Source organism: Procambarus clarkii, chromosome 9, assembly GCF_040958095.1.
Source record: "Procambarus clarkii isolate CNS0578487 chromosome 9, FALCON_Pclarkii_2.0, whole genome shotgun sequence".
In the NCBI taxonomy this organism is placed as follows: domain Eukaryota; kingdom Metazoa; phylum Arthropoda; class Malacostraca; order Decapoda; family Cambaridae; genus Procambarus; species Procambarus clarkii.
This window is the reverse complement of record NC_091158.1, coordinates 16189952-16293466: the sequence shown is the minus strand read 5'-3', so window position 1 is coordinate 16293466 and position 103515 is coordinate 16189952. Positions and strand designations below refer to the sequence as shown.

The 103515-nt window shown below is 40.4% G+C and overlaps 2 protein-coding genes across 2 annotated transcripts; one reads left to right on the top strand and one right to left on the bottom strand.

Annotated features, from left to right (window-relative positions):
* Positions 1-12238: 12238 nt before the first annotated feature.
* Positions 12239-28522, bottom strand: LOC123766188 (ubiquitin-conjugating enzyme E2 G1). Its single transcript, XM_069321175.1, has 6 exons — positions 28365-28522; positions 24868-24988; positions 23834-23931; positions 18596-18774; positions 14368-14469; positions 12239-12944 (listed from the first exon to the last, which is right to left on the bottom strand). The coding sequence occupies exons 1-5, from the start codon at positions 28408-28410 to the stop codon at positions 14395-14397; spliced, it is 519 nt and encodes a 172-aa protein (XP_069177276.1). The 5' UTR covers positions 28411-28522; the 3' UTR covers positions 12239-12944; positions 14368-14394.
* A 517-nt stretch (positions 28523-29039) lies between these two features.
* On the top strand, positions 29040-63121 carry Jasper (JIL-1 anchoring and stabilizing protein). The gene is given in 16 exon segments (XM_045755127.2): positions 29040-29377; positions 32378-32454; positions 36112-36244; positions 36974-37009; positions 37011-37152; positions 38388-38425; positions 38427-38549; positions 39376-39559; positions 40346-40491; positions 43035-43200; positions 43544-43599; positions 45773-45939; positions 50233-50407; positions 52337-52402; positions 59105-59243; positions 60402-63121. Coding segments are annotated over 16 exon segments (1794 nt in total). The 5' UTR covers positions 29040-29299; the 3' UTR covers positions 60470-63121.
* The last annotated feature ends 40394 nt before the right edge of the window (positions 63122-103515 follow it).

Here is a 103515-nt window from a genome sequence, read left to right as displayed (position 1 = left end):
AACAGTACGGTGCGTATAGGTAAATAACCACATATAACGTGTACACAGAGCCCAGTAGGCTCAGGAAGCTGTACACCAGTTGATTGATAGTTAAGAGTTAAGTTAAGTTGATTGATAGTTAAGATAGTTCTCATCTACATTAATGACCTTCCAAATGCCTCCCAACACCTCAAACCAATTCTATTTGCTGACGACACAACCTTCATTTACTCCAGTCCTGATCCCCTTGCTCTAAATGCCACAGTAAATACTGAGCTAAATAAAGTCCATCTGTGGCTAACTGCCAACAAACTCACCCTTAACATTGACAAAACCTTTTATATTCTGTTTGGCAATAAATCCTCTAATCAAATAAATCTCAAAATAAACAATACCCAAATTTGTAACAAATTAGATGGCAAATTCCTTGGCATTCTCATTGACCACAAGCTTAATTTCCAGGGACACATTCTAAACATATCAAAAAAAGTTTCAAAAACTGTGGGCATTCTTTCTAAGATCAGATATTATGTACCACTCCCTGCCCTGGTGACTCTCTATTACTCCCTTATCTATCCATATCTCAACTATGGTATTTGTGCTTGGGGCTCTACTACCCAAAATCACTTACGTCCTCTAATTACTCAACACAAAGCTGCTATTAGGACAATATCCAATTCTGGCCCCAGACATCACTCGGTACCCCTACTTAAATCTCTGAATATGTTAGACATTAAGTCACTGCACATTCTCTCATGTGTATTATACATATATAAAACGCTAAACTATAATGCCAATCCTGATCTCAAAAGCTTCATAGAAGGTTGTATCAGAACCCATGAGCATCACACCAGAAATAAATACAGTTTTGATATTCCTAGAGTACGACTTAATCAAACTAGAAATGCTCTACAAATCAAGGGGCCCAGAATGTGGAATGACCTTCCCAACCATGTTAAAGACTGTACCTCTCTCAACCAGTTTAAGTTAAAAGCGAAGCTATACCTAATAAATTCCCTGTAACCTACCTTACCCTTCTATTGTCAACCAATGTCTGTTTTTTTCTTTAAAGAGCGCTGTTTGTCGACATAATTGTATTTGTGCTGCTTTTTCATCTATGTTTTCATTTCTTGTTTTCATTCTACTCATTATGCTCAATTAGTATTAAGCTTGTCATTTAAGTTTATCATGCCCGAAACGCTTTGCGTAATAGTGGCTTTAGGCATTGTATGTACTAGCTATACCTATAAGTTAAACAATCCTTGTAAATATTTATTGTATGTATGTACCTTACCTAAATAAAATTGTATTGTATTATTGTATTGTATAAGAGGCGAGACCAAAGAGCCAGAGCTCAACCCCGCGCAAGCACAACTAGACGAGCACATAGTTTAGTTTCTGTCTGTTACTTGTCATATAGCCAATCCATTAGCTCCTTCCATCTTCACGTCGTTCTTTATCGGAACACCTTCCAGTATATACAGTAGATTGAATTGCGTAAAAATTCCTGACGGCTCAGGGTTTCCTGTGAAGCCCTCTTTTGGCTAAAAGATCTTCTAGGAATAAGCCTTGTAGTTCTGTTGGGCCACAGAGCCCTATCCTCTCTGGCTTGACTTCTACTGTTGGAAAGTCGAAGCGAAATTTAAACCTAAGCTAAAAGGAAGTTAAATATTATAATTTAAAGATGCCAATCACGACGATCGTTACTATGTCCTCAAATTGCTTCTACTAGTCCCAGAACTAAGAGGCATGAGTTACGAGAAAAGGCTGCGTGAAATGTACCTTACGTCGCTGGAAGACAGGAGAGCTTGGAGAGACATGATCACTACCTACAAGATTCTGAGAGGAATCGACAGGGGAGATGAAGATAAATTGTTTAACACGGGTGGTACGCGAACAAGGGGACACAGGTGGAAATGAGTACCTAAATGAGCTACAGGGACGCTAGAAAGAACATTTTCTGTGCCATAGTAGTTAACAGGTGGAATGAATTAGGCAGTGATGTGGTGGAGGCAGACTCCATACAGTTTCAAATGTAGATATGACAGAGCCCGGTAAGTTCAGGAATCTGTACACCAGTTGACCGACAGTTGAGAGGCAGGACCAAAGACCCAGAGCTCAACCCCCGTATGCACAACTAGGTGGGTACATAAATGCCAGAAACCTGGTGAATAAATCTGATGCACTGTGTGCATACGCTGAGACCAAGAATTCCATCATTGGCATCAGAAGGCATATTGAAGGGAATTTCAACCTCCCAGGGTATCATTCACCAATCAGAAAGGACAGTTCAAGAGCAGGTGGCTTTATGTGAAAGAGGACCTGAGTGCAACCACCAATGACGAATTGAACACCATGGGTTCGTCAGTCTGTATAGTACAATATATTAGCTAAAGATGGTAACAAATTGACAGTGGGACCTAGTATGATACAGGGAAGACACAGCAACAGCAGAGAAAGTTACTGATCTGCATCATGTGATCAATGCTACATCACAAACCCAAACTTTTATAATGGGGAACTACAACCACGAGACAATCGATTGGGTAATTCTAACATCACAATCTGAACAATTTCTTGACCTGGTGCAGAACTCCTTTCTCATACAACATATGACAGAGTCCACTCGAGGTAACAGCATTCTAGATCTTGTGCAACATCAGAAGAGGGCATGATCGATCAAATTCAGATAGGGGAAAAAGCTCACCCCCGTCGTGAAATCACAATATTCTAAGATGGATTACAATTACAGAAACACACTTAAAGGTCCAGGATGATGTCTTTTTTTAGATTACCATTGAGAAGACTGTCAAGGAATGAGAGTGGAATTGAAACACCCCTCCTGGAGGGAGCTGATAGGTGAACATGACATGGAAGTATCACTAGCAAACCTCAAAAAAGGTCATTGCTAAACTCCTTCAAAAATGGGCTTCCTGTCCTCATCGAGGCCACTAGTGTTAGTGGCCCTCAGGTAAATTCAGATTAATTGTTAATTTATCATACAGCCAATCCTAGCAACAGTACTTGAATTTACCTGAGTGCCACTAACACACTAGTGGCCTCGAGGAGGACAGGAAGCCGGTGACTTGTCAAAGGTTCCTCCATTTGCCCTCATGATGCTATCAAGCTGGATTTTATAAGTGCTGCAGTTTTGGCATTTATGGCTTCGGCAGGTAAGCAGTTCCATGGGTTTATAACGCTACTGCCAAAGAAAGCATTCTGGTCAAAGCAGAGGGCCAATATCAGAAAATGCCACATATCCAATGAAGTCACAGGAGCTCCCAAGCCAAGTCACCCTTTTCGAAATCAGGTGCGACACATAGGATGGCATCTGCTGTTAGCTGAGTAGGCACAAGTTGTTCAGTATGCGCACTGCAGCTACAATCGTTGCCTCATTACCCTTGGGAACCCACTTTTCATTTGCATAGCTGCTTGTTTTGCAATAGGGTTTCTGGAGTATTTTCTTCTGTCGAGATATTGTACTGTAGGTTTCTGATCCCCAGCTCTCTTCTTTCGTTGAGGGAACCAGATTCTGGTCCTGGCCCCCAGTAGGCAAGAGTCTCTCTCAGAGACTATGGTCTAGCATTCATCAAGCATCTATGAGTCTACTTACAATATCTGTACATCTTCCTCAATCATGGTGGTATAGTTTACATTGATTAAAGTTTACAAGCCTTGTAGCACCACTCACAATCTATTTAATAAACATAAACTAAGCTGCCATAATTGAAGATGTACAGGTTTTGTAAATCAACATTTTAGTAATTGATGAGTCCTAGACCTGGTACATATCTCTAAGACATTGCTTGACCAGTGCTTAGCTTTAGGAAGCTACTGAGGGCACCCCTCCCTGAAATAATAATAGGTTTCTACTAATAATATTGATAACTTTCATTGTTTTACAAGTGACAGATTTAGGGACAAAATTCTGGAGGTAAAGTGCTGGTATGTTTTGTTAAACTGGAAAATTAGGTGTTACAAGTAAACCTCCTTGAATTGTGTCATAGTATCAGTAAATTTCTTGGTTTGAGAATTTTAGTAAACCTTAAAAGAACTTAATTAATATGTAAGTCAGGATGTGAAATTTGTTAGTGATGCAGCTTTCTGACTCCTAGATACATATTTGTTGCTAGATGAACAGAGGTATCAGATATAAGGGAATGTGCTCAAGTTTATCCTGCGAGGGACTGAACCCAGAATTATTGAGTTGTGAGCAAACAACTGATCAATGTGCTATAGGATGTCCCAGAGATATGCAATTTCTGTGGTCTACTGTATACGGTGAAACTAACGAATGTTAACTTGTGGATTCAGTTACTGCCTGATAGTGAAGCAGTCTAATGAAGTAATTTTCAGTATAATGACATTAAAATTTGTTTATTCAGCAATTGTAACAATGAACCAAAGATAACTGAATCGACCTTTTAATAAATGTACGACCATACTGTAATTTTGAACATTCATAAGGCTCTCTTGAGATGATTTTGGGGCTTTAGCGTCCCCACAGACCCTCAACCAGACCTCCATTTTGTTACACACCCCCAGGGAAGCAGCCGTCTAACTCCCAGGTATCTGCTAGGTAACAGGGGCATCAGGGTGAAAGAAATATTTTGCCCATTTGTCTTTGCCTCCACCGGGGATCGAACCCGGAACCTCAGGACTACAAATCCGAAGCCCTGTCCACCCAGCTGTCAGGCTGTCATAACCAATTTCATAGATTGTCAGTAATCATCACAGTGCAAGATGTGAAGATTGCTGAAAAATACACAATACTGTACTGCATTGTTTGCCATGGGTAGTGAATTTTACACAAAGTCTTATCAAGTTGAATAGCTTTCTACACTTCTGGTGAGGAGCAAAATCACTTTCCTTTTCTGCTGGGTAACAAAGATATTCACACGATTGTATGTGCAACACGCTTAGCAACTTTTACTACTGAAAAAATCTCATAACCATAGTTATCTGTATTCTTTTGACAGTATAATTATTAAGACAATAGATCAGTTGCAGAATGCTGACCATGGCTGCTCTACAGAGTAGTATATCAGATTACATTTGCAATTAGAACCTCATTTAGGTCTCTTTTGTACAAGATGGGAAATAACAAAATTCTTGCAACAGCAATTGGCACCTGCTCATGAATATAACAAAAACAGTAGTTCAGTAACTGCTCTCTAGTATTTTAAGGGCTTCTTCAGATCTAACCAATAAAGTACAGCATAGCATTAACTTTGCCTATAAAAAAAATAATGATAATTGTTAAAAATTTTATGGACAAATTTACCATTTATTTGGGTGACAATACCTTAATATAAGCATTTAAGCCATGGGTAGCTCTATACATAACTTTACATTATTGTCCAATGAAGTATGCCAACTTAACACAGGCAAGTAACAACAGAAAAAAAAAGGAAATATACAGTACTGCAATAATCTCTTGTATACCCACCAAATTCAAAGTAAACAATAGTACTATTTATTAAAGAAAACCCCGTGAATAGTTATTTAGCAAATGTTTTAAAGTGTTCCATCAGTAGCCTTTAACAACTGAATGTATAATTGTTGTAACGTCAAGAAAATACTGTGCACGAAAAACTTCATAAGACTAAAGACATCAAATATATAAACAAAATTATGCTCTGTAAGCTTTTATTGAGTTTAGCTGACCCCTGCATGGTCTTTGTCCCCTAAAATTAACATTTTTCTTCAAGATGCTGATGAAAGCATTTCAGGCACAGGAACATAGATGGGCACATTATAGCAATGGTAAAGCTGCCGAAAAAGATTAACATGTCGGTGAAATTCTTGGTGCAGTAATCATGGGCACATAAGTCATTTTCCTACTATACTAGCCAAGAAAATGGTTCACAATTCTTAACAGATCATGTTATATTATTAATTTAAAAATAAAATTGTGCATTTTACAAAGATAAACTTTTGGAAAACCTTATTAAATTTTATACAAATTTAAAATGTTAATTATAGCACATGTCATTGGTTGCAAATAATTTTTGTGACTTCTATTGTACAATTTCTTAATCTAACAAGCAAGCAGTCCCCACATCTTTCAAAATCAATGAGCCAATTTTCTTAGTAACTCCATACTATAAAGCCATTGATATTTGTGATGCTTCATGCAAGTAAAGTAGTATTAAATAAATAAGAATTAAGGGGTCACTATTAATGTTTAATTTTGAACACCCGTTAAATGAATTAAATATGATTACCGAGTATCCATAACTTGTGTATAATCTTTTCACAAATCGAGCAGAATCTTATAAATTATACCAACTTGCATTTCAAGTACAGGACTGTATTTCCTTCAAGAAGCTCTTCTGAACATATTACTTTGCTACAGTTTATCAAGTTAATTTTCTCAAGTGGCGAGGTATATTGTCTTTTCTGACTTTTCTGGATGGGGTGGGTAGGAGGCTGAGCAAGAGGTTCCTTCCAAGCATCAAGGAACAAACACCATCATAATACTGTATAAAGGAAAATACTGTACTTCCTGGGAACTTTCAGTAGTATGATATTCAAACCCAGTCAAGTCAAATTAAAAAAAATAAAAAATAAAAATTCAACTGGACAGCCTTCATTAAGTGAAGCTCATTAGGGTTGAAATGCATTAATGGAAAATATCTTGTTAGCACAACAAAATGCGTGTTCATAAAAAAAACAACTAAAACATAACAGAAAAGACTGGCTGTCACAAAGGATAACAGGATTGGACAACAACACAGGAAAAAGTGAAATGGCAATATAATATAAAAACAGGTAAATGATGCAAAAAGTACTGTACTACAAATAAACAAGATAAAATAATGAGAAAACAGAGACAGAAAATTGTGCTCAAATTAAATGGATAAAAGAAGACAGGAGTTAAGGAAGGTGTCAAGGGTAAAAACAACAAAAAATAATATATACTGTATAATATATATATATATATATATATATATATATATATATATATATATATATATACATATACAGTATATACATACATACACATACACACAGTACATATAGTTGCACTAAAGAAAAGTTATTAGATTACACTAAGTCTCCAGGTACCATATTATTATACTCTTAACCCCTTTTGTTTTCATTAAAATGTTTTACTGTTATTTAGTACTATACTGTATTAGTCATGCCCCAACAGTAATAAGTTTTGTTAGCTAAGTTAAAGAAAATAATTGTTTACGCTATCTGCCAACACTACTAGTATAGGACAATGTGTATGTGTATGTATATGTATATGTTGTACCTAATAGCCAGTGTTGCCTAACAAGCCAAATTTTGTGAAATATTTAAATTTTCAAACTAATTTTCTTATGAAATGCTAAAGTTTTCATTGTATTATATATGAATGTAAGTTTAGGTTCAGTCAAAATAGAAATTTGATCAAACTTAACCTAACCTATCCTAACACAAGCTAATATTACTAAGTCAGTAATTCATGTTCCTAATAGATATTCTTTTAATTTTATTTATATATACAAGAGTTCTTACATTCTTGAAAGTCACTAGCACACATAGCATTTTGGGCAAGTACTTAATCCTAATTTCCCCCAGAATACGATCCCCCAATTCATTTAACAACCAGGTACCCATTCACTGCTGGGTTACCAGAGGCTACAGTTTAGGATCGGCAACCAGCGACCCTCCCAGGCCAGGATTTGAACCCAGGCCAAAGAGCTTGCAAAACACCGGGCTAGTGCTTTATCACTGTGCCACGGAGAATACAAAATTGTTTATCTATTGGGACACTGGGACTGGGACTGTTTCTATTGTTAGAAAAGAACCAATCTGGAAAGAAATATTTTAAAATAATGAAAATCATTCTGCCTGTTAGGCACATTGGACCTTGCATATTAAGCAAACAAGTGTAGTTCTGACAATTAGGCACAACATACATACATATTATATATGTATGTATGTATACACTATATATATGTTTATGTATATGTACACTATATATATATATATATATATATATATATATATATATATATATATATATTTATATTTATTACACACACACAGTGGTATCTCAGTTTTCAAATTTAATCCTTCCCAGAGACAATTAAAAAATCGAAATGAATTTTCCCATAAGAAATAAAGTAAATTGAATTAATCCGTTCCACACCCCAAAAATATTAACTAAAAAATACATTTTATACAGACTAATACTCATAGGTACCTTACCTTTAATGATGACTCTTGGGGTATGGAAGACAGTGAGGAAGGGGTAGGAGGAAAGATGCTAGTGTTTGGAAGGGGGCGTCCCCCTTCCCTTATAACAGCAGTGATGACATTTCTGGGGGTACTCTCTTACATTTTGCAGGCATACCACTAGGACCTAGTTCTGGCTCACTGCTTGCTTGTCTTACTAAGACTCGGTTTATAGACACTTGTCTGCAGGAAGACATCACATTCTCACTATGAATGATCTCTTGTTTTTCCTCTATCATCATCCTCAACTATTTTCTTAGGTTGAACTTTAGCACTGACTTTCTTGGAACCCATGGTTTGATAAATAATTAAACTTTTATATTCAGAAACCAAAAAAGGCCAAAAACAATGAAATTCTTCACAAAAAATACAAGCGCAGTTGTCACTAGGTATGAAACACTAGTAAATTGAAGTGCGCCATGTGCTCGGTCAGCCCATATGTGTATCAATAAACTCGAACACCAAGACAAACTTTAAGTACCATGTCAAAATTTTTGAAGAAATTGAGCTCGAGAACTGAAAAATACGGAAACTGGCATTCGAAAACCGAGGTGCCACTGTATGTTTGTGTAATAAATATATGTATGTATATGTGTGTGTGTGTGAGGGGGGAGGGAGAAAGGGGTGAGAGGTGAGGTGTGTGGAAAGGGGAGGAGAGAGAGGAGGAGGAGGAAGAAAGAGAAAAAAGAGGGGAGGGAGGGAAAGTGGGAGAGAGGGGTTAAAGAGGAAAAAAAATTCTATCCCTGAGAGTTCACCAGAAACTCAAATGCTTGTCTTAATACACATTTGCACTTAAATCATAAATACATTATGTTAACAGCAAATGGGCATAAAGGCAATAAGTAACATGTGTTTCATAATGTCATAATTGATTTTTACTTAACTATATTTCATGTATGATAATGCACATAAAAACAGGTTCCCTTTCTGGTAACAAAATTCTCATTAAGCTTGATGTTTATTGAATATAAGGACAGCTACAAACTGTTACTTAAAACATATTGCAGGAATATGGAAAAAAGTATAAAACGAATGTTCACAGTAGCAGTTCATAATGTCCAGTATCATATCACACTTTTCATACTTGGGCTTCCACTTATTTGTCGAGACAGGGCCATGACAGTGCTCCACCCACACTCACTTCAGGCTTAATTGACATTCTTATCTAACTCCTCAGATGATTGGGTAGGTGCCACTGTCGTCCCCCAAGCCCAAGTCCTGCACAATGCGAGAACTCAACACTGAGGTATTCAATCTTTCACGGGGGTTCTACAGAAAACATATAGTCAATTAACATGGCAGAGTCAAGCTAGGTAGGATGAGCTGTACTGAAAAAATGTTGATTTACTGACCTGAAAATACACAACAGGATGACACCCTTTAAACAGTTTACTAATGCACATACTGTATTACTTCAACTGCATTGTCACCTAAAACGTTTTGTTGTCCCAAAAATTCATGCAAGCCTAACAAACACCTGACTGTGCATCTGAGAATAGTAATGAACAAATACTATAAGAGCAATTTTTGGCACAAAACAAACACTGGAAATAATGTTAAGAGTGAAGGGTGTACCACCTGGAGGTTAGTCTAACGAGCTGGATAATCTCGTCTGGTTTAAACATGTCGAAACAGAATGAGAGTTCCTTAATAAGCAGCTCAGCTCTGTGCTTTGCTCGAGATATCATATATTGCCTAAACTTAAACATGGCTGGTAACAATTAGAGGTACCTTGAGCAGGCTCTGTCCATGAAGTGAAGAGCCCAGTACTACACTTTCACTGGATAACCGACAGTTCCGGCAACTTCATCTCCCCCCCCCCCTTCCATGATCAGTGAGCAAAAAGTTTACATAACTCTCAACAATTTATTAATAAAGAAAGAAAGAAAGAAAGAAAGAAAAAAAAGAAAACTCAGTTGCATTCCCATTTTGTGCTGCTGCACATTCCACCAAGTGTTTTAAGGTTCAATACAGTAATCACATGCCTAATTCTAATTTCAGTATCTAAAAAATATGACCTATCTAATATGCTTGATTTTGATAATTCTATGATGAGATCCACCTTCTCTTCCTCTTAAAAGTAGAACCCAAATTCGTCGTCATAGTGTTTGCTTCAGATGGAGCGTATCGCAATTCTGGGCAACACCAACAACCACAATTAATTAAGCAGGTGACCATCAAATTTGGATAGGGGCAAGGTCCTACCCCAAATGTATTCAACATAAAATAATACATTTTATTCATTATAAAATAATATATTAAAAAAAGTCTTGAGGTGAAATTTGGAGGGTTTCCTCTGTTAAAGAACTACCATCATAGTCTTGCTCAGGACCAACTTAAAGAAGCCAACTTTGATGAGACGATGCCGTCGGATGATAGCCAGAAAGCTGCAATTGAAGCTGAATTCAGGGTGCGAAACAAAATCCAAACTTTCTAAAAGTAGGGTTTGACTGAGTAGTTTAATATCTATAAGAGCACTGTGGATTCGAGTAAGGAAAGGCAATCTCTCCTTCCTGTCTTAACCTCCACAAATTGTCATATTCCAGACAACTCACCGAAGTCCACCCCGAGCAAGGTGACAAACTACCTCTGTACTAATGCTCTTTCAAAGGTATAAAATACCTGTTAACAATTGGGGAAACATTACACTTAAACCATTTTATAAGATACTAACTGCAAAGTGAAGATATGCGAGTTTGAAACCTTGCTTTGACATACATTGGTGAAATCAATGTCTACGATATGCCTATGAGCTTTTTCACGATTACTCTTTCCCTGGGGCAAGTTTAAGAGGTTTCACCGATTATTCACACTGTGACCCTGATCAGATATAATGCCACGTGGATGCCAAACATTTAACCGTCTAGCATCTGGTCCCAGTTTCTTACACTACCAAAACACTTAATTGCACACATCTTTGCAAGTTTATTATTTTGAATGTATATGTATATGTGTATATATATATACATACATACAGTATATTATATATTATATATATATATATTATATATATATATATATATATATGCATATATGACACTTTTTGATTAATGTATTCACATTTGAAAACCAATTTTCACTCTCTTTAATACAATGGTCACATTGGAGACCACTGTCACTTTTAACTTGTTTGCCAACAATTGTAAGATATTTCGATATCAGTTCCTTACAGGCTGGCAGTTGTTGCTGTCCACACTTAAGACCTTTTGTGATATCTTGGGAATCACCGCCACACCACTATTTCCTCCTTAAAACCTGAAGGGGAAAAAAGGTTTTAAAATTAATATTCAATTTTAATTGAACATTGTAAAAAGGGACACACATTTTAATATCTTTAAAGATGCAGGGTATGAATTTCATTAAAAATTTTTTTTTTACTAGATTAAAACATGTTCTGGAGTCTGCTTATGTGCTATCCCCTGCCTTAGGTGAATCAGGCACAAGTTGATAAGGGTTCAGAATGGATCAAAATGTGATCGCTTTCATTTCATGTGTGGATTGGGTTGTCTCAAAACTAGGACATTCTCTGGCATGCATCACCTTCTCCAAAGCCCATAAATGCTTTTAATCTTCCAATTTGCAATACAGTACTGTTTATTGTACATTTTTTTAACATACAAATATTTGCAAATTATCACCTTTTATAACCTCAAATTTCAGCAGCAAGAGGATATTTATGCATCAAGCATAAAGCCTCTGGTAAAGATGTAAAGTTTGTAAGGCTGTTTATTTTCAATCGGTACAATTTTGTTACCTGCACATATCCGTTAATGATTGTTCAAGTTGCATGGCAAAAAAGAATCAATTAGTTTGATAGTTGTTCAGGTGTGTGCCTGTACCCATACCAGTTTAGTTTAAATTGGCCTAAGAAAGCAGTCGTGAATAATCACAGTAATTATATTTGCATAGTAGTTCAGTGCCTTGATACTTTGTCATTTAAATACAGTACTAGTACAGTATTTGCAAATTATTATTAGAAAAATGCAAAATTTGTTACTACAATAATGGTTATGAAATAGAATTTTCCTTACTGAGCTGTTTATTTAAATTTTTTAAAATACAGTAAATGTTTGCAAGTGATTGCACTATTACATGGTAAAAAGAAAATTTCATCATAATGGATAAATTTCCAATGAACTTGCAAAGCTGATGCCACACTATGAAAATTTGATACCTATGAATGCGGCTCATGACCTCTGCCTATCGAGGAATCTGGACCTCCCCCACAGAAAAAGACAGATGTAATTTGTCCACAAGTGGACGAATGTGAACAACCACATTCAGTAGTCGGCAACTATAGATCAGTGTCCCTTTCATTTATTGGTTATATCTCAAGATAATCTTGACGAATTGTATTTTTTTTTACATGCATTTGTTATTATGGTTGCCAATATGGTTTTAGGAAAGTTCTGCTGCTCAAGCTAAACCCCTTCCACTAAGTGGCACTGGACACTTGGGCGTTGTTACCGGACACCACCACCAAGATCAGCCGTGTTGTTGCGTTGGATATTGCAGGCAGTCTTTGATCGGGTATGGCACCTTTGTCTGCTTGCAAAGCTTCAAGCACTGGATCCATATCAGACTCCATCTTCAAGTATGAGCTCATAGTGAAAGCCACTTAATTGGTTCCAGTGTACCATAGATCAGCATACTTCCGTTGATGTAATTACTCTACAACAAATCTTTTCTCATTCCTTTCTAGCCTATGCGGATAAATGCACTTGAACTTTTACCTATAGAGTAAAAAGAGAGGAATTTTTTTATTGCTACAAGGTATAATAAATCACAAACTTGCATAAATTTCTTCCTGGGGAAAGGCCATGGTAGGTTACACTTCTAAGAGAAAATACAGGCAATTATCATAACTAAAATGCAAGACGTTGAAACGGGGGAAAAATATAGGGTGCTTACGACGAAGCCAACATCTTGGGGACTAAGTTTGATTCGTTAATAATCATGAGGAGCCAAGCAAGCAAGGCAACCAAGAAACTTTCAGCCCCAGGTGCATTTCATATATTCAACAGCATGGGTTGTGATTCATGCAAGATTGCTTGCATCTACAATATGGACCCCAGTCTTGGATGACCTGCCCCCAGCATTCATACAGGAAGACTTCTCTAGTCTTGATTTGTCAGTACAACTGAGCCTTTGACACCAGATGCTGTATATATGGGTGGCCTTAACATTACATACAAGGCCTATATTCTCAAGACTCTCCACCCGGCCCAACTTTGCAGACAACCACATCATAAGGTTCTCAAACCACAAACAGCCTCATGCCGGCTGTACCATTTTCGAAATCACTTGCTCATTTGCCGATGGAGTGATGTTCACTCCCTTCATCCCTAGACTGACTCATTTTAAACATCTTTGATAACAGTTATGCATGAAATTAAATCAAAACTGAATATATAGAGACTCGGCACATAGTTGGTTCCAACTTCATCCTGTTAACATGATTGCAACTTGGCACTAAAAAACTGTTTAATCCAAATGAAAATAATTAGTTCATCAAAAAGAGTAACTAGGGGTCAAGCTTCAAATGAACTGGATAATAGCTCTTAGCTTGCCATTTCATTAAGAAAAGCAATGACATTCCTAATGAACCTTATTAACTTAATATGTTATGTAAATAAAAGGGGGTAAAATGTAGGGCTTTGCCACTCCAGTGGTGAGCATTATAATGACAATTATAGCACATGGATGAGACAAGCACACGGTGTGCTGAAAACCATGCACAACAGACAATAGTTATCTCTGAAAGCTTATTTTAGGTGTCATTAAGGCCATAGTGAGAAAATTAGTTACCAGCATTTTGTAAACTCAAGTCAATTATTATACAGTAAATACAGCCAAACAATTGCCACCAGATATCATCTGAAGGAAACCATTACTGCACATATAACATGGTAATTTAAATATTCGTCTACTATTATTTCTCCTATGTTTGACATGCATAGCAGGTTGATTTCAAATAGGTGATATTTTCCTTCCTTTGAAGGAGACATGCAAATAAGACACCAACTGCAAAGCTTAATTTTATTGCTAAAGACATATAGATCGCCCTGAAAATTTAGAAGATTCCCAAAGTAAACATTTAGCTGGTTGGGAGTATTTCCTAAAAAAATAATAATAATGCTGGAACCCAATACACACCAGGAATATGCTAATAGTCTAGAGTTCCTATTCCTCTTGACTTCTCCGAACACAACGAGCTACTTTCTTCTTAAAGATATTGTAATCTTCACGCCAGTCTTTCTGTAATTTGGAAAATATAGGCAATCAAAATTTTGATATTTATTATGGGGTAACATTAATATGATACCTCAATTACATAGCACAGTACAAAATTGTCATATTTGAATGGTTTGGAGAATGAAGTCACATGGCCAGGAAAAACGGTACAGCAAAAGTTACCTCAATTCCCTTTAACCCCTGCACTGCGCATCTGTTTTTGGAAAAAACTTCCTTGTGCAATTGTTAAGCACATTTTTGTTGTTTTTATAAGTGGTCAGGAAAAGTTAATGTCAAAATGTTTCCAAACTCAACTATTTTCATTTCAAAACACAAAGTGATGAAAACATTAAAAAACATTAAAATATAGCTTAAGTAAAAATAAACTCAACTCTCAAAACAACATTTGTTGTTTGGCGCAGTGCAGTGGTTAAAAAAAAAAGCTAGTGTAGAAATGTGAATTACCTTAAAACACAGCACAGTCCATCAAAGACTGTGATACTTTACATTATGAAGAACAAAGTAGGTAACCTTACAACAAATGTAAGGTTATAAATTTCTTATAAAATTTAATTTTTATTGTACTATTAATCTTTCCATTGCAAGAGTCGTACAAAGACAGCCTCGGCATATGTGACCAACCTGTACCAGTCACCTAGGGATGATTGAAGATGCCATGCAAGATTTAAAACACCTACAAGTACACTGGGCTCATCAGTATCTCAGGCCTCCAATAAACAGATGCCTTTTTTTTTTAAACTGTAAACACTGTTCTTGAATGTGAAGGCCTTGATACCAAGTAGGTAACCAAGGGTAGTGAATGCAGCATGAGCTAACAGCAGTTGTTCAGTTTGTGTTCACAGCATAAAAAAAAAAAAAAAATTATTATTATTTTGCAATGACTGAATCATAGACGATCTTGAATGTGATAAAGACTGTACAATGTTCAAATATCGTTGAACACAATGATTATGATGCTCACAGCACAATGCAGACAGCCACTGTTTGGTGCATCTAAGTATCTATAAACGACAGCTCATTTTCCTTTAAAAAACAAACTTGTGGAAAATTATTAATTTTCAGCATTTAGTGACCAGGATTCTGATCGTAGCAACATTGTCCTATTTTTCTCATCTTATCCTATTTCACTAGTTATTGCCTCATCTCTCTGTTCCCTTTATATAATTTCCTACACATAATTTCTCAGCTCCACTGACTTTCACTTCCTATCTCCCATATCTAATCTAGACGTGTGTATCCTCTTCCTGTTCTTATACAATTGTTTCCCCATCAAGTTCTAAGGTCTTGTCTTCCATGCATACTAGCCTAACCACTCAGATTTCTTTACCCTTCTATGATATTCAGAAGTGTTCTTACTTTCTCTAGTGATCTAACACTAGTTTCCATCTGTTCCTCCACATTTCTTTTTCTGCTCCTTCTCAAACTTCATTTTGTTGTTTACATACTTCCATACTAGCCTCCCCATCCATATTTTCTGTCAAGGCCCATCTGGTATGTCTCCCTCCTTCCTACTAATAATCTCCTTGGAATCTGGATGAGTAGTTAGTTCTCACCTTTTCTCCTCTTACCTTAACATTGATATCTCCAGTCTGCTATATCCTAAGTCTGTGCATCAATAATTTCAAGGCTCTACCAAGTACAACCTCTTACCTCACACGACAACTAGGAAAGTGGCAAGATTACTTGTGCATATTTTCTATTTGTATTGCAGGAAGAGATTCAATCTCAATGTCACCCTTGCAAGTTTTTTTTTTGTTAAGTTTAAAACTTCCAGTAGTGTTAGCATGCAATCTTGACAAATTTATTACAACTACAGTATATTAATTGTCAAATTGTGTTATTCTTTATAACCATTTGTTTGTTAGATTGAAACTATGATCACAAGAATGCTTATTTCTAGTTTAAAAAATGATTCTCGAATGTTTTTTTTTTTTTGCATTTTATCACCTCTTAAAATTTTGATTTGTCTCGAGGCTTTTAATCTTTCTTAACCGTTCATATTTCTTAATACTGAATATGGATTATTGGTATGGATTTTTGAAGAATCCATTTTTATGCATGCGCTTGGCACTATACCATGGCTGCATACTCCAAAACCTCAAATAATGAAGGTCTGAAAAAGGAGGGGAAAAAAATGTGAACATCACTCCAGATAAAGAAAGCAGCAGAATTAGGGGATCAAGCAAAAGCTGGTGGCAGATAAAGGAATAAATGCAAAAGTATTGCATGCAGGATGAGTGCCTTGCTCATCCTATAAATGTTAAAATTTATAGTCAAAAAGTTTTTTGTCAAAACATCAAAATGTTTGGCTACATAGCAGGGCCAAACTGATCATAATACATAGCAATGGCCAAGGAAAACACATGTTTGAGTGTTATGGTGCCATGTTTACCCATTGAGGAGGAGGGTAAAAGGTGCAGTTGTAACAACTAAAGATGGAGTCACTACAATCACCAGTGGGGGCCTGAAGTTTAACCTTGTCAAGAAAGTGGGATGAGAAAGGAGAGAAGTGTTTGGGATAGCCAAAGATGAAGCCTGGTCTGGGCCCAACATAGCTGGAGCTATGGAGCCTGAAATTATGCCACTGTCCGACTAGTTCTAGAGGTGAACTACCACATCCTGGTAGTTCACCTCATGAGCTTCCATTAGAGAAGTTGTTTTAGTTAGTATATATAATATTTTCAAAAGTTTGGACTCCAGAGCAGAGGACTACCACCTACCTTGGCAGCAAGGAAAGCCTAACACTAGCTGGTGCAGAAAAAGGCGCATTATCCCAAGCAGTGCTCCCCTTTTTTAACAGTGTAGTCCAACTGCACTGAACATTCTCCAACACCAGTGCAGAGACATCTTTCTCCTCCTTACCCCAGCCCAGACAACCAACCTCCAAGAGTAGGTTTCCACCCCCCCTTCCTAACTGGCGACCCATCCAGCGGATGGTCAGATACTGGAATGGGTACTCTACACTGATCTCATTCGCATGCTCAATGTCTGGAGAGGAAGTCAAGGCAACCCCTACTAGCCCCAGGAAGTTGTACATTAGCCCCCCCCCCCTTCACTAAAAAGGGAGACATTTGAGGGGAGAGGATAGTTTTGCATTAATGATATTAAGACATTTTTAACATGTCAAATTCTGGAAACTTTCAAGCTAACTCTTATCACAAAACTTCCTGGTCCAGTCATTGAAATCTTGCATACTGTTAATGTTTCTGAACATAGGCATCATTAAATACATAGTGATGCACATGAAATGGTGCACATTTTCTTAATAATGCCTAGAAGATGGCTAAGGCTGTCAGGATTTTTTCCCAATATGGCAAACATTTGCCAGGGGTCTAATATCAAATGACAACCACAGAATATTTAGAAACTTTGATCAAGAAGCACATTAAATAATTTACAAACAGGAGCAGCTTAAGTGGTTAAGACACAGAATGAGACGGTTTAATCCTGTCATGCATCTTACAGACGAAATCATACAATTTTGTTTACACTACTCTAATCTAAATGGCAAATCAATATTTAAAAAAAATAAAATTATTGACTCTTTCTGTTAAGTCCAATTAATTGTGTAATCTTTCCACTTTCTGCATCAATTTACAAGGTAAACTCTTCCTAATAACACAGGGTCACTATTACCAATTGAAGTACTATACAGGGATCCTAAATTCTAGATTTCTTCCAATGTCCTACTAAATACCATGTGTAAAATTCCTAGTGTAATCACATGCATGCAAGAGTGAGAGCGAGCGCGAGTGTGAGAGAGTGAGCGAGTGAGCAGATAAATAACAGTGTGACCAATAAACAGAAGCGTACATACAAATGTGCCATGGTAATAGCAAAGAAATGAGGAAGCATTTCTGGCTTATTAAGTCTTATGTTTCAAGACTTGCAGAGGCACAATTTTTTTAAGTAAAAAGGCACAAGGCATATAGACAAGGGAAAACTTTAATTAGTTTAAATTTGAATTGTCTTACTTTAAGTAGCTGCTAGTAAATAATTTAACTATAACATTTCCCCTGAAAGCACCTGTCAAATATACAGAATATAAAAAGGGGCACCATATGAATAGAAAAGGAGAATCAGATAGTGTAAGAAGAAAATCACTTTAAACATGAACAGCAATTCATACCGCTGCATCGACATTTGCTGGACTTTCATCATTAGGGTCTGCTAGCATACTGATGACTGAGATAAGGATGGTCTCGACTGTATGCACGGGAAGCCAGCGTTCTGAGGCCTTTTCATAACCCCATTTGTCATCCCCTGGTTCGTGGAGGATTGAGATACACACATCTCCATTCTTCTCAACTGTAATTTGGGGAATGAATTAAGTTTCTGGTAACACTAGAGCAGACAATAGTATAAAGTGCAGATGGTATGAAGTAGGCATACTACATGCATATACCTTTTGACCATATTGTCAAAAGATTAGCAGATGCAGTTTAATACTGACAAATGTAAGGTTTTGAGGCTAGGTGATAATGATAGTTACTAGATACGAGCTAGATGGTGTTGAATGCGCAAAGTCGGATTGCAAAAGGGATCCGAGAGTTATGATTAGAGAGAATTTAAAACCAAAAAAATAAATGCATAAATGTTCGTAATAAGGCAACTAGGACACTGGGATTTATTTCTCAAAGCGTTAGTAATAAAACACCTGGTGTTATTCTTCAGCTTTATCTTGCTCTTATTAGGCCCCATTTAGATTATGCAGTTCAGTTTTGGTCGCCGTACTATAGAATGGATATAAATTCACTAGAATGTGTCCAGTGTAGGATGACAGTTAATCCCGCAAATTAGAAACCTGTCACATGAAGAAATAATGACAAAGCTTAATTTACATTCGCTAGAAAGGCAAAGAATTAAGGAGTGACATAAGATGTGTACAAGTGAATAAATGGGCATAACAAAGGGAGATATTAATAAGGTAATAAAAGCATCAACACAAAATAGAACATGAAACAATGGGTATAAACTGGATAAGTTTAGATTTAGGAAAGACCTGGGTAAATACTTGTTCGGTAACAGGGTTGTTGATTTGTGGAACCAATTACCGAGTAGCACAATAGACGTAAGATCCCTTGATTGTTTCAGGTGTAGGTTAGACATGTATATTAATGAGACTTGAGTGGATATAAATAGGAGCTGCCTTGTATGGGCCAATAGGCCTTTTGCATTTACCTTCATTCTAATGTTCTTAAGGTAAAGTCTAGTGGAGACTTTCCTACTGAAATTGAAAAGGTAATTGCAATATGCAATTTTGTAGAATTTTATTGCAAGCAGATTACAGTATATGGTTCTAGCCATGACATGTGAATAAGCAACATTTTCTTCGTGTGGTAAGACTTGACTCAACTAAGCTATTATTCTCATACATAGATCCCTAAGCTAATGTAGTTTCTGCAAGAAGGTTGGTAATCCAAATTCAGTAATTTCAAAGTTCTTGTACTTTTTAACTAAAAATTTGGGTTAAAAGTTTATTTTCACTTTTTTTTTTTTGGATGTGCACATGGAAAATATGAATTACACAGGTTGTAATACAAAATGTTTTGAACTAGTTCATTCTGAACATTCCTGACAAGAAATTTGGCTAATATGAATGGAAGGGGGGGTATTACTAAACATGATTCAGATTACTGAATGTAGATACAGGTAGTATGTCTATTTCAGTTATTACCAATGATGTAAATATGAATATAATACACACATATGGATGTTTTGGAGTTAACCAAGAGCCATGACAAAAATGTTGCAATTGTTTTTAATAATTACTTACTATGCAATGAAATTAGTATGTACCAGTGGGCTATAATTCTCGAATCAGAATTTGAGCTTTCTCACCAATGTTTTAATTTCTAGATGACATTCCCGACCATAACAGCAGCAAAGAAGTGGGTTAGGTTATCTTGAGATGATTTCGGGGCTTTAGTGTTCCCGCGGCCCGGTCCTCGACCAGGCCTCCACCCCCAGGAAGCAGCCCGTGACAGCTGACTAACTCCCAGGTACCTATTTACTGCTAGGTAACAGGGGCATTCAGGGTGAAAGAAACTTTGCCCATTTGTTTCTGCCTCGTGCGGGAATCGAACCCGCGCCACAGAATTACGAGTCCTGCGCGCTATCCACCAGGCTACGAGGGTTGCTACGAGGGTTGCAACAAGGGTTGGTATAAAACTTGGGATTTTTTTTAAATCCAACCTGGGTGGGTTGAAATTTTATCTATTGAATTAATAGATAAAAAAGTTTTATAAATATCTCCCAGGGGGTTTAAATTAAAAATCCTGACCAGGGTGGGCAAGTAGGTAGTTACCACACCAACCCCAAGGCCTGGTCGAGAATTGGGCCTCGGGGACATTGAGCCTCGAAATCATCGCAAGGTAAGGAACCATGGTTGCAGCACTTTCTTTGAGCTATGCCACTAGCAGATTAACATGCAATATAGGTGCAGGCATTACAGTGTAAGCCTATATGTAGCACTCTTAATCACTGTCAGCTATGTGAAAAAGTGAACATATGAACTGTATAACAATAATACTCCTACACGATGAGTCTGAAAACTATGCCAATTGGTCTATGGACCCAATGACTTGCCAGAAAAGAGATTTTCTTTCTATCGACTTGAAGAATGGTCCAGGATGGACCGAAATGTCGTCGTCCCTTCACCTTTCTAGTGTGTGGTCTGGTCAACATACATTTAGCCACGTTATTGTGACTCATCGTCTGCACAAGCACCATTCATGATAGATGCATGTTATGGTTAAAAGCAAGGTTGGCATAGTAGCTATCCACTTGGACCTAACATTGAACGTGGACAGAAGTCAACATATATTGGTAGAGAGATTAAAATTATGGACTGAATTTAATATTAACAGAACTACTAGAAGCTGAGCATAGACCAAGCCAGTAAAGAAAAGCAAGCCACACATTGAAAGCCCTGATTAGTAAAAGCATCACACTGTACAAGCAGAGATGCTATAAAGCACCTCCACTTGTACAGTTACTTCGATGCACACCTCAGTTGCTTTTATAACTTTTTAGCCTTCCCTTCTACTGCCTATAGCCTGTCGTGTAACTTAAACATTCTCTTCCCTACAGCAGTTACTTAAATGCCCACTACTTATTAATGGTTTATATATGATTGTTTTCACACGTTTCAGATCCCTTTTTAGGCCCTACAGAGCCTCCATTATCTTTTCCTAGACATCTTTAACCAATAACTAAACCCCTTTCTCTAGCCCATGTATCTCCATTTTGCATCATTTTCCCTTCACTTCCACATCTTCATATAATGCTGAATGGCCCATTCTCAATTTCAAAATTTCTCTGAGCTTGGCTATGTTGCTGTAATTTTTCTGGGCTTTCTTTTTCTCTTTCAAGTGTCTCCCAAGAGACACTTTTGAGACTGTTTAACCATGATTCTTCCAAGTACTGTACACAATTTCTTTATTTTACATTTCGTCACCACTATCTTTCACATCTCTTTCCTTACCCTACTTTATCTGACTCTAGTTTACTCCTTATATTCTCTGACCAATAGCTGGCACTTAGCTCCTTTTTTGTTGCTCAGCTATCTTTTGTCCTTCCAAGTAATTTGTTGAACTCTGGATGTACTAGTCTTGTTTTCCTTCTTTTTCAGTGCAATTTGTATTATTTTATTAAAAATTATCAAAATCCTGTGCTGTTTATTTTTGCTTTTCTAAATATAATATTTTTGTGTATCACTGCAAGGAAGTGTTGGAGGTGGTGCAGATAGAGGGAGGTTAGTGGGCAATGTATATAGAAGGTTGAAAGTAAATAGGAATAATAATATTTGTTTTGAATGTAGATGACATTCCTAGTGTGACGTCTCTATGTACAACATGGTAAAGATTAATGATCACAGATTAGTGTCTTTTTGTGCTCGTGTATGTGATATTATGTAGTATAAATGACAGGCAGGCAAGGACAGAGGTAGAGGCAAGGACAGAGGTAGAGGCAGGGACAGGCAGGCATAGACAGGATAAAGCATTCACCTTCCCCTGCCAACATGTCAGATGGATGAAATGTTATTTACACACTGCTTTGGTGAGCAATTTGTGTAGCGAGGCCAGAACATTACTGACCACTTATAATTCCCTGGGCTGTCTAAAAGGAGATAAGAGTATCTGAAGTGGGTTTTGGGAGTGGTAGTTCTTTCTCCACAAAGTCAGTGTGGAGCTAGTTTCAATCAGGGCTTTCAGTAGATACAGTGTGGTATTGTAGTCAAGAGTTTGCCTGCCACAATATGGGATGGACATTTGGCCCCCCCCAATGGCGCATAAAAATATACAACATTTATGAATGTACGAGTAAATTTTAAATTGTAAGAGAAAGGTCTATACTGTCAGTCTGCCTAAAGTTGGAGGCTAGATGCCTGGGGTTAGCCTCACTCAACTTCGCAGGGGAAATGGTCTGGAGTACAGGACAAACAGGCTGGTTGGAGTTGGTGTAAGGTAAGTGCTTTAAAAAATATTAATAATTATTGAGATCTCCATGCAGTTTTCATGGAGTAGAAGTGTGAAATATTTGTTGTGATCATCTCCCCCCCCAGTCCCCCAAGATTTGGGGGACTGGGGGGGGGGGAAATGCCTGTCAGTTTGAGGTTGGAAAGGTGAGGGGAGGGGAAGGGAGAGACAATATTCAGATGAGAGGGATGATGGGGGATATAGGGAGAGGATATTAGATAGTGTCGAGATAGTGTACACACACATCTATCTATAGTTTAATTCACCTTAGGCTCTAGGAGCCTCCAAACACCTGACCTCCATCCCCATAGCAAGTCTATCTATATTATGTTAGGGTATAGTACAGTATAATATAGCAAGATGCTTGCTCTTAATTTCTCTACATCATGCACCTTGAAATTTTTTGTCAACATATGAAAGTATTTGTTTCATTTTTTGTGGATACTGAAGCATAACATGATATAAATAAATAACTTGTTTTACACCTCCCCCCCTAAATTTCTATCGATCAAGGAATTAGTTAAAAAATAAAAATTAACTTAATTTCTGAATTGTTCAACCCAGAGGTCTGCTTACCCTCCTGGGAAATGATGCCTTAATAACATGAGAATATAGCCTCCCACCTTTGTAAGCTGCTAGAATACTCTCATGATGCCACGTTGAATACCAAATTTAATGATCCTTGCATACTCCTAATGAGAATTTATCATAACGTCAAATCATAACAAATGCTCCAAGTAGTCTCACATACTGAAGTATGACAAATTTTGTAGTATAAAATCAGCTTTCAAAATGAAAATTAAGACTAGAAAAAAAAAAAAAAAGGGATAGAGTACTAGCATAAAACACTTCAACACTCACAGCTGCAAGTTACAAAATTAACTTACTGTTTGGATGCCAAATATCTGTAATGAACTTCATTTTGGGTGGCCGAAGAGGATATTCTCGTGGAAATATTAGATGCGCCTTAAAAAAACCTCCTTCACTGCAAGAAGAAAAAAATAATAAAATAAATAAAAACAATCACTGCTCAGTAAAGGTAATTTTTCCATATAAATCCTTTGCTTTCTCTATGAATAACCATCCTGCCATATATTTATTTTGCATCATATTGCCTGCATATATATAATCAACACTGCAATATTCCTTTATTTCAGTCCAACTTGCAAGTGTATGATACAGTTCCATAATGCATTGCTTTGTACAGAGCATAGGGAGCATATCTCAGATTTGGTTGTGAAAGATTTGTCTTCCCTAACATTATATTCAGAACACAAGACTCCCTGACACACCATCTCCATTTTCTGGTAAACTCATTACAAAATCTTGCTTATTGGCTGGCTGATAGAATCCTACACAGCAATTTCTTGTATTTTGAACTGTTATGGCAGCAGGATATTAAGCATTTTTAACCCAAAATTTGGAAATGAGGAAACAACCTTTAATGTTTACACCCGCTACAAAACCAGAGTGCCATGTGCTGTCTCTCGAACAACTGGCTGTTAAGATGTGTCTCTTGCCATGGTGAATAGGCCTAAGTTGAATTGTAGGATTGGTGTCTATACTATATATACTGAACAACCAAGATGACATCATACAACTATGTACATATAGTACAGTACATCATTACTGTACCCCACCCCTCCATTTCCCATTTCCATGGGGTTGGGGTGCATGACCTAAGGAAAAAGTGCAAGCAGTAACATAGTAAAAGGTAATACAATTTGTAATATAACTCATCCATTATACTATTCATAATGTATACCATACAGAAAACTGAACACCAATTCATTCAAGCAGTCATTCGCAAACAGCACCCCACTGCGTTATGTTCTTTTAACAAAACTGACACTTGCAGGAACTCTCATTTATAAAACTAACTAGAAGTACAAGAAGCAGAAACAGAACACTAATATAGTACAATGAAAAATTCCTTACTAAAGCTGTGTCAGGTGGGCCAATAATAAGAACTTCCCATTTGAAGATGTCGTTGTCATCAATTAGTCCTGCAGAGAAGCCCTCCACTGGATTCTTATTTAACTCTGGGGAAAAAGAAAATAAACATTTATGGAGCACTGACCAAGATAAATGATAATTCTAAAAGAGAGAAAAAAACTAAATTACCAGAAAATGTTATCAATTATAACTACCGTATCATTAATGACCAGATTTACTTCAGTATCGAAAGTCTTACAACAGAATGGGCAAATAAGTTAAATTCTCAACTTTTTTCAGGGTAAAAGGGCAAGAAATGCAGGGGGAAAGGACAAGATGAGAGGATGACAAATGTAGGGGGGGGGGGGAAGAAAATGAAGAGTGAGGGGAATGGCAGAAAAGGTGGGTAAAAAATGCAAGCTGGGGAAGAGGGGTATAGAGAAAAAAATAAGGGAGGGGGGCCAGAAAGATGGTCAAAAAATGCAGGGGGGGGGGGGCAGAAAGGTAGTCAAAAATGCAGGGTGGGGAGGGGGGGAAGAGGGGGCAAAAGGCAGAGTGAAAGACATTAATTTCTATCTTATAAAATGTTAAGAATGGGGAACAACTGGTTCACAGTCAATGATGTGCTCAAAGCAGAATTGTAGTTTATTTACCATTACTGTGAACTGCGATACCAATTCTATAGTACAGTACTGTAATTTATGAAATGTAGTTTCTAAATCAACAATTGTCTATATTTAAATTTTTTCCTGCTCCGTAATTCTGTAGCTCCATTTAAATAATTTGTTTCCACAAACCTGGAGATTTTACTTACCATTATCTCAAAAACTCCATTGTTAATGCAACTGTTCTAGACCTATTTTTTTGTTGCCATACCCTTTCCTATCTTCCTTTTGGTGTGGGGCCATTTGCCACCATTATCTTACCAGTAAGCTTTTTCTACACATTAGAGCACATTGTTGGCAATACCAGTACTGTACATGGTATTTCTTTATCAAATATGGATAACCTGAAATTAAGCCTACAAAAGTAGAGCATGGGCTTATGAATTTGTATCGCAAAATCTGTAAAGTTTGAGTTAATATTTGATACTGGGTAGCTAAACCCAAGATTAAATACAATTCTTTTAAGATTTCACTTATTTTTATCATCTTCTGCAACTGACGACAGTATTGGTTCCAAGCCACAGCACCGTACCGACTGCACAGAAGGTCCAGCAGTACTAGTATTAAAAAGTACTGACAAACCAATATGCTCGCAAATATCTCAGTCAAATATTGCAGTAACTCATATTGCATGTGATTATCATGGTAATGTACAGAAACATTGGCTAGTCATGGCAGTAACTCACACTGCATGTGATTATCATGGTAATATACAGAAACATTGGCTAGTCATTGCAGTAACTCATACTGCATGTGATCATCATGGTAATGTACAGAAACATTAGGTAGTCATTGCAGTAACTCATACTGCATGCGATTATCATGGTAATGTACAGAAACATTGGCTAGTCATTGCAGTAACTCACACCGCATGTGATTATCATGGTAATGTACAAAAACATTGGCTAGTCATTGCAGTAACTCATACTGCATGTGATCATCATGGTAATGTGCAGAAACATTGGCTAGTCATTGCAGTAACTCATACTGCATGCGATTATCATGGTAATGTACCAACACCTAGATAATTTTTTAATCTTAACTATATAAGACAGTAGTGTTCTATAAATTACATAACACGCCTGGGTATTTGTCTTGTCACTTATTAAGAGGCACCAGATACACAGCCAAGTACCAGGGTGGTTGATGGGGGAGTTACCGACTTACACACCCTGGGTGGCATTTTTAGTTTATTAAACCAAGGTGGGTCTATATAAAAAAAGTAAAAAATCCTGAATATACAGCAACTTAGTTATTTGTATTTAAACTTAAACTTGCATTTAGTAATCAATTGATTAAATGGATAAAAGTCTAGCTCAGGTGGGATTGGATTTAAAGAGAAAACCTGGGTTATTTACCAACCTTCTATCAGCTGCATAAAGTTCTGACAAAAGTTAACAATTACTGTATGTAAACTTGCTAATCAACCCTGAACCAGGTATTGTACCCTCAATATTTGGGTCATCAATTCTTTGCAAGATCAATGTAAATATTTTATTTGAAAATAAAAGCAAAACCAAAATTAGACTCCTCCATTTACACCTATAAATTATATTTCTGTGTACATATGCACACTTCAGAGGAATGTGTGATTGGTTCACACAATATATTATCAAGCAAAACTACATATGGAATATTGCATATTCAAGATGGCCACCTCCTAAGGCACTTATAAAGATAACACAGTATTCACGTGAAGCCAAATATAGGAACATACAGCTTATGATATATTAAAGGTGCAAATTTCTTTTCTGTATGGTTTCAAAAATATATTGTCAATTTTAAAAAAGGTGAAAATGTCATTAATTGTTAACTGCAAATGCAAATTAACTGATAAATCCTGAAAACTAGGCATTTTATATACATGTTATCTTAGCAGTTGGATGGGTCTCAATATTAAAGAAAAATCTATTCAATAATTGATTTTTGTTTACAGTAGCAGAGATATTACACAAAAATAAGAAATCAATGTCTGCTCAAACCTCACCCAGTTTGGATAAAAATATTTTTTGCATTTCTAGCTTTAAATCTAGAAAGAGCCTATGCAAGTACAAATGGCCAAGCCAGTATTTTTTTTAATACAGTACTTTTGATTTGGATTTAGTATTGATTGGATTTTTTTAAGTTTTCAGCCAGAAATGTGAAAAAAATAAAATGCAGGAAAAACTTTCGTCACAAATTAATGACAATTTCACCAATGGGCTTTTGTACAAAATGGGAGCAATGTTTGGTGCCTACAGAGCAAGAGAATACAGGTTAAAATAAATCCACACAGTCTAGTAGATCCAATGTGCTGGAAATTAATAATAATAAAAAAAAATCATAAATAAAAGATGCAGTCTCTCACTGATGACCCATGTAATTAATCATGATGCAGCCAGGGCAGCTTTAAGAAATGCACCTTCATTTCTTCCAAACCCAGAAATATAACAAAATCTGACGGTAAATAATAGATCACATCAATCGGTAGACCACACATGACCCTGAGAAGCTCTGGTCATGTTTTCTGAGAAAAAGACACGGATCACATTTACCTCTGAAAGGAAATTAACATGGCGATTTTCTCACCTAGCTTTCCCTACCCGGTCACTACTCCTGCCATCAAATGGGCCCAAAGGTGATATAGACCGGTCATGAATATTACAGGAGGTACAACCATGCTTTGTCCCCCCCCCCCTCTCTCTCTCTCTCCCCTGTACCCAGCACACGCAAACCATCGTCTGCGTGAAGGACATTTCCCAATTATAAACCCCTCAAAACTACACTCTCTCCGAGGGCAAGCTTGCAGAACACCCGGCCAGACACCTGCGACCTTTACCTGCCAGCTGTTTCCGAAGTAGCAAGGCGCTCTGTGGTTCCCCCATTGTCGGCAATTTAGGCTAAAAGAGTAGAGCCAGTGTGGGTGGTGTGTGTGTATTATCACTGAGGCTGGCAGCACACCCGCGCATGCGCAGGTAACCCGCAGTCACGCCGCACTCACTCATACATACACACACACACATGAATTTCAAAATAATTATATCTCTCTAATATATATACACATATATATATGTATATAAGTCGTCGTTGGTATACACCAAAGAAGTTAGATTTGGGAAATTTGCGGCATGGGAAGGATATTTTCTAGGTGTTCTCAGGGCTCGATTATAATATTTAGCTTGGTGGGTTCAGATATACTTGTGGATTATTAAAGCTAATTATTATTGCATAATAGGTGACATAAAGGCTTGATTTTCATTTATAACATCGTGTTTGGCGAACAACTTAAAGATAATAAGTTTTATAACATGTGAGAGACGCACAAATTCGCAAGGTAATCATGCCCTGGGCTCGTCCGGTTAAACTCCATTAGAAGGAAATTATCGAAGAAAACTATTATACTAAATATAAATATGAAATTACAGTGCATTAAACACCCTGAAAATAGCGTGAATTTATGTGTATATAATATTTAGGGCGTGAGTGAGGGTGCGCAAAGTGAGCGTCACTTGGCAGACGTTGTTTACGATTATGGCGGCGAGTCCCCGCCAAGTGTGTTCTCATTAGTTAATCACATTACTCACTTGTTTACCAAGAGATTAAACCCGCCATAAACCCTGGAATTTACTAAGTGGCGCACCCTTTGGCACCTGAGCGTCAGCAGCGATACATAACAAGAGATTAAGGGAGGATTCGCGACAGCAACTTGTTTGGCGCCACTCGCGCTGCCCGCGGGACGTGTGACATCCTCCTCGGTCTGGGAAACCGTTCAAAATGCCCAAGAACGACGTATTCAAACCCGGGGATGCCGTGTTCGCCAAGGTCAAAGGTTACCCGCACTGGCCGGCCAGGGTGAGTGAGGCGCGGGCGGTGTGGGCGTACGGGTAGTTTAGAGGTGGTGTAAATGTAGGCGGTGTAGCCAGGCCTCCCGGCCTAGACTCGCCCTCCTGTCGTGTGCGTGCACAGCCTGTCTGTAGGTGTCTGTCGGGGCGCGCACACACACAAACACTCCTAACTTTTCCTTATTCATTCTCATTTGAATATTTTGGAGCAAATTTGATAGGCAAGTCCTGATAAAGGAAAACAAAGAGGGAAATTCAGGCCATAGTAACTTCCTAAGGAACCTCAGTGTCTGCTAGAGATGCTGTAATTCACTATTGTCTCAAACTGCAGCATTTCTGATTTTAAATTATATACTAAAAGTATTGAAGTGCAGCTTCTATCAAATTTTATGTGAGGTCTTGGAAACATCTTATTTGAGTAAAGTCTATGGTATCTGGCCTCCTAAGTTGTTTGATTTCAGATTTGATTTAAAATCATAAATACCTCTACAGAAACACTTATATCAAGGAGAAATGTTTATAAAATGACACTGTAGTTTTCTTCTTATAGCCAAAATATGTAGGTGGCTGGATATATAACACTGCAAATTGTCTGGTTATCTGGTGTGGGTATCTGTATGCCAAGCCATACAAACATTTATTAGAAAATTCTGCAAGTATTATGTGTATATTATGGTCTGTACTGTATTTGGGTTAAGTTCCCTATATAATTCAGTTGCCTGTATGATATAGTTGCCTACATATCTCTGGCCTCTTAAAAAATGATTGATGTTCACAGTTGACTAAAAATGGTTCTGTTAGATTCAGTGCAATACTTATGACTCAAAAGTGTCAAGATTATTATATAAAATGACATTTGAAAGGGCACTACAGGTATTAACTCTTTTTAAAAGTGCAGCTACCATACAAAATTGTCACCCTGCCTACGGGTAAAAATAAGGCCAATTGTTTTATTTGTTTTTCTTTGTGTAATGATAGATTTGGATTAAAAAATATACAAAAATATACTCAAAAAGTCCTGTAACTAAAGTATTTATTTTGGCCTAGTCAGTGGTCAACATTCCTTTTGACTTTAGTCAGTGTTATGGTGAGAGGCGCCAAGGACAAACTTTGTTTTCTTAACTCATTTGAAATAAATTAAAAAGTAAGGGTCTGTATGCTAAAGTTAAAACAAAATACCAAAATATATACTGTTAAGATCTCTGTTGGTCTAGGTAAGTGCTACACTCATATTCTGGGAAACCAGGACTAGGGGGGCACTATGAGGAGAAAGTGCCAAGCCATTACGACTATAGCACTGGGAAGGGGTCAGGATAAGGATTTGGGATGGGACAGGGGGTGGGGGGAGGAGAAATGGTTGGGAAACCAGGAGCTGAAGTCCATTTCATTCCATAGTATTTGTGGCCTCTGATATCTACTGGGAGACTCCACTGACCTATTGGAACCATATGGGCAATATTGGTATTCTAACAGTGACACAAGACATAAGTCATGATAAAAGTATTACATAGGCAATCAACATGATGATAGTATTTTAACCCCTGCACTGCACACCTGATTTTGGCAAGAACTTCTTGGGGCAATTTTCAAGGACATATTCTTGTTGTTTTTATAAATATTCAGGTAAATTTAATGTCAAAATGTTTCCAAACTCAACTATTTACATTTATAAACACAAAGTGTAATGAAAACATTAAAATATAGCCTAATTAAAAAAAAATAGCACAACTCTCCGCCTAAAGGCGCTCTGCGCAGTGCAAGGGTTAAGGGTTTACCAGAAATGTGTTTCATTGCAAACCCCAGTCCAGACACCCTGTTGACAGTCTCCAAATGGCAAGATGTATTATCTATTTGTTCAGAAATTCCATCAGTTCAGCATAAGCATGTATATAATGATCCATATTATTCGTCCCTTCATTTTCTTACTAGGGTATTGGGTAACATTCTTAAAATAACAAATATGATTCTCGGATGTTTGGTAACTAGCATTCAAGGGTATAGGTGACAGGGGTTCAGATATTCATTGTTCTGCCAGTTCATGTTTTGGGATCCAAGATCTGATAATATGATAGCAGAATGAGTCGGTACTCTTAAGTGGCATTATAGCCTATTCTAAGGCATGACATACAATTAGTGAAATGACAATTTTGTCTAATGCTTGCAGAGATTGAGCCTCAGCTATTCTCTCTCACCTCAATGTTCAGTCAACTCTTGTATGAATTCCTGCCTTTGGAGCTGTCACATCTACATTTAAATGTATAAAATGCTTCCACCACTTAGGTGATGTAATTATCTGGACTATTAACACTTGGAAGGGATATGAGGATAGAGATTTTGGATAAGAACACAATACTGTAGTTGGCTACATGGGTGCCAATGAAAAAGGTTGCACATTCTTAAAGTATGCCAAGTATTATCTAAGACAAGAATACATAATACAATATTAATACCTTGTAATACAATATTGGTTTACCAGTTGGTAAACTTTACATAAGTAAATTGATAAATCAATACATTAATGTATAATTAGGAATATCTTGGCTAAACAATGTTGGTATAGTATAACAAGACAAAGTGATGGTAGTGTTTGTAAGATGCTATATATAAATGGGGGTGAAGTTCATTTTGACTGTCTGGCAAAGTGGGTATGGGGACATGCGTGATCTATTGGGGAGTCTGTATTCATAAAAAGGTTTAAAATCCCTGGACATACAATATTTACCAAGCTTTTATTTGAAGGATTATATTCTTAATACAGTATTATATATGTATATTTCTAAAGTAGGGTGCCTTATGTTATAATATTGATACTTCTCTTCATACAAAAAAAACACAGATGAAGGCTGGAAAATTACAGTTCTGTATTTAGTTTCCATTCTCTCCTCAATGTCCTTTTGCAGTCTTGGCTGTAACAGGATATATCTTTTTTTTTACTTTTATGTGAAGCTGCACTTAGTATAACAGACATAATTTTTGGTGGAGTGGCTCTTGATGGCTTTTCGTCTTTTAGGTTGAGCAGTTTGAACCTGATCCAGCAGGAAAGCCTCTCAAAAAATATCCAGTGTTGTTTTATGGGACATATGAAACGTAAGTACAAGATCTCTGTAGTACATTTCTGATTATTGTATAATTGATGTTCACAGGTTTATTGAAAATTTTTACTTGCCTGACCTAATGTGTTGTATCTACAGCCTAATGTGAAAATTTATAATTGAATTTTAAAGTGATGTATCATATCACACAGCATGCTGAAGTTGGCTATTTGTCTATTTATCTTTAGATTTCCTCTGAGTAACATTTTTTTATTTATTGCAATGACTTTTTCTGTATTTTGTGTTAATATATATGTACAGTATTTCTTTTACATCTTGCTATATATAGAATCATATACGGTATTTGTATTTCAACTCAAGTTAGGATTGGTGCCACTTGCTTGTGCATGAGTGTAGTAGGTGCCACTTGCCTGCGCTCGAATGTAGTAGGTGCCACTTGCTTGCGCTTACGTATAGTAGGTGCCACTTGCTTGCGCTTGAGTGTAGTAGGTGCCACTTGCTTGAGTGTAGTAGGTGCCACTTGCTTGAGTGTAGTAGGTGCCACTTGCTTGAGTGTAGTAGGTGCCACTTGCTTGAGTGTAGTAGGTGCCACTTGCGCTTGAGTGTAGTAGGTGCCACTTGCTTGCGCTTGAGTATAGTAGGTGCCACTTGCTTGCGCTTGAGTGTAGTAGGTGCCACTTGCTTGCGCTTGAGTGTAGTAGGTGCCACTTGCTTGCGCTTGAGTGTAGTAGGTGCCACTTGCTTGCGCTTGAGTGTAGTAGGTGCCACTTGCTTGCGCTCGAGTGTAGTAGGTGCCACTTGCTTGCGCTCGAGTGGAGTAGGTGCCACTTGCTTGCGCTCGAGTGGAGTAGGTGCCACTTGCTTGCGCTCGAGTGTAGTAGGTGCCACTTGCTTGCGCTCGAGTGTAGTAGGTGCCACTTGCTTGCGCTCGAGTGCAGTAGGTGCCACTTGCCTGCGGTCTGAGTGCAGTAGGTGCCACTTGCCTTGCGCTCGAGTGTAGTAGGTGCCACTTGCCTGCGCTCGAGTGCAGTAGGTGCCACTTGCCTTGCGCTCGAGTGCAGTAGGTGCCACTTGCCTTGCGCTCGAGTGCAGTAGGTGCCACTTGCCTTGCGCTCGAGTGTAGTAGGTGCCACTTGCCTGCGCTCGAGTGCAGTAGGTGCCACTTGCCTGCGCTCGAGTGCAGTAGGTGCCACTTGCCTGCGCTCGAGTGCAGTAGGTGCCACTTGCCTGCGCTCGAGTGCAGTAGGTGCCACTTGCCTGCGCTCGAGTGCAGTAGGTGCCACTTGCCTGCGCTCGAGTGCAGTAGGTGCCACTTGCCTGCGCTCGAGTGCAGTAGGTGCCACTTGCCTGCGCTCGAGTGCAGTAGGTGCCACTTGCCTGCGCTCGAGTGCAGTAGGTGCCACTTGCCTGCGCTCGAGTGCAGTAGGTGCCACTTGCCTGCGCTCGAGTGCAGTAGGTGCCACTTGCCTGCGCTCGAGTGCAGTAGGTGCCACTTGCCTGCGCTCGAGTGCAGTAGGTGCCACTTGCCTGCGCTCGAGTGCAGTAGGTGCCACTTGCCTGCGCTCGAGTGCAGTAGGTGCCACTTGCCTGCGCTCGAGTGCAGTAGGTGCCACTTGCCTGCGCTCGAGTGCAGTAGGTGCCACTTGCCTTGCGCTCGAGTGCAGTAGGTGCCACTTGCCTTGCGCTCGAGTGCAGTAGGTGCCACTTGCCTGCGCTCGAGTGCAGTAGGTGCCACTTGCCTGCGCTCGAGTGCAGTAGGTGCCACTTGCCTGCGCTCGAGTGCAGTAGGTGCCACTTGCCTGCGCTCGAGTGCAGTAATTGCCACTTGCCTGCGCTCGAGTGCAGTAGGTGCCACTTGCCTGCGCTCGAGTGTAGCAGATGCCATTTGTCTACGCTCGAGTGTAGTAGGTGCCACATGCTTGTGCTCAAATGTAGTAGGTGCCACTTGCTCATACTTGAGTGAAGTAAGTGCTAATCAAAATACAGTAGTGGTTTTAAAGTTTAATGGACAATAGATGTGGAATTAAATACATTTATTGGAAGAAATTCCGTAGTTCACATCTTGGAAGGATTTGGAGACAGACAAAGGATTTTTATAAAGTGAGGAAATAGCAAGACTTAACTTGTATATCAGATATTCATGATAAAGTTGACTCTTTGTAAAGTAATGCAGAATTAGAGCTAATGTGCCCCTTAAATATTATTCTGGTAAGGAATGGAGAGGTTGATCTGCATAAATTTGGAAAAACAACAATTTCACCAAAATATACTGTAATATTTATTCTCTAGTTGAAAGTGTTTTGAAGTAATCTCAAAGATTACTTTGGACAGTTGTGTACAGAATCATGTGTGTCGGAATTTGAATACGATTTTTGCATACTGTATTTGACTTGCAGAAAACACCTTTTAATTTAATGTTATGTTCCCAAATGTATCTGAACATTTGTATAGTACTTGCATTAAACAATTGAAATATTCCTGATAATTGTGTTGATATCATCTCATACACGTTTCGCGCATGCATGTGGTAGTCCGACAAATAGCATATAGACAATAGAGCTGCGTTATTTTCGTGATGGTATTGGGGTGTTTTGGACAAGCTGCCAGAATTTGTGAAGAAAATTACACATAATTCACTTTTAAAACTGCCCTTGAATCATGCAGGGAGTTATGTTCCTATACAAAAAACATGTGAATTATATCTACAAGGGAAATAGGGATATATATACCAGTATTCCAGAAGCCTTTTAGTTTGCTGTTCCCATTTTTTAACACTAATAAAGTACTTATTTGAACATTAATGTTTATTGCTCCCTCCACTTTCCAGCCACAGTGCAGCACATAATGAAGTCCAGAATAGTTTGAACGTGCAATTATGCAAGAATATAATCCAAAAACTTTGTAAAACAATAATTTGGTGAGAAGTCCTTATGCCATTGGATAAAAAAATATTATCCATATTAGTTTTTTAATCTTAAGCAAATCTTGTGTTCCTTTCAAATTCACACATGTATTTCAAAACTTTGTACAGAAGTACTTGCCTATGTATCATCAAAGATTTTATTTTCCAAAACTATTCAAATTGAGGGTCATCTGTAATCAAAAGATGGAGCAATAAGTTGACTGTTTACCCTTGCCAACATATCAGAGGCGAACACATGAAGAGTGGTGACATAGCTACTAAAAACATTTATTGCACAATATTGGTATTATTGAAAATATTTAATAAACTACTGTTCTATAATTTCAGCTCAATAATTTTGGATATGAGTTTTTGTCATATGTTGAATTGATTTGTTTGATGTTCATACTTAATTTTAAGAAATTATGTTTATGACATTGTCAGGCAATGACTGACATGAGTGGTTATTATCTCTATTTCCATTGTTTGGTTAGTTAATTTCTTTTAGTTGCGCTCAAGTGCAAAAGGCTTCAAGCAGACTTTGATGCTATTACCATGAGAGCGTATATTAATTTGTGACTTGCCGACAGGCTTTCCATTAGACCAGATGGTGTGTGCGATTGTCACATACAGCAGTTATACTGTAGTTGCAATGAAGCAGAATAGCCATTGGTGATTTTGCATTGTCATATTTGATGCTTCTTAGTCAGTATCAGATAATAGGGAATTTGGATGTGTATTTTGTAGTACTAATGTCTGCCTTTTATCAATCCTTGCACTTTATTTCAGGGCATCTCTGAAACCAGATGACATCTTTCCATACAAGGATAATCTTGAAAGATTTGGCAAACCCCAGAAGAGGAAAGGCTTTAATGAGGGACTCTGGCAGATCATTCATAATCCAAATTTTGATTCTAGCATTGTGAGTATAATCTCCTAATAATTATGTATCATGTGATTTCTTTTGATAGAGCAGGTTACAGCAAATTGATGCTCAAATTACTGGATGAGCATGGTGACTCCAGTGATAATTAGGTATATCTTGATTATCTGAAGAATGCCTTTGTGCATTGGCTTGAAAATTTCAAGACTTATCAAAAGGAAGATATTTGTTATTGGGCCATTTATCTCTCTTTGTTGGTAGATATCAAAAGTTTTTAAAAATCATTGAGATGGAAAGAGTAGTTCATGTGTGATGCCTTGAAAATAAATCAGTATAGCTGCTCTAAAAAAATGAGCAGCCACATGCCCTCCTGGAAGGAGGGCATGTGGAAAATTTTTATTGTGGGGTATAATCCTAGTAGGCTTCTGCAAAAAAAAAAAAAATATATGTTAAGCCATTTATAAAGAATTCTGAAATGACTAGAGAGGCAAATCACAAACTGTCACGGCACTTGACGATGAATTTGCAATGATAAAACACTTGGGATTATGATAGCATTTATGTTTTAAAGACATGCTTTGTATATTTGACTATAATTTCTCTAAACTGACTGCAGGTAGATACAAAGACTGATTATACACTTCAATATTTTTGGGTAAAACTAATTCGGTTCTACTGTTCAAAGGATATTAATAAGTCTGTAGCCTACTGATTTTTTGCTTTTTATATATTAATTTGACTTTCCTTTGATTGCTTTATTTTCTGCAGCCCATTCCACCTGAGGTTGGGGCAACTACCAACTCTGCTCCCAACTACTCCCAAAAATACTGTTGCTAAGCCATTAAAAAAGCTTCAGAACAGCACTCCTGCCGACGTAACAGACCTGAAATCTGACGAGTCTGATGAAGATCCTGGAGATTTGATCATTGATGAGTCAGCTGGAAAGGGTAGATACAACTGTTTTATCTTTTTGTACAGGTTGAATTTTGCTTGTTTGATGAGTTTCCCCTTTAAATGCAAGAGGGGTATTGTGCAATCAAAGCCGAGTGTTGAGTCGGCCAGGAAAGGAAAGTGGCTTATGAAATGAAAGGAAAAAACAGGATAAGAAAAAATACCTGATCTTATTAAGCCGTGAGTTGTTGCTGTGGTTAACTACTGGAGTCTATTATCTTCTATACCCTTCTGTGTAAAAAGAAGAAAACAAAAAGTACCGTATGTTTACGTGAAAGTGATGAACCCAAAACTGTACAGCCATTTGGCTAGAGTATAACTTTTCAGCTTCCAACAATATTACATTCTTGAGTTCATTATGTTATTAATTAATGAACCCAAGATAAATAACATAAAAATTGTTATTTATGATTCTCGTGTTAATAGGCATACGGTATTAGCAAAAAATGGAAGTAAACATTTTCTTTTCTACCGTATTAGCAACACTTATCATTGCCAGAGTTGTTAGCCACTGTCACCAATGCTTGTTATATAATGCATATATACTATTATCTATAGTAACATCATTAAAATATAATGTTTAGTACTGTATTTATGATTTTTTACTTGTAGAGGATAGAAAAGTGTGGAAGCATTATTTATGTGAATAACAGGTGGAAAGAGAATGAATAGGCAGGTTCAATGTGCGTCATGCAATATCCAATTCAGAAGTTTCCTGTCATTTATGGATGCTCATATTAATAAACAAATGATTTCTTCCAACTTCCACTGTATTTATAGTGAGGTAGCTTGGATAGGATTGTTGACCAAACCACACACTAGAAAGTGAAGGGACGATGACAATTCGGTCCGTCCTTGACCATTCTAAGAAAAAATTGATTTGAGAATGGTCTAGGACAGACCGAAAAGTCGTCGTCCCTTCACGTTCTAGTGTGTGGTTTGGTGAACATATATCAGCCACGTTATTGCGACTCCTTGACTCAAACAAGTGCTGGCTGCCATTGAGATGTTTTGGTTAATTGGGAAGTGATGAATGAGCAATTCAGGTGACTACCTGCTGATAGATGGGTAATTGATTTGAAAAGTGGGATTTGTTCTTTGTGAACCTGAAAACTAGTACTGTAAATTGAAGTTACACTAATTATACTTTGTAAAATTATGCTTCCTTCATGCTTAAATGGAAGTATATTGGATGAGCTAATTCATATACAATTAGTTTTATATATTGTAGGGAAGAAACCTGGCAGAAAAAGGAAGAGGCAAGACTCAGGACGGCACCACAGAAACACCAGCGAAGAAAGCTGCTTCGGCAGATTTAAAGAAAACTCCCAAAGATACACCCAAGCAGGTTCGCATACCACTCAAAGAGACACCTAAGGATACTCCAAAACAGGTAGGTTTATTGGGTAGTGAAGGTCTAAAGTGTACTCCACAGCAAGGTGATCTAAAAATAATCCTTGGCATTTGACTATTGTGATAGTACGTACTGACTTTGTTTATGGTACATGATGACCTCATTGATAATAAGCAATTAAAAGTGATAGCAGAACTATTTGCATTGGTCTATTTTAACCAGTAGACCAATATTGTATATTAGTCTATACAGTAACACTCTTACTGTACATCTGTATAGAAGTATTATTCCCATATTTACATAATTTGCATAAAAAGTGATAACTTAAATCAGCTTACAAAGATAACCACATTACTCTTGTGATCAACATACAATGATAACAACCCTTTTAAATGTTAACAAAGTAAACCTAAGATTGTCTTTGCAAGCATGTGAGGGTGAGAAAGGGTAGAAAAGAAACTGCAAAAAGATAAATGCACAAGTATTGAGGAAAAGCTAAGAATGAGAAAATATTAAGTGACATTGCAAAGGTTTAGGAAATGCAGACAAGTAACCAAGGTTACTTATAGTTATACTATATATGAAGAAATATTGACAAGAGTTGTTTTTGTTGACAAAAATGTTGTATTTTGTATCATTTTGCATGTAACTTTGAAGACTTGGTAAATACTTTTGGTTTTGTTAAAATGTATAAATTCACAATTTGCAAAATACTCTATAAATACCTTACTAGCTGTTAAGGCTTTATAATGGGCAAAAAGTCTTCCTTAAGAGTGGTCTATTGACAAATATATTTTAACTATAGATTAAAGCTTTTGTAATGTTTTCCATTTATTAATTTGTATTTGTGTTCTATTCCCTGCAGTCAGCAGATACAACCGAGGTACAAGTTAGTCGAAGTGGCAGATTGATAAAACCTAAAAAATTCCTAGATGAAGGGGAAGATGCTTCTCGTCCACCGTCTGCTGCTGCAGGAACACCTGTTACAGGCACAGATGGATCCACTGATACACCTGCGGCTACAGATGCACTGGCAACATCCATATCAGGTTAGTTGAGAGGTGTCATGCCTAAAGTTGAAACCTGTCATTCTTCTGGTGTGTCCAGTAGCTTCAAGTATATGAAGAAGCACTAGATCTAAGAATATGAATACTATTTTCTCCTTACATTTGCATAGTTTCCACATATACTAACCTTAACCATATCAGTGGGTTGTTGACAAGCCCTTAGCCACCGCACTGCGCACCTGGTTTCGGCAAAAACCTCATAGTGCAATTGTCAAAGACATATTTTTGTTGTCTTTATAAATGTTCAAGGTAAAGTTAATGTCTAATGTTTCCAAACTCAACCATTTTCATTTCAAAACACAAAGGGTGATGAAAACATTAAAATATAGCCTAATTAAAAAATAGCACGAAAACCCTGTGGTCTTATTCCCTTCATTAACCGAATTATTAAGGACCTGCACCTTTATGGATACATTAATTACACTTTTCCTTTTATCTTTTTTTATTTAACTTGATAAACTGGGGAATAACTGATGGATAAACATGGTAAGGTATCCAAGCTCATAAACAAATTTCAATGATTTATTGATCTGCTAAATGTTTTTTCACCCCATCCAGTAATATTTCACACACTTCATTTATGTACTAGGAGAAAATCTTTGATTTGCTGTTCAATAGGTTTATAGAAAAAAAAATTTAATTGTTAATTTTTATTTAACAGCTTGGCATGGACATCATTACGTTCTCGGTGTAGCTACTCTATGAAATAGTTATGCAAAGAAGATTCTGAGCTAATTTAATTGGTATTTGTATATGTTTCTTTTTCAGAAGTAACAACCACCACCACAACAGCAGGAGATATAACTGGTACAAAAAGTCCACCCTATTCTCCACCTATTATCACTCCCAAAAAAAGACTTTCACTTTCTGAAGAAGCAGCTCCATCGCCACATGAAGTAGTGCTTACTCCGTCGGTAAGTATTAAATATCCAAGCTGTGTAGCTATTTTAATGTTAATGGAGAGTTGTGCTAGCAGCAAGAGCTCTGGTTAGGAAGGACAATATAGGAGGTGGATGCATATTGAAGGAATTGTTCCTAATCTGATATATGAACTTAAAATTAAAATACTGGGTTAATGTGAAGAATCAAAATCAAAATATAAAGCAGTTCAGGTTTTCTGATGATGATGTTAAGTGTTAGGAAAATGAATAAGTTAATGAATGTTAGTTGGATGGGGAATGGGAATATTCTCTGATCTAAGATTGAAGAGAATACACGGAAAAATCACATTAATGTGATATATCAAAGAAAAATTCACAGGAGCCTTTGATGAGGGTTTGAACCCATGCACTGAGTACATCTGGGTGTTCGACTACAGTGCATCCGGGAACACTCGGTGCATAGGTTTGAACCCTAATCAGAGCTCCTGTGGATCTGTTCGTTGGAGAGAATGTTCCATGAAGATATAGTCATGTTGAACAAATGAATGATTATAAAGTAGTGAAGGAAATATAATTGGGTTCAAGTTGATAAGAAAAATATTTTGAACTGAGCATACATAGAGAGAATGTGATATGAATGGGAATATTGAATAGCAAGTGGAAAGAAGTAATTTGATGTGCTGTCTGCAGTTACCATTTATAATGTCCACTTTAATATGCTTAATATTCTTTGGAACAAATGTTCTAACATTTGTTATACACTCTTTGTATCCATAATATTTTTTTTGTTTTATTCCTTGTTTGCTTTGGAAACTTCTTGAATGGGTTTGTTTGCCTAAAATATTTCTTAGATATTTAAGACGCTTATCCCAAAATTTCGTATAGCATTTTCAAACAATTCAGAAGACATTATCGACAGGCGAATGAAAGTGTAATTGAAACGTTTGAGAAGTGCTTGCCAATAATTTGGCAGTTTCTCAAGGAAGAATTTTCCACTAGATTGGTAGTCGCCCAAGAAGTTACCGTAGTTTGTAGTCCTTAGAAGCTGCCACTAGTTTGGCAGTCCATTTAGAAGTGGCACTAGTTTGGCACACACTTTGTGTGTTTTGACTAGTTTGGCAGTCCCTTTAGGACCTGCCACTAGTTTGGCTGTCCCTTTAGGACCTGCCACTAGTTTGGCAGTCCCTTTAGGACCTGCCACTAGTTTGGCAGTCCCTTTAGGACCTGCCACTAGTTTGGCAGTCCCTTTAGGACCTGCCACTAGTTTGGCAGTCCCTTTAGGACCTGCCACTAGTTTGGCAGTCATCCGAGAAGTTTCCACAAGTTTGGCAGTCATCCAAGAAGTTGCCACTAGTTTGACAGTCATCCAAAAAGTTGCCACTAGTTTGACAGTCATCCGAGAAGTTGCCACTAGTTTGGCAGTCATCCGAGAAGTTGCCACTAGTTTGGCAGTCATCCAAGAAGTTGCCACTAGTTTGGCAGTCATCCGAAAAGTTGCCACTAGTCTGGAAGTCACCCGAGAAGTTGCCACTAGTTTGACAGTCATCCGAGAAGTTGCCACTAGTTTGACAGCCATCCAAGAAGTTGCCACTAGTTTTGGTAGTCACTTCATGTTCACAACAATGTCTTTTAAGTGTCATTTAATCTACCCTGCCACACCTACTATCGTCCCTTGCCACACCAGTGTGGCATGCTGTGCCCTTTCAACCCCAGCACTTGGTAGTCACTAGCTGAGGGCCACCCAACTTGGTGAAGCAAAGTCATCACAGGGGCCCCGTGTGGCAGAGAATGAATGGACTGCAGAGGCCCAGAGGAAACGTGTGGCGCGCAAAGCTAGTGCAACTTCCGCCACTACTCCAGCACCCACTCTCATATGACTTACATGTGGGTGAGCCTTTTGGACCCAGATTGGTCTCATCAGCCCTCTTCTGACACACAGCCACTGATCTTTGACCTGATATTGAAGTTATGTATATCTTCAACTCCGAAGGACAAACATAATCATCGCCACCCTTTGGGAACCACTGTCGTGGAGGATTATTAGCCTTAAGACATAGAGAGTTGCACTTTGGCATTATTGATACACAAGCCATATGCATTAGGATTTTTTCATGGTTTAGATTAGAGATCAAATACTTCTAAGAGGTAAAGTTGTTAAGGCAGACTGTACACATTTTAAAATATAAATACGACAGAACCCAATTAGCTCAGGAATCTGTACATCAGTTGGTACTAGTCTCCAGACATCTTTTATTATTCATAATGCACTTTTCTTGGTGTCTGCCTTTGTCATCTACATTTTAAGGATTGATCATATATTCATCCTAACTTGCTTCGTGTGCTTTCGTGTGCAAAACTTTTACTTCAGATTATTCGGTAAGGTGATAGTCTCACTTCGTGCAGGTTGGCGTTCTATCCCAGATTTTCCATATCGTTGGACAGCATTCCTTCCCTCTGACCTACCCCAGATCCTTGTCCTCATATCTCTTCCAAGTGCTATATACTCATACTGGCTTAGCACTTTCTCCTCATAATTACCTTACTTTTCCTTGCTTGACTTGTGCATTTTTTTCAAGGGTCCCCCACCAAAGAAGAGAGGCCGTCCTCCAAAGAACAGAGATGTAGATGCTTCACCAAAGGTTACCCTGAATGCCACCCCGCAGTCCAAAACCTCGACACCAGTTGCTACCTCAAAATCATCATCTAACAAGGCTCTTGGGGATAATTTAAAGCAATCACCTGGTTAGTGCCTTACAAATTTTGGTTTAAAAATATAACTCGTTCAAGTAGATTTACCCAAGATACCACTTCATATAAAATTGACGTCAGGTTACATCATTAGTGACAAGACAAAAATATTTTCTACTCTTTCCAATTGTTCTTTGTGCCAGGAAAGGAAATAATGAGCATATTAGGAAATGAGTAAAGGGTATTCATATTATTGCCAATGTTATCTATAAGTGACTTTGCTGGAAATTTGTATCACTTCACTAGCTAAACTAAATATGGCTCAATTAAAAGTAGAACTGGTGGATGGTAATATCAATTACAAATGGATTTGTAATGTTTTTGTTGTTTTTTGCAGCCAAAGAAAAAGCAAAAAATCAAGTGAAGCAGAATGAGATCGAACTTCCTAAAGAGGTTAGTGATGTATTAAATTTGTATTGTGCCAAACTTTGATGTGTACATTATACTGGTTATTTTTTTTGTTTCTCTATATAGTCAGATGTAAGTAGTTTGCCTTCTCACTTACTGTTTTGTTGGTACTTTAACTGTTGTTTGGGTACCTCAGAGTACTTACAGTGAAAAGCCTTTTATACAGTTAAGATATGATGAATCATTATTATACTAGCATACTAGAATAAAACATTCTTTCCTGGTCATTTGGAAAATTACAGGTTTTACTATAAGAGATGACAATAAATTTGAACAAGTGACTGGTGTCTTGGTCAAGGTTTTTTTTATTTTTATGTAGCTGAGTAATAGAATTACATCACTTTGTTTGGAATAGTAGTGAAGCCTTTTCAAGTTTTTGTTTTGGAATATATAAAGTTAATCCATGTCTCAATATCATTATTTAGTTTTGCAGTTTAATGGTGTGTGGAGGCATCTCAATTTCTACTGCTGCTACTGTGCAAATTCCTCTTGTCAATCAGTATGCCCAGGACTTACTTATTTTCCCTCACTTCACATAACATGTTTCCTACTTGCACTTTTTAAGTAGGAAACCTACTTGAAAACAGTACTTTTCATTTGTCCATCTTCATTTTAAGCAGTCTTCTGTCACCATGTCTGGTCAGAGACTGGGCCGCAGGGAACATTGATCCTCTAAGCCATCTTAAGGTATACGTCAACAAAACTTTCAACTTATCTACATCTAATATATTTTCTGCTAGAACTGCACTGTTTACTTCTATGGGTTTTTAACAAAATACCTGTACATATATTCATATACTGTTCACTAATTTCACATGTTTTTCTCATATTCTTACCTTGATCTTCACTCTCAAGAACCCACATCGATACAGAGTACATTATTGTGTACATGTAGCCACTATGGGAACATTATGCAACCCTGGAGTACTCCTATATGAATGTTACTCATTACATTATTCATTCTTACAAATGGTCTATTTCTTGCTTAAAAAAAGCTTTCAAAATTGTCAAAACCATTTCACCGATTTTGTACATTTTCATTAGGTTCAGGTCAGACCTGCAACTTTAGCAAGAATTTTTTTAAAATGTCTCAACTATAACCAAAATTAAGAAATACAATGTAACCAAAATTAAGAAATACAATGTGACCTTGCTTGAGTGAACTTTTTTTTTTTGTCAGAGGTGACCCCATGCCTGGAGTATTTCCTTCGATACACGAGGCACCTGTAATGCATGTACATTTTGGCCTTACAGTAAACGAATCTGAATTTAAACCACATTTTTAATATCATATGGTACAGTAATATGCTTTAAAAAAATACAAATTGAATAGTTCAGGAACATAGCTTGAGAAAGGTTTCTCTCTCACTCTCTTCCCTCTTCCTTTCGATAGGTAAGCTAAGGTTTCTTATCGTACCTTCTTAGGAGAGTAGTGTAGCAAAATAAATTTCTTAATGTCCCTCAAGCACAAGTAGGTAAATAAAAACTCCACCCTGGCCGACCATAGTTTACCACACATTCGTTTATACCACTTAGACTGCAAAAATTTATAAAAATTACCATTTGGTTAAATGGGTATCCAGACACTTGGCATGTGACAAATTACCAGACACTGCCAATATCATTTTATTGATTCATGTATCATATTTTGATTCATAACAATAATGTACATGGATTGTACCGGTATGAGGGTCTGAGGGTTCTTCTACTTCCCCAAGCCCAGCCCGGGTCCAGGCTTGACTAGTAAGAGCTTGGTCCAACAGGCTGTTGCTTGGAGCAGCCTGCAGGCCCACATATCCACTGCAACCCAGTTAATCTGGTACTTTTTGCAGAAAACTGTCCAGTTTTTTCTTAAAGATTTCCAGTTTTGTTTTGACAATATTTTATTAAACTAGATATCATTTTTTAGCCCATCATTGATCATAAATACTTCGTGTCTAGAAACAGGCACTTTTATCCTATACTGTACATACATAAAAAAATGTAATAGAAAGTACATTATTGTAAATTTTGTCCTAAATATTCTTGCTTGCTATTAGGTCTTGAACATTAAAACCTGGCCTAAGAAAATACTGTATGTACAGTACCATACCTATTTTTTGCGGTTATTAAACTGTTTGCAAAATATGATTTATATATCGTAATATTTTCTTTCCAGAGCGATTTAGCCAGCAAACAGACATTCTTGAAATTAAAAACAGACATGGAGTCTGGCACTCTAAATGCTGAAGAGCTTAAGGAACTTACTAAAGCAAACGAAAAGGAAGAAACTCACACAGCCATCATAGAAGAAAATAAAAAGTACACTGAAACATGCAAGGCCAAGTAAGTTTTGAAGTTGTTGTTCACTCGTATTATTAGTGAAACTTTATTTTATCTAATGCAAGCTAGGAAAAGCTTTGGTTTGGGTGTTAATAACTGCTGAATGTAGTTTTGAGTATGCCAGTGCCTATGTAAGGGTTGGTAAAAAAAAAAAATCCTGGGATTTTTCTTATACCCGAACCCGCCCGAGTTGGGTTTTTATCTATTAACCATTTGGAGACACTTGTGGTTACAGCCTGCAGCACTGCTAGGTGCAAGAAAGAAAATAATTTTTTTTCTTCTAAGATTGTTAAAATGCATTCCCCTGATCACGGGAAAAATAATACAAAAATCGTTGGTGACGTATTTTGGCTGCAATATGGTGAGAAAGTCTGGCAAAATTGAGGCATTGACAAGAGTACGCGTCCCATGGCTGTCTGCTCCAGCAACGCTGTCAGGCGGGAGCTGCCTCAAAGATGATATTACCTAATTATTTCGATGTCTCCTATTTATTTATATTTTTTCAGTAGTAATATTCAATAGTGTGGGTGTGATATATTTATATAATAAAATGTGTGAACCGTCGCTATACTCAAAAGTATAAACAGCATAGTGGCCACCCTACACAGCATTACAAGTCACACACCAGATGCCTCCCTCACCAAAATGGCTCCTCCCACACAGAATACTCCTTTTGCTGTTATTACACTCTATACACATGTTATATATAAGTATCTACATTTGTGTTCACCATAGCGAACCACTAAGCTAGTATGGTGAGTCCAGACAATAACAAGTTGCCACACAGTCAGCAGATGATGCTACCTCCCTTCCTCCCTCACCAAGATTACTCCTCCCACCATACTACGCACATCGCTAATTATAACCACAATCCTGCTATTATCAGAATCCTGGTCATTTTTATCAGTCAGGGGTCTTCTGTAATACTATCATCACTAACTAATAGCAGTTACATATATATTTTGACATTTTTAAGCAATGCTGTGGTCACAAGCTGAACAGCAATGCTGTTAGCTCATGCTGCATGTGCCAGCCTTGGTTGCTCACTCGGTACTGAGGCTCTCGCACCTGGGAATGTTACCCACGATTTAAAAAAAAAATGGCATCTGTTTACTAGAGTCCTGAGGAAGCTGACGTGAACCCCGTGTAGCCGTGGGACTTAAATCCTGTGCAGTAATCTCAATCATATATATATAAGATGTGCGCCATTCAGCCACATTTACTCAAATCATATATACATGTATTGTGCCTTTTAAGGGTTAATAGATAAAAAGTTACAACTTTAATATTTAATAAAAATAACTAATATGATTTTTTTTTAACACAAACCCATCCCAAGTGGGTAATTACCATGCCAACCCTGACTTGTAGGCAAGGTTTGTCATCCAGAGGACAGTGCTCTAGTGGTAAACCTAGGCTTGCTAGAATAGTCCTTTGAAACCTCACTTACATTACAGTATTTTAATACAAGTATGTAAATTTTGTAATTGCAGTATATTTATTTTGTTGTTGCAGTATTTTATTACATTTCACGTGGTATTTAGAATCATGAGGGGGGGGGGTTACTTTAAGTCACCAGCAGTTGACTAGTGTTTGCCTGCTGTTTGCATGTTACAGAGTATTTAGAGAGGCATACAAAAATTAGGTTTAATTGGTAAATAATAATGTATGTGGTAATTGTATTTTAAAGAAATTGTGTTTTAGCAAGTAATTGTTGTAAAATTATATTTATATTAAAAGTAAAGTATAAGAACTTGTTAAGGTGTTTGTCTAATTTTCCCATTATAATCATTGAGAAGTTCTTTGCAGTGTTTTCCAAAAATATTTACGTTAATGTTCTATTATGATAGTAAAGAACAATGCAACACTTAAACATGTTCATATATTTATTTTATCTTAAAAGTATTTTATATACCATAAATTGGTGGTTATAGTTATATCCATTATTAATTTTTTCACTTCTGATATCGATTGCTCGTGATGAACCTAAAATGTGTCTAAGATGCAATAACCAATTCCTATGTGCCTTGGAAAACTTTTCCAAATCTTGTAATGTTCTTACAGGTCGTCAACATTGAAAATTAGTGCCTGGACCTGGTAAATACTTTAATCTGTTGGCAAAAATCAAATGTCATCCCTAGCAGTTTTGCTTAAAAACATAATTAAGGCAGCCTCCTGCAAGCCCTCGCGCACGCGCGCGCACACAAATTCAACACATTCAAAGGTTTGCCACCAGACTAGTACCCGAGCTGAGAGGTATGAGCTACGAGGAGAGACTACGGGAATTGAACCTCACTTCGTTGGAAGACAGAAGAGTTAGGGGGAAAATGATCACCACATTCAAGATTCTCAAGGGAATCGACAGGGTTGGTAAAGACAGGCTATTTAACACAAGGGGCACACGCACTAGGGGACACAGGTGGAAACTGAGTGCCCAAATGAGCCACAGAGATATTAGAAAGAACTTTTTTAGTGTCAGAGTGGTTGACAAATGGAATGCATTAGGAAGCAATGTGGTGGAGGCTGACTCCATACACAGTTTCAAGTGTAGATATGATAGAGCCCAATAGGCTCAGGAACCTGTACACCTGTTGATTGACGGTTGAGAGGCGGGACCAAAGAGCCAGAGCTCATCCCCCGCAAGCACAACTAGGTGAGTACATAAAAATATAATATCGACAAAAACAAGCACATGCACTGTTTACAATAAAACAAAACTTAATTAGAAAAATAGAAATAGGTGAAGTGTTAAAGCTTAGAGGAGGTATTCTTACCATTTTTTGGCTAAATAGCTACTAGTGACTTTTGATTGTTGCCTACAGATTAAAGTATTTGCCAGATTCAGGCACTTGTTTTGAATGTCAAAAACTCGATAGAACATTACAAGATTTGAAAAAGTTTTTCAGAGCACATGGAACAGATACTTTTTGCGTCATAGCTGTGTGTTTGGTTCGTCAACCACAATCAACAATAGCAGCAAGAGTATTAATTGTATTACTGTATTTTGTGTAGGAAAATGTCTTTACCTTCCTTCCTTCCTCCACTACTCTGGATGTCACATAAATAATTACATTTTTCCTTATGAAAAAGATATCTTTTTCTCATAATTTTAATAGCGTTCATATTACTGTACTATAATGCAAACATTCTGTTAGCCTAGTCTGGCAACATTTCTAGCTGTTACCCACTAAGCGTTTTATAATAGAGCATTTTGTTTTTGTATTTATGATGCATTAATATATTTCATTCCTAGATACAAATAAATTCTTACTATTAATAATAATTATCAAAGTATAAATAATATATGGTTATTTATATAATAAATTATAGCTGTTACCCACTAAGCGTTTTGTAATAGAGTATTTTCTGTTTTTGTATTTGTATTAATATATTTTGTTCCTAGATACAGATAAATTCTTACTATTAATAATAATTATCAAAGTATAAATAATATATGGTAGTGTTAACAGAGCATTAGACACTAAATTATGACAAATAGGTCAGAATGCAAACTAGTAAGCTAACACAATTCACCCCATGAAGTGTGAAAATATCGGTACCTAAGCTGTCCTTACACTACTACACATCTCATCTTCATTATAGACTTTTCAGCCTTTGCAAATGATGGGAAAATAAGCATGAAAGTTGCTCACTATAAAAATAGTCTTCCAGTTGGCAATGTAAAACATGTTCCACAGTAGCAAAGTCTAGCTACTCAGGTGTGGAAAACACTATGAAACCAATTGAATACAGGGTATAAGATGACCTAAGGTTTAGTGAACATAAACAAACTTGGCATTGACCATGAAAATAATAGCATTAATTATGAAAACCAGGAAGAGGAATGAATCTCTTGTGATCCTGCTTTCCAATTAATTGCACTATATCCCTTCAACTACTGCACTGTATGTGCCTTAATCTTTAAAGGCAGATGAGACATCCAAAATGGAAGGCATTCACTGATTCTATACAAAGCCTTTCTGATTCAAGTAATGACAAGAAAAGCCTAGCCGCAGTCTGGGCTGTGGGAGTAGAACTCTTGAAATTGGAGAAATGTAAAAAAGTATGTGACCAAAATTAAACATTTAATATTTGTTTACATTTGAACTGAAATTTAATATTACGTTTACATTTGAACTGAAACCCTTCTCCAGGTATGCTTCAGGATGAGGGTTAGTGCATCAGTAGTGGAAGTATAGATAATATATATGAATGGAGGAAGTATTTATTCCTTAAGGTAAGTTAATGATTTACATGATAATGTTTCATGTAACAATATTATATTTGGTTTACCAGGACTCTAGACATGGAAGCTCAGCTACTGGACTTGGATCAGAAGATACGCGAGGCCCTGTCTGTCACTAATCCACGTAAAGATGATGCCAAAGCTTATCTAGAGAAAATGTCCAAGTTAGTCATCTCTGGTTTAATGCTGAAAAAGAATCCTCATGTTGTTGATGCCATAAGAAAAGTAAGTTTATCTTTATGTAAAGAGAGTACTGTTCATTATCATCTTTGTAATTTCCCTTGGTTAATTTTTTCCTAAAAGAGGCTTAGACGTGGAGTATTTTGGAAAAGTTACACTAGACAATTATATCAACGTGATTTTCATTCTTAAAAATGCTGATAATAAGTTCTGGCTGTAAAACATTCTGAGCATTGTCATTAAATTGTGTTTTTGAAAGATCAAAGATCAGTAATAGTTTGGATTAAATCTTCAATTCAAAGTTTATATTATGTTCATTTCTTAGTCCTTAAAAGGAGCAAGCATCATTGTAAATTAATCTTAATAATATACAGGGCTTTTAGACTATTGTATACTTCGTAACTAATAAAATAGGCCATAAGAAAACCTCAAAATATAGTTTGGAGGTACAGTTGAGCGAGTTGGTGAATGTGGTCACGTTAATTAGCGGTCTCTAATTCTAAATTGCAGTAAGAGTTCTGGATGTACTTTACAGAAAGAAGCTTGGACCTTGATACTAAACCAATACCTAAAAACCACACATCAACATATACTGTATTCTCATTTAAAATTACTCTCGATCCACACAAGATATGCATAGTCAGCACAAGTCCCATTAAAATTACTATCTTCGACTTATCCAATACTGAATTGGGTACATATTCTCTTTAAAGGTGTGATAAGGGGCAATGTTTTTATTTAATATTTGCATCCAAATCTTGCCTGGGAAAGTTTGAATGACGGGACATAAACTACGAGTATTATCTACATAGTCATTTTTAGGCCTTGTCTTTCATTGTCTTGTGACTGGTGCACATGCTCTCCAATATTGCCAAACAATGGGATTATCATTTGTAATATACTGTACTTAGTTAAAAATTATTTGTTTTATTTTATGAATTTCATATGCTTTTAGAGTGGCTTTATAATTTAAAAGTTCTGTATCTGAACAATTAACAAGCCTTATTTATATATTTGTTATATCTGATTCAGAGTCCATAAAATTTTATATTATTAGAATGATGGTAACTGCCTATAACAACTTCTTTCCTCTTGATTAATATATACCTCTAATATATAATACAAGTTGTCATTAAATACTGCACAATCATTTATTCGCTTGCCCCCCCTAAGTCTTCTGTGCATATAAAATTATCTTTTACCCTCCTTATTTATGCCTTCTGTTTGAAATGTGCGCACACTCAGTTTTGCATCCATTTCTTCCAAATTTCACCTACCTTGGTGTTTGTCTAGTTTACCTTTAACTGCCACCTCCCCCTATCCATCAAATGGGTCCTGGCTGATTGCAACCATAGAATCTAGTTTTCAGTACACGCCAAAATGAGAAGCTTTGTTCAAATTTAAATGAATACAAATTAATACAGTACATTTACAGGAAAATAAAAACAAAATTAGACAAAAACTAAAATCCATGAAAAATATACCTTGAAATATCAGAGTATTGCTTCCATCTCCAGTTACACTGTCATTAGATCTGGAAAAATCTAATGACAGGAAAAAATCCTCCAATACATGGATTTGCTTTGCCATAGTAACCTAGTAAGCTTTATTGATTGGCTACTGCCAGTATGCAAATGTTTTTTGTTGTTAAAACTTTAAACTCTTAGTCTGGCACACTTAAAAAGTATCTAACTTGCTTGGAGAAGCTTCTCCCTGCCCTCAACACATAGTATAGGACACCAAAGACGTGAAGGATAAATACGGAATTAAGGCAAAAGTAAAACAAATGACAGTCCTTGTGAATTTGTAAATATGTAGTTGTTCATTGAAGGAAGTATAGACTTTCAAGCTTGTTTAATTTATTGGTGTGTATTTTATTGAAACATTTATTGGATATGCATTAAATTGTATAAATGAGTTTTGCTGATCTTTTAATGCAACAAAGATTGATGCTAAAATATATTTTCTTTATAGTGTCGTAGATACAAGTACGATGACGAGGTACGGCTGAAAGCAGATATGGTGTACAACAGGTTTAAGGTTTGTAATAAATAATGAGTGAGCATACCTATGTCATTGTTTGAGTTCATTTGAATGGTGTGAATTTATTGTATTTAAATATTATCCTGTTAATTTACACTTGCAAGAACTCCACTATATAAGTACTGTACAGTGAACTTCCACTATTGTGAATTAATTTGGACTTGACCTCTTCTGTTGCATCATGCTTCTAAATTTAACTTTTATTTGCTGTTATTAATACAAATTATAGAGGGTTGGTTTGCATAGATTTTCTATACAAAACCTTATTGAAAAAGTGCATTTTGAATAAAAAAAATAATGCTTGATGATTTTGTTTTCTTCAGTGAAAATTTCATAGTAGAAAAAAAGGTTTGATGCTACTGTGCCTAATCTCTAATTGCAAGTGATTTTAACCAAATCATCCCTCGCATCTTGAGATCAAATACACTGAGAGTTGGATTAGTGGGAATCCCAGCCTGTCCTAATTTGGCACTCATGTTTTGCCTAACCAAAAATGTCCAAGCCCATGCAACCTACCTAACCTATCAAGGCTGATGCATAGAAAATGTCAATATTACGGCGCTTTAATTTTTACTAATACTGTGTGTGTCACAGTTTTAGTGGATTGATCGATTTTCTAAAAGATGTGATAAAAGGTGAGAGGACGGGTTGGGGCATTCATCATATAGTGTAGACATTTAAGCATGTATATAATTGCAAGAACTTTTACTATAGTACTTACAAATCCATCCTCCTGACATGATAGTATTCATAGTAACCCTTTGGTCGAAAGTATCGATATGTAGTGATGGACCCCAAAAGTTATCTTTTTGTATTTTTAATTTTGTCTGAAAAATAATGAAGCCAAATTCCAATCATTAACATTTCTAGGCCTACCTTAGTGCATATATGTACTATATTAGGCTTAGGGTAGCTAGAAGAGGTTAGGTTAAGTTCAATTTTTATGTTACGGCTAAAAAAGTTGACTCATTTGGTCAAATTCAGTAATACAAAACTTCTACTTTTTGGTTGTTTATCACTACCTATTGATACTTTTGACAGAATACTTCAAGTGCTATCAATTTAGGAGGGTGGGCTGTACTGGACTAGTAAACAAGGTTTGTTTTGCCTAACAACCAGAGCAGTTGGTCTGCTCTGAATAACATCATCATTATCTTTGTTATAATAATTACTAATTTAATTAGTTCTACCTATGTTAGGCATAGTTAACCCTTGGGCTGCCCCTGTTTATATGAGACAAAACCCTGGTATGTGGGGGAAAATTTCCCAAAATCCTTTTTTTCTTCACGAAAAAGTAAAAAAAAAAAAATACGACTTTGGCCATGGTTGTGCAAGGAAATCTCATGATGATGTCACGATTCATTAGCTTTCATGGAGCAATCTGCCTGTGGAGAGTCACCCTGGGTCTGGTGTGATACCACCCTATCCTGTCATTTACCTCAAGCTCTTGCTTTGCCTTGCTGCCATATACAGTAAATCTGTAGAGTCTCTTTGTTACCTTCATCCTATCTTTTCTTTTCTTGTTCTCACTGGCTCCATAATTCAGTTATGCCTCTCCATCTCCATTGGAGTACACTGCACGGCCTGCATAGTCTTCAGTCTCTAACATAACCAATCTGCTTGCTCTCTCAACCTCTGTTCCTCTAATTACTGCTGCAGATGTTTTGCTTGTCTCATTCTTCATTTGGCTTATCTCTCTTATTTACCTCACTGCCACTATTTCTTGTTCCTTTGCTTTAAATACATGTGCAGTATGGTATGGCCTTTCTCAATTCTAATTTTCACTATCCTTTCCCCCCCTGCCCCTCTACTATCCCTCTCCATTGTCTACCACTTTCCTCACTTCATCCACTTCTAGAATCAACCTTCTTGGCTACTCGATCTCTCCTTCTGATACTCTTAAATGCATCTTTTAAATTCGGTCACCTTGTGTCGATACCTTTTAATCTTTTCCGTGTATTTGTTTTTTATCCTGCTCAACTCTCTTGGGCTTTTGCCTTTGTAGCGGTGATCTTCCTGCTGTATACGTCCAAGCACTTGGGCTGGATGGTAGAGTGACGGTCTCGCTTCGTGTAGGTTGGCATTCAATCCTTGACCGTCCAAGTGATTGCACACCATTCCTTCCTCCTGTCCCATTCCAAGTGCTATATAATTGTAATGCCTTGGCACTTTTTCCCTGATAATTCCATTCCTTGCAATGTACAAGACTGCTTCTTCACTATAGTTTCTGATTCTGTATTTGTTCTTCTCTTTGCATCTCTTGTGTTTTCCTTCATATTTTTATTTTGTTGCTTGCACACACTTGCTGTCCTGGTCATCTTTGTTTTATCACTGCTTTCAACTACAGTATAAAGAATGTGGTGTCTGATCGTTAATATATTGTTGTATTTTACTGTCTTTAGTCTTTGCACCCGATGTGTTTGAAGGATGAGAATTGTTAAAATTACAATGAGTCTACTGATGAGGAGACTAGGATGATAATGGGTTTCATATTAAAAGTTCTTTTGTAGAGTTAAACAGCAGACAAAGTTATTGGATTTTTGGCCTAGAAAGGTATAGAAACCATCAATTAAATTCATTCCAATTTTGAAATGAGAAAATCAGGATTGATCCATGGTTCAACTGACTGTGCAGAGGCAAGGGATAGGAACAAAAAGATATGAAAAACATAGAGCGCAGTGTGTTTTTCCAATTCCACAGGCAGTTTAAATACAATTTAGAAGAGCAACCTTATTAATTGTTGTAGTCACATACTGAGGAAAATCATTTAATTAAGCCAAATATAGATGAGACTGTCCTTATGGAAATTTTAAAGGTGGTTTGAGGAACTCAAAAAGACATTCCAGACTGTTAATAAAATGCCCAAGAGTGGACAAGAATAGCAAGTATGTAGTTTTTTTTTTTTTTTTTGTTTTTTTGTATGTAGGTGTTCGTCAGATATTAATATGACTTTAAAAGAGGCAGCAGGGGCACTTTGAATTTGTTGACTGTATGGTCTTAACATTAGAAATTGGGCAACCTGAATATCTTCAAAATGGTAAATGTCATGTGTGTTATCAATAAACAGGACAGATAAGCAGCCCTAAACAACAGATCAGTTTTCCTAGCATGCATTTCCTGTAAAGTACAGTACTGAAGAAAATAGTCAGTAAAGGAATAGTGGACCATCTCGAGAGAACTACCTACCTTATGGTGGCTCTGGGAATCAATGTCCTTGGTTGGCGGTCTGATTAACCAGGTTTTATTTATATATATATAAATATATATATATTATATTATATTATATATATAGTAAATAAAAAGTTAAACATTGGTTACATGCAGGGAACAAGGCTACTTGTGACAAGTTGTATAGCTCTTCAGATGGCGGGCATGAACCATGGATGCAGTGAGCATTTCCTCTCTGGATCGCCACACTGTTGTGGCGATGGCTATGGGTCCCTACAGTTGCACCAGAGGTGGTACCCCTTCTATATAAATAAATAAATAAGAACCTAAAGGGGGTACCACCTCTTGTGCAATTGTAGGGACCCATAGCTTCAGAGAAGACACAAAAAAGAAGATTAAGAAAATCCATTAGTTTGTACCAAGACTGGTGACTGGGAAAGGGAACTAAGCTATGAAGGCAGGTTAAGGATGCATAACCTAAAAATTTTAGAAGCTTGTGAAAATTTGTTTCAGGAAATTATAAACAATTCTGATAATTCAAGGCATAAAATATTTAATTTTCAAATGATTATTAACGATCAAGACACTGAAAGAGTTTTTGAAACACATCCCTACTGTACTAGGCTGGGTACATTATTTGATGTATTTGTGATATTGACAAGGTTAGATTTACATAATGCATATTTTTAGGTGATATTTATATTCATGCAGAGGCAAATTTTATGTATTGTACTGTACTTTAAAAATAACCAGCTTAAAATGAGAACTATCAGTACTGTCATGTGGGTGATGTCACAGTTTGTTAATGTATTGCGTTCACCTGGTTAACTTCATTGTACATATCTGTAAGTATTCATAATTTTTTTTATTATTTTATATGTAATTCATTATTTTAGTGTCATCATTGAGATATGATTGAAATGTCTCGGAAGCAATACCTTTGGTGACCAATTCATGTAGTGTGTGTAATGCTGATGCAATGTTCACTAGCCGCTTGAGTTATTATCCATTATCCCCTGCCTGTGCTTCTTTGGCTGATACCCAATAAAGTGATAAACTAAATGACCAGTGACATTTATTGTGATATTCTATAGCACACAAATGATCAATCATTGTTGCTTCTTATTTTTCAGGGCGTACTTTTGAGAAGAATTCGATGTTCACCTGCACAGATCAATTCCAATGTTAATTGAGCTAGTGTCCAAAAATGTTAAAATATGATGAAGTGTCATGTCTACTGTAGTGTCTTAAAACATAAGCAAAAAATATTGTGTTATAGGGAATGCTAAGGAGAAAAACTGTCATGTAATGCAGGGTGGCTTGCAGTGATTGGTACTATGGTGATGTTAGTAAAGCGTGCGATGCTGTGCACATGTAATGCAGGGTAGCTTGCAGTGATTGGTACTATGGTGATGTTAGTAAAGCGTGCGATGCTGTGCACACGTTATACACGCCGCCTTGTACCTATATTACACGTTCATTTTGAGAACATTGCTCTTGGATGTCTTTTCCATTTCCTGCTTCAGTGATAATAGTAATCTTTTAATAATGGGCATGCTTTCTTGATTTAAGTTTTCTTCATTAATGCCATGTAACTATATGGGTGATTTTGATTGCCCAAATGTGTGTTTGTAGTTTAGCAAATGTAGTTGCATATGCCCATATAACAGCATTTGTTAGTCGGCCAGTCACTATGGTGCGCCCGGTTGTAAGGCACAAGTGTGCATCTGTTTAAGAATGACTTTGTCTCATTTGTCAGTTTTGCAAAATTTGTTTGTTAAACAAGTTTGTAAGCATGTGCATGTGTGTGTGTGAATTTGTAATTGCATTGTGAATCAGGATCTTGGGAAAGTTTAAAACGTACCTTACTGCTAGGATCTTTCAGAGACTCTAGGTTACCCCTGCCTTTTGATCTTTGAGAAACCCCAACGTACCCCTGCCTTTTGATCTTTGACAAACCCCAACGTACCCCTGCCTTTTGATCTTTGACAAAACCCAACTTACCCCTGCCTCTAGTTATAGTGCTGCCGAACAAAACCATTTTAAATGCAAAGTAACATTGTATACCTGTTTAAGTATTTGTATCGGTTCCAATTTAATTTTGATATACAGTAGATTGTCCATTCAGATTCTTTGAAATATAGATGTTTTATTATTCACCCACGATTAAACAAATTTCTAAGCAAATAATGTTTTGTGCTCTTGTTAATTGTGTGGGGATCAACTGATTATATTTTATTATGGGCTGTAAATCCAGAATATATATATATATATATATATATATATATATATATATATATATATATATATATATATATATATATATATATATATATATATATATATATATATATATATATATATATATGAATATATATATATATATAATAAAGCAAAACTAAACACAACAGGAAGGGGGTGGTAGGATAAAAAAAACATAGATACAGTATTAGAGGGGAGCTAAATATCTCCTCTAATGCATTGTGTGGGCTTTTCTCTGAGGCTAAGGGTCCCCTTCTTCCAGCCAGAGGTGGTACTCCCTTCCTAATTGTAGTGTGTATTACTGTCTACAGGGGTTTGTGAAATAATATATATGGTAAAGAGAGATGCTTGCAGAAGATAAATGTATACTGTATTTACAACATATCCGGGTCAGGCTAAATTTTGAGGATCATATATTATTGAAGGTTTTACAAATCTATTAGTAGTTTCTATAGAAGGCAATTAAAATTCTGCATGTGTGCTGTCTAGAAATAAGACAAATGTATCTGGGGTTTGACCTGTTCTTCAGGGCCACATCTGCAACTGAGATTTTTCTGTTGGTTTTTTACCCAGACTTGTGTCCTTGGAGTTTAAATTAGTTCTTCCATTGAACTGTTGAAGACTGGCATGATAGTCTTTTATGTTCCATGGAGACCAAGTTTGCAACATTGTAGTGTAGGTATAAATAGATATTGAAGGGGCATGGTTGTAGGTAATGTGCAGCCTAGTTTGACTGTTGCACTTCATGTTTAGGCTCTGTTTGAAGCACAAATACAATGGACCAGTCCCTCTCTTAATACAAGTGTTGCGTATTGTAAGGACACTGCGACACTGCTTTAATCTGCAGAAGGATTGAATGCACGTTAATATAGCTTTTGGCTTAGATTCAGGATGCTGGTAGCTTTGTGTTGTGCATATAGAAATCTCAAAGTTTATTAATTAGTGAGGCTTCTATTGCAATTCTTTTTAGCCTTTCATATTTATTTCTTCATTTGCATTTCTTTCCCCAGACATGTGCCATTGATATATCATTATACTCTATAATCTAAAATTACTGACTTAACAGGTTTATACAAATTATACTTTCATGTCTGTTTTTTCCATATTACTTTTTGTCACGGTAGATCTTACTAAGTCTGTTTTTTAAGTTAAAATTAGGTAATGTAATGCATATTTGAAAGTTGTAAGCTGAGGCAGTAAAGTTTCTTGTACTTCATCCCAAAACGTGCTATCTGACAAGTATAAAATTAACATTAATATCATTGACAGTTGCTGTTTGTGGTTCCTGAAAGTCAAGAATGGGACACAATGTTTGCTGAGAAAGTGGCCGAATTTGATGAAGCTTGTCATAAGTCTGGCATCACAGAGGAGAGTAAGATCTCATTGGTTCGTGACCCAACCCATCATAGTAAGTAGGCTTAAATAATGGGGGAAACGTCATGGTACGTCTGTGACATCACTTCAGGTTTTTTACGGCATATAGTCAGTCCATTGTAATCCATCTTCCAGTCATTTTTAAGAAGCATTTTACATTTGGCTGCTTCACATTGTAGTGTAAATACTTGTTCCTTACCGTTAAGAATGGACTGTTCAAATGTTGGGAAAAAAAGTTCCATGACATTCTCCTGTAAGGCTCCTAATGGAATACATCACATGTGAAGAGATTTTAAGGCCCCTGTACCATTAAATTTAAAGCAGTGTATATTTGAGCACAACTAAATATTTTGCAATGGATCTGAATCTAAATGGGGTAAAAATGTAGATAGTCATAGAAGTCTTTATATGATCCAAGTACAAAACACATTGATATCTTTGTATTTGTTATGTGGCACCTAAATTATTTTTTGTGGAGAAGGCTTAACAAATCTCATGTGAATATATTGAGATTTTACCTTAATCATCTAAGCCATTAACTAGTTTACTGGATATGTAATGAATCTATATGTAATTAGGATTGTACATAGCTTGCCATAAAGAATTGTATTAATGGTGGACAAAATAGCTTTTTTTTATTTAAGATTTGGCCAGAGTAGAGTTAGAGGCTGAAATATAGGAGCACGACTCTTCACACTTCCCATATGAAATATGATTTGGTCCCAATCTGTGAGGCTTCATACCAGCATTAATACATTGCATGTGTTCTAGTGGTTCTTCATTGCATGTAGATGGCAGCAAGGGTGAACATTATTTTTATCGGTTTAATTCAGCCAGGCACTGCTGCTGTTAGTTGAGGTTCACTGTACCTTATGCAACGAACAATGGGCTCCTGTACCCTCTAAAAGAAAGCCTTATTAGGACATATGTCAAATATTCTGTCTTTTCTGCAACTTGCACACACAACTGCCCTTTATGTAAATTTTGCAAAGTACTAATTGACCTTGAAAATCTACAGTCTTAGAATGTACTATTTGGCTTTATTCTGGAGTACCATGGAGACTTGTTTGATTGTTGCCACTTTGAATGTTTGGGATTAGGATTTAATTAGCATAACGTGGTCAGTTTTAGTAGTCCACTTCAGTAAAACAGTATGAAAGTTGACCAGCCTCCTCCCTGCTTTATCTTTCAGTTGAAGGCTCTCAAGAGGAGGCCGGAAAAAGGGGAAAGGAAAACACAAGTCCCTTAACAAAAAGCTGAACCAGACAGGAAAGCCAAATGTTGCTAAGAGATCAGCAAGTTTGAGCCCTAGTTAGTACTTAATCACGGCTTCAACTGTACGACAAGATTGATATCTTTGGATCTTAAGATATTGTGTGTTTGAGTAAGGTGTATTTTTTGAAGCTTAGATGAGACTTTGAAATGGCTCAAGATGTAAAGACTAAAACAGATTGGTAGCACTGAAATATGGACATACTGTCAACTTCCAGTTATGTGACCAGATCAGTAAGTTTAAGCCTGCGGTGTTATGACAACCAGTGTGGCTTGGAGCTGAACCTGATCAGAAAGTGTCTTAGACATAAGGTTATTATATATAAATTCATAAGGTATCATCTTTAAATATAAGCCTAATCTAGTTCTTTGTATACAAGTGTGACAAGGCTAGTATAGCAGGCTTTAGATGATGGTTTGCAAGAACAGCTGCCTCTGTGACACCTATCACAACATCTGATATAGTTTACATGATGTTATTAAATGCAAATATGTATTTTAAAATTATTTAGCAAGCAAAAAAAAAGTTATTAGATTTAAATATATGCAGTTTGCCCAGTATGTATATAGTAAATATATTTTCTGTATGTGTAAGCTTATGAAAATTAGAGACAAAATAAGACATATGGAGATCTCTTCAGTATGACGCTGGGCTTGCATAAAGTTAATTGTCGTTCATTAAGTCCCCTCATTGGAATTTTTGATTGCTGAGAAGTTATGTTGTAAGATTTGATTAGATATTCAACTCTGTTTTCTCTACTGATTTCTTTTTTAAGAAAGATGTGCAATGCAGGGAAGAGAGGAAGGAGTCAATTAGTCATTGAGAACCGTGACTCTGAAACATAGCATTTCATTATTGAGGTCAACCTGAAACTTTTGGTATCGAAAGAGGCAGAGTAGTGTAGAGAGAGATGAGGGGACTGATTGCTATTTTTCTTACTCAAATAGTGTTTTAGATAAAAAAAAGATTTAAGCTTGCAATAATGATTGTCAATGAGGAGATTACATTTGATGTTAAGGGAGACTCTGGTGTGCTGCATGGGGTACAGTCCAACCTCTTCCATTCATTATACAGTACATGTGAGGAAGAGAGCAACATTACCTGAACACATTGGTGTTTGTGGCTCGGTTGAATATAAATAAAAAGTTTGAATTTTGATAGGACTTGCAGAATTCTGTGTTCATCTGACAGTAACAAATTGGTTTGACCTTCAATCAATAATATATCATAAGTGATGGACATGTTTTTTATATAAAAATCAGTTTGATGTAAAATTATGGATGCACGTTGCCTCATTTTGCTAGTTTTTTCTAATAGAAAGTCATAATTTGATGTTTTTCCAATCAAAACTATTTTCCAACGGCTTTGGCAAGTGTCTCAATAAATTTCATATGCATCATTGAATAATAAATTGATTGATTGCTGATGAAAGACAAATGAATAAAGTGTAGTTAGGCACCAACTACAGTGGTTAGGAAATCATCCTTAATTACAATTATAAGTTTAGATTTTTCTTTCTTGTGTATTTTGGGAAGAATTCTTAAATGTATAGTGAATTTATTTTAGAAATAAATTAAAAAGGAAAGGTCCTTTAACAGTTGTTTGCTAAGTCCTCAAATACAGTTTAGTACATACTCGTGGGATTAATCTTCAAATCGGTTTGGCTTCAAGATTTCAGTCGTGCAATTTTTTTTTTTTTTTTTAAGGTTACAAGTCCATTTTATTATTGTTGGTTGACTTTGATGCAGTTCATGTATGGTTAAAGTTGTGTGGCAGTCTCAGTTGTCTGTTAGAGGTATACTATGTATTCAAGTAAATTGATTTTTGGTGGACCCTTTAATGGAAATATTCAGGACTTGTAACTTTTGTTAATGTTTCTTTCGTGACATATTCACGTACAAGTGCACCAAGAGGCATAAGTTGCAGATTTTAACACCCTGAATAATTGAAGTGCTTGTTTTAAGCAATGCTGCAGATGATTCATACATAACGATTCATAGTTATATTTTAAAGTCGAATATCATATTAAAAGTTGGCAAGAAAATGAATTTCTCCTTCAAGTTTTCAACAGAAGGGTTCTTTTAAGAACATATTGGACAAAGTTTGCATTACTGATCTCCACTCTGATGAGGACCATATTTCTTTTCTCCTCTCTTTTAAAGTGCAGTTTAAACTGCATTAATTATTATGAGTCATTGTGATTTGTCTTTTCTTGGTGATTCTGATTTTTTTTGTATTTTCTCTGAATTCAAGTTAAGGGGGCATTAACAGTATTGATACAAGTAGTTCTCTTTGAAATTTTACTGTCATTGTTATGATGATCCATTAAGGGTCAGTGCATCCTGGTTTATTTAGTATATACAGTATGATTAATGGTATTTTATTATATTTGGTTTATATTATAATAGTAGTATTATAACCATACACCAGAACAGTAATTTTAAAAATCTTGGATTGCTATTCAAATGAGCCTCTTAATGAATTATAGCCATAAAGTTGAGTCACTTACAACCTGTTTTATATCTTGGGATTAGTTCAACTTGGCAAGGGAAACTACTAGCACTTGACTTGTCAGTACAAAGGTGCATTAAATAGTGCTAATTATGTATGAATCACTTAGAATAAAAGCTGAATCACCATATATTGTTTAAATACCTTTTAATAAGTAATAACAACAACAAATAGAGTATAATACACTTTCATGGTGGTAATAATTTGTAATGCATTTAAGGATCATGATTTAGTAAACGTTTTGCTCACGCCTGATCGTTATCAAGTTAGAACTAGGTTAAAACCTGAAGGGGAAGAAGATGAGCGTGCAAGTCCTTCTTCAACCCCCCCTCGGTCTTTTTTTTTTTTTTTTTTTTTTTCCTTCCCCTTCTTGTACCCCAGTTTATACTTGGTACTGGTATAGTATAGACTAAATTGTCCTCACTTGAATGTTTGTAATGTGTGGGTTCAGTGTTTATTTGTTCCATGTATTAGTATGGTATTACGACTCCTTCAATTATAAGGTGAATAGAATAACCATACATACATAACTTAAACCTAAATACATTTTATTTAAAGTTCAATTCTCTATACAGCTTTGTCATATATTTCTGCTTTCCAAGTTGAAAGATTCTGAAGCATATGTTACCAGCCCAGTATATGTTGAAGAGAAACTTGTACATTGGTTTTGATCAAGTATTGACCCGAGTAAAACAACTGTTTGACGTTACTTCAGAATTTGAAGAACTAAAAATGTTTCGTAATCTTATCTCAGTACAGTATCACCTAGTTTTGCCTTTGGTATATGCTGGAGAGAACAAGCATAGACCTTCCAGACTGTGGGTGGATGAGTACAAGTGACTGCCTCTCCAGACTGTGGGTGGATGAGTACAAGTGACTGCCTCTCCAGACTGTGGGTGGATGAGTACAAGTGACTGCCTCTCCAGACTGTGGGTGGATGAGTACAAGTGACTGCCTCTCCAGACTGTGGGTGGATGAGTACAAGTGACTGCCTCTCCAGACTGTGGGTGGATGAGTACAAGTGACTACCTCTCCAGACTAGTTTACGTACAAATACAAATTATTTCCTCTCCGGACTGTGGGTGAACCATGGATTGAGTACAAGTGATTACTTTTAAATTAAACAAGAATTTGCATTGATTTTTATTCTAGTATGCTGTCCAAAACCTGATCTTGTATCTTAAGGGTCTTTATTTTTAGGTGCAGTATCACTTTCCTTTAACATCCCTTAGGTTGTGGTCTGGTTGAACTCTTTGTTGCTCACCCCCAATAACCTTTTTTCCGGCAGATCTTTGATATGTAACGGGTACGGGGTAGTAGCTCTGCTCTGTCCACTACCCTGCCCTTAATTATCTTAAATCAAAAAACCCCAGAGTTCTAAATCTCAGACCCTCAGTCCCACGCCTCATGACCTTCGACCGCCTTAGAGCCTACAAACCTGAGACGTTGCACTAGGCTTTTCTAGCAAAAACTCGAGGATCTTTGCTTGCTGCCACCACCAAACCAAAGACGAAGTCGGATTAATTAGTCCGAGTTTGGGCCAATTAATTAATTAATCATTAAACCCTTGGGGTGGATTATCCCCAATTTCGTGGAAAGGGAGGTATGAGTTTGTCAAGTGTGGAAATTAAATAAAACGAGGGAATATCTCTGATACTAAGAGAGACTTGGCTGGCTTATAATCTGGATATTGAGTTAGCCCAATAAAGCAGACTCATGGAGCCAAATGGCAAAGACAATCACATGATATAAAAGGAAATGCTAAAAAAATATGAAAACCATAAATATTAAGACAATGTTTATTGAAGCAAAGCTATACAATGTAAATAAAAACACATTCCCTAGCTTAACAATCCCTAAACTTAAATATTTCCTTCCGAGGCAAAAATGAACATCAACTGTACCAAACTCTTAAAACATGCTACTGTAATTTAAGAAACCAGGTGATGTTGCTCTGGTCTCCAGAGGTCGAGATGGTGACCTCTTCCGCTGCCTGAACCATACTGACTAGCCACCTCTGCTCAGGACTGAGGCTACCTAATATTATTCTGCCTGGCTCTGATTACTAAACAGGGTTAATTGATCAAACTAATGTTATTTATTAGCCAACCCAGATGGTTGAATTTTTATTGAAACTGGTGGTTATTCTATTAGGCATCTAGGAAAAAGCTATATCCAATTACAATATTGGCTAGTGATCTGAATTTGTACTTTGTGAATTAAATATATGGAAAGTTGTAGTCATCCCCTAGCCGCTTAACCTTGACCCCAGACTACGTCTTAAGCGGCCTACGAACTAGGCCCTATACTTCTACATGATGTCATTGTTTCTAATGACAACATATGAACTCTAATCTTGACTTTACATACATGTTAACCTAACCCAAGACCTTAACCCAGATTGGTTATTACTACAGTTACTGTATTTTACCAAAATATCCAAAACTTGTTGAATTAATACCAGGGGGGGGACCACCATTTTGTAATCTTAAACGCTAATCTTTCAATCCGAAGGGAACTGACCTTCCACAGCTTCTCAGGCAGCAACTCACTCTCCACACCACTTTTTGAAACCACGTGATCTGGGATTCTAAACAAGCTTAATTATTACAGATAAGTGATTATTTTCAGTTTGGACGAGCAACTTCATTAATGTCTCAGTTAAGGGTTTTGAAACTAACTGGCACAGCTGCATATCGTGAAGGTACATTTTCGGTTTTAAGGCTGTAAATATTACAGTAGCTAGTATTATCCTACCAGTCAAGTATCTTTTAGCAAAATTTTATTTTGAAGGATTTATGGACTTGAAATTGTACAGTACTGTACTGTATTAGTAATTTTGTATCTGTGCATTATATATGTCTTCTAGATGGATGTAATATTCAATAGAAGTTAAAGATAAATGTTTGTATTGTAATTTAGTTTTTATTATTTATTGAAAAATAAAGATTTCCGGTTGTTGGGGACAGAAAGCTTGTACAGTACTTTAGTTTATCAGGACCCCCCCCACTTCCCTATTGGCACACTACTGATCTTTCCAAGGATGCTACCCACAGCAATCTTCTAACTGGGGTATATATATTTACTGCAAGGTGAACAGATGCATATGGTGAAAAGAAACATTGTCAAAAACTTCTCTCCTGCAATAGGGATTGAATCTTGGGTACTTGATTGTATGCTAATGACGTAGACCATTGTGTCATCAGTGGTTGGCTTGGAACTAAATATTATAATCATACAGTTGCTGGAAATATACTGTAAAGTGAGTAAGAAAATAACTAAAGGGAGAGTCTATGTTGATTTTCAGTCATATCTGTTGCTTTGAATAATTTAAACATTTAAATTTAGCATCATGTTCCTAAAATACAGTACAATTTCTTTTTTTTGTCTAGAGCATGCTTATTTGCAATTTGCATTCAGTGAGTGAGAATAAGCTTCAGCTAGTTTTGATACACTATGTTTTTGGTACTTTTCTTTACCATCCTCACATCTCAGAGAAAATTGCCAGATGGCCTTATTTAACTAACCTTAATTTGGCCTTTCAAATATGTATTCAACCTTCCCTTCTCTACGTCCATTCCAGTTTGTGCTACAGGGCTCTCTTTCTCGAAGCTGTTGGCAAAGGCTAAGAGTTATCTTCTTTGAGAAGTTTAGTTTTATCTTCAGAGCAACTCTTTTTGGACCCACCTCTTGCCAGGTGGTGATTGGGGCCCCAGTTGCCAAACATGACCTGTTGGTGAGTTGATGATTTTTTATATTGTGTGTGTTTTGCTTTGCAGTGGCTTGTGTAGGACAAAACTGAGCCAATTGCTGGGACATTGGCAAGACATCTCCTGCCTTGATCATGAGTCGATGTGGTGTTACACTTCCTGTGTGACAGGGAGATCATTTGCCTTATCTGTGCTGGTTGGGTCACAACTTTTCAGAGTGTTCCACTGTGTTTTTTAATTCCGATGGTCATCCCTGCTGCCTCTTGCCAATCTGCTTGCCTTTGCTGGTTTCATGGGGTCTTCTTCATTGTGGGCGTTATGATGATGTTGCTAGTCCTGTGTGTTAGCTGAATGCCTCCTTCAAGCACTTATTTACCTGGTGGCTTCGTGATTTACTTCTTTTGCAGGTCCCAGACATTGTTGCTGAGGAGACAGCTATTCCCTCCAACCACCCACTTTATTTTTTTTTTTCAAAGTAGGGATTGGAAACTTAAATTTTCAACGCTTATGCCTTTTGCATTTTGCACTCGGCTCCTGAATTTTTATGGTAGGCATTGGTTCTGAAAGTCCACCTCCAGAGAAGTTTCACGCCACTGGTGATGAAAGAAATATTGCCAGAACAAATATGGATACTGTACTTTCAAGAGAAAACTAGATAGTTTTCTTCAAGAAGTGCTGGACCAACTGGGCTGTGGTGGATATGTGGGCCTGTGGGCTGCTCCAAGCAACAGCCTGATGGACCAAGCTCTGTTTGGGGCCAGGAAAACCTCATGCAGGTACAATCATGGAAACACTCAGAACCCCATGCAGGTACAATCCAGGTGTCACCATCACCAGTACAAGAAAAGACCAGGGTCTAGACACAGCAGGGGTTATTGGGTATGCTTCTGCAGCATTCTTGACTGAAATAATGGAGCCCCCCTCTTCCCACCTCTTTCCTGCCTTTGTTCTTGCAGCAGGAAACTTTTTCATGTCTGTGAGGTGGGGATTTGACCCTAGATAACAGTCCCACTCTCCAAACTGCGACCATGGAGAACGGATATTCGCTTATACTGGAGGTCAGACCCTGGGTGTTTTATATATTTATTGTTTTGGGTTCCAAGTGATTGATACTTGTTGAGGAGTCACCTTGGTTGCCATTCAACCCGTCCTGTGGTCTGCGTAACAAACCATGAATGTCTGGAGTGTTTAGTCATCGATGTTCTCTTAGCAATCTGCTTCTGATAAGATGATAATGTTTCTCTCTTCAGTTTTAACAGCACTAGCTTTTTTTTTACAGATCTACTTCCAACTTTGCTGTAGTGGACCATCATTAGACAAAACTTCCAGTTATAAGATGTATTCATTTCCCTATATTATCCTCTCCTTTGTAAATACCTTCCATTTAATGTATCCTCGGATACATTAAATACGGATTTAGGTATCTTCGAAGTAAAGGCTCATAGTTTCAGTCATCCAGGTTGAGGAAATTGCAAAATGTATCTTAAAATGTAAACCATACTAGGATGGTGGGTTGTCTCCTGACATAGCTCATTGCAATTATTTTAACATTATTTACCGTTTCATTTACCTCTTCGTTCCACTTCTTACAACTGTTCCCTTCACTTCACATTCAGCTTTAATATTGTTCTCGGTTAAATGATCTCAGGCTTTCTGTACTGTATACTCATTAATGTTTGTACTTTCTGATAATACATCTTGCTATTTCTTTTTATGTAGGTATGTTAAGTATTTTTATCTCAACCTCTTCACTGCTATGATCGTTGGTACAAAAGTGATTGTCGTTTTACATCTCATTGCACATTATTTATCCTAGAAATTAAGACCATCCGTTTGTCACATGAATTTCAATAATGTGCAAAATTGGCATTTCTAGTGTTGCTCAGATCGAACACCATGCAGCTGTATATGATGTGAAGTAACAGGAGCCAATGAGAATTCACCCATGTGTACTGTGGCTGGCAACTAGCAAAGTGATGAGTAGATAATTTAGCATGACAGCAGGTAACGATCCTAAAGCGTCTCTAGTCCAGGTTATATTCCCTAAGGGCTGTGTTGAGATGTGGTGGTAATGCATCCAAATGTGTTTGGCTTGGCTGCTGGAAGCTAGGGACCTAATGGAATCTGCTTTGTGTTTGAGAAACTATGATTTAAATATTTGTGGATTAAAAAAAAAAAAGTCCTGATTGTTACTATGGTTACTGTATAACTATACATATTATTTCATCTCCATCTAGCTGGTTTTGTTTACACATAATAAAATTTATGTGGCTTTTGTGAAGGGCTTGTGTTCTCGCTTAATTATGCTTGTTGGGGTTGAGCTACGGCTCTTTGGTCCCGCTCTCAACTGTCTATCAACTTGTGTAAAGATTCCTGTATGATAGTGGACATTTATGCAGTGTCTTCAGACATTGATTATTTGGGCCTTATTTGAATTAAACTTTTTCTTATGAACTTGGTAAGTGTTGACACAAGAATTTCCATACAGTATTGGATCCCTTCAAACCCCAAGGCCACAGCCTATTTCTGGAATGTAATTAGGTCTTTCTGGAATCTGGCAGAGCTGTTGACAAATGTAGGGTTTTGATCCTAGGTAATGGTAATTTTGATCAGATGTCGGGTAGATAACGTTGTAATTGACAAATCTAATTGCAAAAAGGATTTGGGATTATGATTAGTAGTGCTCTTAAGCCAAAAAAATTATATGTTTGAAATAAAGGCTAATAGGATACTGGGACTCTTATCTTTAAGTGTCAGAAGTAAGTCGTCGTATGTTACTGGCTCCATTTAGATTATGCTCAGGGAGGACTTAGAAACAGCTATTAGGATATCCTTAGCATGAGGGGTCTCGCACAGAAAAAAATGTGTTTTGTAAGCTGTATTGAGCATTACCGAGGTGATATTCTTCACTATGGTTCTCTTTGCAGTAGTTTCAGAAGCTGGTTTGGGAGAAGAGCATGCAGGAGTATTCCACTGACGAGTTCCCTCAGTGTACTTTGAATCATGAATGCTAATGTAATCTAGTAAGATCTCCACTATTCAGTTGTAGACCGACATTGCCACAACTCTTGAGCTAACGACCTTGCCTCCTTGTTTAATGGTCCCATTGCTATTCTCCAACGCAGATATGGTTCTCTGAATCTCGCCAAGCCATCCTCACTGAGAACCATATTACTCTTAAATCTTAATCATAAACTGCCACATTGTCATGTCCAAAACAAGTGTGATGACCCAGAGGAAGGTCATCACTAAATATACTTCACATGCCTTATGCATTCTTTTAGGGTCAAAATCCAAGATTAGTCGTTTCTCATTTTTAGACAGTCAAATTCTGCTGGATACCCAAGCAAATTGGTGTCATCAAATGAATTTTGCTGACATCACTGCTTAGTAGGTCAAACATGCCTGTCGTATTTAACGTGAAGGGGATTCCTTATTAGGATTTCTACCCATCTTGAGGTTATCTTGAGATGATTTCGGTGCTTTAGTGTCCCCGCGGCCCGGTCCTCGACCAGGCCTCCACCCCCAGGAAGCGGCCCGTGACAGCTGACTAACACCCAGGTACCTATTTTTACTGCTAGGTAACAGGGGCATAGGGTGAAAGAAACTCTGCCCATTGTTTATCGCCGGCGCCCGGGATCGAACCCGGGACTACAAGATTACTAGTCCAGCGTGCTGTCTACTCGGCCGACCGGCTCCCATTCCTTCATTCTGCAAATATTGACAAGGCCGGTGATCTGGCATTATGTATAACAAACTGAGCTCTTGAGGTGGCCTATCTCCCATGGCCCTCCTCCTGCCACCATAATAGGCAGAAATACCATAGTATTTACAGAATCCTTCATATATATAAATACTTCCCCTACGTTCTGTCAATTATTCTATCACAGTTTGTATGGCACTTTTAGGATTGAGAGTTGTAGCTTTAAACCATTGCGAGTATCAGCTTTGTGTGTGGTCTTCTCAATTAGGTATGAGTTTGGATGGGGGGGGGGAGAGATAAAACAATATCATTGAAATAGGCAACCACAGCCCAGTAGGGGTTAGAGTGGACAACATTAGTTCTGGTGGAAAGTTTTTGGCTCAAGAAAATAGCGGAAATATACGTAACGGATATTTATCCATTAAGAAAACGTTAATGATATTAAAGTCAGAAGTGCAAAACAAAAAATTTAAGCGTAGAAAATATGACAATGCAATTTAGGATTCCGAGTACAAATAATTTTGGTGCAAGTGCAAATAATTTTGTTTTGTCTTAACACCTCAACAAAAACTGGATTAACTGGTGGTAAATTTCCGTTACAACAACAAAAAATGGTGAGGGGCCTGCGGAGTGTGTTGCAGATGCCGGACCCGTAAAAAAGGTGGGCGGACGTTTGCGTTGCAGCTGCCACCCGAGGCTACCGTCGGGAGGCAAAACCTGACGGAGACCAGACTGCCTCTGCCAATATCTCACGCCAATGGCTCACACGGCAAAATAACGACGTCAGCTGGGAGTGTCATAATATTGATTTTTTTTTGGTCGTACTAGTTTCTCCAGTCAGGTTACGATAAGGGTCCCGGCAGCTTTTTGTACGTGTAATCGAACCTTTTCCCCAAATGGATGAACAGAAAGACGTGTCAGGACCCTTAAAGCAAGTCAATAATTATCAAAAAAAGGCACCAACCCTTAAAACAAACAGAACAGAAAGACAGATCCCGTGAGTAGAGACGGACCTTAAACAAGCGGATGAAGTCAGGGAAGCAGGGGCAGGGAAGCCTCCCCTCACTGCTCGCTACATGAGAACGGAAAAAACTAACTGAATTGAACGGAAAATGGGAACACAAAGTGAAATGCAAATTAGAGCCAGAGGAAACTGTGAGAGTGATGTGGAGCAGTGAGGGAGAGAGAAGGAGAGTGGAGTGGGATAGGAAATGAGTGAGGAACCGAGATGGGAAGAAGGGAATATGAGAGAAGAGGGGGCAGAATGTAGTGAAGGAGAGGAAAGAGTGGAATGAAGGAGAGAGGGGGAGTGAGAGTGAGGGAGATAGCGGGCACCTTTAACCTTTGTGAATGTTGTAGTCCGGCCAGCTCTCCTCTCACTCTCCGCCCTCTCATTCCATGCCCCCTCACTCCCTGCCCTCTCACTCCATGCCCCCCCTCACTCCCTGCCCTCTCACTTCCTGCCCCCTCATTCCCTGACCTCTCACTTCTCTCCCAATCATCCCTCCTTTCCCCATTTCGTCGTTCTCAATCCCCCTTCCTTCTTGCCCTTGTCACTTCCCCTCACCTTTCTCCCGCTCCACTTCCCTCAATCCCAACCTTTATTTTTGTTTTTCGTACCTTTCTCTATTCTCTCTTTTACCGCCCTGTCCCCTTTTCTCTTCCCTTCCCCCCTCCCTCTACGTCCTCGTCCTCTACGTCCTCTACAGTACTCGGGGGAGGGAACACAGTACTCAGGAGAGGGAAGGAGAGGACACAGTACTTAGGTGAGAGGAGGAGGGAACACAGTACTATCTTGAGAGAAGGAGGGAGTACAAAATATCATAAGAGTACAATTTATTATTATTATTATTATTTAAAAAATATTTTAATAATTATTTTGTATAATTATGATATAGTTATGAACATATACCCATAACTTAAACCAGTAAACAGTGCAAGTTTTGCTCGATAATAGACGCGTGATTTAAAAAAAGTAATTAACTATGGCATATTGTATTGATTGTTGAATTGCAATCCCCCATTATGTAGGGGATTATTGGATTTATTCTGAATGAGAGACTTGCAAAACTAATGTGTTCTCTCTCCGTCTGTTTTTCTGTCTAGTACATCACTTTGCATCACTAGGTAAGGCAGAGTACATCACTTTGCATCACTAGGTAACGCAGAGTACATCACTTTGCATCACTAGGTAAGGCAGAGTACATCACTTTGCATCACTAGGTAAGGCAGAGTACATCACCTTGCATCACTAGGTAACGCAGAGTACATCACCTTGCATCACTAGGTAAGGCAGAGTACATCACTTTGCATCACTAGGTAACGCAGAGTACATCACTTTGCATCACTAGGTAACGCAGAGTACATCACCTTGCATCATAAGGTAAATCAGTTCTGGAACTAGTCAGGATGTCGCGTAGTCTAGAACTGGCCCAACATTTCTGGTCTACAGAGTCCTGTATGACTTATTGTTTATGTATTTGCATTTGTTGGAGTTAAACTCTAGCAGCCATTTATAATGGTCTTGAAGTCCATCAAGGTTTTCCCGTATTTATCCTCAATTTTTTTAAATGAGCAAGTTGATAACTAGGAGTGTACGCCCTCTGGAAGATTATTAGCGTAAATAGGATTGGGTCTAGTGCTTTCCCCTGCTGGACACCGCTTTTAACTCTATACTGGACGTGGCCATCTAGTTCTCCAGTTCACTACGTCGGTGTGGTCGTATGTCCAGTGTACTTGATGTGGTCCTCCAGTTGTCCTTGTGACCAGTTGTGTAGCAGGGGCAGGGAAGCCTTTTTGTAGCCTTTTTGTAGCCTTTTGACTACCGTAGGACTTCAGCTCCTTCTTTTAGTATTTATAGCAAGATCCTCTTTGGTTCTATAACCTTTGTCATGTCTAGTTCTAGGAAGTGTTTTCTGACTTGTGGCCGAGAATCTCAATATCTGCTTCACTGACCCCCACAGTTCAGTCAGCGTCCCGTGCTCTGTTGTAAAGACCTCTTTGAGTTGTTTATCCTCACACACATCCTCGCCAGTCTTTGTAAATGAGCGTACTCACATATTTGTGCTTGTGGGGGTTGAGCTTTGGATATTTCGTCCCGCCTTTCAACCGTCAATCTACTGGTGTACAGATTCCTAAGCTTCTCGAGCTCTATCATATCTACATTTGAAACTGTATATGGAGTCAGCCTCCACCACATCACTTCATAGTGCATTCCTTTACTACTACTCTGATACTGAACTACTCTGATACTGAAAAAGTTCTTTCTTATGTCTCTGGGGCTCATTTGGGTACTCAGTTTCCACCTGTATCCCCTTGTGCGTGTACCACCAGTGTTAAATAATCCATCCTTGTCTATCCTGTCAATTCCCCTGAGAATTTTGTATGTGGTGATCATGTCTCCCCCTGGCTCTGTCTTCCAGCGACGTGAGGTGCAGTTCCTTCAGCCTTTCCTCGTAACTCATGCTTCTTAGTTCTGGAACTAGCCTAGTGGCATACCTCTGAACTTTTTCAAGCTTAGTCTTGTATTTGACATGGTACGGGCTCCATGCTGGGGCCGTATACTCCAGGACTGACCTTACATACGTGGTATACAAGGTTCTGAAAGATTCCTTATACATGTTTCTGAAGGCGGTTCTGATGTTAGCCAGCCTCGCATACGCAGCCGATGTTATTCTTTGGACGTGGGCTTCAGGAGACAGGTTTGGTGTGATATGAACTAGATCTGACTCTCTGTCCGTTTCATAAAAGTCTTCATCCCCCCATTCGGTATCCAATGTCTGGCCTATTTCCTCCCCACCTAGTTTCATTACCTTACACTTACTTGGGTTGAACTTTAGTAGCCATTTGTTTGACCATTCCTTCAATTTGTTTAGGTCATCTTGTAGCCTCATACTATCTTCCTCTGTCTTAATCCTCCTAATAATTTTTGTATGTGTGTCAATGTGTATATATATTTCACATGGGTCGAAGGTCAGCTTCCAAGCTCCGTCTTTTGAGCTGTTAGTAGTTTAAAGCAATGCCTGTTATCTCGTTGTTCTTATTATGTTTGTATTCTAAACTGTGTATTGAGTTAGCATGAATCACGTGTTCATCTAACTCATTCCGCCTGTTGATAACTGTTTCACTGAAGATGTTCGTCCTGGAACCTTTGTTTTATTTGTGTCTTAAGTTTGCCTCCATGCTTGGCTCGTTCTGCTCGATCTTAAACATTTCCTTCTCTCTATATTTTCTCAATTCCTTCTCTGGTCTTATATGTCGTCATCTCAGATCTCAGTTTTACCCTGTAGTTCAGTTCCTTCAGCTTAGACCTTTCCTAACCGTTGTGCAGAGTAGGTCTAAACTGACCTAAATAGGTGCAGTAGGTCTACTCTTAGGCCTTGAGCACATCTGGGCGTTGACCAGTTTGACATTTGCTACCCGCGTTATTCTGTTTACATTAGTGTGTACGTGCGCCTCTGGTATTAAAGGTGGTGTTATGTTCTCTCTCTCTCGCAGGTCCTCCCTCTCTCTGACCTTCCTCTAACACTGCTCCGCCTTCCTTTAACGTCTCTCATACTTCACTACTTTGCAATTTAATGATATTAAACTGTAATAGACATGTACCTTCAAATCTTGCAGCTTAGGTCCTGTAATATGCTGTACTACAATCCTCTTGTATTGGCTGCAAACATTACTATGAAAGATGTTACCTCATCGAATACGTCATTCACATAGATTGGAAACAGTTAAGGTCCAAGGACCGCACCCAGCTAAATCCTCCACTTGACATTCCTTACCACTCTGATGGTGTCTCTTGCACTATGACTTGTTTTATGTCTGCCATGTACTCCCTTACCCAGTCCAGTACCCTCTCAGTTCCTCCGGGCTGCTGCCGCTGCTTCATGTCCTGTACCAGCTTTTCATGGGGATAGTATCCTTCAGTGAAGCCAAGATAATGCTTGTTTATGAACCCAATTTTCTCTAGGTACTCCACCAGACTTTTCCTCTTTATCCTCTCTAGTACCCTGCAGGGCGAAGAATATTATTTCACTGCAGTTGATGAGGTTATTCTGTGTACTCACTTAGTTGTGCTTGTGGGGGGTCGAGCTTTGGGTCTTTGGTCCCGCCTCTCAACTGTCACTCAACTGGTGTGTATGTGTGTACTCGTCTGCTTCTGATTGTAGGATCAAACTTCAGCTCTTGGATCCCCTCCCCTCAATGCCCAATTTATATCTCTGGTACGTTTTCTCTCTCTCTCTCTCTCTCTCTCTCTCTCTCTCTCTCTCTCTCTCTCTCTCTCTCTCTCTCTCTCTCTCTCTCTCTCTCTTCTCTCTTTTACCATAGTTTACTCCACCTCTAACCTTTCCTCTTCCCCATGCCTCGTAGTTCTAAGACGAGCCTCGCTGTAAACCTTTAAAGCTCTTGTAATTTCCTTGTGGGCTTTATGAGATGCGGATTCCATGTGGGTGCTGCAGACACTCGCAGTTGTCTCACGCACGTGATGCACAGAGTTCTGAAGCCTCCTTACTGCGGTGCTTGAAGAATGTTCTGATGCGTCTAGTGTGAAACTGACATTCTCTAAAGTATGTGTCTCTGGGCAAAGTCTACTTCTACCTCATGTTTTTAACTTTTATTCAGGGAAGTTGTTCCCATTTCTTCTGTACCGTCCTACTGGTCTCCTACCGTCTGTCTCCACTTTCATCACCTTACACTTACAGATATTAAATTCTATTAGCCATTTTTTGGATCAACTCTGTATAGGGACTGTCTAGATTTTTTTAGGAGCTGCCTACAGTCTTCTTCTGCCGCCACTCTTATCATTAATTATAAATTATACCCGTACATAAATATGGTTGTGTGTATAATTTGTTTAACATGTCACATACATGTTGGACTCTACCCCTCGTGGCTACGTCACTGACATGGAGGACTCTACGTGTATGTGTGTGTCCTGGGACACATCGTTGGGGTAGTCCGGAGAGTTTTCTTATCAATATGTGCTTGTCTATATGTATTTTTTTGTGTATTTATGTGTATGCGAATTGATATTTGTGCTTACGGGAGAGTGAGCTGAAGCTATCAGGGTCCGCCATTTTGGCGCGAATCGTCAGTCACAAATATTTCAGACCGAGTAGTGCTGTGTTATATATATACAGGTTAAGGTACAGCAGAAACAACGACAGTAGCAACAATAACAGTAACAACAGCAACAATAACAGTAACAACAGCAACAATAACAGTAGCAACAGCAACAATAACAGGCTGAACAGTCACAGCAACAATTGCTGACGTAATGGACGCAGAAGCAACAGTAGCACAATCAGGAACACCTTCATTACCAACAACAGCATCAGGAAGCGCTGCTGTACGAACAGCAGCGTACAGGAACAGCAGCATCAGGAACAGCTGCAGGAAGGGGGGGGGGACGCTGGCAGGCTGCCAAGCGAAAATGCTTGCTCGGTTGGTCGCATTGATTCTCATCCCCGCCCACTCCCGCCCCCGCCCACTCCACCATCCCCGCCCACTCCACCATCCCCGCCCACTCCAGCATCCCCACCCACTCCAGCCTCCCCACCCACTCCAGACTCCCCGACCCCACGTCAGTCATTCACGATCCTTCACCTTCTCCACAACACAAACACCTCCATACATCTGCTACAGTTCCTCCTGAAAGGACTGGTGGTGCACAAAATGGAGAAGCAAGCTTGGATAACTATGGATAAGACAATAAAGATCATATGAGAGTATCTGACGGATAGGAAACAAAGGAGGTCAAAGATGTGCCGAGCTGGAGCACATCTCCAACTCGGCAGGTAGGGTTCCTTCCAAGGCTCCCTCTTAGGACAATTGTTGTTCCTACTGTACGTGTATGATCCACCCGACTATGTGGGTTGGTACATGACATCGTTTCCGGATGACACAAAGTTTACGTGTCATTTACGAACCTAAATAAGATCACTTTCTTATTGAATCACTAATTCTCTCTCTGCACACTCTACTTAAGACGAATTCTGGATTATCAACCTCGTGAGGCAAAAGACAAATTGAAGAAAAGGTGCAGAGAAGTGCAGCAAGCTCAAGTGTCTGAACAAAGAGGGTTAGACTACGAGGATAGAGAAAATAATTAGAGGGGATATGATCACAACATAACAGATACTGAGGGATTAAACAAGGTGGACATATGACAGTTTCTTTACCTCGAGAGAAAGCTAGACAAGAAGACATAACTGGAAGTTGGAAAAGCAAATGAAACGAAGAAATCTGTGAAAATCTAGTTTCCTCGACAGAAGGTCATCAAGTGAAATGCACTGAAAGAAGACGCTGTGAAAGCCACCTCCATCCATAACCTTAAGACTCGAATCGACAAAGATCCCGAACATCAGAATAGTTAACATATAACAGGAACAATGGGACTAGTCGGGGGACATAGAGAGCCAGGCTTAATGGGTCGCTGTAGTCACTCTTTTCTCAGTATCACCATTACACTACCACCATCTCCACCAACTGATGCCACTGCCACCACTACCTTCACTAAAACCACCATTACAGTCATCACTACCACCACCACCATCATACTACCACTACAGCTACCACCTCTATACCATCATCAACCGGTTTGTAGCGGATATGTGGGCTTACGGGCCGCTCCAAGCAATAGCCTGTTGGACTAAGCTCTCACAAGTCAAGCCTGGCCCCGACGCCGGGCTCTGGGATTACAAGAACTCCCAGAACTCTCTCAAGATACAATTTACGTACATCACCACCACCATCACCACCACCATCACTCTCACCACTATCACCATCACCACCATCACTCTCACCACCATCACCACCACTAGTCAGACGTTCCTGGCAATGTCATTTACATTTCTATCTTTCCTTGTGCCGATTTACTCAATGTGAATTTATTCTCAATTTATTCTGGGATGGCAGCGGTGTTGCGGGAGTTGAAGAATTGGTGCACAAACGTCTCCACCGTTTTGCGCTGCATCACCTCGTAAATGGTCGTCTGGGACTGGTTAGGGAGCAGGCGGCAAGGATTGCCCCGGAGGAGGTGGAGATGGGCGGGAGAGTAATACTGGCGGGCAGTTATCACACGGATCCCTTGTGTTGTACAACTCATTACGTACCTCAAATTATCATGAACTACACAACTCGAAGTTCACAATTATTGGCTTGAAGACATTAGATTCAGTAGAGACATCTAGCGATAAGCACACTTAATCCTCCAGACAGTACAGCAGAGACGGTCAGTGTGTGTATTTTGGGAGGTCCGGAAAAATGTTCCGGACCTCCGGAAAATGAGGTCCGGAACCTCCCGGACCTCCCGAAATGAGTTCCGGGAGGTCCGGAAAATGTATTATACACACACGCGCGCGTAGCTTGTCTTCAACTCCCTCGAGAATAACTCGCCCACACAGGAGCTACATGTGACATTCAGACAGAAGTTCCCTTTGCACGTTCCCCTCAGAGATGCCTCACCGGTCCCCTCAGACATGCCTCACCGATCCATGCCACGGGGGCGGCATTCTTGCGGGAAAAATATGAACTTCGCTTAATTGCACAAGTTCCCGAAACACTTTTGGTAAATTTTTCTTGCAAATAATTCTTAAATCGTCATTGTTTTTAAACGAAAAGAAAACGGGGGTTTAATTCGTTATTGACGAGTCACACATTTTCAATTGTTAAATTTGTGAATAATAATCAAAACTTTGAATGTGTGACTTATTCATCAAAATAATGATCATAAATATTGGTTATGAAAGACTTAGGTTAGTTGAGGAGGAAGCCAAATGGAGGAAGGACTGAAACAGTAGTGGAGAAAGAAGGGAGTGAGGGAGAGAGAGGGAGGGAGAGAGGGTGGAGAAGGAAGGTAGGAAGGAGAGGGAGACACACATAAAGGCCACGACCGGTAGAAGACACGTCCAGACCGCGGGGTGATGCCGGCGTGACCAGCAGGCCAATGGCTGCTCGACACTAATAGCTTCCAAATGGCCAAGAATTTAGTGTTCATGCAGGAAATAGCTTTTGCAGAACCGGAAAGAGGTTTCACATCGGTAGGTAATTGGATTCTTTCATGAGCAGGAAAACTGTTCTTTTCAACATATAAACGGGAAATCTGTTCTTATCAAACGGACGAACAGGAGCCTGTTAGTTTCAAGGACACAGGCGAACACCTCCACTGAAGCAACGTCCTGCGTGGACAATCGATCTGCCGCAGACCGAAAGCATTCTGCGGACGTGGTTTTTCACCTGGGCCACCAACAGTGGTGGTAGGGGCCCACGTTCACCTTCTAGGCCACCAACAGTGGTGGTGGGGGCCCTTGTTCACCTTCTGGGCCACCAACAGTGGTGGTAGGGGCCCACGTTCACCTTCTGGGCCACCAACAGTGGTGGTAGGGGCCCACGTTCACCTTCTGGGTAACCAACAGTGGTGGTAGGGGCCCTCGTTCACCTTCTGGGCCACCAACAGTGGTGGTAGGGGCCCACGTTCACCTTCTGGGCCACCAACAGTGGTGGTAGGGGCCCACGTTCACCTTCTGGGCCACCAACAGTGGTGGTAGGGGCCCACGTTCACCTTCTGAGCCACCAACAGTGGTGGTAGGGGCCCACGTTCACCTTCTGGGCCACCAACAGTGGTGGTAGGGGCCCTAGTTCACCTTCTGGGTCACCAACAGTGGTGGTAGGGGCCCTAGTTCACCTTCTGGGCCACCAACAGTGGTGGTAGGGGCCCTAGTTCACCTTCTGGGTCACCAACAGTGGTGGTAGGGGCCCTAGTTCACCTTCTGGGCCACCGACAGTGGTGGTAGGGGCCCTAGTTCACCTTCTGGGCCACCAACAGTGGTGGTAGGGGCCCTCGTTCACCTTCTGGGCCACCAACAGTGGTGGTAGGGGCCCTAGTTCACCTTCTGGGCCACCAACAGTGGTGGTAGGGGCCCTAGTTCACCTTCTGGGCCACCGACAGTGGTGGTAGGGGCCCTAGTTCACCTTCTGGGCCACCAACAGTGGTGGTAGGGGCCCTAGTTCACCTTCTGGGCCACCAACAGTGGTGGTAGGGGCCCTAGTTCACCTTCTGGGCCACCAACAGTGGTGGTAGGGGCCCACGTTCACCTTCTGGGCCACCAACAGTGGTGGTAGGGGCCCTCGTTCACCTTCTGGGCCACCAACAGTGGTGGTAGGGGCCCCTCGTTCACCTTCTGGGCCACCAACAGTGGTGGTAGGGGCCCCTCGTTCACCTTCTGGGCCACCGACAGTGGTGGTAGGGGCCCACGTTCACCTTCTGGGCCACCAACAGTGGTGGTAGAGGCCCCTCGTTCCCCTTCTAGGCCACCAACAGTGGTGGTAGGGGCCCTAGTTCACCTTCTGGGCCACCAACAGTGGTGGTAGGGGCCCTAGTTCACCTTCTAGGCCACCAACAGCGGTGGTAGGGGCCCCTAGTTCACCTTCTGGGCCACCAACAGTGGTGGGGGCCCAAGTTCACCTTCTGGGCCATTAACAGTGGTGGTAGGGGCCCAAGTTCACCTTCTGGGCCACCAACAGTGGTGGAGGTGGCCCCTAGTTCACCTTCTGGGCCACCAACAGTGGTGGTAGGGGCCCAAGTTCACCTTCTGGGCCACCAACAGTGGTGGTAGGGGCCCAAGTTCACCTTCTGGGCCACCAACAGTGGTGGTAGGGGCCCGTAGATCACCTTTTGGGCCACCAACAGTGGTGGGGGCCCAAGTTCACCTTCTGGACCACCAACAGTGGTGGTAGTGGCCCCCTAGATCACCTTCTGGGCCATCAACAGTGGTGGTAGGGGCCCAAGTTCACCTTCTGGACCACCAACAGTGGTGGTAGTGGCCCCCTAGATCACCTTCTGGGCCATCAACAGTGGTGGTAGGGGCCCAAGTTCACCTTCTGGGCCACCAACAGTGGTGGTAGTGGCCCCTAGATCACCTTCTGGGCCATCAACAGTGGTGGTAGGGGCCCAAGTTCACCTTCTGGGCCACCAACAGTGGTGGTAGTGGCCCCTAGATCACCTTCTGGGCCATCAACAGTGGTGGTAGGGGCCCAAGTTCACCTTCTGGGCCACCAACAGTGGTGGTAGTGGCCCCTAGATCACCTTCTGGGCCATCAACAGTGGTGGTAGGGGCCCTAGTTCACCTTCTGGGCCACTAACAGTGGTGGTAGTGGCCCCTAGATCACCTTCTAGGCCACTAACAGTGGTGGTCTGGAAAAACGGGAAGACAAGGAGATGATAACAGGGACAAAAGTAATACACAAAATGAACAAAAGAAGAAAAATAATAATAAGATAACAGAAGAGCACTGAAAGGAAAAAAAGGAGAACTATGACAAAACAACAGAATAACAAAATGACAACAGAGGAACAGCGAAGGGACAACAATAAAAAAAAACAGGAAAGAGACCACAGAAGGACAGCAAAGAGGCAACAGAAGAACAACAAAGGGACAAGAGAAGAACAAGAGGACAACAGGATGGGAGGCAGGAGGCGGTCGCTCTCTCTCTGTCCTCTTTATTGCATCAATCTTTCAGTAGGTACCGGAGACCAGACCTCCAGCCTGACTCACTCCCATGCTCACCTCCTAGGGCCTGACTCCCATGCTCACCTCCTAGGGCCTGACTCCCATGCTCACCTCCTAGGGCCTGACTCACTCCCATGCTCACCTCCTAGGGCCTGACTCCCATGCTCACCTCCCAGGGCCTGACTCAGGCTGTCCTCAGTAATGTGTCGCTGGGGACAAGTCGCATAATACGCAAGATAAACCTGACATGTTTTATATTATCAAAACTTTGTTTGTAGCCAAAACTGACTAATTTAATGCACCATAAAATAAGGTGTTTTATTGTTTTAAAGTGTGGGGGTTTAATTTGTTTTCTGGTCCCACTAAAAGAGAATAAAGAAGAGAAGAGAAGAGAATAAGGTAGGGAAGCTGAGAGGAGACTGCAAGAGAAGAAGGGGGAGGGGGCGGCCAGAGTGAAGGGGGAGGGGGCGGCCAGAGTGAAGGGGGAGGGGGACGTCGTTGGTCCGCCATTACTGTCTGGTCATTTAATGTGCGCTCAAAAGACGTCCATATTTTTTTCCCCCTGCCTCTCTGCTTTTAGTCGTCGCTGAATGGCGTCGTGCCTCCCTCTTCCCCGAGACGAGCGTAATAGTACCTCGGTCCTGTACATCATCAACACACAAAAGACCTAAATTAAGCGCTAATGTCAGCGGGAATCGAACCTGAAAACGAGACGGCCCGAGACTAAGCTCGGAGAACGTCCCCCGCCCAGCCCCCGATTTTGGTATTACGGTTTCCTGCTGGGGGGAAGTGGGGGGAGGGGAAGGGGGGGGGGGCAGGATACATTACCTGGCTGGCTTCCTTCCTTCCCCCCCCCCCTCCCTCTTGTGAATTACGGTAATGGCATCTTCGCCTGGCGTACCAGCGTCTGCCACACTGTTATTCGAAGCCGACAGCGAGACGGTTCAAGGATGCATGAGAGTCCTTTGCCGAGTTCAGCTTGGAGTCGGCCTGCTTGTTTTGTTTCGTTTATGTTACCTTCTTGTTTTGCTTACCTGCCATGTTTTACCCTTTCGGTTGCTTTAACAGCTAGCTTACTGGTACATGTATTACATACAAGTGAATCTATTGCTTCCTTTTTGTATGGGAAGAACACTCTGCTACTTAGGAACGGGAAACAAACATTGAGTTTGTTCCAACTTTGGCTAACCTGAAATATTTAGTGGGACTCGAAGTCGAGCGACACTAAGACAGCTCCAGCTATGGTCTAAAATCTCGAGTTTTTCTTTCTGGAGGCCCAGGAATTGTGGCCTCCCGCTAAGCTCTCGGAACCTCTTGACTTTCTTGTGAAGTATGGTGGGGAAAGAGCCCTCTTTCTCTCTCTCTCTCCCTCCCCCTTTCTCTCTCTCTCTCCCTCTCTCTCTCTCTCTCTCTCTCTCTCTCTCTCTCTCTCTCTCTCTCTCTCTCTCTCTCTCTCTCTCTCTCTCTCTCTCTTTCTCCCCCCTGAATGTACACAAGTCAAACAGTAGCCACTTTTTTCTGGCGAGAGGAGGGCAAATGTGCCGATTCTCGGTGTTGATGTTTGTAGGTAGACGGTTACACTGGCCATGATAGCGGTGGTGGGAGGTGCCTTCTCGCACCTCCCCTTCCTCCCTCGCTCCTCCTTCCCTTCCTTCCTCGCTCCTCCTTCCCTTCCTCCCCTACTTTCCTTTCCCAACAGCTTCGCCAGTCTTCACCCCACAACCCTACCTGGATGGCTGCAGCACTCTCCCCACCATCCTCGAGCCAGACATTTTACCCAAGAGCGTGTTTTAGCTTCCAAATATTTCAGGCAGCGAGCGCTTTGCCGGAGATGGTTTAAGTTCACGATGTTTCAACCAACGACATTCCAGCTCAAGACGTTTTAGGCGCGGGTTGCTGGTGGGTTGGGGTGGTGCACTTGAGAGGGTTGAAGGTGGTTTGAGAGAGTTGTGGGGGAGGGTGGGGGGGGGGGTGGTTTGAGTGGGTTGTGGGACGGTAGCAATTTAACTTCCAGCTCGATGTTTGGGTTCCAGGGGTTATAGCCTGGAAGGCCTCGTGTTTGGACGTTCCAGTCCTAGAGGATTCAGTTGCAAACGTTTTATCTCCAGAGGATTAGACGTGGCGATTTTTTTTTTATACCATGGTTGGGGGAGGCCGGCTTTTGGACGTTCAAATATTACACATTTCAGGTATACATGTTATATATTCAGGCATTTCCATTTCGTTTTTATTTTAGTTCGAGAAATTTTGGAATTTATATCTGAGTAATAAATGTTTGGCGACCCAGCCTGACCTAAGATGACCCACACTGACATGAACTAATCTGACCTTACTTCACCTCGCCAGACTTCACCTAACTTGACCTAGTCTGGCTAATTTGGCATGTGGCTTTAATATGCTTCTACTCTTTCAATGTGAAGGAAACACTTCGAGTTTACTGTTGCATCATTTTTAATCTATATTTATGAGTGCACGGTAGACGGAAATGCTGTACGAGCGAGAGAGAGAGAGAGAGAGAGAGGAGAGGGATGGACAGCTCCCCTTTACAACATAAAAATTTCAACACCCCGCTGCTGCTGCTACATTTTTTTGTCAATGGCCAAATTATTACTGCTGACGAGGCACCCAAAAATATTTCATACAGTTTTTAATATTAAAAAGAGAGAGAGAGAGAGAGAGAGAGAGAGAGAGAGAGAGAGAGAGAGAGAGAGAGAGAGAGAGAGAGAGAGAGAGAGAGAGAGAGAGAGAGAGAGAGAGAGAGGCAGGAAGAAGGTGGGGTGTTCCATAACTACCCACAAGGACACCAAAATGCCTCAGGTATGTCCCGAGTTCATTTATATCCACATACTGTACCACGATCCTCGACTCTTGTCCTCACCTCAGCAATCGACCTTTTGATGAAGGCGAGAACAAGTATCACGGCAAAACAGATCACAGAAAATATTTCTAGTGTGTAGAGTCAACATGGCCGGTATTATCATCACCGGATACTGCCACCACCGCCATAGACCCTACCTCGCAGACGAAGTCAGGAGAGACAAGCATTAGGCTCGCTCCCAACCGTATGTGAATGATACCAACGTGGAGAGGTGTGGCGAACGAATTGCTAGAGATATTCAAACGAAAGCAGACAGGCAGGGTGACAGACAGGCAGGGTGACAGACAGGCAGGTTGACAGACAGGCAGGGTGACAGACAGGCAGGGTGACAGACAGGCAGGTTGACAGACAGGCAGACAGGGTGACAGGCAGGCTGAACAGACAGGAAAGTAGGTAGGCAGGCAGGCAAGCAAACGAGAAAACGAGATAAAATAACGGGTGCACGAACACGCATAAATTTACACACAAAAGCACACTGCAGCTCTCACAAACACACAAACACGCACATACATATACTCATGCCAGCCTACACAAGCACGTCCTTAAAATTTATACAGCGCCAAGGTCCGGCCAACATAACTCTTTTCTTCCCAGGGAAGGCGTTGTGAATATATCAAAAATTGAGAGAGAGAGAGAGAGAGAGAGAGAGAGAGAGAGAGAGAGAGAGAGAGAGAGAGAGAGAGAGACAGAGACAGAGAGAGACAGAGAGAGTAACAGATACAGAGAGTGACAGAGAGACAGATACGTAGAGGGACAGAGAGATAATTTTTTTTAAACTAATGTTTACCCTCCCTCCCTACCTCCCTCCGTTCTTCCCTCTTCGCTCCTTCCCTCTCTTCCTCCCTCTATCCTCTCTCTCTCTCTCCCTCCCTCCCTCCCTCCCTGACAGTCCCCACTCCACTAACTCTAAATCGTCTTGAATCTCTTGTGGGTTTCTTTTGAATCTCTCTGGAATCCTTTGGGCCCCTCTGAATCACTCTGAACACCCGTAGGCTTCTCCGAGTCTCCCTGATCAGGGGAGAGGCTTCCGCGCTCCTTCCTGATTGTCCCTTGGCTTTTATCAATCTATCTTATTACCTTTGACCTACTGTAACTGCCTCTGATCATCCCTGACCTTCTTGAACTCTCTGACCTGTAAATCTCCCTGATAAATCCTGACCTTCTTGAACTCTTTGACCTGTAAATCTCCCTGATAAATCCTGACCTTCAGAAAATCCCCTCTGATAACTATTGACCTCTGATAATGGGCCTCATAGCCCCTAACCTTTTAGTAAATATTTCTCTGATAACTCCTAATCTTCTGGAATTTCTTTAATCATCCTAAGCGTGTCATCTTTAGGGGAGCCGGTGGCCGAGCGGACAGCACGCTAGACACGTGATCGTGTGGTCCCGGGTTCGATCCCGGGCGCCGGAGAGAAACGATGAGCAGAGTTTCTTTCACCCTATGCCCCTGTTACCTAACAGTAAATAGGTACCTGGGATTTAGTCAGCTGTCACGGGCTGCTTCCTGGTGTGTATGTGTGTGGTGTGGGAAAAAAAGGTAGTAGGAGAAACAGTTGATTGACAGTTGAGAGGCGAACCGAAAGAGCAGAGCTCAACCCCCGCAAGCACAACTAGGTGAATACAATCTCCTTGATAAGTGTTGGCATTTTAATATAATTTTTATCACTGGTGTCTTGCGTTTACTCCACAAATGATTGAGCTTGGGATCCTTGGAATCCTAATTTAGATCCCAAGAAACACAACAGCATTTCGCTAATTCTTAAGAATCATTAATAAGTTTATTGGGCTAATAAAAAGAGAAAAGGTAAAAGAAAACAGGAATTTTGAATTGGCTTGTCAGAATCCCTCTAAATCCTCCCAGAGATCATCAGACCTAATCCACAGATCTTTTGGATATTATAAACCATCTTAAACTCTCTTTTGGGCTCTTCTAAATCACCTTATATGTTTCCAGGCTTCGTTGAAGTGCTATGTGCGCTTTTGGGCTCCTCCGAGTCGTCTTAAATTTTGTTATGGCTCCTCTGAATTGTTTTAAATGAACTTCGTCTTCCTAATCAACCCGCGTTTCTCGGGGAATCCTTTGAGTGATCTTAAACTTGCTGCACTTCTAGATATTTTCTAAATCACCCTCGATTTTTCTTAGAGTTTCTGGGAGTTCTCGTGAGCAATTGTGGTAGTTTCTGTGAGCTTGTGGTAGTTTCTGTGAGCTTGTGGTAGTTTCTGTGAGCTTGTGGTAGTTTCTGTGAGCTTGTGGTAGTTTCTGTGAGCTTGTGGTAGTTTCTTTGAGATGGGAGTTTCTTGGAATTTCTGAATCAATAAGAGTTTCACCGGATCGTCCGATTCGTCTTAAATGTCCTGGGCTTCTCCTAATCACTTCAAGCTTTTCACGTGCTTTGTCGAGTCATTCGAAGCTTCTGCGGAATTTTGAGTATTTTGTCAAAAATCTCAAGTTCCTATAAATCCTTCCAAGCTTTCGTACGCTCGCCTGTATTACTGTAAATATTCCTTGAATTACTGTGTATATATTTACCGGAAGCTTTTCTGGCTCTTCGTGAAGATATTTTCAACTTTCTTGAGCTCCTGTAATTCACTGTGACTTCAGAGAGTCTAAAGTCATTTTAGGCTTCAATAGTCTTCAATTAATTAATGTTATATTACCTGGTCTCTTTTTTTTTTAAGTTTTCTGTAGTCTACTGACTCGATATTAAATTTACTGGGGTCGACTGATTCAATATTATCTTTGCTGGGGTCGACTGATTCAATATTATCTTTGCTGGGGGTCGACTGATTCAATATTAAATTTACTGGGGTCGACTGATTCAATATTATCTTTGCTGGGGGTCGACTGATTCAATATTATCTTTGCTGGGGTCGACTGATTCAATATTATCTTTGCTGGGGTCGACTGATTCAATATTATCTTTGCTGGGGTCGACTGATTCAATATTATCTTTGCTGGGGGTCGACTGATTCAATATTAAATTTACTGGGGTCGACTGATTCAATATTATCTTTGCTGGGGTCGACTGATTCAATATTATCTTTGCTGGGGTCGACTGGATTCAGTTTTTAGGTTCTTGGGGACGACTGATAAGCTTTCCGGCGCTCTTGTGGTTCATTTAAGCCCCCTAGGCCCTCTGAATTGCCGTAAGCTTCTTTGAGCTCCGATTGGTTAACTCTCCACTGGATCTTACAACTTTCTTACGAAATCCACTTAATTAATTTAGGATTCCTGGATATATTTTGAACTCTCATCAATCGGTTAAATCACTTGGAACTGAAAATGAGCTCCAGGTTCCTTACGAAAAAAGGGTCAGCGCAGCCTGGTCACAGCCGAAAGGTCCCGAGTTCCATTCCTACGAGAGGACATACCGTTTTGGCAACGTTTCTTTTCACCTGATGCTGTTCCAGTCACCTAAACGTAAGGACTGGAACATGACCGAAGCAGGAGCCAGCAGATACCATCAGATTACAGATTACAATAGGTATCAGCAGGTTCCAGAAGGTGCAATCAGGAGCGAGCAGGAGCCACAGGAGCCAGCAGGAGCCAGCAGATGCGATCAGGAGCCAGCAGGAGCCAGCAGGAGCCAGCAGGAGCCAGCAGGAGCCAGCAGGAGCCAGCAGATGCGATCAGGAGCCAGCAGGAGCCAGCAGATGCGATCAGGAGCCAGCAGGAGCCAGCAGGAGCCAGCAGGAGCTAGCAGGAGCCAGCAGGAGCCAGCAGGAGCCAGCAGGATGTGTGCAAGTGTCGTGTGGGGGCTCCCAGCTGGTGCTGCTATCAAGGCCGTGATCTCCCCCGCTGCTGGACACAAACTGGCAAACATAAACCATTGTGGAGACAAAAACTGCATTAAGAGTTTGGCCATAAATCTGCGAGCGACGCGAGGCAACTGGGAAGTTTCCCTCCGCTGTAAACCCTCTTACTAAGTTTTGCTACGAGGCAATGTATTCAAGATTACACTCTTGAGCTAATGTTATCTTAAATGCAGATGGCCGACATGCACAGACAAATGTGAATTGTTATATGTAAGGTTAAAATGAAGCTTTGGTGTACATTCAGCTACGTTCCAATACCCTGCTGGGTGTCTCTCCTGACCATTATACAGCTTCGTGCCCAATAGTGTACGGTTTCTGTTCTAAGACCGTAGATTTTCTGCTTCAGACACTGTAGTGTTTCTGCATAAACAAGAATTGTCTCTCCGACACACCAAGAGTCCGTCTCCCACAGTGCTGAGATCTCGCTCTAAATTGCAAAGGTTGAGAAGTACGCTTCAGTACGTCTGTTACACACTTTAATACCGAGAACACATTTATAAAGCTGAAGACGAACTGTTCTGATCACTGACCCCTGGCCCCTGGTTCTTCCGTTGTCTCCGTTGACCTGGCCCCCTGGTTCTTCCGTTGTCTCCGTTGACCTGGCCCCTGGTTCTTCCGTTGTCTCCGTTGACCTGGCCCCCTGGTTCTTCCGTTGTCTCCGTTGACCTGGCCCCTGGTTCTTCCGTTGCCCCCGCTGACGTGGCCTGGTTCCGTTCTCTGTTGTTCCCGCCGACTTCACCTCTATCTTCCGTTATCTTCGCTCTTGCATAAAACGCCTCTCCGATTTCCCGGGCTCTATCGGCTGTTTACCTTTATTGTCGTTTGATTCCGTTCACAGGTCATTTGGTTTGCCTCGTCTCCTGGCTCCCTGCCCGCCACGACTCCTTCCCAAATCTGTCCATTGAAATCAAACAAAGAAAACACACACACACGCGCGTGCACACAAACAACACATACACACACACACATGCAACAACACACACATTCACTAAAGTTCCAATGTGTGCTTGTATAAGTGTAAGGAATAGGATCATATACTACTTCACAGGGAAAAAAAAGGTAGAATTAGAGCAGTCGACGAAACAAATTACTTAAACAGAGTTGATTGAGAAAGCTGTATGAGTAACGAGGAAAAAAAGAAATATGTGAAGGGAAGAGAGCTGCCTGATGCAAGGGGGGGGAGAGAGGGAGGGGATAGTGATGTCCTATGAGAAGATCATGACACATACACTCCAAGATTTGGTTCTTAAAATGAGCTTCTAGACATTAACCTCTTAAAGTTAGCTTCTAGACAGCCAATTGCAAAGGTAAGTGAGGATAGGCAGGAGGGTGATAAGACCCTCCACTGCAGCACAGACTGAAAGTATGAGAGAGTCCTGCAAGGGGAAAAATAAAGGAGAAACCCTAATGTTCCGACCCACACTTTGAGGAGAACGGTGTTAGTGGCACAGGCTGAGGTGACCAATGTCTGTCTACATTACGTGTCGGGGGAAAGTGCCAAGTCATTACGACTTTATAGGACTTGGAAGGGGGATCTGGATAAGGATTTGGGATGGGACGGAGGGAAGGAATGCTGCCAAACCACTTGGACGGTCGGGGATTGAACGCCGATCTGCATGAAGCAAGACCACCGCTCTACCGTCCAGCTTAAGTGGTTGGACCCAATGTCTGTCTAGTCTTCAGGAACTTGGACAAAGAAGCCTTCTGGATCCAAGATAAAACCTATGTGAGACCCACTCCTGAGTATGCAGCCTTGACATGGGAGGAATTATCAGGAGAAGCGCCAAGCCATTGCGACTATATATCACTGGGGCTTTGACATGGAACCATCACAGGAAAAATTACAAGACATAACTATAAAAGGTTGAGATATATGCACCTAGACTCGCTCCTGATCTGATGGACCCGAGCTATTGGGAAAACTGAAGCATCTGGGCCTCGCCATACTGGAAGAGAGAAGGAACAGAGGAGGACATGTTAACGACATACAAGGTATTAAAGGCACAAAAAAAACAGTCTCAATGCTATGAATAATATGAAGACCAGAGGCACTAACCAGTCTCATAAGTGTGAGAAAAGCATCTTCACTGTTAGAGTTGTCATTAGATATGGTAAACTAACGGGCTATTCATGCCCGTGCCACCTCTTGGGTAGCTTAATCTTCATCAATCAATCGGAAATCGAAGACGTGGGTGAAGCTAACTCAGTTGCCCAATTTTAAATGCAAGTACGAAATAAAAAGAAAAATGTGGGAACTGAGACATTGCACTAAACTGAGAATTGTCCAAGAAGGTGGGGGCCACGACCCAAGGTCGACCTTGCAAGCACATCTAGGCCAGCACACACACACACACAGTAAATATATGTTAAAAGCAATTTGCATGGCGCTGAAAATACGAATATTACCCAAATATATATATATATATATATATATATATATATATATATATATATATATATATATATATATATATATATATATATATATATGTCGTACCTAGTAGCCAGAACACACTTCTCAGCCTACTATGCAAGGCCCGATTTGCCTAATACGCCAAGTTTTCCTGAATTAATATATTTTCTCTAATTTTTTTCTTATGAAATGATAAAGCTACCCATTTCTTTATGTATGAGGTCAATTTTTTTTTATTAGAGTTAAAATTAACGTAGATATATGACCGAACCTAACCATCCCTACCTAACCTAACCTAACCTATCTTTATAGGTTAGGTTCGGTTAGGTAGCAGAAAAAGTTAGGTTAGGTCAGGTTAGGTAGGTTAGGTAGTCCAAAAACAAATAATTCATGAAAACTTGGCTTATTAGGCAAATTGGGCCTTGCATAGTAGGCTGAGAAGTGCGTTCTGGCTACTAGGTACGACATATATATATATATATATATATATATATATATATATATATATATATATATATATATATATATATTATATATATACATTACATACCCTGATAATACATATCTGCCCACCACTGGCAACGCCCCCCCCCCCCCCTCACTCAATCTGGCGAGCACTGGCAACTCGCTCACCAGGGAGAAATAAGTGTTGCCAATCGCGAGAAGGATTTTAGGCGGTGGCGGAGGCGATAAAGACGGGAATCCTGGAATTACTGGAATGGGAACATTTAGCAAAGTAGGGTATTCGAAGGCGAGGTAAATGGGGCGTAAGGCGCGTGTAACTCTTCCCACTAAAAGAACGGTATATATATATATGTAAAATGAATTTATATGTTTATTTGGCTTGTTGGTTCGCTGTGGAGTGTTGGGTGTATCGTGGGGATGGATTTGATCTTTCCTTCTCTGTTTTCATTATTTCCTTAACGTTGTTGCCTATTTATTCCGTTTAACTTGTTCTTCTTTCCTGTCTGTGTCTCTGTTACGTATCTCACATCGGTGTTTTTCCTTTCGTTATTCTCTGTTCCATATATACCCCCCTTCAAAGGTCTTTTAAGTACTCAACGTTCCTTAGCATTTTCTTTCTATGTCCATCTGGTTGTCCTTTCGTCCTCCCCTTTCGTTTCTATTTCCCCTTCCCCCCTGAACCTCGAACCAATCTTTTCTGCCAGCCCGTCCTCATAAACAAAGGCCAAAGTCCATTCCATGCACCCGCCAACCCCTTCCTCTCCCCCTGTTTATGAATGAAAAAACGGTTTAAACACGACTCACAACTGACGACAACTTCCGAACACTTCCGTCTTTGGGGTCGACCGCTTGATGGAATGGACTTGGTCTGAGGACGGGTCCCCTTCTACACCTCGAACTAATCCCCTTCTACACCTGGAACTAGTGCCTTAAGCACCTCGAACTAGTCCCTTCTTCACTTCGAACCTCTACATCCCTTTTGCACTTCGAATCAGTCGGTGATTTAGCCATAAAAAATGTGGCCTTTGTGGGATTATATTGATTATCTATACGTATGTAATTTTGACGATCTTTTTGGCGAAAAAGTTTAAATATTTTGGCGATCTAGGCGGCAATGCGTTTGAGATATATAGATTGTTGAGATGGGCATCGAGAGGTGACAATGTAGGCGAGGGTGACACTGGAGACTGGAGGGAAACGACAGACACGATTGGGGGGGGAGGGAGACACTGAGAGTCGAAGTGGATGACAACAGAGAGGAGAGACAACAGAGAGGAGGAGGAGGGAAGGCAACAGAAGGGAGGGGGAGATTAGAGGGGAGGGGAAATTAGGGGAGTTGGGCCATAATTTATGAGAGGGATATCCCAACTTTTGTGGGTATCGCAGTCAGCTGATTAATTGTCGCGGGAGAGACTAGTTGCTTAGTCACCAGTCAGGGAGGGGGGCTACAGTCAGGGGGCTACAGTCAGGGGGGCTTCAGTCAGGGGGACTACGGTCAGGAGGGGCTACAGTCAGGGGGCTACAGTCAGGGGGCTACAGTCAGGAGTCCTACAGTCAGGGGGCAACAGCGGATGTGAGGGGAGAGAGTAGGGATATATTAACAGTCTACAGGTGAGTCAGTGTACGGGCTCACCATAGCCCGTGCTACATGGACACTTTGTTCCGAGTAGCTAAATCTGAAACAACATGAGTCAGTGTTGATATTATTGCATTTGAAGGTTTGTTTTTCCTTCTTCGTACACGGCCAAGGGTAAGGAAGGGGGGGAGGGGGAGGGGTGAAGGGATGGGTGGCAGAGAGAAGGGAAGCTGAAGGTGATAGTAGCTAGAAGGTAGAGGAAGAGATTTGGGAAGTGAAGGGGAAGAGATGGGAGGAGCTGGAAGAGAGGGAAAGGAGATGGAAGAGAAGGGGAGGAAATGGAAGGGTAGGGGAGGAGACGGAAGGGAAGGGGAGAAGGGAAGGAGAGGCCGCTATAGTGACCATGGTCGGCATATCCCCAACACTGATACACTATGACATACTGATATCATTATCCACCCTTTAAATACAAGTTACCTGAATTGCCACTATTTACATGTAACTATCCTTTACATTTATCCGGGTCGGTCGAGTACGGCTCGACCTATACCAGTCCCATCCATCCCATTCCGTTCCGCTTATCCCAGTCGAGCTGGGCTCAACCCAGCCGTTCCATTGCGGGAGAGGCGAACCTAGCTAAATCCAGCCCTCCCAGCTCAGCACTATTCAACCATATCCAGCCTGGCCTGGCCTGGCCTAGCCTAGCCTGGCCAGGGCCTAGCCTGACTGGCCTGGCCTGACTGGCCCAGCCTAACTGGCCCAGCCTGGCCTCGCTTGCCTGGCCTAGCCTCGCCTGCCTGGCCTAGCCTCGCCTGCCTGGCCTCGCTTGCCTGGCCTAGCCTCGCCTGCCTGGCCTAGCCTCGCCTGCCTGGCCTAGCCTCGCCTGCCTGGCCTAGCCTCGCCTGCCTGGCCTAGCCTCGCCTGCCTGGCCTAGCCTCGCCTGCCTGGCCTAGCCTATGTGTACCTCAACTCTCCAGCTTGTTTCAAACATCGATTTTTCTTTTCTTACTCGTATGTCGCCTCCTCCAGCTGCTGCTTCCTCTGCTGTCTGCTGCTGCTGCTGCTGTTTCCTGCTGCTGCTGCTTCCTCTGCTGTCTGCTGCTGCTGTTTCCTGCTGCTGCTGCTGCTTCCTCTGCTGTCTGCTGCTGCTGTTTCCTGCTGCTGCTGCTTCCTCTGCTGTCTGCTGCTGCTGTTTCCTGCTCCTGCTGCTGCTTCCTCTGCTGTCTGCTGCTGCTGTTTCCTGCTGCTGCTGCTTCCTCTGCTGTCTGCTGCTGCTGTTTCCTGCTCCTGCTGCTGCTTCCTCTGCTGTCTGCTGCTGCTGTTTCCTGCTCCTGCTGCTGCTTCCTCTGCTGTCTGCTGCTGCTGCTGCTGTTTCCTGCTGCTGCTGCTTCCTCTGCTGTCTGCTGCTGCTGTTTCCTGCTCCTGCTGCTGCTTCCTCTGCTGTCTGCTACTGCTGCTTCCTCTGCTGTCTCCACCTCCTGCTTCCTCTGCTGTCTCCACATTCTGCTCCTTCCTTTTCTTCAACCCATTTTCTTCAATGTAACTATTTTATTCGATGAATTCAACCAATTTTCCTCAACGCTTACAACCTATTTGATTAATATATGTAATCCAGTTTCAATGCCTAGAAAGCATCTCCTTCCACGCTTTCATCCCATTTTCTTTCATTCGCAAAACCAATTTTACTCATTACATACAATCCGTTTTCATAAACTCGTGGTACCCAACTTATTCAATGCATGATATCCCATTTGCTTCAATACAAGCAACGAATTTACTTGAATACTTGCTAACAATTTTCTTCAACATAACCAATCTGTTGAAGCTAATTGGGGTTTAGCTAATTGCACCACGTAAGTGTTGGAAGCCCCCCACCCCCTCTAGAACGAAAAATTTGCCGCCAAAACATACGATTTTCATACCAGTATTTGTAATGGTATCCGTAAGTTGAAAACTGTCGCAAAATTTCCATAATTTCGGAACACTGAGGGTCGCAATGGGAGTTGTATCCGCTTATACGAGGACCAAAGTTTGACCGGCCTATGGCGGTTCCTCACCACCCATCATTCACCCTGCAAAGTTGCCCCCCCAATCATTAAAGTTGCCCCAAAGTTGTACTCTAACCCAGGACTAACTTAAATCTTCTTATATAGACAAAAGTGTTTCTTCTGAAGCAAATTGAAGCAAATCAAATGAAGCAAATGAAGCAAATCTTCTGAAGCATACCTTTTTTAACATTATTCTATAAATTTGTATTCAATCTATTACAGGTTTCCTTAATTGCTTCTGGAAATATTATAGCCAATATAGCTATTTCTCAACCATTTCCCAATTTCTATCGCCATATTGAGTTTAGGAGATGGCGAGGGTTCCCTCCTCCAGGCGTCTGGTGTCACTGGTCGTTATAACCAGGTGCTCACTCCAGGGGAGAGGCAGAGGTGGGAGGTGGGAGAGGGAGGTGAGAGGTAAGAGAGGGAGGTGAGATGTAAGAGAGGGAAGAGAGGGAGGTGAGAGGTAAGGCAGGTGAGAGAGGGAAGAGAGGGAGATGAGAAGTAAGGGAGGCGAGAGAGGGAAGAGAGGGAGATGAGAAGTAAGGGAGGTGGGAGAGGGAGATGAGAGGTGAGGGAGTGTGTGAACATTAAAAAAAATATATATATGTTCCTCTTGGAAAATATGTACGAGAAAAAATGCTCTGAAAATTGCGAGTTTTCTATTAAACAATGTCACCAAGAGCAAAACAGAAATATATTTAAAAAAACAAATTACGAAACTCTGTATAGAAGATAACGAAAACATAAACCACCATTAAAACAACAGAACCACTTTCACAACAAGACCATTCACGCAAAACAAACAGTGATAGAAAACATATAAAAAAAAAATGATAAAATACGAATAGACACGTTAAAAGACAACCTCCCCCCCCCCGTAACAAGCCTATTGGTATAATATATCAGTTTTCGGGAGCCATTTTTCCAGCGTAAGAGTGTTAATCGCGGGGCCTCGCGTATCACTCCGCGGGGACGCATAACACCCGCCCTCAAACACCCACTTCCGCCCAGGAAACGAGCGCCGGGACAAATTGTATTATGGAGGGTGTCGGGGGGCGGGGGTGGGAGGGAGGGATGAGTGAGGGGGGGGGGGTGCGGAGGGGAGGGGGGGGGTATTCTGATGGGCAGAGACCGCAGGGCAACGCAATGTTTTTGTTGATTTTGTTATCTTGCGGTGTAAAGTATAGATAGGGAGTTTATTATTATTTTAAAATTTTCGGCATTGTGAATTCGCAATTCGTTTATATACATATTTTTAGAATTATTACATTAAATATGATATTACTGTATAAATCTCTTAATCTAATTGGGGAATATATAGATATTTCTGTTTCCCAGTTTTTTTTAATGTATTTTAGCATAAATTTTACAATATTTAAGTATTTCAGCGATTGTAATTCTAGTCCATAATCATATATACAAAATATAAACACACTCTGCAATGATTTTTTTTAATAATAATGGCTGCATTCGAAACTTTTATAAAAAGGTATCCCATCACACGATCCCCATTTTTTATTATAATAAGAGAAAACTGGTCCCATAAAAATAGAGATTCTGCGGGGAAGACTCACATAAACCTCAACTAATCATTGGGTTTGTAATGAAGGTGTACAGTGTGCCCACCCACTCCTACAGTACCCGGGCAGCGCCGGGTACTGTAGGAGTGCCCACCCACTCCTACAGTACCCGGGCAGCGCCGGGTACTGTGGGTGTGCCCACCCACTCCTACAGTACCCGGGCAGCGCCGGGTACTGTGGGTGTGCCCACCCACTCCTACAGTACCCGGGCAGCGCCGGGTACTGTGGGTGTGCCCACCCACTCCTACAGTACCCGGGCAGCGCCGGGTACTGTGGGTGTGCCCACCCACTCCTACAGTACCCGGGCAGCGCCGGGTACTGTGGGTGTGCCCACCCACTCCTACAGTACCCGGGCAGCGCCGGGTACTGTGGGTGTGCCCACCCACTCCTACAGTACTCGGGCAGCGCCGGGTACTGTGGGTGTGCCCACCCACTCCTACAGTACCCGGGCAGCGCCGGGTACTGTGGGTGTGCCCACCCACTCCTACAGTACCCGGGCAGCGCCGGGTACTGTGGGTGTGCCCACCCACTCCTACAGTACCCGGGCAGCGCCGGGTACTGTGGGTGTGCCCACCCACTCCTACAGTACCCGGGCAGCGCCGGGTACTGTGGGTGTGCCCACCCACTCCTACAGTACCCGGGCAGCGCCGGGTACTGTGGGTGTGCCCACCCACTCCTACAGTACCCGGGCAGCGCCGGGTACTGTGGGTGTGCCCACCCACTCCTACAGTACCCGGGCAGCGCCGGGTACTGTGGGTGTGCCCACCCACTCCCACATTACCCGGGCAGCGCCGGGTACTGTGGGTGTGTGCCCACCCACTCCCACAGTACCCGGGCAGCGCCGGGTACTGTGGGTGTGCCCACCCACTCCCACAGTACCCGGGCAGCGCCGGGTACTTGAGGCGGTTCGATATCAAGTGAAAAAAGATCTACTTGACAACTCTGGCGGCGATGGTGCCATCCGGTAATTTTTACAGCGAGTCGCTATATGCAAATTCTCTCAATTAAACTGAGAGGAGGTATTGATGATCTGTTTCCACGCATTCTTTTAAATATCGAAAGAACAGAGAGAGACGCAGAGAATAAGAGAAAACTAAAGAAGAGTAGAGGAAAGCGGAGAAAAGCAAATACAGTGCGAGAAAAACATACAAATATTACAACAAGAAAATTTGCTAATCTCATTCCAACGTACAAAAACAAAACAAAAAAACTCACACACAAAAAATCAACATGAAAGATTTTCCCAGAACTATAAATTTAATCTCGAGTGGTGCAGAATGTGACTCGTAACACTGCAAGAACAAGGAAGGTTCCTTTTTTACACAACATGGATTGTTTTTGTTTGTGGACAAGTTTGTACTCACCTAGTTGTGCTTGCATGAGGTGTGCTTCGACTCTTGAATCTCGCCTTTCAGTGATGAATCAACTGGTGTTCTCAGGTTCCTGAGCCATTGGGGTCATGTCTACATTTAAATCCGTGTATGGAGTCAGTCTCCACTACTCCACAATCCGAGTATGGAGTCGTCCTCCACCACTCCACAACCCGTGTATGGAGTCGCCCTCCACCACTCCACAACCCGTGTATGGAGTCGCCCTCCACCACTCCACAACCCGTGTATGGAGTCGCCCTCCACCACTCCACAACCCGTGTATGGAGTCACCCTCCACCACTCCACAACCCGTGTATGGAGTCGTCCTCCACCACTCCACAACCCGTGTATGGAGTCGTCCTCCACCACTCCACAACCCGTGTATGGAGTCGTCCTCCACCACTCCACAAAGTAGCGTGTGTTGTGTACTAATGTGGGTGAAGTACGTTTAGAGGTGTGATGGCAACACATCTGTGAGTCAGGTGTGAGTGCTTCAGTCATATAACTTCCCGCTCCTCATAAACCACATGTAACGGGAGACATCTCCCGTCACGCAGGGTGCAGTTGCACCTCCACAGATCTCCAGTATCAGCTCTTGATACTGGTAATGGCTCCAAAGGGCCACCACTTACGGGCTATTCATGCCCGTGCCACCTTTTGGATGGCTTAATCTTCATCAATCAATCAATCAAACCACATGTAAATGCTCCTTATTCCAGCCTTGAAACACTTGTTTATAGTTGACCCGAACACTTTACACACAGCCCGTTTTTTCCCCACTTATAAATTAATATTATTATACATTACAATTCTATGTATAATTAGGCGTATGTTAGGTTAGATTATTAGGTTCTGTTGACAATTATTTGTATTTGAAGTACGGGGTGGAAGTATTTACAGCGTTGTGGTTCGAACAGAGGACGTCAGCGAAGCACTGTTCGAAAAATGTTCGAACGTCATCAGTTGGGAGTCGTGTGTAAAGCGTTTTTTAATCATAAACACCGCCAAGCCTCATCAACAAAGGCCAAATGCTAGTTAATCCAGCCACCAATCCCCCTGTTTATGCATGAAAAATGGTTTACACACGACTCACAACTGATGAACTGGCAACTGATGAGGTTCGAATTTTTCTCGAACGGTGCTTCGCTGACGATCTCTGTTCGAATCACAGCGCTGTATATGCTTCGTTCACGTGCTTCAAATGCAAATAATCGACAAGCAGTCCGTCCTTCAAGTAAAGACCCAAAGTCCATTCCATGCACCGGCCAAACCCCCTGTTTATGAATGAAAAACGGTTTACACACGACTCACAACTGATGACGTTCGAAAACTTCCGGAACAAGTGCTTCACTGACGACTTTTGTTCGAACCACAACGCTGTAAATGCCTCACCCACGTACTGCAAATAAAAATAATCCCCAACAGAACCCAAACACCTAACCAAACCAATGCCTAAATATGCTCAGTATCCTAATAAATATCAATACTTATTCATATTTGAGAAAATTCAAATTTTGAATAACAGCATGTTATTAATGCGTCTTTGGGGTCGACCGCTGGATGGAATGGACTTTGTCTGAGAACGGGTCGCAACCTGTCCTTAGGCCGGACTCTATAAAGCATTGTTCGTCCTCCATGATGCCTTCATCAATTTTTAGATATTGCCGTGCTGAGGCTGTGTTAGTGCCGTGCTGGGGCTGTGTTAGTGCCGTGCTGGGGCTGTGTTAGCGCCGTGCTGGGGCTGTGTTAGCGCCGTGCTGAGGCTGTGTTAGCGCCGTGCTGGGGCTGTGTTAGTGCCGTGCTGGGGCTGTGTTAGCGCCGTGCTGGGGCTGTGTTAGTGCCGTGCTGGGGCTGTGTTAGTGCCGTGCTGGGGCTGTGTTAGCGCCGTGCTGGGGCTGTGTTAGCGCCGTGCTGAGGCTGTGTTAGCGCCGTGCTGAGGCTGTGTTAGTGCCGTGCTGGGGCTGTGTTAGTGCCGTGCTGGGGCTGTGTTAGTGCCGTGCTGGGGCTGTGTTAGTGCCGTGCTGGGGCTGTGTTAGTGCCGTGCTGGGGCTGTGTTAGTGCCGTGCTGGGGCTGTGTTAGTGCCGTGCTGAGGCTGTGTTAGTGCCGTGCTGGGGCTGTGTTAGTGCCGTGCTGGGGCTGTGTTAGTGCCGTGCTGGGGCTGTGTTAGCGCCGTGCTGGGGCTGTGTTAGCGCCGTGCTGGGGCTGTGTTAGCGCCGTGCTGAGGCTGTGTTAGCGCCGTGCTGGGGCTGTGTTAGTGCCGTGCTGGGGCTGTGTTAGTGCCGTGCTGGGGCTGTGTTAGTGCCGTGCTGGGGCTGTGTTAGTGCCGTGCTGGGGCTGTGTTAGTGCCGTGCTGGGGCTGTGTTAGTGCCGTGCTGGGGCTGTGTTAGTGCCGTGCTGGGGCTGTGTTAGTGCCGTGCTGGGGCTGTGTTAGTGCCGTGCTGGGGCTGTGTTAGTGCCGTGCTGGGGCTGTGTTAGTGCCGTGCTGGGGCTGTGTTAGTGCCGTGCTGGGGCTGTGTTAGTGCCGTGCTGGGGCTGTGTTAGTGCCGTGCTGGGGCTGTGTTAGCGCCGTGCTGGGGCTGTGTTAGTGCCGTGCTGGGGCTGTGCTAGTGCCGTGCTGGGGCTGTGTTAGTGCCGTGCTGGGGCTGTGTTAGTGCCGTGCTGGGGCTGTGTTAGTGCCGTGCTGAGGCTGTGTTAGCGCCGTGCTGGGGCTGTGTTAGCGCCGTGCTGGGGCTGTGTTAGTGCCGTGCTGGTGCTGTGTTAGTGCCGTGCTGGGGCTGTGTTAGCGCCGTGCTGGGGCTGTGTTAGTGCCGTGCTGGGGCTGTGTTAGTGCCGTGCTGGGGCTGTGTTAGCGCCGTGCTGGGGCTGTGTTAGCGCCGTGCTGGGGCTGTGTTAGCGCCGTGCTGAGGCTGTGTTAGCGCCGTGCTGGGGCTGTGTTAGTGCCGTGCTGGGGCTGTGTTAGTGCCGTGCTGGGGCTGTGTTAGTGCCGTGCTGGGGCTGTGTTAGTGCCGTGCTGGGGCTGTGCTAGTGCCGTGCTGGTGCTGTGTTAGTCCCGTGCTGGTGCTGTGCTGGCCCCGTGCTGGTGCTGTGCTGGCCCCGTGCTGGTGCGGTGCTGGCCCCGTGCTGGTGCTGTGCTGGCCCCGTGCTGGTGCTGTGCTGGCCCCGTGCTGGTGCGGTGCTGGCCCCGTGCTGGTGCGGTGCTGGCCCCGTGCTGGTGCTGTGTTAGCGCCGTGCTGGGGCTGTGTTAGTGCCGTGCTGGGGCTGTGTTAGCCCCGTGCTGGTGCTGTGTTAGCGCCGTGCTGGGGCTGTGTTAGCGCCGTGCTGGGGCTGTGTTAGCGCCGTGCTGGGGCTGTGTTAGCCCCGTACTGGTGCTGTGTTAGCGCCGTGCTGGGGCTGTGTTAGCGCCGTGCTGGGGCTGTGTTAGCGCCGTGCTGGGGCTGTGTTAGCCCCGTGCTGGTGCGGTGCTAGTCAACCAGGGAGACATCGATGTCTAGGACGCAGCCGACTAGAAAATTGAATTCTGATTGGTGAGGTCCTCCAGCCCTTGTGTCCCGTTTCCTGGCCTGAGCTCCGTCTCTGCTGGTCTGTAGCTCGGTCTCTGGTGCCAAAGACCCAGGTCTGTAACACAGTCTATATCCCCGGTTCGAATCCCAGGATTCTGTTAGCCATGAGCTGTTGGTTTCTCGTGATCTTTCATGTTCTCTAGCGGACTCGTGCCCCCATATATAGCGGTCTCTATTGTAAGTGATTTCACATCTGACTTTACAAAGTGCCGTGAAGTTCAAAGTTCCGAGCTCGAAAAACAATCATTCTGATCGTTGACTTCTACACTGAACTTTGACCTTCACCTTGAACTTTGAACTTGTTCATAACCTTAAGCTTTGAACTCTAATAAATGTCTGTTAAATGTGATATTAAAATTTCACCCTTATTCATTAATCGTGAAGAGGGTGGGGTGGGGGAGGGGGGGAGGAGGAGCTTGATGTACTGGAGTAGGGCGTGGGCGTGAACGCGGGCGTGAACAAGAGTGAACCGCTAATCCATGAATTATCGGCTTTATTGAGGGAGGGAGGGTAGATAAAGAGGGAGATAAGAAGGTAAGGAAGCCACAGCGACCAGACAGATTAACGAAGGGGTGGCACTAATTACCTTCCATTTACCCATTTCTCTATCACCATTAAAGTTATCAAACGGATAATTTGCATTCGTTTTCAACAGCGAGTAATTACAGTCCATAGTTGTTGATATCTAAAGTTACCCCGTCCTTCCCAAAGGCTGAAGCAACCTGTCTATATGAACTGATATCATAACAATGATATCAAAACAATGTTTGTTGTTTAAGATTCAGTTACTTGTAACAAAAATGTTCCAAGTAGCACGGGCTATGGTGAGCCCGTAGTGGACTTACCTGGCACAGGAGCGGGGCTCTGATGAAAACAAGTCCCTCCTCTTTTATAAATGCTAAAGATAGCGTAGTTGATGGTATTTACAACGTATACATATTATTCATATTAATAAGCATATTAGACTTCAGTTTAAAATATCATTAGAGAGTTTGTTGATATATTTCAGCAACTCAGGGAAACTTGCCACGCGGTCTGAGAAATAGAGAAATATACACAACATATGTTTCTATAAGCAGTTCACAGCAGACTTGATTTAAAACTCATATGCTTTTCAAATTTGTAAATATCAATGTTACTTTTTTTTTTAAATATAGATGACATATAGACAAACAATATATTTACAAAATCCCATAGGAAAGTTGAAATAAATTCTTCCTGGAAAAATATATATTACCATATGTAAAAATTTAGATATGTATAGATATTTATATGTATTTAGATGTATATAAATATTGATATGAATATATATATGCAGACGTAACGACACAAGATTAAAACTGAGAGATTTTGTTAAATAACATCCTCAGGGAGTTGGGGGGGGGGGGCGGGGGTTCTTGAGACTAGGTAATTAAATACAGACCAGGCCAATTTATACAAAAAAAGTTACGCCAAATTAGCATAACAATGTCAGGTGTTGTAATTGTATTACACATTACGAGTTATAACCCCACAAAAGTAAGATGGTTTCCAAGCCCCCTGGCGGAGGTGTCCAAAACTCAAATTCTTGGAGGAGGGAATATTTACCTCGGAATGGAATGATAAAAAAAAATCCACTAAGGGCTGTGAGGTGGGGCGCGAACATGCAACCGAAGCATTGCCAAACCGCATATTCTACCACTGTACCACCGAAACTGGTCAAAGTCATACAACCAGATTTTCCTGTAATTTCAGTAGAAATCCAAAGGTGTGAATTTTTTGTTCAAGTCCGCGCTGGTACAGTGGTGGAGTATGCGGCTTGGCAATGTCTTGGTCGCAGGTTCGCGTCCCACCTTACAGCCCCAGTGAATTTTCTCATTGATATATATATATATATATATATATATATAT

Coding starts and splice junctions, on each gene's coding strand:
- LOC123766188 (XM_069321175.1), bottom strand. CDS start 28,410: ATGGGGGAACCACAGAGCGCCTTGCTACTTCGGAAACAGCTGGCAG. Junction 24,989..28,364: donor ACTTCGGAAACAGCTGGCAG/GTAAAGGTCGCA, acceptor CTTTTTCCCCAG/AGTTAAATAAGAATCCAGTG. Junction 23,932..24,867: donor TTAGTAAGGAATTTTTCATT/GTACTATATTAG, acceptor TTCTTCTTGCAG/TGAAGGAGGTTTTTTTAAGG.